The sequence below is a fragment of the Anguilla rostrata genome, chromosome 1 (genome assembly GCF_018555375.3).
Source record: "Anguilla rostrata isolate EN2019 chromosome 1, ASM1855537v3, whole genome shotgun sequence".
In the NCBI taxonomy this organism is placed as follows: domain Eukaryota; kingdom Metazoa; phylum Chordata; class Actinopteri; order Anguilliformes; family Anguillidae; genus Anguilla; species Anguilla rostrata.
The window spans coordinates 65000848-65125181 of record NC_057933.1 but is presented as its reverse complement, the minus strand read 5'-3'; the positions used below and the strand labels follow the sequence as shown (position 1 = coordinate 65125181).

General features: G+C 37.5%; 1 protein-coding gene and 1 long non-coding RNA gene across 2 annotated transcripts; both read left to right on the top strand.

Annotated features, from left to right (window-relative positions):
• The first annotated feature begins 4821 nt into the window (after nt 1-4821).
• Nucleotides 4822-41229, top strand: LOC135262567 (neurexophilin-1). Its single transcript, XM_064349581.1, has 2 exons — nt 4822-5393; nt 39036-41229. Exons 1-2 carry the CDS (start codon nt 5340-5342, stop codon nt 39795-39797), a joined length of 816 nt encoding a protein of 271 aa, XP_064205651.1. The 5' UTR covers nt 4822-5339; the 3' UTR covers nt 39798-41229.
• Nucleotides 41230-49964: 8735 nt separating this feature from the next.
• Nucleotides 49965-63078, top strand: LOC135262561 (uncharacterized). The gene is made up of 2 exons (XR_010332240.1): nt 49965-50019; nt 62530-63078. It is a non-coding gene; the product is annotated as an uncharacterized LOC135262561 (long non-coding RNA).
• The last annotated feature ends 61256 nt before the right edge of the window (nt 63079-124334 follow it).

Here is a 124334-nt window from a genome sequence, read left to right as displayed (position 1 = left end):
GGTCCTTGGACATGAAAATTTTGAGGACCCCTGCTCTAACCCATTTCCAAATATTACATTCTCGGCTATGGTATCTAGCTCTTAATTGTAAGATTATGTATTGACCACTGCTATTGGCTGTGACCCTGATGAGTGCATCAGCACTCTTCATTGCTTAAACCTGTACGGTTAAGATCATCTAATACATTCTTAAATGTAACTGAAATGTCAGCACCGGATGATTCCAGAATTAGAATTGTTTGTGGCAGTGGCCTATCAGCGTGATATCTGTCCTGAATGGATCAGGAGTCATTGCACAATTGCAAATGGTTTTAGCCAGTGTTTTGTTAAAAGAGTCACTGCTACTCCATTTAAATGGATTTGGTTGGGGGGGGGGGGGGGGAGTCCATACTGATGACAAGTCAGGTAGTGTTTCTAATGCTTACTTAGAGTTAATTAACTTGAAGCCTCAAAACAATGTGTTCAAAGCAAGTATCCCAGTACTTTTATCTAGCTAGATGATACTTCCCTATTTGTGTACACAGTAAAATGTCCAGTGTTAAATCAGCACTTAGAGAGTACATACGGTCATGCTGTGATCTAGAGTAGAACCATAAGGACTCAGTGTTAAATTGACACAGGGCATTTTTCTGTGTAACCTTGCCTGCAACCCATTCCATCGAATGGATGCACACGTGCACCAATACACGCACACACACATTGGAATACATTTTCATCTCAGTTATAAAGTATAGGTGAACTGTATCCAAAACCCATTTCTGAATTCACATTCTTGACAATGGTTGAACAGTTGTAATAACAGGGCTTATTTAACTCAGTTGTGGCAAACAGTTTGCAAAATGATAACCATAAAGCAGCTGGATGTTTTATGCAAGGAGACAGGACCATTAGTTGCTCATTGCACTATTTATTCCAACCACTGGATGTCCCTGTAGGCCAGCACTATATCAACATGTTCTCATCTGAGTCATGTGATTTCTGCGGCATAGTCTAACTGGTCCTACAGTCAAAAAAGTCTAAGGTGAACCTGTATACAGGAATACAAAGGATCCTTCAAAATCATGAGTACAATTCTAGTTAACTGCATCTCTAACTGAAATAAATCATTATCCAGAGGATCCTGAGGTCATTTTAACCATACACTTAAAAACAAACCTTTTGAATAATGTAGGTCTATATTGCATTTAACCAATTTCTGCCTTGAGAAACTAACTTTGAGGAATGAATTTAACAAAACATTTATTTATTTAGTCTTATATTTAAAAAAGAAACATCATGCTCTATAGAAGCTGAAAGGAAGAACACATTCTTTTCAGAGATCCAAAATTAGTTACTAAGTTATAAGATATATGTTCCAGATGAAGTGTATGATGATTAGATTTAAACATGGCCTTAATCAGATATAAAGGGCAGATCTAAACAACACCTGATAAGAATTGGAGAGAATGGCCTCAGTGTTTATGTTCGAATTTCTAAGATATACTCAAGATATACAAATCATGCATTTTCCCTCTGCATTATATTCTTAATGTTATACAGACTTTAGTCTGCCACCATGATATGAAGTCCAGGTCATGCCATTAACTGTGGTATTCGTCTGTCAGTCAGAGTGATAGTCTATGAACAGAAAATTTGACATATCTAAATGGCCTGTTCTTGGCTTTGAAGAAAGGAAGAAATGATTTACTGAAAAAACTTGAAAATGCTTGAGATGCTACATTTCATTACATTACATTTTATTTGGCAGACACTTTTATGAAAAACGTTATACAAAAAGTGCATACTGAAGGAAATTGTAACAACTACAGAACACAGGCACAGGTTTGGGCATAATTCATAGCCATGAACATCAAGTCTAGTTTGCACATAGTCAAAGTTATTAACCAAAACCACACTAAAGTTATTCTCTCATATTTTCCAATCAGTTTTTACAATCAGTATTGACAAACCTGCAATCTCATTTGACAAAAAAGAGGGGAACTTTTCTTGCTGCATATGTTGCTTGTGTCAGACTAGGCCACCTGTCAAGGGATTATATATTGAGAATGCTCTCTACTATGCGCCCATAGTTTTTCTCACATAAAAATGAAAACAAATATCAACAGAATCATACAAAATTTTCAATATTGATGTCAAAGGTCAGGAGGCCAGGCTATGGGTAAGATATCAGGAGAAACACTGATACGGTTAAACTCCACACGCAATCCTATGTTCATAATGCCCCCTACTGCTACTGAATAACGGAGTAAGCAGAACTAAGCTGAAGTACCTCCACAGTGTAAAATGATTTATGCCTGCTCGCTGTGGAGGATCTGCAATTATCATAATATCATGCCATATATTCTAAATTTGATTACCTTCATTTAACAAGGATGTCCTACAGACTGACCTGATATATTAAAAAGCTATTTGAAAGCCATTTTTCAAGGCTTTGTCTAGATCTCCAAGTCACCAAGATCAAGTGCAAATAATGCCGAGAAGAAATGTCAAGCATGAAATGGCCTTAATTCCAGACCATTGTGGTCAACAGGTAGAAGATTTCTCGAGGGCAAGAGACACCTGGTTATCAAAAGGTAGAGGCCAGAGGCCTGAATCTTGGGGTTAAGAGTGTGTGATTTCAACATGTTTTAACTTTAAGTTTCAGGATCAGTCTCACATGCCAAGACCTGATGCCACTGAGTTTGCTCACTAAAAATAAGACTGGACGTCATGAGCTCGCCTTTCAATCCTCTCCCCAAAATCTCTATCATCTGGAAACAGCCTGATTCAATGCATAATAATGGGGAGGATGTAGTCTTTTTTTGTGATCGACCTTACATTAGACTTCAGCAAACTTCAAATAACACAGTGCGGGCAGGATGAGGAAGTCATCAAGATAATTTGTGTTCTGGTGCCATTCCATCGCCAGCAATTTGAGGAAACATTCAGAGCCAGCTGCATCCTTTGACCGCATATGGGGTAGATGCATTTATCTCTGTCAATGCCTTCAAACCCAGTGGCAGGAACATCAGGGTGGAACGCACTGGCGTCATCTCTCTGAATGTCAGGTTCTTTCGGCGAAGGGGGCTCGCATTCCTTCTGGCCATTGCGGCTCAACCTCTCTGCATAGATGGACCACTTGAGATATCAGCTGCCTGGGAAGGAGCCAGGAGGACTGGCGTCTGCGTGTGCTTCAGGGTCCAGGCTCCCTTTCCGCAACATCTGCCCTCTCAATCACACTTTCAGCTGCACCAGCTGGGCTGGTTCAAAGACACATGATGAAAACTCAAACGATTGCGAGAAATATTCTGGCATGGTTTGTACGCCACACAGAACAATTTCATAGCTCCAAAGTCATGGGAGATTGCAATTAAGAGATTCAAGGCATGAATTATTGTTGTGTTTATCTGCTGTGCAGACACATTGGTTCAGCTTGCTTCATACAACATGGGTGGTAGTGTAGTATAATGGATAAGGAGCTAGTCTTGTAACCCAGAGTTCACAGGTTTAATTCCCATGTAGCACACTGCTGTTGTTCCCTTGAGCAAGGCACTTAACCAGCATTGCTTCAATGTTTGTAAATGGATGCAATGTAAATGCTACATGAAATGTTGCATACGCTGCTCTGGATAAGAGTGTCTAATGCCGGTGATGTAATGTTTCAACCTCCAACCTGTTACAGTAGTTTAATATGTACAGTCCAACCATCTCAGCACACTGTTTCTGATTGAGTAAATTAAATTTGGCTAAAGGCACTTAGCTTATGTGGTGAGTGAGAATCTAAACAGTAATATAAAACCATAAGACCTGTAGAGGCTTTAATGTATTGCTCAAAGTTAAGGACAACACTCATTTCAGTAAGACTGAATCTACAGCTTCGATTTTGAGCCAGTGCGTGAGTGCTTGGGCTCAGAAAATGAAATCTGGGAAAGAGAGGGAGAGCGGGAGAGAGAGAGAGAGAGAGAGAGAGAGAGAGAGAGAGAGAGAGAGAGAGAGAGAGCTGTGGCTTATAAGTCAGTGGGTAAGGGTTTGGCCAGCTATGCTCCTTCACAGCACTACTCCAATGATTCATTCTATGGAGGCAGAGTGTCACATGCTGTTTCTGTGAAGGCTACCAAAGCCATTTGGTGCAGGAACCCATCAGCCTGTTATCTGAGTTATAGTGACAATCTGCACTGTCGCATTGCTGTAGCAATGAAACCTGTACAGATTTATTAAAGATGTCTTCTCCCTTTTATTTTCTGTCTCTCTCTTGCCTTGCTGGGATAAAGGTGAAAAAACAAGGAGAACCGTAGCATCCCATGCTTAGTGCTACTGCTACAAGGATTCTGGCTTGTGAAAGGATGCATATTCAGAATCAAGTTTACTGCAGATCCAAGTTTGAAAAGGAACGGAATTCTGAGTTAAATACCCCATTCAATCAGACAAGTAAATAAATGTAAGATATAATGTGAAGCAAGCATCCATAAATTGGGGGAATAAGCAAAATTAGGGAAATAAGCAAAATTATCTGCACGTGGTTTTGCAAGGGAAGCATAAGAAATGCACTCTGTTTTCCATAAATATATGCATGCTATTAAGTACTTTATTCCATGAGATACCTGACCAAGAGCTGTCTGGCAAACAGTTTACATTAGGGTGTCTCTCTACTATGCACTGGAGTAAGTTTGACTGGAGCCGAAATCACAAGTGCAACTGTCGACTCGTTTTTATGTGTAAGCGGATGCTCCGTGCTTCTCGCCATGAAACGCTAGTCTGTTGTGCTTCAGTACGTCTTTCAAGGCTCCCTCGGTCTCTGATCTCTCGAACAAGTCTCATCCTGTTTTAATCCTCTCTCTCTCTTTCTCTCTCTCTATCTATCTCTCTCTCTCTCTCTCTCTCTCTCTCTCCCTCTCTCTCTCGTCTTCTCTTTCTTTTTCTTAGTCCCTCGCGGGGTATTTCCGTGGTCATCACAGGATGTGTTGAAACAGTACATTACAGAGCGCGCGATATAAAACATTGGGCACCAGTAAAGATCGGTCCCACTAAAACCACTGTCCCTTTCAGAAAGGACTGCGTCTTTAGCTCTGCAACGCCACGCGACAATCACAGATCAGGACTCATCACAAACTATCATTTTCCACTGAATTTGTGGCATTCCCTGAAATATGAGATTGCTTCACTCTTTGGATTAATTTATGTGTAGCCTTAGTTCGTTTCAAGTATAAGCTTCTTTTCTGGTCATGGGGTGTTTTATGTCATTTTTATTAGGCTGGTGAGGGGCTTCCCTGTTATGTAAACCGGATACCAGGTGGATCTATGTTCTTAGAAGACAAAAGAGCCAGCGAAGGGAAATCACTGGAAGTTTAAGATCAAGGAGAATGCAGGCGACGTGTTGGTGCGCGGTCTTTCTCCTAGCACATGCTATCTACCTGGTAAGTTTGGCTCTTTTTGTCATTTTCTCCTCGCATTGAATAACTTTTTAAATACATCGCTTCGACGTGAATAAATATATGTCATTAGGAAGCTTAGTCGAGAAAATACGTTCAGTAATTGGGTAAAATACGTTCAGTAGGGTTTTCAAACTAAAATGTTTGTATGGCAGATTCCAATTGGACATTATCTACGTATACTGCCGTTCCGTTGCGAACTTGCGATAGCATAGGCTATATTCGCATAACTTCCAGATCTGACATCTGACATGCTATAACATAGATAATGATCACTAATGTTTGTCACTCTATTACATGCTCAAAATTACGTAATATTTAATTGCGCAAAATAATAAGTTCTCATTTGTCAAAATGTATTTACACGTAAAGTCAAATAATCTAAAGCACTGATACAGTACCGGACATCTACTTCACAAACAATAACTTTGGCCTACAACTTACAGTCATTTGACACATCATCTTTTAAGGATCATAGCAGAGTAAGTTGCAATTCAAGTGTACTTCCTCAGGAGGGCGCTCAAAACATGGCATCAGAGAACACAATCCAGAAGCTTATTCGACAGCAAAACCCTGGTGGAAATCTTCACTTTACGAATCAACTGCGTCTATTTATATTGTAATGGGAACATTTTAGACACTGTACTTCCACAGCAGAACGTACTGTATGAAAAGACAGAACATGTAGATATTTGTATTGAATTCATGTATTTCAGAGAAAATTTTAGGTAATTGTTATTTCTGTGTAAGCTATTTATACGGAAACAACACAGCTATGAAAAGCTGTGTTTGGTACTGACAAAAAGCTTAAAAGAGGGGTGTAGGCCTAACCGTAGTTATGTTGCTAGACAATATTATTCTCCTAATTATGTAACATGGTAAATCCTACATTTTAATTGTATTTGTGTCACTTTAAATTTTGAGTTTTTACCTTAATTTGGGCACTCGATTACTCCACATGATAAAAATTAACACTATAAATGATAGATTTCCATGCTTAACTGAACACGGAACAGTCTTTGCCCTCACTTGTTTGTTAAGGTGAGCCTTGCCGTATCACAAAAACTAAGGCATCGCTTTGCAATAGTAGTGGCTTGATTATGACCATGAAGCAACTTGTAAGAAAACATTTATTTTTTATTAGACTGTCAAAGGAACTAGCGCGTATGTTTGCGGATAATATATAATTCCGAATTAAATAACAACGCATACTTCTGACATGATATTAGTAGGCTACATAAAATAATGTTGGTTGATTTTCTAAAAAAAAAAAAAAAAAACATTTGCATGCTGTTTAAACACATTTCTATTTCATTGCATTCATGAACTATATGATAAAATTAAGCTAATGAGGTGCACGTCTGGTGCCACTTTACAAAGGCTTCTCCAAGGTTCAAATCAAATATAGGACTACCACAAGCAAACGGTTCCGTTTTTAAACGCTGGTCTTTAAACACGTTCCCTTGCAATGTGATATGATAGAACTTTCTCATATTAAGCGTTTTGCTATGAACCTATTCTAAAAACAGAAATTGTGCTTTCAAAACTGTAAGTTTTTTTCCCCCCTCAACATCAGCTTGCCTACTTCTGAGGAACGTTTGTTTTGGACTATGCGGGATATTTTCTTTCGGACGCATTTATTCAAAAGTTTTATCAACCCATACATTTTTCCATTTGGAATACGTGGTATGCAAATTTCCCTTCGGAACTCTAGGAATGGCAAAACATTTTTAATTGAAAAATTGATAGGATTGATAAAATAAGCAAACAAACACAACTCTTCCCTCTGCACGTTTGTTTCAGGGAGAACATAAAATAGCATTAACATTGAAAATGCAATGTATTTTTTAATTGTTCAGTGAAGCTAGTATATAAATATCGTAAGGCACGGGTATTGAACATTTAGCAAGGTTTTTTAATTTATTTATTTATTTTTTTAATTTGATGCATTTTCTTAGATAACGTGCCTCGGCTATTTGTCCGTGTCAAACGTGAGTGCTCATGCATGGATTGATTTACTGTCGTTTTCAGTACTGATATCATAGGCCTATTATCACACACATTTGTGTAAACTTAAGAACTGAGTTACACATCCAGTAAGGGATCATGCCATTTATTTATTTTTTTTCATTAAAATATAGTAGATAAAATGTTTAAATTGCATCTGCTTCCACTAAACAACTTGAGACAAGGTATGCCAACATTTTGGAACTTTAGAGGTTTGTTTTGAGTGTTTGTATTGTTGGAATTGTGTTTTGAATTTGTTTTATGTCCCTGAATCAACGATTCTGCAATCAAACTCTACACTATTAGCATACAGTATTATGTTGACGACATTAAATAACATATACGATTGAGATTTGCCTTCTGAAAGCAAACGTTGGTAGCAATTATGCCTGAAGAAAATTTCAATAAATGAGCACCCCGGAGTTTATTTAACAGAGGAGAGCACAATTAGCGGCGGTCGTGTTTTTGCGAGGGGAAAAGGATGGCGCGGCACGACTTGAAATTACTTGGCATGCCTGAACACTTTCTAAAGTTTTAGAAATTTTAAGTTCATACGTTGACGGCTATTTAAGGGTATTCGAGTTCTTCGCGAGAGTGTGTAACTTATACAGCTTAACAACTGAAGAATGGCACTCGAGTTAAAGTTAAACAATACTACATCTTCAGCAGATTTCTCGCTTCTGTCAATGCCTCAAGCACTTATCTCTTTTTGGAAGAACGTTGGTTCTGCAAGTGTGCTGATTGAATTCGAGTATCCATTGAGTCCTATCAGTTTTCTTTTTCTTCTTTTTCTTTTGTATTTATAACAATAACATCGACTGCCACTAAAGTGAATGTGTCCACTGTAAACGTTTTCTATGTATATTAATCACATTTTATTAGGATGCAATCCTTAGATAGAGAAATTACATATTCGTCCAGCTTAAAACACATTTTGTTAACTTGGCAAGAAGAAATATTTCCTCAAAATAAATTTCCTTATTATCTTTTGAAAATAAGTAAATAGTAAAAATATTTGAGAATGGTGATCAATACAGACATAAGCATCCAAAAAACTATCTTTAGCAAATAGTTTGCATATTTAAACATTGAGTATCTTAATAATCTTAAGCTTCTCAAATTTAGAATAATAACTATTTTAGTTTATTATTATTATTATTATTATTATTATTATTATTATTATTATTATTATTATTATATACAAAAGGTTTTATGCGCCTTTGAAACGATTATGGATTTGCAAACGTACACAATTCAGGACCATGGACAGCTCTAATCGTCCGCTTGAAGTTTACATGCAGTTTAGAGATAGGCATAAAGCGCTTTTGACAAACGCAATCGTGCACGTATTTTTATGTTGTTATATTTATTAAAAACAATGCAGAAGCCAGTAACTACAATGCCGTTACCGAATAACTCACCTGCGTAAAACCGTGGTCACACACACACTGCCTAGGTCTTTTGCAGTGTTTTACATTGATTAATTTTTATGCACTAAATGAATCTATTTGTAACATTACTTTTCATTACACATAACAATTGCATGGGTGGATGCTTTTTTACATAGTGGCACAAAAACAAACTTCAAATGTACTATTATCATAATTTAATAATAATAATAATAAAAATATTGTTTCCAAATATGAAGACGTTAGGCCTACTGTGGCCATGCAATTTAATCTTCCTTTTGTATTTGGAATCAAATTAAATGTAAACCCTATATATGATCATGTTTCCTTAGATTCCAAGCTTGATAATGAAAAAAAAAAAAAAATCTAATTTAAGTTGCAATTATTTACTATTCTTTTATCCTTAATACTGCATTGCTTGTATTCTGTATCCAGTATGCTAACTGCAGGCTGCAGTTTAACACATGAGGATTAGAGCTGTTCTTTGATCGTTTCATTTCGGGTTGTAAGTCTCTTGTCTGCTTTTAAGCCCCTTGTCTAGTCTTCTCACCTTGACCCTGATAACCGAGCGGGTCCGCGCCTGAAACAGAATAGTCTGAAGCAGCAGGTATGAGCTGAGCGCGAATGTGAGAAACGCATCAATAAGGGGGCATGACGAAGTGCCTTCCTCATAAATCCACAATCAGCCTTTTCATTCCAGCCCAGAACAGCTGAAACCCAAACAATGCAATCATTATTGATGAAGAATTCCAGCTCTTTGCCGCTTGCAATCTTAATGGAATCTCTTTATTCTGTGTCAGTTTGCGGTGTCGGAGCGCATACTCAGTACATCATGCTACTCACGGCTCAGTGTGCAAAGGTTCTGCCTGTGGCTCGGAACCTCCTTCACACGCATTTGGTATTATATAGTAAATGCACCACGATAAAATACACATTCCGTATAAGGGAACCCACACAGCATTTGGTGAGGAGTTCACCTGGAAAAAGAAGTGAAAATTTTTTTTTTAAAGTGTTTCTTTAAAATTTAGATTCTCGGTTTTACTTCTGTAAGCTGCAGTGAAGAAGATATGGCAGCCGCAGCTCTTTTGGGGCCCATTTTAGTTGATTCTTCTGTTGGGTGCACTCATGTTTAAGGGGAGGGGGGTGCACATAGCTTTTATTCTGCAGCCCTTAATGTCTCCGTCCTGCATTGAGAAAGTCTGTTCCCCCGTGGATTGCTGCTGAACACTGGCAGCAGCAGTATTAATGGGCTGGTTAGTGTGTTTACTGCTGCCTCTACATGGAGTTGTACTGTAATTGAAGAGAAGTTCCTCTCAGCGCTGTGACTGCCACGCTAAAGGTAATGAATGGGCTGCTCCCCAGGGGCCTTGCGGCCACAGTGGGCCACAACAGACTCCAAATTAAAAGGTTGTTGAGCAGGTCCCAGTGGATGGCAAGCATTGCTGAGCAGGTGACCACACACACGCGTGCATGTGTACGTGCACACCTACGTGCGCACACCTATATTCACAGATGCTGGCTGAAAAATTTGGCATGTGCACACTTTTCCAGCCTACCACACATATCCTGATAGGCAATGAGTAAAGAAAGCACACACACAGGAAATAAGGGACTGGGGAAGGGGGAAAGAAGATTAATTACCAGGTAATTGTCAGATGGATTATTGAAACTTCAGCAAATTTCACTGAAATATGCGACTTTTTTTCTCTTACATGACCGTTGTGGTGAAACCTACAAATGGTTCACAGGGAAAATGAACATCTGTCAGAAGCTGATCCTACAATGGACAATCTCAGTCAAGCTCAGACAAACAGTCCAAATGTAATATTCAGTGTTCTCTGCATGTCTTTGCTTATTCAAAGTGGGGAAAAGAAGGAATTACTGTCACATTTTTTTTTAAATCTAATGAAAATTCTATTCATAGAAACCATTTAGGCAATTTCACGGTTGATTAAGTATTCTAATCATTTTACATTGCTTCAGCAGAATGAATAATTTTAAACAAATGCTATATGTTTATTAAGCTTATTGCAAGGAAATGTTAGCATTGGTACCGATATATTGGTTACGAGTTTGTCAGCAGCACTATATACCTATTTTTGAATAATCTAAAATCATGTATTATAGCTACTGGTCAGCAGTATAATGCATAAAAACTGAGTAGGTACTCATTATTGTTTTCACACTATGTGCATTCCCTTGGGTATCGATAGACTCTCTACATATGAGATGCAGAAATTATTTCATTTAGGTAACATAGGTCATTTGTATGGTTCATTGGACAGTTGTGCCTGTGGAGAGAAGCCTCAACTTCACCTCAATGAGACTGTGATTTTTACTGAAGTAATTTGGGTGGCATAATGCTCCGGTCCAGGTGGGGGCGATATACAGTCCTGCAGTGAGGAGTTTGGCTGTTCACTCTTTTTTTCTTGTTATCCAGAGAAATGTGTTACCAGCAACAACTACCACAAAAAGTACTAAACTCGTCTTAGCCGTTTATATAAATGTATCTTCATTTGGAATATATGGTAGATGGTGTATAGACACATTTGGCTATTTATGATTTTAATCCCTTGGCCTGTTGAACCCACTGTCTGGGACAGGAGTGGGAGGTAAAATTGGAAAGAGCAAACAAGTTGAACGAGGGAGAAGAGCACAAGTCTCTTGGGTTCCTATGTAATCTTCTACACCCTCACAACAAAGCTACTCTGGCCCCAGAGGAACTCTCGGGTCTTTATCAACTAAATTGGAATGTCTTTGAACCTTCTCTCATATATGACCCTGGACAGAAAAATGAGAGTTTAGTGGCTGAAATAAGACATAGGAGATATTCACATCCCTGAAAAGGGGGATCAAAAGCTTTGCAAGATACCAAAATCATGGTTGGTGTATGTTTCAATCTATACTTTAAAATGGAATGTGAAACTTTTTCTTCAAGACATAAGTTATAAAGTAGTCTTTGAAACTATCCTATAACAGATATTACACAAAAAAGTGATGCAGAATGGACATTTTAACTTTAAGAATAATAACATGACTATTTCAACAGCTAAATGTTTTATGCATTAGGAACATGTACGGCTTACTAATTTCCTTATTCCCAGACAGCATATGAATTTATATAGCCATGAATTTATTCTGTCTACTGTCTAATTATTCCTTTGTGTATTGTATGTCAAATAACCACTGTAGAAAACAGTGCCTTCTGTCAAACATACCAACTAAAATGACTTCCGTAACTGTTTGAGTCTTTTGTCAAAATGATTTTGTATGAGACCGAAATTCGGTCACATCATAATATGTTGTCCCAATTGCTCAGATAGTCCTCGACGAGATTTTGGCTGTACTCAGTAGGTAATTAAGGAGACCCACGCTTCACAGACCAGGTCCTGCGAGATGTTGTGGGCTGCTCCATTTCTGCGCTGTTTCCCTTAACGGTTACTAGTTTTCAGCATCCGTCTGCAACGCGAGGCGAGCAAACAGGAGCCTGCTGGTGTGAGGGAAATGAGAAGACTTCATGGGCCGTAGATTTGTGTGTGGGCTCGGCTTTCCGTCAGGAGAGGCATGAAGGATGGACAGGCTCCCGCACCGAGCAGCACGGAGCAGCCACTGCTCACATGAATATGTGAACAGAATGTCTAGCATTCATATTGCCACAGATAAACATCTCATGAAGGGTAATGAAATTAGAGAGCAAAAATAGGTCTGTTCAAATGGCGCGCTCGTAATATGATCTTCAGTCGTGGCGTTTTTGTTTGATTCCTATTGCTCTCTGCACATTATGTCGGATTAAACTATATTACGCATTGCTGAGCTTGATCAATGGCCTGACTGAAATGTTATTTTACCATTTGGTGGGATAATATACATGCTTAGTGCTGCGGTGTTGATGGTTTTTCATCTGTATGATCGTGCATATTGTATCTTGTTTTATCTTATTAGTTCAGTTTATCAGTCTTTCAATTCCAACCAACAATACAGCCAGCCATAGTTCATCAATAAACACCACCCTGAAACGTTCCTAAATGCCTTACTGCATACATGCACTGCATTTGTGAATAATGCTCTTTGCTTTGCATGCAGCCAAAAACAAGTTGCTGGTTAAATTCCAACTAGTTAACAAACAAGCTAAAATGAAACTAAAAACATCTCACAAAATGACATATATTTACTGTGTTCTGTTACCAAGACATTTCAAGTTAAAATGTGCAATGTGCTACCTATAATACAAAGCAAAGCCACAAATTAAGATGGATAAAATGGCCTTAATTTATGGTTAAGGAGTGTTTGACCATTGATAATTTTTTGATGCTTTTTTTGAGTATTGGAACCCAGTAGAACAGTAGTGTGCTGTATATTCACAATTTGTTTTTTTTGTAGTGTAGCTTGACTGATTAATGACCAGTGCTACAGATATGCATCATCATCAGATTGTAAAAGGGCCCATCTCATCCTTGTTCTGCACCTTGATTAATACTGATTAAACTGCTAAAATTCTGGTTAATTAGCACAAGCCAATGGCATACGCTGGTCCGTAGAACCATCATTATCTGTTCATGCCATGGTTCGCTGATTATGGGTCATACACCTGATTGCTAAATGCTCCACCACCAGGCACTGAGTAAAGAGTATCTTCATCAGCATGGACAAGTGTCTTGCAAAATACACAAATGTGGTTTTAGAGGGCATATGAGTACATAGGACATCCCCAACAGTGGACATCTCTACAGTGATGCTGCTGAGGCCGTTCTGAAGGAACGTCATTTGGAGCTCCGGTGATTAATGTCCTCTCCTTTCATTTTCTCCTCCATGCACTCCTCCAGATTTTCAATTGGATTTAGGTCAAGGCTCAGGCTGACCATGGAAGGACATTGATTTTTGAAAATAGAACCAGTGCACGATATGGGTTTGATCTTCAAAAGGATTTTTCTTCCCGATATATAGAAGGAAAGATTTTGTTTTTTTATCTTGGAAGTGAGTGTGGTTGATTCCAGTGGCTTTAATTGTTTGTAATAAATTGGAATTGTCCATAGCCAGTACCTTCATCACCATGTGCAATTCTGTATCTAAATTAACTATTTAACTGTTTTATAAAGAACAGTAACGGCCATTTTAGGTTAATTGTAGATTACCACATTTATTGAAGGTTTCCTTGTTGATTTACCTGGTTAAGTAAAGGTACATAAATTAACAACTAAATACATACATTAATAATTCACACCTAATACAGTATTTCTAATTATAATACAGCAATGTGCTGCACTTTAGGGCTGAATTGCAGATAAGTCCTGAAAATGCTTCTATGTTTTGACCATGGTTAAAATTTTTTGCCTGAATGATTTCTAAAATGGCTTTGAAATGAGTATGAAGAAGTTTATTTCGTTTTGCATGGCTGACATTTTTAATGTTACAACCAATTCCTCCAACAAATTTAGGTACAACTATCTTTCAAGCTGCAAAGTGTAAAATTACTATACAGGTATGTGTGTAGTATACTATGGTAAAATGCATGCAATAAGTTGATGTAGGGAAACAATTGTGTGGAGTCTTAGTTTTTCATTAAAAAAGGCAATCTGAGTTGAATTGACTTGCCTGTGTGGATTAATAGAGTCATAAAATGGCTGATATAAGTGGCTGGGTTACCGAATAAAATGGGATTGCATGAAATAGTGTTGATATCTGAGCACACATAGTAGGGTTACTGCACCCCTTGAAAATGTCATTTCCCTTGTATTTCCAGGTCAAAAGATGGTGTGTTATGTACAGTATGAGTATGATATTTATATGAAGGTAATTAGGTAGGGCTATCTTCAGCTGAGTCTTGGTTATATATTGAGGGATTTGCAAATGATGCAGAAGACAGATTGTTTTCCAATGGTTACATTTCAGAGGCGTTGAGTTAGGCAGAGCTGTGAATGCACTGATACATTAAATGGATAACGTGAGGATCTGTCCCATTGCACACTTGTGATGTTCTGTCAGACAGATTACATAAACTAGATTAATTTGTAGAGAAAAAGAATGTGCCACATTAAAAAAAAAATGAAATAAAAACATTTGTGTTAATGCTTTTATAAATTGCATGTAATGTTTGGTTGCGACACCATCTCTTCTCGTTTGTAAAAAATTGCATATTAGTCTATGTTAATTTTTGTTCAATAATACAAAAAAAGTTTGAGATTTTTGGTTCATCAGATATAGTGGCTGAAATATTTATGTTGTTTAGAAGTACAGTATTACCATATATAGTATGCAAGAGGATGGTCTTGATATCCAACAGGAGACATTAATTTTGTTTTGGATCCACTTTACGATTTTATTTCTTTATGAAAGGGCATGCGGACTGAAGGCTGCTTTCGTTCAATTTATTGTTTGTCGAGTCCAGGTTGCAGTAACGTTATTGCACTGCAAGACTGTCGCCATGAATTTTCACATCCCGTTTTTGATTTCATCCCTAACACAGGGGTGTGTATTTCTCTCAGATATGTAACCCTATGTTTGATTCCGCTCCGAGTCTGTGGGTGGCAGAAGGGTTGCCGTAGGCCAGGGAGACAAAGTGAGCGACGGAATTCATTCGCACTCGGCTGAATCTGAGACCGGAGTGAGGAGCTCGCCGTCGTGCTGGCAATGATTGATCCACTGATGTCTGCCGCGGCATCCGGAACTCACACCTAATGTTAATGGGAATTACAACTGACACCCGTATCTCCACATCTCTCAGTCTTAAGTTATTGTGATTACCCATGCAAGTATTTTAGCCCCGGCTCCAGGGAGAATTATGGAGGGATTTAAAATCCATGAATGATTAATGCACTTCTGAGCAGATTCAGGGCTGAGGCTTGTACATCAGCGCTGCTCAGGGGAGATCAGAGGGGACAAATTAAACTGTTCAACTTCTTTGAAGTTTTGGATTAATGTGTTGTATTCATATGTACAGTGTTAATCATGAGGTAGATAATTAATCTACCCGAACAACCATGACCAGAAAGTGCTCTTTTGACAAGGTTCCCCTTGATGTCAAGAAAGGCAATCGTTTAAAACTACGCATTGCCGTTGGCTTTCGCGTACGCATTGCACGGGTTGATCGTGAGGATTGAGCAGAATTCCTGCTCAGATAAGTAAGTTAAATGGTCATCTATAAATGGCCTTCATTTAAAGCAACTGGTAGAATGTGCTTGCCATTTTACTCAGTGCAATGAGCCACTGTACATAATGAAAGCTCAGAATGAGGAGAAGAGGAAGTAATATGGCTGGTAGATAGAGCAACATGTTTGAAGCGGGAAAATTTAAATCTCTGTATTTTAGAAAACAGCAAAAAAATAAAAAGTGGTTATTGTAGTATAAAATGCATGTTGTATGTTGACTTGGATAAGACAAAGCGCTGTTGGGTTGATACTTGGATCGGAGACCTCCTGGGAAGCTAGGTTGTTGCTGGAAGTGGTGTTGATGGCCCTGTAGGGGGCTCAAAATAAATTAAATTCTAACATGAAATATCAGCAGAAATCATTGTGTTGTAATAATCTGAAAAACATCGATACCATTCTGAGCTAAGGTCTCTCATTCTAGGCATTTCTGTCATTTCTAAAATTCAGCTGTGGCAATTAAAAGGACTTTGAAAGGAAGGGAAACCGGTTTAGTCAGTCATTATTCTGGAACAGTACATAATGCTACTGAACACAACCCCCTATGTTCGTTTTTCTTGAAGCACACTTTTTCTTGACGTTGCCTCTCATTTAGCTGTCAGTCAAAGGGAAAAAAAACAAATAAATAATTGCATCAAATACATCTTATTGTGTCTTTTTTAAAGTAATGTTTTGTCAGGGTGAAAATTCTTATGTGTGTCTGAATTGTAAAAGAGAAACAGCCCATGACTGTTAAACAGGGGAGCGCGCCAATCTGCGCCAGTTTATCGCTCGTCACGCTGCAAATTACAGCATTGTGTTACACGGCAAAGCCCCTGAGATTCCTGCGATATTGATTTTCAAAATTACATTTATTTCACCGCCGCTCCGGCACGCAGCCGGCCCAGAGACCCGCCCGCGCGTCCGCGAAACGCGCCCCGGCTCCGCCGTCAGAATCCTGCGGAGATGACACGCTGAAGAGCGCTGATACGGCACTGCAGCCCAATCGCATGCTGGGAGTCTCTGAAGGGAAACTGCGGCAGGAGCGACTGACGCTCAGAGAATGGGATTCCACTGCCGGTGCATTCACTGTATGCATATATTCAATCAATATTTGCTCGTAATTATGACAAAATATAAATAAATGCAGATTGTTTGGTTTTCAACTCATGAACACCATTTGGTGAGTTAATTAGAGTGATTACTGAACTTGCCAAACAGTGTATGTGAGGAAATTTAATCTCTGCCCAAGACCCAGGCTATGGCTATGCTTCCTTCAAGTCATTCATGATGTTGAAACTGGCATTTTGATTGCAGTTCTCTTTTCAGTGGCATTATGCTAATACTGCTAGCCCCACCAAGATCAACCAATCAGTTGTGTGGAACTCATTTTATTCCCTGTAACTATATACTCACTGCATAATTGAACATATCAGATGTCAATGACTGTAATTCCTGAACAACATTCTTTCTGAACATTCACAACCGTAACAATTTTAAGTGTAGAAAATGTGTAGCTACCATCCTGGAAATTCATGCATTCTATAAACATGTGCATACAATGCAACTAAACTGTGTTGGATGCTCTGTTGATACTAGCTTATGACTACCATAGATGGGCCTTGATTAATGGCCTGTCCTGATCTTCAAGCCTTTTTTTATTTAGTAAACATACACAGATGAATGCATATATACCGTGTGTGCACTTAAACACAGACTAATTTACACAAAATCATGACAGCATGCACACACAAACAAGTATACATGTACGCACTTGACCACACGCACACACACACGCACACACACGCACACACATACTCATAAACACTGTATCGTTTGAAGCAAAGTGCTAACCCTGAACTCGTTCGGCGAGTCTGGACCCTGAACATTCCACTAAGCTCAGCACTTTGCGTGCAAATGTCCATCAATCCAGTAGGGTTACTTTATGACTGGATCCTCTCTGCCCCGGTGCTTGTGGGTGATAAATCCTGGTGCTACTCTTGTGTTAAGAGCAGCATTACTCAGTCAGGACCAAGGTCTGCTTCTGCCAAAAGGGCTAACTCATCTGGTGTTCTATGGCTCAGTAAAAAGAAAACCAAGCCCACAGCACTCACTAAACACTGCAAGTACTGAGCATTCATCTATAACATATGCTGAAATAAACACTGGTTACAGTAAGTCTCTTACACACATCACTTAACAGAGTAGTTTGCTTTCATGTGATTGACAGGTGAATACAGGTGTTTGCAACGCATGGACAATATATTAAGCACAATCTGTGGTGTGGTGTCTTGGTTTTTTAACTTGATTAGTAAATTAGAGTGTAATATTTAGGTGTACTATTATTAGACAGGTGTTATAATCAATCAACTGCCACACATTGACTTATCAGTCAGAGAGGGGACTTTCCCACAGGAATGTTTTGAGGTATTGTGGCACAAATGGGTGGATAGAAGTCCAAGTAGCACTACTACTACTAGGAATTTGTAAATATATATTTCGAAATGTAGGATGGCTTTAGATATTCTTACTGCTTTGCTTCACCAGGTCAAGAGCCACGTGCTGTCACTACTTCTTCCAGTTCAAAATGGCCACCGTACATTACGCATGCGCAATTGAGCACATTGTTGAATGCACTTAATTAGTCAATTTTGCTTTTAATTGATTTTAATTAAATTAGTAATGACAATTTTAGTAAATTCAATTGGAGAAAATCAAATAAAACCTAAAAACATGAGAAATTGAAAACATAAGTAATGTAAACAGAAAACATATATGAACTGTAGTGCTTTTTTTTTTGAGTGATAGAGAAATAAACAGTTGTACTCTTTGTATTCTGTGCAATATAACAACTACATATTCTTAGTGGCGGTGTGTTTTTTCTCTTGGGGCTGCGGATTACTGCCGGTAGGTCAGAAAGGACAGGGCCTTATCAGTCAGCCCTTACCAGTCCGGTTTAGGCCGGGCGGGTCCGAGTGGCTCTGAGAACTGACATAAGGTTTAGCCATTGGTTTTGTCTCCTATTCATTTGAACCCATCAATCAAGCAGTTTTTCTCCTGCTCCCCCCCTAGTGCTGGAGTCAAGAGATGTTTTATCTCTTCCCTCTGTTCTCCTCTTATTGTAGCCTATGGCAGACCTGGAGGGAGACCATGGTTTAGCACACAGAAATCTGCCCTTCTTTTATATAGAATTGTCCCTTGGAGTGCAGGTAATGGGGTTGCATCGCTGGCCAAAGGGGTCGCTATAGGGCTATGGCTTAATTAATTCTTAAATATGGTTTTAATATGATGATGGAGCGCACTATATGTTTTGAAATAGCTGTCTACCAGCTAACTTCCTATAGACCATGTGTTTGCAGATATTAGTTAAATCTCACAGAAATCAAACTGACCATCACCAACTAGGTTACATTATATGTTCCACAAAAGGCCCATAGTATGTTGTGGTTGTGAATACATTCTGCAAGTATCAGCAATATAACTGGTTCTGTTCCTGTGTGGATTCATTCATTGTCAAGCATGAGGAATTTGCAGATCAATTATTAAAGGCATGCAAATGTAACTTAATGGTTAATAGGCTTAGATACTGTTTCACTTTTCACAAGTGACATTACCACAGTATTCAAATGGAGGCATACAATAACACACATTATGACAATCAATCAGTTGACAAATTTTTTTCTATCAGTGCTTATGTACTTCACTTGAAGGGGTTACGTAGTAAGACCCTTCATAGACACCATAGCCAAAATGACCATGACATGTGGTGGTTGCACTGATAAACAGCTAATGTGAAATATGCTGACTATTCCCTGCAGGGACATTACAGCTTGTACACTTGGGGAGAGCAGTCAAACAGCCGTTGCTAAACTGCCCCAGAACTAATTGAATGTGGCTGAGGCTCAGTATTTTTGTAGTCAGCACAAATGCACCGCTAATTCCACTTTTTGTTATTTAAAAATGGTCGCTATCAACCCTTGTGATAGAAAAAGAATTGAAGGTTAATGGAAAATTGAAGTGATGTGTGGAGCCGCGTTCCTTGTGCAGTATTAGTCTCTCCCGATCTCGCTGAATTGAAAATGGATGCTCCAACGGGCAGCACTCCAGTTCGTTCTGTGACAGATAACAGCTCTTTGAAGTGTAACGGCAAATTTACTGCCACCCTGAAAAGCATCTTACCCATTCTGAAAATTTGATTGGCATCTCCTTTTCTTGCCAACACCTCCACAGAGCTCTAGTGACAGCTAAAGAAATGATGCTGATGGATTCAGTTTTAAAAATCATGGTACATAATCAACATTATAAGTCTTGTATTTGCTATAAGATTATGTTGTGGGGTTATGTGATTTTACAGCCTTAGCTGACAAATAGAAATTTAAACTGTGGAGAAACAATGAATGATCTTTCAGTGACCGTAAATAAAAACTGATTTGAGTGACATACATCAGGGACGTTGGTTCATTTAATGGCTGATTCATATTGTGGCGACGGCCATTCCTGGATCTGTGGTGACTTGTAAGCAGCCCAGTGCCGCGCATTGTGTCTGCACACATGGCTTTCTGGCGGGTGGCGTGTTGTCATAGTGTCTGGTGCGGAAGGCCGGTGGAAAGATGAGCACGAGGCCTGTGTTTACTCCCACAAGCTGCTGCCGTAGTCAGATAAATTCCACGCACAATAACCAGATTTTTTTATGGCAACTGTTGTGGATTTGTACTCCAGTTTGTACATGCAGAGGAGAAGAATGGGGACACCTGCTAAGTACTGTTCAGGATGTGTTTGTCAAGGTGGAAATCCTGTAGGGAAAATGTAATTTGCTTTTGTGGGAGAACAGGCCAGGAGTCAACCTGCTCTTACAATTGCTGGAGATGATAACACAGTGTGGCAAAACCATTTAAATTTAAATCTGCCATATAAAATCCACTTTTATTCATAATGCCCGCACATTTATGTATAACCCTAAATGCAGGAATCATGTTTTCATCAAATACAAATGTAAGCTACTGAATACTTTAACTGCTGCCAGCAGAACTGAGACAAATTTGGGAGGTCTCTATTATAGGGATTCTTGTTTCTATAATGCCAAATGACAGATTTACCAGTCATTTACTAGTTTAACCATCTTCAATATTGAAGGTTTAAATGTACCGTGTATGACATGGAGATTAATGAGCAGACCCATTTTGGCTAAGTGAATAGTAAGTTATTACATTATCTGGACACTTTAAGGTCACTAAGAAAAAAATAAATGCAATTATTATAAACATTGAACTTACATGTACACCTGAGTAACATCACATCCATTTTTATAATTCTTTAATAGTTCTGCAACACATTTGTCTTGATTTCAATGATTCTGGTATGTGCATGTGAGATAGTGGCCGGGACGAGGAACTGAAACATGCATTATTTTGTTAATAAATCACAAAGCAAAATGGCCCATTAATAAAAATGTATTGAACCAGCACAATAGTTCAGTGTTTTTATAGTTGTGTCCCCAACTACGAGTCGGCAAATGTGAGTTTAATCAGGGTAAGAAATGGGCTCATTTTCACAGCAGTATTTTTTTGCCTTATTTATTACTGAACTTTTTTTTCATTTCCAGGGTATTGTCTCATGTCATACCATGAAATTGGGAGGCTGTAGTTGTAAATATCAGGTCGATGGTTACATAATTATTTTTTAGATTCTGACTTATTTGCCCTTCTACCTTTTTTAAATTATTGATGCCATTAACAGTTGATGGAGTGTTGAATATCCATACCTTTTCCCAAGTTCTTTAATTTGTATGCACTTCTGCTGTTTAATTCAATATATGAAAACCATTTCACACAAATTAAGTGTAGTAGCGTATGAATGGCACTAATATACTACAAAAAGTCATCTGGCTTGCAGTCCTATCTAGAAATCAAATCTAATAATTTCAGAATTTACACAGTAAAATGTTCAGTGTTAATTCAACTCTAACAATGTTAATTCAACTCTTAAAAGATAAAATTCCATAGTCGGACCAAATGTTATCTGTTAAGAGTTGAATTAACACTGAGAATTTTACTGTGTAGCAAAACTGGTACATTTAACCAATGTGCCAGCTGTGGTTTATAATAAATCTGGTATTTCTTAATGGCCAACTCTTAATTAGGACAATATGTGATGTATGAAGACAGTATATAGAGTAAAATCTTTGTTTTTACTATGTAGTCTTACACAGGTATACAGTACACTACTTGTACAGAAGCATTGTGTTTTACAACACAGGTGTTCAGTACACAGTGTGTATTAAACCTCCTGATGGTACTTCTGTTATTTTACAGGGTGAATTTGCTCTGTGCTTTTGATGTCTGTGGAAAATAAAAAAATATCAAAGGGGCATCTAGAAGCATTTTGAAGTAAAAAAAAAAAAAAAAAAAAGTATAATAATTAAATAACCGAGAAGCCCAACAGACAGGACTTTCTACATTTCTCTGATGCTGGTTACAAAACATTAATACCACGCGTTTGCTCATCTTGGTCTTTTCCTGAGAGCGACAGCACCCCTTGATTTTCTCCTTGGCTAATACCAGAGAGCAACCAGCTGCTTAAATCACGTCAGTCAAGGTAAAAAGGAAAGACAACATGCTCTGCTCACCTCAGCTCTCTTAGGCCTGCTTTCACTCTGGCAGATAAGCAGTAATCTTGAACTCACATATGTTCATTTAGGGAGGCTTGCCTTGATCTGGGTAATCTCTGGAGCCCAAGTGGGATGTATTACAGGTCTGGCTCTAATCTGAAAGGTGAGGTCTCTCTAAACCTGTTGTCAAGCACCCTAAATCTTACCGCTGACTTTTTTTTTTTACATTCTCTTTTTTATTGAGGAGAGCTAACTTTATTTAAATGAAAATTAATTGCATGTCTCAGTATTTAAAGAGCAGCAGAAGGAATCAAACCCAATGAGGGAGCAATTTAGCAAATTTAATTGGAACGAAGAGATCAAGCTCCCCGATTCACATTTCAATGGATGGATTAGGGTAATGCTCCTCCTTCGACACCTGTAAAATAGTTGACATCCTGTTTTGGGTTTCATTGAAATGACACCATCCTGGATTCAGTGATTTATTGGTTTTGCAATTGAAATATTTGATTATTAAGCTGTGTGAACCAGTGTGCTGTTAATTCAGAAACCACATTATCATTATTTGAATGTTTCTGTCTCCAACACGGGTAAGATTTGTAAGAGATATGGCACCTGTCCCCTGAAGAATACTTGTTTTGTGCTCGGGCCAGCACAAACACTGAAGCTGACCCCTTGCTGTATGAACAGTGAAGCTGACCCCTTGCTGTATGAACACTGAAGCTGAATCCTTGCTATATGTACAGTGAAGCTGACCGCTTGCTGTATGAACAGTGAAGCTGAATCCTTGCTGTATGAACAGTGAAGCTGACCGCTTGCTGTATGAACAGTGAAGCTGACCGCTTGCTGTATGAACAGTGAAGCTGAATCCTTGCTGTATGAACAGTGAAGCTGACCGCTTGCTGTATGAACAGTGAAGCTGAATCCTTGCTGTATGAACACTGAAGCTGAATCCTTGCTGTATGAACACTGAAGCTGAATCCTTGCTGTATGAACAGTGAAGCTGAATCCTTGCTGTATGAACACTGAAGCTGACCACTTGCTGTATGAACAGTGAAGCTGGCCCCTTGCTGTGTTTTGTTGTTATTTTAGCACAACTAAAGGAATTTTGCTTTTTCGTATCCTTCTTGATACCACTCCCCCTTACAATCAGAGTTCTTTGCTTTCCTTGTTTTCCTACCAATAGGATTCCATTTCATGAATATTTGTTTCAGCCCAACGGCACATTTTTACATAAAAAAAGGCTTCATTTTTCAGTTACAACAAATAATAAATAGTAAAACAAAGTCTTTCATAATTTGTGTATGTTTTGAAGCATCTTTAAGAAGGATGACAAGCTAGCAGAATTTGAAAGCTTTTTTAGAAAGAAAGTTGCCAGTTGTGTCATATCGACCAGCGATCTATTTGTTTCTCTTATAGCTCGCCAGTGATTCATATATCTTTCACTAGGCAACCATGTTTCTCTTTGTTAGCAGTGATTTCCACCTTGCTAATCTCATTTTTCCCCAGTCTCTTTCTTATTTTGGAATCATGAACTCTAACATAGAGAAGCCTGTAGTTCTTTGGATGTTCTTATGGGATCTTTTGTGACTTCCTGGATGAGTTGTCGCTTTGCCCTTGGAGAAATCTTGGCAAGCCGGCCACTCCTGGGAAGATTCAGTACTGTTCCAGTTGTTCTCTATTTTGAGATAATGGCTCTAACTGTTGTTCAGTGGAGTCCCAGGGTTGGCTTTGTTTTAACTCATTTAAGACTGATATATTTAGTCAACTTTTTCCCATTTTTTCTGGAATTTCCTTTAATTGTGGCATAGACACTTGTATAAACTTAGTAGTGACTACTTTACTCTCATGGAAAGGTACATTGTGAGTGAGGTTAGATTTAACAGGGCTGGACCAATCAAGCCTGGCTGTGCTCAATCAGCTGAATTTAATTGATAATTGACAATGATTTTTTCACACGGATAGTATGGGTGACATAACTGATAATTTCATTTTCACATGAGTGATATGGGTGTTTGATAACTTTTTTCATTATATAAACGAAATAATACTTTTAAAAATGTGTTTTGTGTTTACTCAGTTTCTTTTGTCTAATATTACATTTTGTATAAAGAGCTCTGACCATTCAAAGGTAATTATGCAATAATAGAGGAACTCCTGAAAGGAGCAAATACTTTTCATGGCAGTGTAAATGCTAAATATTGAAGTGGTAGTTTTGTGTCACATCCTAAGATATTTCCTGCTGCTGGCCAACCAACAATAATGACGGGACCTTTTCATTCTCTTATGTGGCTCTGTGTGACACTAAAAGCCAGGCCAGATCTAGGTCTAGATCCACCAGCAACACATGGCTTTCCCAATGGCTCAAATCTAGGAAATCCACACAGACTAAGATGGGACAACCAGTTAGACACAGAGGTAATTACTGTATGATGAGAGTAATTTCCCATGTGGCTGAATGGGATTTGGAGATTAGCCACACTTAATGAATTAAAGCAGAAAATGATGTCAAATACAGCAAAGCCTTATGAGGTATGGAATATTTTTATTTATATATTTTTCACCATTTGTGTTTCAATTAAGAAGCCTTAAAGCTATTGTTCCTGAATGGAAGGTTATTTAAAAATTACTACCTGTGTGTTGTTTGCTTGATTGTCATAAAATGATAATTCAGATGAAATGGGTGTGCTGGGCAGAGAATGTGAATGTTTGTGCTTTCTCTGAGCCATTGTTTGCTGGATTTGTAAGGTGAGCTGTGCGTGTGAAGGAACTTGTCTATGGAGCTCTATAAGGTCCTGCTCTGTGACAGTAATGGCCAGGGGTGCATTGATCACCCTCCCTGCTCCTTACATTCATTTTCACCTAAAGATGCTCCTGAGAGGCCTGTTCATGAAAATCGCCCCTCTCTATTCGATGTCACTTTATGTGTTACAACCAAAATCGATTGGGACTAACACTAGCTGAGGCCATTTATAAAATACAATTACTGACGCTCAACACGCTAGTAGGGGGCTTCTGTGGTATGTTTTTCAATAGGGTAATTTATGTTGGCTATCACAGAATCATATTGATTAAGCAAGCTGGGCACTTTAAATGAGGTCTCCCGGGTCAGTTGAGCAGAAATGCCAGTTTATTGAATTGCGGGTGTAATTTGATTAAGAGTGACCCTGAGTTTCAGTGTGCACTTTGCTGGAGTGGGCTTCTCACTCTTGCTCTGTTTGAGTCAGGCACCTTCTGTTTAGGTAAAGCATGCAGCTCAGCTTTGCAGTTTATGACCACCTATTATCCTTCTCTTCCGGAGTAGCTTGTTCTTCTCCCTAGTTTGGCTTGGCATAAGTTAGGTCAGAATAGTGTTTACTGTGTGAACTGAACTGTGTTCTTGGCTAGAAATAGCTGTACGAAATGAGTATCGTACCTTACTGAACCTGTGTTTTGTAGTTGTCCAATGACCATGATATGCACTTTTGTACGTCGCTTTGGATAAAAGCATCTGCTAAATAAATGTAATGTAATGGAGTGCTGAGCTTTTCAGATTTTAAAGAGAGCCTAGAGCTGATATCTGGAAAAACAAACAGTATGCTAAACTTCAGTTTGATACCATACAGTTTCTAATAAACTTGGACATCATGATCGAGATTTCCAGTCAAGTATTCACAAGTAGTCCTCAGGGATAGAGTTTAAATTGACATTTACTAAGCGTATCCCAAGTAACAAGACACATTTATACATGCTTGGCATGTCCACTCCAACTGATTCTTAGATTTTCATTCTTTCATTGAATTACCATTTCATCTTCTTAAGCTTTGCTTGCAAAAGGCACCTTATTCAACCAAGGTCATATTTAACATGGCTGTTTTATTTCAGAACAGAGGTAAAATGCATCAGAGGTTCTCTGTATAATAACCATTTTAGAATTAAATTAGTTGGATCATAAAGTAAGCAACAGTAAGTAGTTGTGTTATCAGTAGTGTCAGTGAGAGGTCAGTATAAAGGGACCCTTCTCAAGATCATTGCCTACTGACTAATTTGATTCATTCTACTTTACTTGATAAGAAAGATAAAGAGAAACAAAATAACTAAAATAGATTAATTTGTAAAGTTTATGAAAGTCACAGATTGTTTTGCTAGTTTATTAAATGATACTTTACCTACTTTATATACACTACATGGTCAAAAGTATGTGGACACCTGACACCCAACATCTCATCCAAAATTATTGGCATTAATATGGAGTTTGTCCATCCTTTGCTGCTATTACAACCTCCACTGTTCTGGAAAGGCTTTATATTAGATGTTTGAGCAGTGCTGCAGGGATCTGCTTCCATTCAACCAGAAGAGCATTAGTGAGGATGGGCACTGATTGGGTGACAAGGCCTGGCTTTCAGTTGGCTTTCCAATTGATCTAAAAGGGCTCTGTGCAGTTCACGTTTTTCCACACCGTTCTTGACAAAACCCTTTTTCTATGGACCTTGCTGTGTGCCCAGGGGCATCATCATACTGAAACAGAAAATGGTCTTCCTCTAACTGTTGGGGAAGCATCGAATTGTCTAGAATGTGATAGTATGCTGTAGGATTAAGATTTGCCTTCACTGCAACTAGGGGGTATATATACAAAGTGAGCTCCATAATGTTTTTTTGCAATGTGTAATACATAACTTTGTTGAATATCCTTTTGCATGCAATGAGTTCTTGACGTTTGTGACTAATAGACATTACCAGTTGTTGAGTATCTTCTTTGGTGATGCTATGCCAGGCCTGTACTGCCGTCATGTTGAGCTCCTGCTCCTGAGCTAGTTTTAAGTTTTCTCTTCGGTTTATGAAACATGTTCAATGAGATTCAGGTGGCGCGAATGACTTGACCAGTCAAGAATCTTCCAGTTTTGGGCTTTGAAAAACTCCTTTGTTGCTTTTGCAGTATGTGGCAGCCTTTACATGATCAAACCATAACACCTCTACCACCATGTTTCACTAATGAGTGAGGGTGCTTCGGATCTTGGGCAGTTTCGTTTGGCTTCCACAATTTGCTCTTTCCATCACACTGATACAAGTGTGCCGTTTGTCCACAGGACATATTTCCAGAACTATGCAGGCTCTTTTATGGAATTCTTAGTTAAGTATAACCTGTCAATTCTGATTTGTGGCTGACTAGCAGTGTGGATCTTGCAGTGTAGCATCAGTAGTTTGGTTTATGAAGTCTTCTGCAGAGAGTAGTTACTGACACATCAACCTCTGCCCCCTAAAGAGTGTTTCCAATCTGTCAGACAGGTATGTCTTCATTATAGTGAGAATTTTTTGGTCATCAACTACAGAGGTCCTCCTCGGCCTACTAATGATGTTCCGAACAGTTGATTTTGGTAAGCCTGAGGTTTGGCCTACGTGTCTGACTGTTCTGTCTTAATTCTCAGCCTCATAATGACTTCCTTGACTCAACTCCGCACAACTCTGGTTCTCATGTTGATACACACCAATAACAGACCCCAAAGACAATCAAAAACCTAGAATGTAGACTAGAAGCTGAAAGCCTTCTTTTACCTGTGCAAAGGAAGCAACTGAACACACCTGACTAAACAGAGGTCATTTGTCCCAAACATTATGGTGCCCTGAAATGGGGGGACTATATATAAAAGTGCAGTCATTTCTACATGATGAAACCAAAATATATGAATACACTTAATAAAAGCTGAGATGTGCACTTTAACCACATGTGAATTGTTTGATTACAAATTGTGGAGTACAGAGCCAAATTTCACCAATAGAGAAATACAACTGTACAAACACACCTATACAGATTGAATTTGATATCTTGAATTTGATATAGTACTTACAGTATTCTTTTACTTTCCATGCTTATGGAATTGTATTGTCGTTATCTGCTTGCATGATATAGCAATTGCAATAATCGTTATTGTAAAATTCTTCTTCTTCTTTCTGTAAGCAGATTCTTTGCTGTTGTACTTTGTGGCTCGGTGACTTTCTCTCTGACCTTCAGTTGCTGCCTTATGTCTTTTGGCTCTTGCTGAGCACCAGGCTGTCAGCGTCTGGGGTGGCCCTACAGCTGTTCCCAGCAGCTGCAGGGTAACAGAAAGAGTCGGTTTTCATCCCTCCTTCCTCAGTATTAGCAGGCAAACTTTGCTTTGAGTTCCTTTAAGTGTACTTTTTTAATCTTTATTTTTATGGAAATCCGTTAGCAATAGCATAATTAGGAATGCAGTTACTTAATTCCCTTCTCTAAGCCCAGATGTGAAACATCTCATGCCCCCGTTGATGTGCGCAAGTAAATTGCAGGCATACTGTAGCTCCACTGCATCAGACGTGCAGCCTTTCCTGCCATCAGCTGTGCTAGCATTTGGACTCAATTCCCCTTAAAGGCATGAATTTTCTAAACAGAGCTTGCAGTTCATCACTATTGAGCCAGTTTTCTCCAAGCAATAATGGAAGATGACAGGACAGAACATTGCAATTCATAACGGTTTATGACCTGCCCTGAAAAGTTTTTGACAAGAATTATTCTTTTATTAGGGGTGGAAAAGGTTATTCAATCCTGCCTGGCTTAGTCTGTGTCCAGATGTGATATCTTAAAGGAAAACAGAGTGAGTATATTGTTCATAAGCGAATAGGAGATACAAGAAGTCACCTTTCAATAAGAAACTTTAAATATGGCAAACATTTAGAATATATTTACACAATCCAACATCAGTGTGTATTTATCAGCTTATGTATAATGAAACTAAACTAAAGAACTGCACATTTGTTGCTAACCTCAGCATACAGTAAATCTCTAGCCCCAGTCTACCTATGGTCTCAGAGCCACAAGGAGAAAAGTCAGAAGAGAGAAACACTGCAGTGATAGGGAAGCCACACCCCACATATTCAGTGAAAACAGCCAAGTCAAAGGGAAAGTGCTTTTCACTATAATTTTCACAATCCCCCGCAGATTAATGGAACTCTACTTGAACAAAGTGACCTCTATATTCAGTCAAACCTGCCGAGCAATCTCACAAGGGAAAATAATTGTGTTTCAATACAGCGAAAGATTAATGCGGAAATGTATTTATTTATTTGTTGGTTTTGATTGAGTAGAACTTTCCCTTAATATGACTTGGGGGTTTGATTTAATCCACAGGGTGGTATCCCATCATTCCTCATCTTCTAAAACTCAGGGAGAACATATTTGGCTGGATTATCGATTAGTTGCCGGGGGTGGGGGTGGGTGGACAGGAGTGGGATTGTGGGAGCTTTCCCCATGGAGAGCATTAGTATGATTGGTTCAAAGTGATGGCGTTGGGACCCGGGGGATCACTTTCAAGTCTGTTACATGGTCTGTAAATGTAATTAACTGATCACTGTCACTACTGTACATATGTCATGTGGAATATTTCTCCTTTTGACAAGGTTGCAATTGCTTAAGGGATGAGCTGAAATAGACTGAAATGAATTATCACATCAGAGGAATATACTGTAACTATTGTTGTTCCATTCTTTTTTATAGATTCACCCTCTAATCTTAGCTATTTGTTCCTTTATTAGAGACAATTCCAGTGCTGCATAGAACGTATATCAGTCTATCAAATGATTCTGCTTACTTTCAATTAATTAAATGTGGATAATAAAAAATTAATGTTGTGGAATAAATGTTTCTCAGATTTCTGTAGTAGTGTCTTAGGATTTTCTCATATTGAAATATATACACATATATTTGCACAAAGACTTTTTTTGTTATGGTACATATTTCTTGAAACGCTGGAATGCCATGGTATCATGAGGGTCCAATGTGTTGTATATTTTTTCACAAATTATACTGTAAGTGAGAGGCTATAAGCAGGCCTATATATATTTGCATACTAACACATGTATTGTTTTCTAAGTATTTTATTAAAATAATAAGGGTCATGCTACTGGGCGTATAATTAATCCAAATTAATGTATGTTCACTATGTATGTGCAGTCATGGAAGAATATTCTTATTAAAGAATATTCAACAGTGATGTACAAGAGCATTTCAGATCGCAAGCCACAAACTTTAGACCTTGAAAGATGTACCACTATCAGGGAATGGTGTGTGTGACAATTCTGCAGTTTATCTATGGGTGTTTATTTTATAAAGTTGTGAGTCCTATCCTGCATATATCCCAGTGGAGGGCATAATGATAAGAAAAGCATGGAAATGTGTCAATTAAGAGTGCTTTCATTATTCAGTGTTGTTATTGTTCAGTGAGGGTCTAATGACTGAGACTTAATGAAAACACAACGTGAGGAGCCATTAGAATCCTTTGTCTTCTCTGCCCAATCCTTCATTCTGTAATTAAACTGCAGAGGAGTGCCTGCAGTCACTGATTGGATGATTCCCCAAAGTGACAGTTAAGAAGGTGCCTTTTTTCTCTTGAAATGCTTTTCTCTAGTTCCAGAAGATTTTAATTGAGGTGCTATATCACTCATCCAAAGCTTTGACGTATGTCTTTTAAACAGAATTCTCTTTTTGATTTACGATGTCTCACAGTGTGTTGGTTTGATAGATAAAAGAGACAATTTGCATAAAATAACCAATAGCTTTACTATGGCTACCTGTAATCAGCTTTTGCTAGTATTATTAATTATTTATTTGCCATATATTTATATTTAAAAATCTCACTCACCCACTGCAAATTGGAGAGAAAAATGAATTAGTTTTTTCTTAAAGGGGTATTTTTGATGGGGGATTTCAAATTCTTCGCAATGAACATCCCATAGTACCAAGACCAGACGTTTTTGAAGCTCACTACCTGGTCTTGGTGATTGACATTGCACTAGTGAGGTTGGCTCCAATATAGGTCTTTCAGCCACCCGCTTCATTATAAGTCAATGGTACCAATATGTCAAAAATGAAGTCAATAATGTAGTCGCAATAGATGTTTTCTTCTTCATCTAATGTCTCCCCATGTGCTAATTTGTTAAGTGATTGTGTCATTCTGACAAGGCTTTAATATTTTAATAATTTACGGACAGTTCGGGGACAGTTTTCATCACTGTCAATCAGGCTGTGCCCAGGCAAGAGTTCATGGAAGCCCAGACATTATTATCAAATAAGGGTCCCCCTTTTTCCTATGGGAGTCTCTGGCCTCAATTAGTACAACATGGCAGAACAAAAAACTGCACTTCTGCGTCTTCAAAATGCGTTTCACGAACCCATGGAAATTCAGTATGTGAGGACACAGTGTCCATGTTTTTTTTGTTTTCTTTTTGCAGTCTATGGAAAATAAATTGTACACATACAGTATAGCTGCTGTATCGCTGGAAGGTCTGTGGTCAAGTGAGATTTTGTTTAGAGCCCGACCGATGCCAGATTTTTGGGTCCGATGCCGATCCCGATTTTGGAGAGTCCTAGCCCAAAAATTGCAACATTTTCAAATCAATTTGAAAAACTTATATTTTATCAAAGTTTCTATATTTGAGAGCATTTTACTTATAAGCAAACAAATAAATAAAAATAAACACACAAATAACTTTTTGATAGATAAAAAAATGTAAAAGATATAAAATTAAATATATATATTAACACCATCTTCAAGTGGTGTGAATTCAAAATAACTCCACACGTTGCTTTTACTCCTTTCTTTTCCAGCCATCTATAAAAAATAAATTTAAAAAAATCAGTTTTCTAGTTTCAAATATGTATTTTTATGGATATTATTATTATTGTTGTTGTTATTAATTTATTATTATTTCTTAGTATCTATTCTCAGTAAGTTAAATTAATTCTATTTTCTTATTTTATTCCTACTACATGATCTCAAAGAGTAAGACTTTATCTAGCGGAGCTAATGAGTGAATCAAGTGTAACGTTAGATGAAACTAAATTGACTGGATGAAATACGTAACGTGAGGCTTGTCCATAAGAATTCGGTGGTGAAAAAACTACAATGCGCTTTCGTGCAGGTTACCTGCGCTAACTGTTGGTTGATTCACTTCTCCAACAGCAATCAATCAAATTTCAATCAACTGCTCTCATGTTATCGCGAACAAACTAGATAACATGGCTTAAAATGATCCACGTTAGAAGTGTTTTATCGGCGTTTTTACTGTCTGGTTAGCTTGCTACGATGACGCGTGACTAGATGACACACTTGCTTGCAATAATGCGTTGGCTATTGACACAGCATCATATAGTAGCTAATATTATTATCTCAGATAAAAAAAACATGTGTGATGCATTCAATCACCATTTTATTTTGGCTGGTTATTTATTTGAGAATACAGTGATGTCCTCTGGAAATGTAGATCCTACGCTGCTTATGTGCTCACTGCCACTTCATAAAGGCTTGCTAGCCAGCTAGCTTGCTAAAGTGAACCAAATATGTTAGCTAGCTTGCTTGCTTGATAATGAGGATTGATAAACATAGTGGTCGTATAAACGCATTTAATTAAAAACTTTCACTAAATATACATACCTTTATTGCAGCAATAGAATCTGTGCAGACAAGTCTTGCAGTGGAGAATATTGGATGAGGCACAAGTGACGAACGTCTTATTACAGAAGTAGCGCGTCAGCTGCTGCAGTTCACACTTGTATTAGAGCTCCCTCTACTGGATAATTCTAGTAAACAGCAATTACAACGTTCAAACAGACAAGTACAGATAAATAATCAATGTTTGTTTTTTGTTTATTATACTTATTTAAAAATCGGGGCACATCGGCTGCATAACTGCCGATCCCGATGTTGTCAAAAAAGTCAAATAATGGCCGATATATCGGCCAAACCGATATATCGGTCGGGCTCTAATTTTGTTATGCTTTCTTGGAACGGATCACCATAATGGTTCAGTGTGCAGAAGAACGTTGCGATGCCCAAATCTTCCATGAACATCTTGACTGATTCCTATCAGCCTTCTTGCTTCTTGAGGATTACCTAGCTACCGTGTATTTTAGACTAGTGGTGGCTCCCTCACCTGTGATGTTTCTGACCAGGCACTGTTCCCCCTGTAGCAGACATTTTCCATTAGATCTCTGTGAAACAACAGATTAAAAAACATACAATAGAATTTTTTGACATGATAAAATGATGCCTTCATGACATCAATATGTATCGCCAGAGAAGTGCACTCATATGCTTCATAAAAGGAGAGCTTTTCCCCTCAGCAGCATGTTTATGACATTGATTTAAAGAAAAGAAGTAATGTTCATGACCAAATCCAGTCTATATAACACTATTACAAGTTATTTTTATGCGCACTATTAAGTTTTCAATCATTTCTTTGAACCAACATTTCTAACAGTGTGGTCCCTTTATTTCTTTGTGAAAGACACAGCCTTTAAGTGAGGTGAATTTGAGGGCAATGCTTGTCGTAGCCTTGCTCTTAGCTCATATCCACCCTTAACCCATGCGGTGCAGCGCCTGTGGTAATTGTGTGCTGAGACTGAGTTTGCGTTAATGGTGTGTCTAACAGCTTTGTTACGAGTCCATTAGGCAGTTCTAGTACATGGACACCATGTCATATTATAATGCTGGTAACGGCCCATTTCCTGCCACTCTGATTCTTTCACCTCAGTGCCAAAGAATTGGAACTAAACCGTGTGGTAAGTCTGGTTACAACTATTTACTCATATACCACAGGTCCATCTTTCATACTGCCTTGAATTTGATTATCCGTTTACCATGTCAACACCAAGCACTGAAAGCATATTACTTTGTCTAATGCTATTTTCAAAAGCATTGTTGAATCTCAGCATTTATGAGTTCCAAAATATGCGTTTTCTTAGTACTTGGTCAATAATCCGGACTGGATTAAAACATTAAGAAAATCATGTTCTTTCTTTGACTGGCTACTTTTTTTCTCAGAAAGCAGAAGCCCTTTGTAATGTAAAACATTAAATTACATTTCAAATTCCTATTTTCCATAACTGGCACAGTACAATACAAGGCTCTTTTGCCTTAATTTGCCTACTGTTCAGCATGTCTGCATACAACAGTACCACCCAGTGTCCCTACTGTCCTTCAGTTTTATAAGACTTAATTTTACAGTACCAATTCTTCTTTGGCCTTTATTCTTCTTTTAGGATTATATTCACAATCCCCCCCCCCCATTTCTCTTCAGTGGATATGATTGTAAACCATAAAAGAAAATTACTCCCTTTTAAATTGTCTAAGACAGGATAAGCAATATTTTTAAATGAATCTTGTGTGATTTTCACTGAACGTGAAATTAAGTCAGATTTGTTTTTGTGCTTCTGGCCATGAATCAGCACTGCTGGGTGTTAAACAGCCTTTATAATATATAACCACAACATCTGAATCAATAATATGATTAAATGATAAGGTTGAGAACTGTGTATTCTAAAATTGTGATGGAGTAACTCTGTCTGAGGTTAGAATTGAATAAAAATGTGTCATTTTTAGATCAAGATTAAATGCAAGGGATCATTTCTCTTCCGCAGTTTACTGAATTCAGTGGTCACAGAATTTGACAGTCAGAGTGCAACACAAATGTTACATAAATCTGGACCTAGGATTCCTGCATGCATTGCCTTTATGGCTGTTATACAATAAGTGCATTATTGTGCAGTGTATATAATATAATCCCTTTTATCTAGCCAATTTAAAAACTGATATCAATGATGAAAAGCTAATTAAAGCTAATTGATTAATTTTTTAAATGTTTTTCCTGCTAGCCTGTTTTGCATAAGCCACTAAATGGGAAAATTCTTGTAAAAATAATTATTGATCTTCAGGGGAAATGTTTGACCCACCTCTGACCTTGTGAGGTGTTATTGCAACAATGATACCTTCAGATAGCCTTGAGAGCGGCCCAAATGTTGAGACAACAGCGGAGAAGGAAGGTCAAGAAACAGGGCAGTTGCATTCATATGCTCCATGCATTATGGTGCTACAGGATCGTGAGAGGAAGTTGGCAGGAAAGCAATTTTTATAAAAGTTCCATTGCATATACAGCAACTTAAAAAAAGTTGACTATAGGGGGATGCTGGGTGGCTCATCTGGTTTCAAGGCACCAGTCTTGGTCTAGTGTATAGATAGGTCCCACCATCTCAGATTGAATCCCATTGCCACCAATAAGCCCCACCATCTGGGAGTGAATCCCACTGCCATGTCAGTGTTGGCTGTCATCGGACGTTGCTCATTGGTGGTAGCGTCACCCAGGGATACAGACGGTGCAGTTGATATTCAGCACATGCTCTTATCCTAGGTGACATTTTAAAATAAAAATAGTATTCATTAGTACAACTAGATATATACACTTAATCAATGACAGTTTGCTACCTGGGAACCAAACTTGTAACATTTGGATTACAAGCCCAGTTTCTCAGCCAGTATGCTACACTGTATCCTGTGCTTTTTGTGGGAATACATATCAATGGCAAAGCTAGCATTAGCATTCAGAATATCGCATTGGATAAGCTATGCATAATATGATATTTATCTTTGCTTTTTACACAATGTTGCACATGCTTTTGCTCACAGAAAGTAAATGTAGTTCCTTCAAAAGTGTTTCTTACAAAATTGCTAATTAATTTATTTCAACGCGCAGCTTTGCTTACTTTACTTTTCAGCAAAATCAGTTCACTCATTCTGACTAATGAGGAATTTTTATAAACACCCACAAGAAGATTCAAGTAATGAATAAAATTATTTGTGTATCCAAAAAAATGCCAAAAATGAAATATTGAAAAGGTTTGTATTTAGCATGCTTCAATTTTGGCCCAGACCAAAAAAATCCCTCTTCTGTCTCCAAATATTATAGAATTTGGCAGAGCATGGCTTTCCTCAATGCAGTTTAATACTCAGCAGTTCATCAAAGCACACTGAAATAGAGTAAATGCCTTGTGAATAATAATACCGAAGACAGACTGGACACACCGGAACATCAGCCTCAATTACACAAACCAGTAATTGAAGCAAATTCTATTGCCAAGGATACTGCTATGTATAATTGAAGTTGTATGGTGACAGTGTCTCATCTCTATCTTAGTGGATATTACCATCCTAGTATGAAATTGATAATGTAATTTGGTATGTGTGGAGCAGTGAACATTGTCTGTGCATTTTGAGTCATTCACTTCAGCACAATAACCAAGTCTACTCCAGTAGACTTTTATTGACTGAACTCAGGTAGCTTAAAGGCCTTGTCACTTTGATTGTGTTGATCATCATCAGCACTTACTGAACATTTTAAAATGTTCATTATTTTTATCAAAATTGTGTTCTTACATACTTGCTACATTTGCAACTAAGTCCTTGCATTTAATGACTAGCACTGGTTTTATTTTTCTAAACTTGTTTGTGTGTGTGAATGGGTATGTAAATACAGGATTATTAGTATCCTAGATGAAAATTAGGGGGAAAAGCTGAATAAAATAGACAGATGACAAGCTATATTTTATTCTCAGAAATTTTGGAAAGTTATTCCTTTAAAAATAGTTCTATGAAGTAATACATTTTTTTTAAACCATGGGTATCAAAATTATTTCTACACCCAAAGATACTTTTGAAAGAATAGAATTAGTGGGTGCAGTTAAATCTACAATAATATTATACTTAGTTCAGTTACTCAAGGAGTTGTGTTGTGGCTTTCTGTCACACCTAGTAGGGTGCAGAAATTAGCTACCACACATGTAAAATCAATTATCATGGGGAAAATTAAAGACCTGTTAAATCATGTTGGTCATGTTCCTGCCCAACACAAATCAAAAAGTGGGTACAAAAAATGCATAAATGGTCAAGCATGCCACTAAGCGCACTTAGGGCAATAATGAAATTAAGTCTCAAACATCTGAACAATTGCAAACTTGCCAGGTAAAGGACACAAGGGCACGATGTCCCCACAGTGAGGAAGATGGTAAAGGAGGAAAAGTAGAATCCAAGAATTACAGTTCAGTTATGTAACAAAGCTGTGCATTCTCTGTGGAATTGTTGACTAAGAAGAGAAGGTACATATGTAAAAGTACACTCCAATTAAAGTACATTGTTTTAATATATGGGAAAATTACAATATATCTCAGTAGTGGTATTTGTTTTCTATGCATTTTCATCAGTGAGTCTGGACACGACTGTAAAAGGGGCTTTTGATACTGTTGAAATTACACACAGCACAGTGACTGCATTAGTTATTAGCATTGCGGTAACGTCATTTCCTTGAATGGAACAGAAGGGTGTATTAGTGCACCAGAGTGTGTGTACCATTGTGCAGTTATCTCATTTGCCCTAGACATATTGTAAGTGACTATGAACATACAATGTTTTTTGCTGTTTGCGTGACTTGGGCACATTCTTCCTGAGGTTGTCCCAAAGCTGACCATGACAAGGGTGGGCAGTGTCTGAAAGCAGCACTGTTATCACAGTGAACACAAACTGAGAATTATGAATATGCATGGTCTGTACATAAGGGTAATTCTTTGGGGTAATCTTTAGAGATACCAATGCATGGTTCGGTAACATATACTATACTGTTTGACATTCTGCTCTCACAACAGCAAAAGTCAACACCAAGAGTCCATAAAAAAGCCAATACACCATTTTGTGAAGTGGTCAGGCTTCTTTGACCTGCTACCCCTTGAAAGTAATTAAGAAAGCAATTTTCCCACGAGCACTTTTCCTATTCAGTACAAATCGTTCTTGCTGAAAGCTTTTTTTCAGTAACCTGCCACAGGCACTTCAAAACCAGCATGAAAAGGCAGAATGGCAGATTTTAAAAGGTCATGCATATTCTTTCAGTGGGTTGTCTGTAGATATAATGAATGGTACTTCTTATACAGAAATATACCTATCCATCAAGCACTATCATTTGAAAATATCCCCCATTGTTGCCATAAGCTATACCCTTGTTAAGCACTGCAATATTGCCATCACACTGACATGCCTGCCAAGGTATTGCTGTCCAAAGGCCCTTTTGATTGGTGGCAAAGCCTTATTTTCTAAGTATTGATCCTGGGGGCAACCTACAAAATGCAAAGCTTCACCAAGACAGATTTGCTGTCATGTTTTACAGTAGGAATCAGGCAATCAATGTCACATTTGTCCATTGAGTGCTATACGAATCTGGGTTCACTCATCTGTGTTAAACAGGAAAAACTGGGGGTCCATCAATCATCAATTCAAGGAACGCTGTGCTGTTAATAGCCTGGTTTTACTCACGATTCTAATGAAAGGCTGCTGAATTCATTTCTACACGGTGTTGGAATTGCCTTACTCCAGGCAGAAGGTGAAGCCCTGAAAGAGGAGGCAGCAAGCACAATATCAAATTCCCTGCATTCATTTTACATTCATGAAGTCATTTTTCTGTATTCCCCAAATGAGTCCTGACCTACAGTATCGATTAACGCAATCCTTCAGAATTCCTCTAGTCAACTGATTTATTAGTATATCGCAAACACCGTCAATGTGAAATATTACAATGCTGTACAGAAATTTAAAATACATGAAGCAATGATTTTTGCATTTCTGTCTCTTGTGATAATGATTTTTTTTTAACTTTATGTCTTTTTATTTGTTTATAGGTTACAAGTGCTAATGCATCCATTCCAGGGAAGACAGATCTCCTGAAATCAGGAAGCCCCAAGTCAACACTAAAACACATATGGACAGGAAGCAGTAAGGACTTGTCCATCAGTCGCCTGCTCTCACAGACTCTACAGGGCAAAGAGAATGCCACGGCTCTTGACCTGCGGTACAACACACCAGAACCATATTCTGAGCAGGACCTCTGGGATTGGCTCCGAAACTCCACAGACCTCCAGGAGTCCCGCCCCCGGGCCAAAAGGCGCCCAATTGTCAAAACGGGAAAGTTTAAGAAAATGTTTGGCTGGGGAGACTTCCACTCCAACATCAAGACAGTCAAGCTAAACCTGCTCATCACGGGCAAGATCGTGGACCACGGGAATGGGACGTTCAGCGTCTACTTTCGCCACAACTCCACCGGCCAGGGGAACGTCTCAGTCAGCCTGGTCCCGCCCACCAAGATTGTGGAGTTTGACCTGTCCCAGCAGTCAGTCATCGATGCCAAAGATTCAAAGTCGTTCAACTGCCGTATTGAGTACGAGAAGGTCGACAAGGCGACCAAGAACACGCTCTGCAACTTTGACCCGTCCAAGACCTGCTACCAGGAGCAGACGCAGAGTCATGTCTCCTGGCTCTGCTCTAAGCCCTTCAAGGTCATTTGCATTTACATTGCCTTCTACAGCACTGACTACAAACTGGTGCAGAAAGTGTGTCCAGATTACAACTACCACAGTGACACTCCTTACTTTCCATCAGGCTGATGTGTTAAATTTCCATGTGGAATGGAGGCAGAAGGGGGACAAGTACATACCCCTTTAATACATCCGCTATTTGTACTGTCCTGAATGTGTCCGCAATAGAAAGATGATGCTGTCTATATTAAAGATGAATTGATTATCTGACCCAGTGAATATTACAATTTGTCATTTTCAAGCAAAAAAAGAGGTTGAACAGAAAGAGGTAAAAAGAAAAGGTATACAATGCAGCAATGAAAATTCATTTCATTTGAAAATTCAAATGAAATTCAGACAGTAAATGTTGATATAAAACATAGTTGTCTGATTACTATGACCTTGTTCCATTCTATATTGTCAAAGGGGTTTCTCATAGAACAGTGGATTGTACCTCCAGTAATAGAAGTTGGTGTCTTGTGGAAACAAAATGTTGCCTTTATTATTCTTTATTTGTCCATCCCATTTTTACCTGAGAGAGGCCCAACTACAGTACGACTTGTAATGGCTTTGGATTCAGTGATACACCTGTATTTAGTTTTAAATACTTTAATATTTTCATTTGCATACATTTCATCCAGACTGAATATGATTGATGTTGCCATGGAGTACACACAATAGTTCACCCTAGTCATCTTCACCGAAATGTTCTTATCAACACTTTAAATTCTGTCTCGAAAGGTAGTGGCATAGCCACAGTCATCTCCCTCTCAATCATATGCCCGCCCACCCCCCAAACATGTGATCAGACATAAGATAATGAGATAGTTTGCTTCCCAAAGAGAAGGTGGCACATTCAAGGCAATGTAAGTGGCACTCCTTCCTGCAAGAGATGTCTGCACGGTGAGCAAACCTTTCATGATTGGCATGTTTTATGAAGCCATTTTACACATACAGGAATGCCTACTCTCAGGCCTTCAGTATTTTCTTTGTAAAGTTCTGGCTTGAAGTGTGAGATGAGGGCTATTTTAGGCCTCAGCAGCAGGCTTTTATTTGGGAAATGATCATTTATGAAAGGTTTACTGACTGCCACTATGAAAATGTAATGAATTATATATCCTAGAGCATAATTTATATAAATGGTTTGTATTGTACATAGTTGATCCTGTCCTAATTGAGCTGCTTCTGTTTATGCACCAGTGTCTATCTGTCTCCCCAGTCTCTCTCTCTCCCTCTCTCTTTCTCTCTCACGCAGTCTCTCTCACTCTCTCTCTCTCTCTCTCTCGTTCCATTTCTGCTTGTTATTGGTTTATTGGTTAACAAAGGAAAGAAATGACTCATTCTATCAATGTAGCTGTGAATTATATGATCTATGGAAATGATGTACAAAAGCAGTAAAACTGTCAAATATATATAAATATATAAATACCTGTCATCTCTATTGATACATTTTTTTCTGGAGGATGGGGGGAAGATCAAAATGTACATATAAATAAAATCCTGAAAAACTTTTTCAGTCAAATCTTGTCTATGTAAGTTATTGAAATAAAAAAAACTTACTGTCACTATTTCTGAATTGAACTAGTTACACATGCAGAGATTCAATCTATAAGTCATTTACAATGGCCTACATATTAATCACCTGCACAATATTAGCAGCAAAACAAAAACAGTCCTGTTGAATGCTTATAATGGTTAAATGGGATGGTGCAGAAATGTACCCAATGTATGATTAATACACTGAAAATCTGTGAACCTGTTCAGCATTGAAATATAAGGCTATATTCTGTGGTTTTCCCTTACATGGACAGCGATTGTGACAAACCCTATTTGTTACTAGTGAGGCAATGACAGGTACCTAGTTGCTAGTTGCCAGTCAGATTGCTGCGTCAGTACTGTAGTTTGTACCGGATCTATATAGCTTGTATTAGTCAGAGCTCATCCACACATCAGAAGCTAGCCAGATACATTGATAAGCAGGCAGAAACATAGATGTTCCAACTGGATGTCAACAGCAAAAAAAAAAAAAAAAAAAATTAGCATGGCTATTAGTCATGCTCATTTGAGTTCATCTAGTGTTGTCATTGGAAAATGCTGTTCACTAATGGCTAGAGAGTTGGCATCTATTCCTTAGGACAATGTAATATTGAAGAGAAACTGTTAGCCAGAAGATAGCTGGAATTCTGAGAAACATTTAAATAAATTAATGGAAGCCAATGGACACATAGAGGCTGAATTAATGTAAATAATGCAAAATCAACAGTACCTACAATCACAATTTTACAAAATGGACCTGGCCACTGACACCATACATCAGCCTGCCATGTTTCCTGAATTATCTTTCAGCCACACTTAATTGATCTGCACACAAAAACTACGTACAGTAAACACTTGTGTGTATAGTATAAACAATTGTAAGAACTTTATAACTACGAGATTGATCTATGTCAAATGTTAAGAAAAATATTTGCCATGGCACATAGAGGGGACATTCAAATTTTAAGTCAATTCGAAAACATATTCCTCAAAATGGTTTTTTGGCATATTCGGTTTCTGTTACTATAAGACAATACACCCTTATTAATAATAACAATCATAATTATATTCAGCCACAAGTACAGCAATTTGCTTACAATAAATATAAAGAAATATACCTGGATATTTATTCAATTTTAATAGCTTTAACGTTACCGATAAATTAAATTTAAAACAAAAAATATTATGTAACATCACATGTCATATGACGGCAGTAAACCCATATACACCGACATGTGTTGGGTACTGCAATAGGGGGTATGTCAACAGAAACATTCAATCGTGTGAACCTTTGGTGTTGAATAATGCATCTGGGCTTTAAAACAACCCAGTCCAGGTTTAAACTGAAACACTGCTGCACTGTGCTATTTTGGTGCTTTTATGAATGTACACATATGAATGCATGAACACATAACAGATATGAGAAATATTTTGTTTCTTTCAAATTGATTATTCGATATGAAAGCTGTACTGATTGTTTGATTGCAATTTGAGTATTTTCATGTGCAGTCCAATGCTGGCTATTTAGGCATTGCTCATGTATGGAGTCAATCAATGTTAGCTATTGTACTTGAATGAGAAACGCAAGGGAAACGGAAGACCAGCTCTACACCTGTCAGTATAAGATACGCATTTGTAGGTGCACTGGTTCTTGTTATGTTAATGTTTTAACTGTCACTATAGCCACAGGGAGTACATAATGGGATGCTGTATGTGGCAGAGCTACAGGGAGTACATTTACAGTCAGTTATTTTACAATGTCTGTTAGGGGACAGTTGCTAGCCATTAAAATTATTGCTACTTACTCTATACATTGAGCCCAGAGTGCACCGACAACTTGCTTTCATTTATGAATTTGGAATGGGTAAGTCAACGATAGAATGAACCAATAGAATGTTAAAAATGTGTTTCAGGTGTTTGGACCAGTCAGTGGGACATTGAAAAGTGAAAGTGAAAAGTGACACTTATCAGTATAGTATGATGGTTAGGGAACTGGGTGTGTAACCTAGGTTCAATTCCCAGGTAGAACACTGCCTTGCACCCTTGAGCAAGGTACTAAACCTGAATTGCTTCAGTTGTATAAACGAACGTAAAAAAATGCTAAAGCTGTATGTATATGGATTCAAAAAATGCATGAGAGAGCAGGGTACTGGTTGGCTGCTTAGTTGTTTCTCTAGAGAGTGTACATTAATCTTATCAAATGCATGTCTAAGATTAATGAAACTTTGTTGAAGTGGTGATTTATTTATTCTAAATACTGGTATTAAATGAAAACTGACTGACAGTAGAGAAACAGAAAGAAGCACTGGTATATCAATGTAAATTTTGTTTTGTTTGAGAGGAAAATAAATGATAAAATTAAAGTTATTCACTCTCACCTTTGTTTTAATATCATGAGTAATGGTTTATAGAATGGATTGTGAGGGAGCCTTTTATAACACACTTTTTGACCATGACAAAATTAGCAGTTGACTGTGGATCTAATGCACTGTTTTTAAAGGGAAAACAATAGTGTGATCTGATTGGCAATGATGAATTCAAGCTTTAATCACACCCACAGTTAATTTATTCATATCATACCAGCCTCTTGTCTAACTGTGCCATAGATGTACTAAAGCCTGGTGTCACAAAAATTCATGAAATTGAGTTGGACATGCCCTAATTTACCAGCGTCTTGTGTTATGGCTAGCATTTGACAGTTGCACCTTGGCTGATAAAATAGGGCCCATTATTTTAAAATGCAAAGTTGTATTGATTTCTGGATGTGTAGCAAATTGAAATGGCTGATCAGCTATGCATCTAAGACATTTCATAAACTGCAGTGCGTTCATTTTCAAGTAAACATGGCAAGAAATTTGCTTTGAGCTGCAGATAAAAAAAGCTGCCAAATTGTGCTAATAAATGCTAATTAGACTACAAATAAATAAAAAAAGCAAAGTAACCTGATCAAAGACAAGGATACATTTCTCCACGACTTCCCCAAGACTGCCTTCATTCCACAGCAGGTGTGATAAAAAAGAACTCTGAATCCAGTCTTTTGGCTTTGTTCTTGAACACTGAACAATGGGGCCTTTTTGGATCCATTTTACAAGACTATAACCCCTGTGTCTAGTGAGATCCCACGATTGAACCAGGTATTGTGAGAAATCCAGTGGCAACAAATGCAGTCTGCAGTTGATGTAAGAATTTATTGGTAAACCACCCAGCTTGGCTTTCGCTGACAATTGCATGCAGAAGACAGAAGAATACTCTACGTGAAAGACTGAAAACATTGAGTGGTAGGACATTCATCTGGAACATGGACATCCATTCAGAGAGTGCACCCAAACACATTCCTTTCTAGAGTAACAAAAAAAAATTAATCTGGACATATATGCTATGAAAATGAATAACCTGAAGGAAAAAAAGCTGTCAGAGTAAGGCCAGTTAAATACAATGATGAACATATCATGAAAATGGAAAGAGACATTTTAAAGCAGGCCTGTTGGTAACAGAAAGCTTCACTAATGTTTATGTAATATCTTTCTTTGTTTTGCTAATATACAATATCTCCCTGCATCTTGCTTTATCATTTTATCATTCATCTCAGGATTAGGCAGCAGTAGTTGTGTATTGGCTGTGGTTCACTCAGTACATACAGCACTGGTCTATGGTATTGTGGGACAGAAGGTAAGTATGTTAGCCTGGGGGTTAATTTGGGGGTATTAATACTCATTGCATTGGTACTACTACAGTCCCTTATAGTTTTAATTTTTTATCTGTGTTATCCTTTTTGTTCAATACTTTTATAAAATGATACATAAATGATAAATGCAAAAGTTGTGTACCCTCAACCAAACTGTTTAACTGCTATATTGCACAATTATAAGCTGCTTTCTATTTTTGCAAGTCAAAAGTGTCAGTTATACTGTAAATACTGCTACACAAACAACAAAACAAAGTAATTATACAATAAAAATTGTAATAGTCTTCACTTATCCTAAAATAGATCGTTCTAGGCATGTTCTGGGTAAATTACAGCTGTTTCTTTTTTGTAATTAGCATACAGGTGAAGTAAAAGAAATATCAATATCTGTAGCCTACTTTATGCAATATCAGGCTCCACAAAATGTTTTAACATTATGTCAAATACTGTGCCATGTATGATGAGGTTACTATTAACGCAAGTCTGATTAAGGATAGTTAATTTACTTTTTTAATACATGTAAATGAATTGGTTTTGACAAATGTATGCCAAAATATTTCCATGTCACTTTTTCTTCTGTATTTCATTCAGCAGGTTCTTGAAGATGAGAAAATACAGTGTGAGCCATGGAAAGACTGTACAGTGCAACGTTTTCATAATTTGCAGGATAATGAAAACAAAATGTATGGGCATCGCTCAGCTCAAAGTACATTACAGTATATTAGCAAACTAGTGATTGATGTTTTTGGAACTTATTAAGGAAGGCACTCAGCATATTTCAAGTGTGTGTATAAAAGCAATCTGAGATATAAGTGTACTGTTCACATTCAGTCACAGGCATTTTCACATGTAATAAACTCATCTTTTCAGTTTTAAGGACCAGGCAGCCTACCACTTGGGACACTCATCCTCTGCTTATTTATTTTACTGATCAGTGGGGTTTATTGGGTTTAAAAGAACTATTAACACTTCAAGATTTACATGTTAACACCATTCTCCTCAACTACTGATACAATTTAAATTCTTAGCTATGAGGCTGATTTGTTCCTGAGGTTATTTCAGGATAAATTATTTCAGTCACCATTAAAATTATGTTTCTTTTTTTTTTAAATCACTATTGAATTTTGACCATTCTCACATTTCTTTCTTCGGAATAATCATCATGTCTGTGTCTGTCTCACTGACATGACATGCGCACATATAGTATGCACACATACATGCATTCATGCACGCACACACACACACACACACATTTGAATAATTCTGTGAGGTAAGGCAAAAGCCCAATTTGCCCTTTTCAGAAGAGGCGCCACAATGATTGTTGAATACCATTTCATTTTTTCAATTATGCATGACATTAAATGACTCACAAGCACATCTCCAATGAAATTATTATTTCTGTGAAATTAGATAGGGCAAGGTTCCATAAGAGAGAAAAAAAATAGCATACTCCCACTTGACATGAATTGCTTTAGTAGAGTACACTACAAGTAAACCCTAATAGATAAGAACAGAAATATACATTAACACTGGTAATAGACACATTACACCTCCAATTTCACATTTTCGTAAACAGCTGCTTTTGGTCAGTGTTTAGCTATACACAAGAAAGTGCACAGACTGCACCACAGAACTTAATTATATCAAGAAGTTGTTTACTTCTTGTAATTCCAGACCTGGAGCATATTTGGAAACCTCATCACAATTGGGGCATCGTTCTCAGTGTGATGTCAGTGTCTGCTTGTGCGAACACATGGCCTCGCGCTGGTGTCAGTGCCACAGTTTGAGGCACTGACAGACCCTCCACCGCTCAGCAGGCCGCAGATTGATTGGAAGGGAGTTCAGGCCATCGCCAACATCTGCTGATCTGCCTTGCTCACTCGCAGGTGCCAAAGAGGAAAGACAAATATGGGCATAATATTCACAGACATGAAACCAAACAATGCACTTGATAAGTTCCAGCTCCAAGGAATCTTAGTAAAACAGGAGAGTTGTGATATGTTGAATCACACCACAGAACACGTGGTACAGATTCATATCATTCAGATTTGGCAACACTTGTCTGTTTGTGTATTAGACAGGCTTTCCAAATAGATGCCACTTTACATTGCATTTCAGGATTTTGAAGTCACAATTTGGGAAAAATATCAAAGCATTACGATATGAAATTACATCAATCCAGAGTGTGGTTCATGGCACAAAAAACACAGCAACATTATAGTTACACTCAAATGAACTGCTATAGCTGTTACCTGCTCCATTATACACCTATAATTCTAACCCTGAATCCAGTCACTGAACCATAACCCTACCCCAAAGCAAAGCATCACCCATAACTCTAACCCTGAACAAAAACATAACCTTTAACCTTCCTCCTGCCCTATTGGAGAATCAGACAATGAATAAATTAGAAAAACATTTCTCTCAAAAACTAATTTTTCTTCATGATTTCAGGAAAAGCAAACCATATGAATTGGTTGCATGTGTAATTATTTCCTTGTTGACTGCTTTATTTAGTCATGTTTGTAGAACATTTGTCAACTGTTCACGAGGAATTTATAGTCTTATAATCATGCAACACATCAGAAGCCTTCACAACAATGAAACGCGGGGAAATGTTTTGAAATAGCACTCACTTTACTTATCAAGTTCACTTTATGATATTTCTTATTTTCTTGAAGGGTTACTCAGAAAGGAACAAGCAATTTTATTTTGCAATTGTATTTACAATATTTAAAATACACACACAAAAAATGCACGAATGTATTAAATTAAGTAACAACTCAAGATTTCATGTGATAAATCCGAAGACATCACGCAGTTACTGTACATTTTGATGTGTGGAATATAGGTAATCACACAAGTACAGTTATGCATTACATAATATATCCTGAATACCACTATTTTATTAGAAGTGCTGCTTTGAATTTCTAGAGATGCTCAAGTCCTTGTTACCAGAATGTGTTTGACGCTGGTATGGAAGCAGGATTGAGTGTCTCTCCCTATGGGAAGCACAAGTCTGTCTGCAGAAAGACTCTCTTGAGACTCGGCATGAATGAATAGCCTGGATGAAGTGTCTGCATTACCATATTGTGTGGCAGCTTTACATTCTCTGTTAAACTGACAAGCAGTCGCTGTGCACAGCAATCAAGATTTATTAGAGGATCTTTAGGACAATTTAAAAAGGACAAAATCTGTCTACTGTAATATATAGATAAACAATAAATACAAATAAGAAGATAGTTTAGTAGATTTAAACCATGAAGCTGACTACCAAAACTTATTTTATCATGTTTGCATAGGAAGCAATAACTTCCTGGTTGTGTTCAGTGAATAGACATTTAAATGGGATATTAATGTAAATATATACTTTAAAATATGTGCAAAAAAATGCTATGAATTTCAATACCTGAATTCATCATTACATTATTTTGCTATTTATTTGTTGACAAATAAAGGCCAATTAATATTTAATTATAAGACTTGTTCAGTAGATACTTCAGTGTATTTCATACATTCCTCAAACATATAAGACATGCATTTCTTTATGGATAATGGCATTAGCAAGTCAGTATCAAAGCTTCAAGCAGCCTCTCTTCTGCTAGCCTTCACCTAAATAGCCAGGAGATGACTCACTCATATGCATTGCTACTTTGTCACAAAAATCTGAGCTAACCCGCTAAGGTTAGCATCCATTTAGTAATAGTCTACTTGAAACAGTATCGCTATGGCCATTCCCCATTAGCAGGCAAGCAACATGTTCCCACACTATGCAGCACTTTGTTTTCTGGCTGAGTATAAAACTCAAACTAAAATAAACTGGCAGATGCAGACCATCTGTTTCAGACAATGGGGATGGGTTAGAACTCTGACAAATAAGAGAGGAGAACCATTAGGCAGTAGAAACTACTAATTGAGACTCTCCTGTTTCTTTTTTAGGACACAAATGTATCTGATGTAAAATGTCTTACCAATGTTGGATGAAATCCTCGGGTGAATTATATATACCCTTTATTGGATCCAACACAATGCATATTGATTGAAACAGACTGCCTTTTACCACACCATTTCTCTTGTATTTATGACATTTAATACCACATTGATCTGGATTAATGGAATGATTGAACAAAATGATTTGAGATTCAGTTCTCATGTGGGACATCAATTTGACCCCAAGCTACAAACATCTCCAAACCAACAGCCTGCATCAATATTTAATATCTGAGCAAAACACAGATCTGCTCTACTTCACATTCATTGTTTTTACCAAATGCCCCTGTACACATTTACTGTGGTTGTAGTCATTTAAAGCCCCCCTCTTTAAGCCTTTTCCAGTCCATTTCCAGTGCAAGTTTCTTGGGCTTATAATAGTATGAAATCACATTTTGTTCAAGTCTACCAATGGGTGTTGCATTTTACACCATAACTCATTTTCATCATGAACATACATGCAATGATCATTTGCAGAACACATTCGGTTAACATTTGGCAAGCTTGATTTGTCAGTTTGACTTGGTGTGAAACTGTGACATTAGGAGTAACACCTTAAATTAAACCTTTTTTGTTACTGTAGGCCTGGTGAGATGTTCTGCACTGTGCTTCAGGCAAAACGTGCATTGGTACATGGTGCAAAGTGGGCTGCTGGGCAAAAGTGCCAGTGCATGAGTGAGCACCACAGTCTCGGATCGAAGTCGACCCATGCCAGCGCTGACTGTGCCAAGCAGCCCTGTTGGGGTAGCAAACAATTGACTTTGCGTCGCCTAAGGGATTTATGGGAGGGATTCAGTCAGCTGGGCTTTTAGTTGATCGAGCATCATGTGTGTGCTGTCCGCACACATATATGATTGGGTCTCCTCTGTTCCCTCTCTGTGCGTGTGTCACACTCTGAACTGAAGACAGTGTACGGAGTCATATTCAGTTGGTTAATGGAGAGGGCATATCCACCTCCCAGCAGTAAGGTGGCGCTACTAACTGCAGCGGTCTGCACTGTGAAAGTTAAATCAGAGATTATCTTCTGTTAACGCTATCTGGAAATGGTGTGGTAATCCGGTGCAGCGAACTCATATATGTCCATTCTCCTTCTGTTTTCAGGTAATGTAATATTCACTCCTGCAATCGGTTAGTGTGTAGCGGTAATAGAAAGTAGAAAGTGATATGTTGATATGTTTTAGTATGAGGTTTAATTGCAACATGAGCGTCAGCGAGATTTTGGCGCGAATACACTGTGTATCGGAACGGGGTCGCCGTCCATTTTGGAAAATATTCGGTGATGATGGCTAAATATTCCATTTCGGAATGTAAGCTAAAATAATCGGGTATGGATTGTGAAAGATTTAGAGCATTAAGCGCCGTTTTGCGAAAGGGACCGGGAGACGGGAAACAGAATGGCCGCGAAAGTGTACAAAGCGTGCGTAGCTGGATAGCCACAGCAGCCGACCAAGTTATTTTCCGATATGCTCAGTTACCTGCTGTGAGTAAGTTCAGACATGAATAAGTTATACCGGGTACGACGACGTTCCAAAGCCGATGCATGCTGTGTTTATTGAAGGAAGATTCGCGACTTTATTAGTACATCCTGCCTGAGTGAAAGCGAATCTGAAACAATAATTCCCAGAACTAACTCGGAAAGGGAACGTGGGAATATCAGTAGCTGAGCTAATACTCGGCAACTTAATGCATTAAAGTGCACGGATCTGGTATTAAAAGGGACATGTGAAACAGTTAGCTTAAACACAGGGAAAATGCACGGAACTGTATTACCCAGTTTCGTGGGGAAATGAGGTTCGTTCAGTATTGCTAGTGGAGTGCAAATAATTGTTTGTCCACTAGGTGGGAGTATTCAGTTAAATGTAGAGCTATAGAGATTAATAAACCTAAAAATCTTTGTTAATTAGTTTTAGTGACTGTGTGAGACTGCTGGTTTTTTTTGGAATTGTGAAATGTGATACTGATGTATGGGATTGATACTCTGTAAAGAAATATGTTTATTTTGGTGATTGAAACAGGCACAAGGTAACTGAACCGTAAAGGGTAAAGTGTTTTCTTTATTTTTGCGACACTGTGAAAGTTAAATCAGAGATTATCTTCTGTTAATGCTATCTGGAAATGGTGTGGTAATCCGGTGCAGCGAACTCATATATGTCCATTCTCCTTCTGTTTTCAGAATTAATAAAAACTTTAAATGTGATACAGTGGCGGGTTTATTTCACGTCAGACCTGTAACGCGTGCACAGTTTGTGGCTGTGATGTGAAAAAAAGGAGCTGGCAGTGAACCACCAATTGTCCTCAGTGTCCTGAACTGGCAGCAGGGATATATATATATATATATATGGGCACGCTTGAACACTTTGTAAATTGGACATTTCAAATGCAGGTGGGACTGGAGATGCCAAATGTATTTCAAATAAAAATAAATAAATAAAAAATAACTTAGGTCCGAAGAACAAGTAGACATATGGTCAGTGTCAGAGCTGTCCATTTGCATTTTCAGTATTTTATATAAAGAAAAAAAAAACTGAAAAGAGCCAACAGACTAACATTCATTTTTCAGCATTGAGAAATAATGGGATATTGGACATACAGAAAGCATATACATTATGGCACAGTGTCAGGTGGACTGATTCGCAGTTTGGTGATTGGATTATAGAAGGAACACAAGCAACAAGCTCCTGACAAAATGTACCTCTGTCAATTTCCGGTCTCTTATTATAGCCATACTAGCCATAATTAATGGAAAACAGGAATTCCCAACATATTTATGAAGACAATGTACATTTAGGGATGTTGTTTTCTTTCATAATGGATGAGCCACACCTGCATATGTGGATGATCTCTAAAGAATATCCGCGGCTTGGCATGGGTAATAGCACTGTTTACTCTTAGAGCGGTAGCAAAACTCAGTAATAGCAGGATTAGTGTAACCACAGGCAATGCCATTTTCATTGGCTTGGGATCAATCAAAAAACCAGACCATATTAAAAGGATTATAGATTAGCAATTAGATGTCTTTTGACTGGAGGAAGAAACCGGTTTACAAGATTTGCTCGAGGTTAGGCAAGAAGGTTGGTCGATTTTCCACTGTATAATCCAGTAACACAGCCCGGAGAGAGAGGTGGAATGGAATCTCTAATATGATAAGAATGACCAGCACAAACTAAATAGTCACCTGAGAAAAATGTGAGGTTTTTTGTTATTATTGCAATGTAGAAATGACATGTTTCAATTTATTTTTTTCTCTGTGGGGATTTGGTGAGCAGAATAGAAAAATATATTTAAATGGTTTTCAAACAGAGAAGTGAATATATATATATATTTATATATATATATATATATATATATATATATGCAGGGATCTCCATAATGTTTGGGACAAAGACAAATAAGTTGTGTTCTTGATTTGCTCGGTACTCCACAATTTTAGATTTGAAATCAAACAATTCATATGTGGCTAAAGTGCATATTAAGCCGCGTTTCCACCGCAGGAACTATACCCCGGAACTAGGAACCTTTTGAGGAACTCGGTGCGTTTCCACCGCAGGAACTAGGGTCTAAATTTAGTTCTGGGGGCTTTGTTTTACCCCCCAAAACGTTCCTGCTCGGGGGGTAGTACTTTCCGAAAGTACAGGAACCTTTTGGGTGGAGCTTGCAGCGCTGAACATTTCTGATTGGTCGAGTACTCGTAGCATTTGTGTTGTATTTATTTTCCGCCATTACCCGCCATGTTTGAAAATATGCAGCGGCAAACCAATTTATTTTCATAATAACTTCAAATCAAACTTGTATGTTATGCGGCGCAGTAGCCTACTTTTGGTTATAGCCTGTCAACGTCTTGGAATTATAACGTGTGCTCTTCTGTTCTTTTCTTGCTTTAGTATTCGTTTTATAAAATGCTAAGCATTCGTGCTGGGACAGCATATTACGTAGGCTACCAAAACATTCAAACGGATTAATTCGGTTGCTGAATATTTTCTTCCGGATTTTCTTTGTTAGCCCGTTGTAATTGACTCAAAACGTTTGATACAGTTATGTGAGGTATGCGGTAGTTCTGCATAATTAACATTGGTGATACAGTACAAGCAAACTGGAAATCACCTTCCGCACTTTTTATCCGGGTAAAATAACAGGTTAATTCTAGTAATCTTCCCTTTAGCTTTTTCAGACTGCCGTGATTTTACTCAATTTTACTGCCATTTTTCAATTCCACGAAAAGATCAGGAAGACTATGGACTCATTTATGGTGCATGGTTCGCACCTGGAGGGCACACGTCGCTGCTCGGCTAGCAGTAACTTCGAAGGAAAGCAAACGGTGGCTGTACCACTACTAATTTACATTTTCACGCAAGTCCGAGTTTTCGTTCTATTCTTGTCATTTTGCCATTAGCCTATATGGAATTGACGACGAGAAAGTAATCAAACAGCAAATTGTTTACAACGTGTGCATGTTTTCTGCTGTTGTTGCCAGTTATACATATAAATGTGAATGCATTCTGTCGCTTCGGATGTCAAGACATGAAAGCGAATGTTCGCATAAAAACATAATGAATGTGTTTGAGAGGATATATGAAAATCAATAAATACAAAAGTAACCATATATAGTCATTGTTGGTAACCCGTTGTATAAGTGGAATAAACCCCTCCGGGCTGTCCCGGTTATTAGAAAATAATGTAGGCTACTTCGGTGGTAGTATGGGGTTACGGAAGAAATCATATGACAGACGGACCGACGACAACGTTGCTTTTTCATACGTCAGTGGGCTAATTTGCTTAATCTTCGCGGTACTTTAGACCCCGGTGGAAACGCAGACAACCATTGGCTGAAGGAACCTTTTAGTTCCTGGTAAAGTAGTTCCTGGGACTGAAAGTTCCGGGTAATTTCGGTGGAAACGCGGCTTTATTAGCTTTTATGTAAGGACATTTCTATACACATTGGTTTCACCATATAGAAATTACAGTACCTTTTTTATATAGACCCCCCTCCCCTCGATTTCAGGGCGGAGTAACGTTTCAGACATTTTAAGGTTATGTAAATGAAAGTAGTCACGTTTAGTACTTTGTCGCATGTTCTTTGCATGCAATGGCCGCTTGAAGTCTGTGACCCATAGGCATTGCCAGGTGCTGCGTACTGTCTTCTCTGGTGATGTTCTGCCAGGCCTGTACTGCAGCCATCTTTCAGCTCCTGCTTGTTTTGGGAGCTAGTTGCCTTATGTTATCTCTTTAGCAGATGAAGCAAATGTTCAATTGGATTCAGATCACGTGACTCACTTGGCCGCTAAAGAATTTTGAAATTTTGGCTTTGAAATGACACTATATGTCACCAGATTACCTAATCGTGGTCTTCAATGAAATCCTTGGTAAGTAGAAGCAGGTGCCTTAGTGCTGGCCTAATTTTTTTTTTTTTTTTTTTTAAGTCTGCAGCCACACTGGCCTTTTCCCAAGATTGGACACCCCTACTATAAACAGATAGAATAGCAGACTTTCTCAATTATATTCAACATTATCTAAACCTCCTAGATCAAGAGAGACCATTCAAACAATTTACTTGCACTGCAAATTTTCCACTTTGGAGATACGTGTGGCTCAATGGATATTCATGAAAAAAGAAAATTTAATATTTCTTTGTATTAGACATAATAGACAGGCAACATTTTCCCTCAAATACTGCTCCTGACCTCACCTCACCTCAATGAACATGCAAATTATCTGATTGCACCTGTGGGACTGTCATGGTCATTACAATATGTTTGGACATGAAAGAGTAACCCAGTCCTTGGAGGTGAAAAAAATTAATTCCATTCATTCAGTGAAAGCCATTCAACATTTTTTTAAAGGTTATTCAATCCAAGACCATAGCTTTTCTAGCTACTGACTTGCAATGGAATTTGTACTGCCTGCCCTCCTGTGATTTGTGAATCCAAATGTCCGCTATTTCTTGGACCTCAAATTTTTCTTCCCAAATTTGGATGGATTTATTCAGTGAAAGGTATTTGTCCATCATGGTGAAATGCTAGTGTTAGGAGTGATATATTTGGCTTTTAGACCTTGAGATGATTAACATTTTTTGGTAGCTTTTTTAAGCCCTTGCATAACTACAAATGCACTTATTAAGAAGTCTTTAAGCTTTAATCAAAATGTTAACATGTGAAAATACATGTTGTCAGATATATTGTGTTTAGATTATGGCCTTACAGTGAGAAATAGTTTAATTGGATAGGGCAAACTTGATCAAGGCCTGTACAATGTCATATTATTTCTAAGACTGTTGCCTGTTCTCCCCGCGACAAACATCAAAGTAAATGTCCTTCGGGTAATTAAAAGACATGCTGATACCCTAATCAAGGCATGCACTCCCTGGGTCCCACCTCCTGCAGAGTTTGTCTCTGGAGAGACACCAGAACACAAAGCTATTTATGGGGTGTCAGGTCCCAGTGTGGACACAGATCGTCATTAGGGCAGGATTTCCTTTTTCCCATTTTAAGTTTGAATGCCAATCTGCAGCATTTGATTATAATCATCCACTGAAAGTATTCAAGTCTATGTGGAACTGGTTGTTGAGGTCTGCCAGCTGGAATTTACAACTGTCACATATGTTATTAAAAGCAGGAGTAAATTTCCATCTTGTAGAGGTATTCAGTAGCTGAGCTGAATTACCTCTTAACAAATCCATGTTTTTGTTTTTGTGTGTCATCTCATAGGATATTTTATATACTTTCAGAAGTTTCTGATGACAAACTTCCATGTTAAATAAGTCTAGTGAAGAATTGTTATGTCCGTACTGTGAGGCATTTCTAACTGCCAATTTTTTGCTGTTCCCCTACCAGTGAGAATTGCACAGGTTTTTAAGCAGCACCAGGTATTTGATCTTCACCAAACATAGACAATTGCAGTAAATGCATTGAAATATGTTTACACTCAATATAGAGAAGAGTATAAAGTGACTGATTATGAACTATTGATATGTGGATAGTTACATGACTTCAGAAAAATATTTTTTACTATTATAATTTTATTTTTTACATTTGCCGTGTGTGAGTGTGTGTGTTTAGCTGTGTTTTATACCATAAGTCTCACAAACAACTTCTCTAATTTGATAGAGCAAGGCAGGAACTGGACTGTGTCCAATGTATATTGATTTGGTAGGGGTCTGCCATGCCACCCATTCATTATTAGGTGTAAATGCATTGCTGGGGAATGTCTACAAACAAATGGAGTTTATTATTGATTGTGACAGCTCCATTGGATTTGATGGACAGGAACTAATTTTTCCATCATAAGGAAATAGAAGAAAAACAATGTGGGTGCCTAAAAGGCTTATTGCAGCCAGGTGTGCTGTGTACCCTTTAAATGCATATGTCTGTAGATAATTGCACTATATTTTGTGGAGGAGAATGAGTCTGTGAAGGTTGCTGCTTCCTGGAGTATAAACCCTCACCTAGCATCGGCATCCATTTTTGTTTTGTCTACAGATTGATTTACCGATCGAATAGTTTTTGTATCTAAAACATAAATTTAAATATACCTATGAATCTATCTAATGATCTATGTACTGTTTTTAAAAATCTGGAAAAACAAAAGGCTGAGGATATTTTTGAATACATGTGTGAATAAAAATACTGATATGAGCTTGAAGTGAACATTATTAAATAGGTACACAAACTTCAATGGTTTTAATAGCCATTTTAAAGAAGTTGCCAACATCTTTTAGGCTGTCAAATCTATCTATCTATCTATCTATCTATCTATCTATCTATCTATCTAATCTATCTAATCTATCTAATCTATCTAATCTATCTAATCTATCTATCTATCTAATCTATCTAATCTATCTAATCTATCTAATCTATCTAATCTATCTAATCTATCTATCTATCTAATCTATCTAATCTATCTAATCTATCTAATCTATCTAATCTATCTATCTATCTAATCTATCTAATCTATCTAATCTATCTAATCTATCTAATCTATCTAATCTATCTATCTAATCTATCTATCTAATCTATCTAATCTATCTAATCTATCTAATCTATCTAATCTATCTATCTAATCTATCTATCTATCATTATTATTAGTCTTTCTTCCGGGACTAACTCCGTTTTTACAGATACATTTGTCAAGTTCCCCAAAAGACGACTGGAGTTGCATACAGACTTTGCTTTGGCTGACCGGACAGTTCCAATCAAGAAGGATTTAAGTTAAGCCAATAAAAATGAAATCATTACCTGGCATGAAAAGTAAAGAAAAATTGTTAACCATAATAACATTACTTTATGAGTTGTGTTGAGGTTTGCTGGAGTTCGTTATTTTCATGCTTTCCAGAGCATGATAAATGCTCCTGATTTTTTTTGCATGAATTACTCCTTTAAGTAGATAAATGTTCAGAAGAGCATTTGCCTAGGTACTTCACATAGCCTATGTGTATTGACTCAAAGGGTCTGGTGGTCAGATCTCATAACTGAAGATTTCTTTCGTAATTTCTATTACTGTCTGCACACACATATAACAAACGTTAAATAAAACTAGCATTGGCTGCTTTTATTCAAGGTGCCCCGATATCCACATCTAAGAGAAGGTAAATTAAATAAAAGTTTATATTACAACTCAATACACAAGAAATACATTCATTCACCAACGACCCTGACCTGCACAAAGACTCTCACATTTCATTTTGTTAAGACCTGCATTTTGGTTTACTGAGCACCAGGGCTTGACATTTCCACCCACCATCTGCCAAATGCGAGTAGAATTCGGCAGTGGCATGTAACTCCATCTCTCTTACCAGCCACTTTGCTAGGTGACCTTTTAGTTGCATTTTCTATGAAAAAATCACTGTCGTTTATAAAAGGCATCTGAAATAGTTGAGTCAATTTTAGGTGATATTACATTATACTACAACTCCCATGAGCGCTGGTGCACACTACGTGTTCATCCCATTGACCCATTCCATTTTTCTCTCATGTTTTGTCTCCTCAGTTAAGTTTGGAGTATAATTTAAAAATAGGAGAAGAACCAAAATTGCACCACTGCCAAACACGGTGCCACATTCAAACTGTGTGTAGGGCTTACTTATTGTGATTTTAAACTTTTTGTTTAGTGACACTCCACACCAGTGGAGAGGGCAGATTCACATTCTGTGGTTGTGACTGGAAAAGTTGCTTTAGTTTATTTAGTGCTGCAAAAAAAGAAAAGAATGTAGGCTCGTCGCACCATTTGGTTTAACCTGGTGGCATTTCATGCATGAGCCAACTCAGGTGTAGTTACTTTACCACCACCAATGGCATTTTACAATGGCAATTTAAAGCTAAAGTAAAAATAAATAAAAGCACATCTGCAGAGCATCAAAATTGACATTATTAAATGAATATAAGCATATATAGGCAGGTGAAACTGCTGACTGACTAGTGACTTTGGAAAAACACTAGCCATAGTGGCTGGCAAGCCAACAATTAATGTCATGCCCTGCAGATTACCCTGTTAGAGAAAAGGATTATTAATGAAAAGCCAAAAATGTTAGAATTAAAAGAAAAGTGGAAGTGAATGAGGAAAAAAAAGTTAAATTGTGTTAGCTTTAATCACCTTTACAACAGCCTGGGCACTAAAATATTTGTCCTTAATTTTGACTTATATTTAGATATAGATATTATCCAAATGTGAATCATTTAAATTCCAAAGTATATGTGAATAGACTGACTATACTGTAAACGTATTCAAATGTGAATAATTTCAAATATGTGAAAGGCATCATTTTAGCAACTAATTATCATTCTTCAAGAGATTTTGTAGAAATAGACAGATTATTCTGTGAACTTGTGCATTTAGACAGGCACCAAGCAATGATTCAGCACTGACACACTGTATTGTTATCATTACAGTGACAACAAATGAAACAGTCACCAAGCTGTAAATTCAGTCACCCTACCAGTCTGAAAACCAATCCCAAAATATTAAGTTCAGGGTATACTATACAGCTGATTTCATTGCAATGTGGACAGAGGTGCAAAGAGAGGGAGATGGAGAGAAACAACATAGTTGGCATTTAAAGTGGATTTTACAGCAATATAGATAGAAAGAGAGAGTGTGTGAGATAGGGGCGAGACAGAGATACAAACATAGCCGGAGAGAAACAGAGAAAGTGCCGTTATTACGCTCAGCAGGAGCAACAATCTGAAACAGGCTCTTCATCAATCAGATTAAGCTCTCTCCATGATGAGTCCAGACACCACCGCTGTGTGAGCCAGGCCAGATATTTATCAAAAGCTGAATTAATAACCGCCCTCAGCCGTCTCCTGACAGGCTCATCTCAGCGGCCATGTTTAACATTTCAACGTCATATGTTTGTGTCAGGTATGGGCTACCCAGAGCCTCGATTAATTAACTCTGCCTTAGCGAGCTTGCAGAAAGGTAATAAAATAACATCTCCTTGCAGCTGCCAAGCAAAGAAGTCCAACCAGCCACATACCTTTTTGAAGCTGTAGGTTTGGGAGAAGGTGGATAACTCACAATTATGACTGTAAACATCAGTGGAAGCTTTCATATGGCAATGCAGTTTCATTATTTTGTGTATGTCAATTGGCACAGAATATAGTTGCCTGTGTGCGCATGTGTGTGTGTGGTGGGGGGGTGGGGCAGGTGGTTGTTGGCGTGGCCTTACTGCATATACATTTTGGGGAGTTTTGATGCAGGACCACAAATATTTGGTACTGTCCATGCTGCTTAATGCATACGAACTATCTCATGTGATTTATCAAGGCTGGCTGCAATTTCGGAAAGATTAATGTGTGCCATCTTGGAAAAATGGTCATTCAATAGAATGGAAGCTGACATCCAACCATCTCATCAAAACCTGGCCATTATATGGAGTTGTCAACTTCTTATACAACCTCACTCTTTGGGACGACTTTTATACTAGATGTTGGAGCACTGCTGCAGGAATTTGATTCCATTCAACCAGAAGACCAGTAGTGAGGTCTGGCACTGATTGGGCGATTAGACCTGGCTCGCAGTTGGCTTTCCAATTGATCCCAAAGGTGTTGGATGACGTTGAGGTCAGGGCTCTGCACAGATCAGTCAAGTTTATCCACATTGTTCTCGACAATATCATTTCAATTTTGGCTAGATTTGCATTTGTTTTGTGTAAATAGTGCCACCGCAAAGGAGGTAAACATATCTAATTCTTACCCTGATTTGGAATATCCATTTATTTTCAACCACAGCCACATTCATGTTCGAACCCCACTGCCGATTTGTGACTAGCGTAGACATCAATGGTTCTCCTCCAAATCATGTGATGTCACCAGCCAGCTTCTTTTCACACCACAGCCCACAGCCAAGCTCACATTAAACTGCACCTGAAGGAGGCCTTTGACATGCAGTGTTGGCATGTGGTCCATGAGAGTCCAATTGACCGGTTGCTAGAGAGCGATGACATGTTATTTTCAAGAAATAATTCATACTTGATAAATGATAGATTCCAGTATTGTACATGTGATGCAAGTTAAAGTGACAGACCTGTAGTTTCCTGGATGAGTATGGTCCTTTTTTTATATTGGTATTATATTACCTTGCTTCCAGTTGTCTGGTATTTCACCAGTTTACAAAGATGATGTCTGGAAATGGTTTAAACTCTATGAGTGCCCTTGGGTACATGCCATCAGGCCCTGCTGCCTTATTTGTCTTTGGTTTATGTAATTTATCTAGTACTCAACATCTGCTAAGACATTCTGAATACTGGATATGCTTTACGGCCTATTAGTACCCTCCTGTCTGGTAAAAATCTCAACAAAGTATCTATAAATGCAGTAAAAAAACAAACAAAAAAAAAAACATTGTTTTTAATTGTGAGCCTAAGTTAAGGACAAAGGTCAATCAAATCTGGGCCTGTTTTGCACTGCCATGAAAAATATATCCCTTCCGAAATAGATATGTTTGCCTAAATTATAATCATGTAAGATGATTTTATGTTTGATATAAAAAAACATAAAAATACACACCTGATTTATTTTGTTTATGGAAATGAACACTCTCAAATGCTAACTATGATGGGAATGCTCGCCAATATATGTGGCTCACATGGGAGGTTCACAGGCCATTGCAGTTAAGTACAAACTGCAAAGTGGATTGAATGGCTCCCTCAGCATAATGAACAGCAGAGTAAAACATAAAGTGCAGCCAGCCATATCCAGACAAACCTGTTTGTGGCAGATTTGTCAGAGTCATTTTCCTACCTTAGTTCTTCAGTGCAACAATGTAATCTGTGTGCCCTGTGTCCTTGCCTCATCTTTTACCCTGGCAGTTTAATGATCGTCCGCTCTTTAACTCTGTTACTAACAAGGTCCTGATCTACTTCAAGCAACTTCAAGCATTCTGCATCATCTCTTCCCAGAGACTATTGGGTCAGAAACATGCATACAGGAGCTGTAAGGTCAGGGGATGCTCAATGCAAAACAGCTGTTAAATTCATGTTCTCTGCGATTGCATCTCATAAGGAGTCCCATCATTATCTGCTTGATTCTGACCAGGGACTATTTAATGTGCACCATATTAAGACGATTATCTGCACAACATGATAGCAACATTAATGATTTGACCTTTCTTCTGTGCCGTTTTTACATAACAGCTGATTATGTGGAGAACTTTCAGGTTAGCATGTTACATTAGTAGTGACAATGCTTTGAAATAACATAGCTACATTTATTCAAAAATACCCAGAGGAAAAATCTTTTGCTCAGGATAGTCTTTTCTTTAACTTTTGAGAAAGTAGTAAGATCTCAGTTGTACATCTTTTTGAGATCACTTCAATCTGAATTGTTGCTCCTAAAACCCCCTTAGGACAAAAGATGAGATAATGAGAGGATGAATTTGAGACTTCAGTAAGACGAATGGATATTGAATTGAGATGCGGTTGTTTCTCATGAGGTCACTATGAGAAAACTGAGACATATTTGAGAAGAATCATGAGATCCTAGGAGTCATAGCTGAGTTTTCTTTGAGCTCTTTCTCTGATCTCATGGTCCCATGTTCAGGAGACCTAAATTAGACTTATTTAAGATCATTTAGAGATCTCTTGTTTTGATCAGAGTAAGACATAAATGAGATTATATGTGGTTGTTTCTCCTGAGTTGAATTTGAGAAGTAGGAGAAAAAGCCTTTGGTCTCACCTTAGTATTAAAAATAACAAATAAAAATATTTGTGTCTAGGAGAAATGAAAGAAACAACTATGAGATCTCTTCTTGGATTTTGCTTTCCTATGGGTACATTTATCTGAATCCTTTCAGTCAGTGAAAATTTGTGCCAATTCGTCTCAGTCTTAACAGCACTTGCTTTGGGCACCACCTGATATAGTTGTGTGGGCTGTTTGTTCTGAGTTTATGTACCTCAGAGTAGCATCAAGGCCTTCCTCCAGCAATGGGCTAACAGTTAATTAATTATAATTAAAAAATCATATAATTTTGGTGGAACTTATCCAAACCTTTATGTGAGGGGGCGGTGTGGTCATGGTACTGTCTGTGGGCTGAAAAAAGAAGGGGGAGTGGTTTAGCCAACCTGCAGCGACAGCTGTAGGCAATGAGATAATCGGCATTAACCTTTATCTGTGTTGCCTGCAGTGAGACCAGGGACGCGACAGGAAATGCACACAAACACAACAGCTACGGCAACAGCGTCAGCACCAGCACCAGCAACAGCAACAGCACCAGCAACAGCATGGCGACAGAAACAGTAATGGCTGCAGTTTCCGTGGTACTAATACAACCGGTGCGCATCTACATACTTGCCGCCTATGTGGATATTTGCACCACCATGTCAAACTTTAATCTGAGTCTATTTTAATCAAGAGGCCAGTTTAGAGAGCCACAAGAAACAAGACAATTTGTAACACATAATATTTATTTACAAAGTAGATTTACAAGATAGAACAATTATAAATAATCTCTTTGATAATCTGAAATCTGTTTTACTCAACCTGTCTTTTTGGTGTCCCTGCTTGCCACATAGCAGGATAGTATCTTTCAGCCACCCGCTGATGGATTCTGCTTCGCCTTCTCGGTAAAGGCCTTTTGATTTTTATTTCTCACTGAAACATTTTGACCTCAGACTTACTCTGAATCTGCTGCCACAAGTATAATAAATTGACCTTTCTTATAAGGACTTCCAAATCAGAATTCTATTTAAACTCAATCTCTGACAATTTAAATAACCATGCAGAATTTAGGAAAACCATTAAATCTCTTAAATCTACTGTTTCTGTGGCACTCCCAAAGCAATCATAATTTGTAGCTATTAATAAATAAACAAAGCATAATGCCTTTTCAATGAACATTTTGTTTCTGCAGGGTATTTATTGAACAGCATGTATCCTGGTCCTAGCCATATTGTTCAGTGCTTATACCATCTACGTATGATGGCACTTCAGACTGTGTTTTTGCTTTTTGAGTGTATGTCAACAGCTGAAGTCCTTAAGGCTCTTAAGACTGCAGACCACAAAAAAACCTTCTGGCAGAGATGTTCTTGACCCCTTATCTACTGAAGCTTTTAGCAGATCTGATGGTTGAACCTTTAGGCCACAGTTTTAATCTTTCCCTTTTTATGAATAGCATCTCCCAAGTTGTCGAAGGAAGCATACATTCTGCCACTTCTGAAAGGTGGAAACCCCACTGATCTTGGTAACTACTGCCCTATTTCAAAGCTGTCAGTTGTTACAAAAATCATTGAGTCATTGATTAATGCTCAGCTAGAAGATTTCTTTCAGGCTAATTGCATACTGGGTGTAGCACAGTCAGATTTTAGTTCAGGCCACAGCACATCTGCTGCCTTGCAGGTGTTAAATGATATTGTTCAAGCCCTTGATAACAAAAAGCAATGTGCTGCATTATTTATTGACTTATCTAAAGCGTTTGACACTGCCAATCATGCTATCTTAACCAATAAGACTCCTTAAGATTGAACTGAGTGCCAAAGCAGTCAGGAAATCTGAAAACTGTCTTTCTGACAGGTCACAGAGCATTCATGCTCATGGACAGAAATCATCCTGGGGTGTGCCACAAGGGTCTATTCTGGGTCTAGGCCTGTTCATTATTTACATTAATAACATTGGTTTAGTTATGAATAATTCACCTACATGCAAATGACAAAATTCTATACTACTGCGCTGCTTCCCTGAATAGAGCTGTCTAGAAACTCAAACCATATTTTAACTCTATTCAAACTGCTCTCAATTAGCTAAAACTGGTCTTAAACTCAAATAAAGCAAAGCTTATTTCTCAAGATCACACTCCCAGGTTGTTACTGCCAACATAGCTACAGTAGATAGGAAAGATTGAGCAAGTGCCTTCTGACAAATATCTGGGAATCTGGCTGAATGAAAAGCTCAGTTCTTAAACGCACAATGACAGTCTTGTCAATAGCTGAAGGTTAAGCTGGGGTTTTAATTTAGAAATAGTCTTTTGTTTGAAGGGGAAGGCTTGCCATCTCTCATTTATCGTAGATGGTTTCATTGGTATATTTTTATTTACAAAGCCATTATAGGGCAACTCAAGGGGACTCACTTGGTAAAAGAAAGGGAGGATAAATAAATAAATAAATAAAAGAATTCACACATCAGAGGCTTGCATTGTTGCAAAGATGGATTCAAACACAAGGTTTATCTTGACTTCACAAGCACCTAGAGTAGCGTAGCAGAGTTCAAACCTAAATCACCCAACACAAATTTATGAACTCCTCTTGCTGTGTGCTTGGGCTCTATATTACATTATAGCAATCATTTCTTATCGACTTAATGACCAATACTTGAATGAGTAAGAAGTCTATCCCACCTTCAAAGATGCTGGTCAATAGTGCCAAAACACAGAATAACTTTTTGTCTTTGATGCCAGGTGGACATTTGCATCACTGTGCATTCTATGATATTGTCACAACTTCTGACATCCTGACTATTATCAGCATTGTATGGACATTATGGATGAATCCCAGCATTGTAGCTTGTATAGACCATATTATGTACTGGTTGAGCAGATGGAAGCAATATGGACTGTCAAGAATTTTAGGTAAGAGAAGAAAAAATATTTAGCCCTTGTCTTACTACTTTAAGATGCAAGATTTGCCTTCACTTTCTTTGTTTTTCTTGGCAGAATATTTCACAATTGATGATAATGGCTTCCTCTGAAGCTGCACAATGAACTGACTACCATAGGGTAATCAGAGCCTGTCAGCCATTACACAGTGTGACAGCAGTGTGAGTTTTGACCTACTATATTGGTTGGCTGAATGGCCCAGTGTGAAGGGATTGAGTCACACAGTGTCACCTGCCATTAGGAGGGGGGTGGTTCCCTTTCCATCCTACTATTTGGAGGGATAGATGTTGGTATTTTTTTTAGTTTTCTTGTTTAGTCATATTTTTATTATTTTTATTCATCTGTTCATTATTGATAAAGGTGAGGCACCGCATAAGCCCTTCTCGGTTTCTAGCCCCATCTGGCACTGTCTATGTTATTTATTTTATTTTTTTTCCTCTTCATGTTATATCCTCTCTTTTTTAAACTATTTGTGTGCAAACAAATAAACAAACAAACAAACACAGGGGACACGGCTATTTGATATCCCATCCTGTCTGATTTGGTGGTCTTCATTTAATTTATATTCCGCCTTCCTTCGTCCAAAGATTTGGCAACAGAAGCAGTCCAGAAACGGATCCAGTCCAATGTTTAATCTGGGGCAACGCATTGTATTATAATTTATTGTATTAATGTTATATCTACACTTGAAATATTTACATGTCACACTGAACAGCATTTTGATGATGGGTGGAAGCAAAAAATTGTCCAGTGACACAACGTCCAAGGCGACTGGGGACCCTTATCTGCTGCAGCCTTTGTCCACCTTCACAGCCATTGTGATTTGTTGCCGTGTTCCACCTGCTCCACTGTTGAGGTACTGGTTGGATTGCCCTTCATCTGGAGCCTCCTCCATGAACTTACTGCAATGGGGGACCCTACCAAGGGGCAACATAGCTCAGGAGGTAAGAGCAGTTGTCTTGCAGTTGGAGGGTTGCCGGTTCGATCCCCCGCCCTGGGCGTCTCGAAGAGTCCCAGAGCAAGACACCTAACCCCTAATTGCTCCCAACAAGCTGATTGGTACCTTGCATGGCAGCCTTTCACTGTTGGTGTGTGAGTGTGTGTGTGATTGGGTGAATGAGAGGTATCAATTGTAAAGCGCTTTGGATAAAAGCACTATATAAAAATGCAGTCTATTTACCAAGAGCATAGCTCTCAGGATATCAAGAACACACTAGTTTCCCCACCATGCCGAGGTGAACCTAAACCCTGCTTCTTGCTTCTGTTTTGCTCTTATATTAACTTCCTTGACACCAGCTCTGGTAACTGACAAGAGGCATGCCCTCAGTGTGAAGTGTTGTTCATTGTCCTACTCAACTCAACTCACTTCTGGTCTGAAGAGCTGAGATCATCTGTTGAGAAATATTGTGTTAGACAATTAATTGTTTGAGGACTGAAAAATTGACTATACAAATTGGGAAATATCGTATAAACTTTTGGCACAAGATTTTCAAAAAGGACTAAAGTCTGCACTTGGTGTAGATAAAACTGAATAATAAGGTGTCTTGTAGTCTGAAGGTATGGCTGTAGTCAAAAAGAGAAGTTAAATTTACGCAAGTCCAAATCATTAATTTGAGATGAGCACATTATCTTTTACATTTAATTTTCAATTTGATTATTGCTTCTAATTCTGATGGTGAGAGATTCCGTTTGTGAGATAAAATGAGATAATTATGTAGCACTGCAGATATCACAGCTTCTTCAGAAGGTGTCAAGTTTCATTGCACTATTAGTGGCAATTTCTCAACTGCTGTATCTTGTCTTTGTCTGGTTACTTAAAGGCATATAATACAATCAAAATGCATTGTAAGTGCATTTAAATGACTTGATACATAAACAATCTGCTGGATTACCATTAGGTAAACCTTAAGTTGTATATTGCCATTATTGAACACACAGCATTCACTTTAACCTGGATTCTTGTGTGGGGTGTAGGGTTGTAACTTAAATTTGTGTCGGTTGGTTGTTCTGCGAATTAACATCAACAGTCGAACATAATAATGTGAAGCATGTACACTTACCTCTTCCTGTTTTATGTACCCTGGGTGTTGGGGCAAAAAATTTCCCTGGGGATCGGGCACCTATTTAAACTTCCAGGAGCAGTCTATTGTAACAGAGGAGGGTGTGTGTGAATGTTGTTGCTGTTTAGTGGAGTATGCAGTGCTGTGTATCATTGAATCATATATTGGATTTGTATTTATGTCAATATTTATACCTTGGTGTCATGTTTATTCTTGGTGTTCGTTTATGTAAATATCTATTTTATTATCTGTTTGTTGTAAGTCTGTATTTAAAATTCCCCTGTGGGTGGGATCGTCCAGCAAATCACCCACAGCCATCAGCTATAAAAGGGCAGTCAGATGCTCTTATTGGGTTTTGCTGTAGGTGTTCATGTCTATGCTGGTGCGCAGTGTGATAGTGATAAATGAAAGTTATAGTTGGTGAACTGCATTTTTCCTTGGTTGCATGCCTCCACATTGTAGATTTCCGGCCTTAACATCAGTCAAGCTCACAGGCAGGGTCGGCAGCATGGAGTTATAGCTGGCCTATGGTTACATTGGCAATCTTTTCAAACAATGTAATATAATATTATATAATTTTTGTTTTAAAATATATATTTTTATTATAAAAATAATGTTAGTACCAATCAATCGATATTACAATATCAGTTCTTAATGGCACTTATTTAATCCTGTATCTGTGCCCCTGTAATCTCCCTATGAAAGTAGTAATGTCTTCTGTGAAGTCTATGCCACGTCCTAGGCTAGGCGTATAGCATGTATTGTAAAACACAGCACACCAAAAATAATCAATGCACTGACTTTCTGAGGGCTGTATTGTTAAGTAACACCATTAACTTTCCAAAGGTTTGCTAAATCATTGACCTTGGCCTTACCAAACACTTGAATCAAATCAAGTGCAGGTGTGTTCTGGGCTCAATGTATGAAATGAGTATCCACAATTTTAACTAATGTGTATCTTGCACTATTTTATGGATGAAGAGCCGGTAAAAGAAAAATATTCTGGTCATGTTCCGAATTGTACACTAGTGTTCTTTCTAGAGCATAATAGACCTAATCGCACTGCTCTAGATAGAACACAGGTATGCAGTTTGGACACAGCATCTGTTTGCATGAGAGGAAAATAGCCATTTTGCTTGTGCCCAAGTACATTTCTGCTTGTGTTGCCCAAAATGTCTTATACATAGAGGCTGATGGGTCATTTTAATATTAAGCAAATGTAGTATAGTTTTTCAATGTTACTTAAATAGACTACAATGTATTAATCATGAACCCAAATTACCTGACCCGAGTGAATTACTCAGGTATTCACAAAGAACATCTTTGATTACACTTTGTATAAGAGTAATCGAACCATAATGTATATACAATATAATCTGAGTAATATACACTTTAGTTTGAGCTGAATTTTCTCAATTGTTTCCAAAACTTTTTTTTTTTTCATTCCAGGGATCACTGATCTTACAATGTTGTGTTGTGATTATTAAACAGAGGTCTATACGACTTTAACATAAGGGTTGTGGCCATCCATATTCATGTATTTTTCAGAATAATATACAATTGCATTTTAAAAGTCATACAGTAGCCAAGAATCGATTTTTCTCCTGTAATTATTGACTGATGACTTAAGATGCTATATAATGCTCAGTCATTGTTTTTACATTGGGTGTTGATTGCCTTAGTGCCACAAATGAAAAGCAGACCTAAGGAAAAAAGAATTTAAAATGTTCAATTTTATGGGCCTAATGGCATTATCAGTTCAGTTTTCAGCTGATAAAGACATAATATGTTGATACCTGTTTGTGCCCAGAGGAAACGGTGAAGCATAATGAAAATAGTTTATCTGGTTTGGGTTTTTTTAATCTGTTCACTGGAAAGGAAGTGGGAACCCTTGTGTGTTATCACATTGGTGTTCTCTTGGGGCTGCTGTCAGTATAGCAATCGCAATTACAAAGGTTCATTAACTTTCCGCAGTTTCACCTGTTACAGGGGTTTCAAATTAAGAAAATTTGCATATCCAGGAAATTAATACCATTTCCTTGAACCCAATGTCATTAAAGATTTAAATAATCACAAGTAAATTCTAAGAGTAGTATTGTCTGATATAAGCATGGGAATACTAGTATATTAGAATATTTGCTGTAAACTTCTAATTCTCAAATTCTGAAGACTATGGCATAAGGTAAGGCCATGATAACTCTCCTGTTAAACTAAGTATTTTGTCTAATTGCATAAAATAGCAAAGACATGCATGTGGTATACTGAAAAGATTCTGAAGCAAATTCTCCATGGATCACTTAGGTCACTGATTCGTGGAAAATTACATATCTGCAATTTCATATACTATACAGTACATTCATAAAGCTGGTTATTTAGTGAAACAATTCAGATAATCAAGTAAATAACCTTGCTCAAGGCTACAGTGGAAGTGATGTAGCTTGGATATGAATCTGTCATTCTCTTCTTTAAAGACCGATTACAAAAACAAAGGTAATTGCCTGTTAAGCATGTAAAATATGAAATTTAAGTGCATAAAACAATCATATATTTGTTATGTGTTCCTACTTAAGTCTTAGAAAAATTCTCTGAAAACCCTTGTTTTATGAAAGTCCTTCAAGTCACACTATAAGGCATGACAAGAGAAATAAGAAAAAGGAAATTGGCGCCTAACAACTAATGATGGTGCATTCAAGTTGCAAATGGTGTCGTACTTATCTGTTGTTCACAAATCATTTTAAAGATAATTACAGAGAAAGACTAAATATTAATCAGTGAATTGCATTAACTAAAGACAGAGAAGAAGCTGTCACTCCACAGGCAGCATGTGGTGTACCCTCCGCATCCTGCTCCCATAAGTGATTGCTGTGAGGCAAGGCCCTCCATTCATTTGCGCTGTATCTGTCAAGTCAAGCAGTTCTACAAAGCTCATGGGATGACCTTGAGAGCTTAACATCTGTCAGAAGGCTAGTAGTATCCTGAGGAGAGTGCAAGGAGCTACACTTTTCTCATTACACTTACAGAACAAATGATCTCTGCATGTATGGTCGAGCAGAACACAGTTTACATAAGGGGAGGCAGGACACTTAAATTATGCAATGTTTAGCTTTAAATGGGGTATTACAATAACATTAATTGCTGTGCGTACAATTTTTTGTTTCATGTTTCTGTAACGCATAGAGAACCTCTAGAGGGACCTTTTGAGATGCATAGTTAAAATACTACTCACTTCCATTGTTCCATGTGAATAAGGACAAAGACACATGGTGAAAATCACCGGTAAAGTAATATGTTTGTATTTTTCTCTTGATCTGGCTCTGTGTTCCACATGTGTAACTAAACAATGTATATGTGGTTAAAGTGCACATTCTCCGCTATATTAAAGGGCATTTTTTATACATAATCCCCCCATTTCAGGGCCCCATAATGTTTGATACAAATGGCTTCATAGGTATTTCCAATTAGCCAGGTGTGTTCAGTTACTTAGTGCAGTTATAAGACAGCTTTCAGTATCTAGTCTTGATTCCAGGATTTTGATTACCTTTGAAGTCGATTATTGGCATTTGTCAACATGAGGACCAATAAAAAGAGTTGTCAGTTGTGCCAATGAAAGTCAAGGAACCCATTATGAGGCTGAGAAATAATGTTGAACATTAAGAAGACAAAGAGCACAGGTGAGCTCAGAAATCACAAAGGTCTTGATAGGCTAAGGAAGACCTCTAATGACGGAATAATTCTCACCATAATGAGAAAAAACCATCTGTCCAACAGATCAGGAACATTCTTCAGGAAGGAAGTGTGGAAGTGTGTCAGTGACTGAAGACTTCACTTTAGTTAGCCACAAAAACCGGATGAGACCAAAATTCACTTGTATCAGTGTGATGGCAAGATCAAAGCGTGGAGGTCAAAAGGAACTTACCAAGATCCAAAGCACCCCCTCTCATCTGTGAAACTGCCTTCATTTATGTAACACTAATATGTCCCAAGCATTATGGTGCCCTGAAATGGGGGACTGTGAACAAAAAGTGCTAATTTCTACATGGTGGAACCAAAGTGTATGAAAATATCCTTAAATAAAAGCCGAGTATGTGCACTTTAACCATGTGTGAGCTGTACTTAATTGAGTACAGAGCCACATTAAGAAAAATGTCTTTGTCCCAAACATTGTGACACTCATATAGTTCATGTAATCACTTCTGTTTGTGTTTTCAATGTTATTTTCCTTGCCTTAACAATGGATACTTCAGTTTTTCATCTTCATAGTCAGGCTCGCCTATTTCACTTTGATGGTTGCTGTAGCTCAGTCTACTTTTTATTTTTTTATCAGAGCATGCCATGTTTATCAAGGCATATCATGTTTCATCAAAATGTTATACTTACGTTACATCTGGTCACATTAACCTTATGCCTCATAAACCGAAAAGTTAAATAATATTTCCATAGTAACAGCATTGTCCCCAGAAAAACAGTACAATGTTCTGGATGTAAACTTTTCTTTCTAGTTAACTTGCACAGTTTACAGTGTCAGTTAGCAATATCAAACTTTTTACACCCACATTTGTATTTTGAGCATCTCCCTCTATGCTCTTATTTGTGGTCCATGTTTGTTCTGTTGATGAAATCTTCCTGGCGAAATCTTCCTGGCGAAAGAGTTCCACACAAAGTTCCAAGCCTAGACATTGAGAAACCTAATTGTTTTAGCTTTCCTTCAGTACAGACACACGCATGGAATTTTAAACTGACCGGCCCAGCAGGAGCATTCCCACAGAGAGGCTAAGTTTGTGACCGCATGCTAGTGGAGCAAATGCACAGATGGTGCTGTTTGGATCCAGTGTAAGGTCTCTACTGCAAAATGAGTTGGCGTTTTCGAGAAGGAAGAATTATTATTCAAGTGAGAATTTGTGGTGCCTCAGAGAATACAAAAACACATTTTGGCTCGTGATCAAGCAAATGAGGCAAGACTTTTTCATGATTTTATTATGTTTCCCAGGTGTTGCTGTTAAATATGTCAAATTAATTACTTAATTGAAACCTGTTTTATATATATATATGTATGTGTGTGTTTGTGTGCAATGTTCAAATTGTAATTGCTAATTGATTATCAATCCATGCAAATTACTTTGAATTTATTTTAGGTGTACATTCTAAATCAACCTTTCAGAAGAAGTTTAACTTCTGTGCCTTAGCTCTTACATTAATACATTATAAATTTTACACACTCTCACAATTCAAATTCAAACATTCTAGAGAGGTTGCAATCAGTTCTACAGGGTAGTCTACCCAAAGTTAATCTTAATTATTTACCTATTGAATTATTGCAGCCATGGTAAGAATAACTTTGTGATACTACTATACTGGCACAGTATAGTGGTATACCAAATTCTCTCACCATTTATAAAATTTATCAGTGTATCACTAAATATAAATGCCACAATGCATGCAAGAACTAATTCCACACCCCTCTACCTGTAAAATGTGAGTTTTCCTTAAACCATTTGGATTTTATAAACAAATTACCATATAAATAATACAAATAAAAATGAAATAAAATAAAATACAAAATGCAGAAAATAGCAGAACAAACTTAAGAACAAACACATTTTATGTCACAAGGGTATTTCTGCCACTCTGCTTTTAAGACCAGTTACAAAAAAAGAACGGTAATTGTCTGGTAAGCATGTAAAATATCTAATTTAACTGTACCTTTTACCCACTTGTTATATATTAACTACCATTTACTTTACCAACCAGCCTGTGTGCAAAAATTGGGTTTTCAGAGTAATTGAAGGCTATTTACAGTACCTGCAGGTATTAGCACTAGTAGCAAACCATCCAAAAACAGGTACAGCTGCACAATATGCAATTATCAGTTAAAAGGAATAGTTAAAGGGAGCCGACAGTTGTGGGTGCTCTGATTGGCAAGATGGTTTCAATGTTAATGCTGGATGTCCTTAAATGCTAATAAATTGCATCATGCTTCTTCATTATGGACTTTTTTCACATTTGCATCTGTACGAAAAATATTTAACATTCAGTCCAGAAGTGCAGAAGTAAAGCAGTGAGAGATTCCAGACATGGTGTACGGCATGAGACAGAATGACCCTGCAGCTACTGCGGCCGACTGATAAACATTAGCAAGCGAACTCAATTATCACACACACACTTCGGCAATGCCAGTAAATGTTGACAGTGGAGCTTTTTCATATTTCTGAAACAAAATTTTTAATTAAATATCCTGGACTCAATAATTCTCGATAGCTGATGTCAGAGCAACGCTTGGGAGAGGATAAATGTTTGCGGGGCAGCGGTACAGAGGACTTAGACAAACACGGTGCTAAGGCGGCTTTGGCTGCGGCTCTCGACGTCAGAGAATGCATAAGCGATTAGACAGCCGACTGCAGCAGACAAAAAAAAAAAAAACGGGGGAGAAAAAATCTGAAGAAGGTTTAATCCACCCAAATGTCAGTCTAACGTTTACGAGCTGGCATTCCATCTCCAACGGCAGACAAAAGGCCACTGGTTAGTCATCTGTTTAATTCTCTGGCTGCTGTGTGTCATTTGAACGGTGAAGGAAAATCCCTTGATTCACTCTGCCATTTCTGACAGTTCCCCACTAGACCACATTAATCAGTCTTTCAGAGAGAGCTGAATGCAGAGCAGAGCTTGAGGGCGGGTGGCAGCCCAGGAGAACCAAACATGGTCACGGGATAAGTGCTGTGCAAGGTTTATACTGATAACACAATTATCAACAGACACTGATATTAATTATTTCTGAAATACGGTTTAAAACACTAGGTGACACGCTAAAGCGATTAACTGTTTGATGTATACTTCTCCTCTATAATTATCACTCAGCATCCTCTTTGTATTGAATTTGAACTGCAGGGATAAAACAAGTAGCAGAGACTTTCATGAGTAACATCTAAAAATCTGTTTTATTTAAAACACAGAAATCGTGATTTATGCTACCTTTTTATAATTATTTTTATCTGCCATTATAAAATGTTTTTTTTTTTTTTTTTTTTTTTTCAAATGAAATAGGTATGAACTCTACAATCATAAATGATTTTAGTTTCACACTGAGCCACAATGTTCTGTTGGCATTTTAAATGTAACCTTCTGCAAGAGCTTGAGAAACTCCGCAACTGATGAATTATATTTGCACTTGTCAAAGCAATTATTCTGAAGACAGGAAATGAATTACCAGAAGCAGATTATTTGTCGGAAGAGGTGAATTGCACATTGAAAGAATTTGCAGGTTTTTCTGGGTTTCAATATACCACAAATAGATGATGTTTTTCCAGGAGAAAAAATAAAACAACAGAGAAGTACAAAGTTGTGAACACTGCAGGGCATCAAGTTTTAAGTAGCCATGAATTCTTTGTTATTTTACTGCTCCAGAATCTTTGCTCTCCAAACTCAGAACACATTGACATTTTTACAGCGTGTATTGCAATGCCAGAAAGCAAAGGAGAAGTGTACATTCTCTAAATAGAACAATATTCTGTTCACACAAGTTTGCTGACTGCAGTACGGTCTACTTCATTAGTATATGTAGCCTAGTACACAGTAAAATGTCCAGTGTTAATTCAACTCTAAGAGAGTATAGTGAATCCAATAAGGACGATATGTTATTTATCACAGAATATTTTACTGTGTATATTCACCTTGCAATGGCAATAACTAAGTAATTGTTAAACACCCAGATCCACTATGTACTCAAATATTTTGTAGAACTTAGAATACACTTTGGAATTCAGATTGCTGGAATTAATGAATACAGAAGTAAAGTTTTAGAAATCACTCATCAGAGTTTGATTCTATGTCTCATTGTTAATGGCTTTTAAATGAGTACCATAGTCTAGGCCTTCTTGTTTGACCATTTATTTAATATATGGTAAATATTTGTGCACAATATTTTCTAATTAGGTTCCACATAAACTGCATGAACTTTCTTTCATAACTCAGGCGTGAATTCAAACTCCTCATTTATGATTCAACATTTTTATTTGTAAGAAGTTGATGCTGTTTCTTAATCATGTGCAAGGCATCATTGATACATTCAGTGTAAATGGGATAAAAAAAGAAAGAAATAAAGAGAGGACTTGAAAATGAATAAAAACCCAAAAACTGGATGCCATATTTATATGTGAAGAAATACCTGAGTGGTACAAATTCTGAATGATAACTTTTCAGAAATCACCCTGTATTATTATGAGAGAAAAAAATTAAATTATAATTTAAAGTACATAATTATGATCCCTCATTTTACAGGAACTTTTTTCCACATATTTCTGCCACATGGCAAACTTACACACATTCAAGTATAATTCTCATTTCAACATTAAAAAAAAGAAATTTGGATTGACCATTTATTTCTGATGGAAATTGAGGTATAAATGATTTCAGGAGCAGTATGAGCTGAGGAAAAGTCACTTAGATCAAACTCATCTGCAGATCAATCATCTTCATAATCTTGGTCTCTGGGGCTGAATAAGTGATCTCATCCATGCCCAGAACGAGATCAAATATAACCTTTACCCTGATAAGATTTAATTTACTTAAGTAAATGGGGAAAAAAAATTGGCTCACACTTATCTTAAACTGCTGTATTAAATTACCATTCACCACATCTGCTTTAATTGATGATTGATCTTGGAAATGTCTTTGATTAAGTACACACTGAGGGCCATGGTAATACACAACAGCAATATATTTATAAAAAACAATAATAATAAATTATTGACTTTGCACATTCAGCAAAACAAATAACTGTATATGGCAAATGCCCATTACATTTGAAGTATTTATAGAAACATTGATTAACTGGCACAGGGATCTTGTGAGAATGGTACCCAATAACTACATGTTATTGATACATGTGAACCACATTTAGCCAAGTCAGCTCCACCTTCCATGACTGACACATACACACAAGCCAGCACACTTGAACACACACACACAAACACACCATTAAAATCCAATTAATATTACGTTATATAACTACAGAAATAGCATAAGGGCTGAGAGGGGTCTACCGATTGTTCCTCTGGGAGTGATTCTGACCACACTGGAGATTACATGTTCGTCCCATACATGCCTGATGTTGGTTTCCTTCTTTGGCCAATAGCATGCATGCGGCAGACATCATTTAAGTCTCAAAAATTCCCAATGGTCTACTGATAAAGTCTCACTGGCTTCTGGTTCTGTGCTTGACTCGGGGGCGTACGAGTGAGTTGACTCTCCACATTTGCCCCCCACATTTGTCCCCCAGCCGCTAACCCCGCCGGCCCCCACAAAAAGTATAGGTAGTGGAAAAGTTCATTGGTTCCACCACAGCCAGCTAAAGGTATTAACGAGGCAGACACATGCTAGCCTCATCCATTCTCAATTGCAAGAGCTGGCTTTGTTGTTTCTTTATTCTTTCGTATGTATGTGAGATATCACCTAGTCAGTCATAGGCTAACAGAAGACACCCTCAAGGGGGCACAAGATTGAAAGAATTGTGTTTAATCAACTTCATTAAACCGTATTTAACCTCTGATATTGAAATTTCAGGCACATACAACTAAATACAACTAAATGCAAACATGATAAATGTGCAATAAATGTGTCTTACACCTGATGTGGGGTGCGGATGAGGCATTCCAACTGAACAAGGTTGAGGAAGAGCTACTTGACACCTCAACACCGCCTCCCCTCCACCTCCCTACCCATCCACACCCTCTACTGACACATGAGGAATCTATCAAATCAAACATATTTATTTACATTATTTAAGAAATTGTTTTTAGATATGTGCAGGTATAATACATACGCAAAAAAAAAGTCTTTGAATCTCCCTTCCCAACTTTCACCCTTGAAAATAAATAAAGAAAAATATTTGGTCACAACAAACTCAACTACATTTTTTGGCTTCCACCCCATCATCAAAATGCGGTTCAGTGTAACATTACATAAATATGTAACGTGTATGTGTGTCAAACGAAGTAATGCAATGTGATCCTGATTAAACGTTGGACCATTTATGTACTGCTTTTGCTGCCACATTTTTGGATGAAGGAATGCTGTAAATAAACAAATGAAGACAACCAAATCTGTCACTGGGCCATCTGACTTTTAACCTGGATAGCTCAGGTGCTATGTTATTAGGCTATATTTGTTGTGATTTTGCTATGACAGTATAGCTGTAGTTTTGAATCAAATGGAGTAGATGGCTAGCTTACTATCCTAGATAGAAAACATTCTGAGACCATTTTGGCCCAAGATCCAAATCTAATACTATGTTATGTGAGTGACAGCAAACCTAGCTGACATCCTACTTGACTAGAATGAGAAGGACTAGAATGAGTTGCTAGGGCATGTGTGCGGTTTGGGCTATTTGCTGGAATCGTTAAGTAATGTTTCCACTGCAACGTATGTTTATTACGGGATGGCAGTGGTTGTTTTTCAGACATTCCAGACTGACTCTCATGTGTTGCCAGGGAAATTGCACATTTAACAAAAAGAATCACATTTTAATTATTCACTCCAAGATAGGCAGTTATAAGATTTTGCGCTACTTTGGTCTTAGAACGAACAAATCTCTGCTTGCTGGTGTATGGACAGCCGACCATTTTGGCCATAAAAATGTACCTTCTTGATGTTGCACCGCTGTCCAGTTTTCTTCATGCTTACCTTTTGTTAACTAACACGTCCGAGTGGCACGCACATCATGTTTTTTTTGTTTTTTTTTGCCGTGAAACGGCATGCTGAAAACACAAAAATAAAAACAGAATTGAAATAATGGTAATGCATGTGATGTGATGTCACTGAGTCTGGCTTTAAACATTTTTATTTTATTGATAACACATTTACTCTGGTGAAATGTATAATTGTATTGCCTGGGTAGGGAGGGAGGGTTTTAGTTGGTGGAATGCACCTGCCACTCTGGGCTGTGCAAGATCTGCTTGTGCCAACATCATGCAAGCAGCAATGGTTTAGCTGGCAGATTTCAATGTGGGAAATGAATGGTTGTCAGTTTCCAAGTGTTTCGCAAGAGATGCATACTAGTCCTCACCCTTCCTCATTGAAAGGATGATGAAATGGGCCTACAGTTATGGTTGGAAACAAATAAAGAGAAATGTCATACTCAAACTTTTCAGGACATGTCTCCTGATCCTTTTGTACACATTGCTACTACAGCCAATATGTAAATGTGGAAGATTGTACAAAAGCATTTGAAAAGTACACTCGAAAAAATCTAATCTAGTGCAAAGCCCACACATTATAAAATTATTCTACAGGCAAAGGTGATATCTTCAGTAACCCTGGGCTGCTGTGATTACACTGAAGCTGAAACAATCTTCTGAGTGGCATCCACCTTCAAAAAATTATTTAGATTTTTTTCAGAGTACAAATGGACTCAGTGGTCATAATCAAGGGAGAAGAGTCTTCTGTACAGCCATGCCACTTAATAAGAGGCTGTTAAAGGTGCCTAGTGTCTCTGTGTGGAGGTGCAAGCACCCCAAATAGGAAGCCGCCATATGGTAATAAAGGAGCACCAGTTTGGGCTAATCAGGACAGAGAATGGATTCCCTAAAGACCGGCAAGTGCCTGAGAGCTAATAATCAGTTTGTTCTTCACTGATTACCGGCTAATCACAGCCCAAACACAGACGAGACCCACCATCATTTGAATAAATTTGCAAGCTTCGCTTTAATCTTTTGGCTGTTCGGAAACATTATCTGTAATGAGCTATCTATAAAAGGAGGGGGGAAATCAACAACTATTATCTATTAAGAGGCCTCCCTGGTGTTCACAAGGACAATATTTATATGGTTGTGTGTTCTGATTTGCATTCAAAAGTATGAACAAGACTATTCATAATTAATATGTGAATAAACACACAAACACAGAGCAAATGAGATAGGGATGCGTTTCTCTGTTTGACCTCAGGACTGTTTGTTAAGCATATTGTGTAAGAATGGTTCTTGACTGAGAGGCATGCCAGAACAATGGTGACGCAGACAGATTGCTCTGCTAAATTGTGAACTGGTGGAATTTGAACAGCTTCGGAAATATACAGCTGTATAAATGGGTAATGTGTAAAATCAGTTACGAAAGGGATCCATTTTCATAACATTTTATCAGTTGTAACAATAAAGGGGAGGAGTAATGGATCTGCAGAAATGAAGTTGCCAAGCAGATGCGGGGGAAGTGATGGATTCATTTTCCTAGTGTATAATCCAGTGCAGTCATACAGTTAGCAAAGATATGGATGGAAAGTTTGAGTAATATAAAGGAAACATATATTCTTTTGTAATAACCTTATTGCTTTGTGAAATGTTTTCTATCAAGGGATTTTTTCAGCAATACAGATATACAAATGCATATGGAAATATTTAAATTTAAAGTTTCACAATACAGACAATACAAAGGAACCTTTAATCCAGCTGCACATATTGCTTTCATTAACCTTTCTCTATTGATCTCAATGGCGCCAGGAGAACTAATACAAAATGTCGTCTGGAGTGTATACAGTATCTTATAATATCATGTAGGAAATCATGAAAGGTGTATTTATAAACAGGATGAAATATTAAGCCAGGTCATTAGCTCTTCTTAGTTGGTCCATGTGCATTTAAACAAATATACTACTACTACTAATAATAATAATAATAATAAACTTAGGGGATGAAATGTGATACTCCAATATTTTTCAGCTGATATTCACCTTCTTACAGTAATGAGCACACTCATAAGTTACATTCACTTACTCAATGCCAGTCAAGCAGAAAGTAACTGGAAAGGCAGATGTGCCATCTGCCAAGTTACAGGTTAGTGCGTCATTACCCCATACGTGTACAGCACAGAGAGTTTTCAAGGTTTCCCACAGAAATGACTGCAATGACCACACTCTCACTCCTTACAGTATGCTGACACAACGTCACACAGCCATATAATAATACATATAACCTGTGTTATTCTATGTTAATTATGTCTTCTTCTTCTTCTTCTTCTTGAACACACACTAGTCAAGACAGCTCTTTGTTGTTGATAGTAGCTAACTGTTCATAGATTTTTTTTTAAAATGGAAAACATTGTATAAGGATATGCATAAATTATGCTAATTTGTAAGGCAATGGACTCTATAATAAATAAATAAATAAATATGTATGTTTCTAGCAAAAAAAATATATATGTACACTCAGAACACACGATAGTAATTCCGAATTTTGAGACATACCTACATGTTCATATACTATTTTTTTATCAATAAAATTCACCACAATGTGAAGTTGGTTGTTTACTACACAAAACTTAAAAATGATAGTTATTGATACAAAATTATAGAGGGTTATATATATATGATCTAAAAAAAATCCTGTCATTCCACATCCCGTAAGAAACACTCTGATATCATATGAAAAGTCTCATACTGGTAGAAACAGGAGAAATATCTTTGTAGAAACCATTATAGTTACCCGTCTTATTCATGCAAACACCTCAGTTTGGAAAATGTCAAGCGTATGAACATCGGCTCATAAAACAATTCCGTGTTGTATGTCTTGAAACCCAGAAAAGCAAATTCATTTTCTGATTCAGCTGAAGCATAAATGGAACTGACATGCAAATGGGAAACACTTCTGACAGTGTTCATTCCTTGTACAGTTATATAATCAAAACAATCTTTTTCAATTTTTTATCCAGGTTTCCTAATAAAAAAAAAACAGTTTTTTACATTTACTGTTTCCATAGACAAAAACTGCATATATCTGAAAACGGTATGATGAAGTGTTCCAGCACATGGCTAAAACACTCTTGCAGCTCACAAACATACAGTAAAACCACTCATGAATCATACTTATTCTGGAAAAAAGTCCCCTGTCCCTGAGTAACAAAACATTATTATACTTTCTCAATTTCTCAAATATTTGTAATAAAATCATAATCAAATGGGACCTGCCGGGTGGCTCATCCTTTTAACGCATGGTCCTAGTGCAAGGCTGGGCCCCACAACCTGGTAAACTACCCCTGCTGATCAATCAGATACCCACAGTTAGTCTGCTGAGCTCCAAATAAAGGGCCAGATGTATGTATATATGAAACTTGCAGTACAAATTGTGGCCTGACGAGGGTATGTTGGTGTGTGTGAAATGAACACAACGCAAATTTCCTCTGGCCGCAGGTAATTACACAATCCACTGAAGGGACTGCCTACGATGACTGTGATGACTCATGTAGATGACTGGCAAATTGCACTTCCAGCCCTGCGTGTCTATTTCATACCTAACACGCATATATGCCATACCTGCTTCTGAAACTAGTCACTAAAAACTTTGGGCCAGATTTACTAAAAAAATATTTGAAGTGCAAAACACCTGCATGTGGAAATCTTAAGTTCAACTTCTTGCTGGGAATAACCTTCTTGCCCCGCACATTGAAGATCTCCTTTTTTGCCATATTTCTTTAAACTTTAGTTTTATTATTATTTGACTTGCACTGCAGGCTAAGGGTATTAGGCTACCTGCGGTTTCTTTAAAAAACTTGAGCTAGATAAGATTCCACTCAATTTAATTACACACCCACCCCCCCCCCCCCTCCACCTCCCACTTTGCAAAATGATTGGATATACTTGCAATAATTGAATTGTAATTAAATTTGCATCTAAGATAAATGTTTTTTAAGTAAAACTTTTTGAGTTATTGTAGGTCCAAATAAGAAATGTGTTTTTTTTTTTATTCAATAAATGTGCATATATTAGCCGAATTCATCTCTACTTAAAGTTTTTTGAAAAACACAGGTGGCCTAATACTTTCGGCCTGTATTGTATGCATGAAGTCATTGCTATGCATCAAAGGGGAAGTCGCAGAGTGACATAATCCCTGCAAAATACATCCTAATGGAAAGTTTGACCAAATGAGACCATTAAATCTGATGTAAATACTACAACCTTGTAGCGACTGCTTTTGGATTAGAAGAATCCTCTAGTAAACCTGGCCCTTATTGGTTTTGGCCCAACGTGGCTCCCTCATGTCCATTTGAGCCTGTGATCAGTGGCTAACATTGCATGCTTCGGATGACTTGCTAGTTGACAACAAAGGTTGTGCTGAGCGCTACAGCATGAGCATGACTGGGCACTCCAAATTGGGGAGAAAAGGTGAAAATGCATAATGCAAAACGAATAAAATGCTATTATTGGGGATTAGATTCAAGTTTTATTGAAGTCTATGTACTGGTGTTTGAGTGGGTGGGAACGTGTGAAAGTGGGGAAGCTTATCATCAGCAGTGCTGCCTCTTGCAATATGTCTGATGTCTAAGTTGGTCAGTAGGTCACTATGGAAACAGTTGGTCACTGTGGAAACAAGGTCAATAATAGCAGTGCAATAAAACACAACACCAATATAATGTGCACTCAACACTAGACCAGTGTAAATTTCTGAAAGTGTTGTACAGGAGATGATTTATCAATAGTGTGGCGTTTGCTCTCCTCCAGGACAGTGTAAATTTGTAACACTACCAGTGTTTCTTCTGGATCTGCACCTATCTCTATATTAGTGTTCCTCTTATCTGTATCTACATATGTGTTACATTATTTGGCACAATTACACTGTCATTGTGTCATACAGTCAAAACTTGATCTAAAACTTTTTTTCTTCATACAAACACTGGCAAAGTGATGCAATTAACTCTGAGGGTCTTGATTTCCAGATTTCAAATTTTCAGTGTGTAAGACTCAAACTACAGGTGAAAAGTCTATTTTATATTGTGTCAACAAACACAATAATGCCATGTGACAACAATGCGCTGGGTAATATGAATAAATCACAATCCAAAAAGACAAAGTAAGTAAGTAAACTTTATTTATATAGCACTTTTCAAAGACAAGAACCACAAAGTGCTTCACAAAGTGCAAATAAGAACAGCAAATGTATACACCCACATCCGTAAAACAACAACATAAAATAAACAATTTGAGCATCAATTGAACGCCTGTCTGAACAAATGAGTCTTTAGACACCGCTTAAAAGTGTCCACAGTGTTCGCATATCTAATATCAATGGGAAGGCTGTTCCATAACCTAGGCGCCACAGTGGCAAAAGCACGATCACCCTTCGTCTTCCATGTAGACTGAGGGTTAGCCAGCAGTCCTTGGTCCGAAGTGCAAAGTACAAAGAATGACAAAGCTTGCCTCAATGCATAAAACCGCAGAACGTGAAGTGTGGCTATCACAACACTCCCTCTCTTTCTCCCATACACACATAAGGGAGGGTTCTCTGTTCTCTGCATACAGGCTCTACCTGTAACTGCTGTCACTGTACTTGATCTAGCAAGCCCATTTGCAGTTAGTTAGGCTCTTGCTCACTCTGAGCTGCTTGGGGCATCGCCGAGTGAGAAGGTGGATGACAATGAAATTATGATCCCTGACCTGTGAATAATCAGGAAGTATCAATTAAAAATGTTACCCATACAGATTTGTTCAAGTACTGTTTAAATGTTGCTATAGTGATGCTAATCTAATGCTACATCTCATTTGTTTTCAAATGAATGCTTGATGAATTTGTAAATTGAGCATCGTCTTCAGACTGCGTCTTCAAATATATTTACAAATGACATCAGGACTGCCTAGTTCTTTGCACTGCTGGCACTATCCACATTTTCAAATAGTGATCATACAGTGCTCCTGAGACCTTATTCTTTTCAGATGGAAAGATCTACAAGTACAGGGCCATTTGCATATTTGGTTTGTGCAAAATATGATATGTGGTATCATAATCAAACTTTCCATGATCAAGAAATTATTCTTATTATTTCTCCTGCTCTTAAATTATTTAATTGATTTCTGGTATATATGAATTTTTACATTCTACTGAAGGCCCTGTGACTGCACTCCACTGAAACTACTGATTCATTTTATGGTATGAAACAGAAGTCTGGTGGAAAAATAATACTTTCAATATTCATCTATCTCTGTGAATAACATACAGATTCAAACATTGATTTCTATATTCAGCAACACATGTACCATTCTATCAAGGGCCGAATTAGCCGGTTTCCCACACAATGCCAAAAAAAGGCAATTACTATCAATCAGTGACTAAGCAACAGATTGGAGCATTTAAAAAGACTCATTCATACAAAGATTTGTGGCAGCAATTTGGTGCTTCTGATTAGAATCCGTGGTTTTGAAATGGTTGCTAATTATGCTGTCATAGGTTCATTAAGGGCTTCAGTGACTCAGTTCTCCCTCACCTGCATGCATATTAAATCTCATTAGCCTCCTTGTCTGAGACGCCACCTGCATTAATTGCTGCTGATGTGCCAGCGCTCTTTTGGAGGAATTTCTTGTTCTTCGTGTTGAGTATGGAACATGAAAGTGCCCAGAGGTGAACTTTTTTCAGGATAATAGGACCTGCAGACTTCCAGCCAACCACCTCAGCGCTAGCAGCTGTGTGCCTTGACAGCAGCAAACGCCTGTCAGTCTCTTAAACACCGGGCAGCATAAATGATCTACCAAACTCATCAGTTATAAATTTGAAATGGAAACACGTTTAATGTGAAAGACATGCCCTAAAGGATATTTATTGAAGCATTTCCAGGTTAAAAACCTCACTCAAGGGTACAAAAGCAGTTCCACACCTGTGAACAGAACCTGCACCTTCTTGCCAACTTTTGCAGTCACTTAACCACTGAGCCACATTACCTGGTGTTTTATGGCATAGTGCTCCTGTAATGTGATTCTGGTGTACACCGCTGTGCGAGTCAAACACCTGTTTGTTTACTCAAGTGTAGATGCTCCCCAGAAAAGGTGCCTGTGTTCTACACAGGTACGTGTCATGTACTCAACAGTGTACCACAGCATCTGCGCTCAGGTCAATTCATGAATGTAATTTTCACTTCAAAAAGATGATGGAAAGCATCACACTTAGTTAATAAACAAATTAGTGCTAAAAATATTGTATTTTTGTTATTTTGTTAATATTACATATGTTAAATCATATGATTAATGTCATAAATGTTATTAATAATACAAAATATTATATTATTTCAGCATGTATATGACACTATGAAGGAAACACACAAAAACAGTTTGTTTTCTTTTCAGGGGAGATGGTTTCAGTGGTGGCTTAAAAAAGGTTAAAATTCAAGTATGAAATTGATAATTACATTGCCAACTTAAACTGACATATGAATTAATTAATAAAAATACTGTCACATACTCAGGGGCATGTTTCATCATTTTTGGGCCCCAGCCAGAGCTCAATCTGTGGTGCTCCCTCAATGCACATTTTCACATCCAAACCACTAAATAGCTTATCTGTTTTCCTTAGTGGTTTCATAGTGTTACACTTATTTTGAAATGCAGCTGCACAGGTGGGCAACCAGTCATTTTGGTACCAAGATTTTGGCAGGCCAAATGAACAATATGGTTGCCATGTTTATATTTGGACCAGTTACGTAAGGTTTAAGTTTATACAGAGTATTTTAATAGTGACAAAGTTATTTTTTATCAAATATGTATTTAATATGTATCTGACCATAATGTACAAAAAAATGTAAATTAACTTTAAATTAATGAAAGTAAATGCAGACATCTGCTGGTCAAATGCTGAAACTGCTTTCCATAAACAGTTTGTTAACTGTCAGTCTTCTATGCAGGAGGAGTCACTTGACCATTCAGAATTTTCCACAATATGTGAATAAAGTGATAAATTACAGTGTTACGGAGATTATTGTACATTATAGCCTTGGAACAAAAACAAATAGTACTACGACATACAGTACATTAAAGAAATGTTTAGCCACGTAATAGATGTATGGAATATTGAGATTGGGTGAGGGGGCGATATGGCTCAGGAGGTAAGGGCGATTGTCTGGCAGTCGGAGGGTTGCCGGTTCAAACCCCAGCCTGGGTGTGTTGAAGTGTCCTTGAGCAACACACCTAACCCCTAACTGCTCTGGTGAATGAGAGGCATCAATTGTAAAGCGCTATATAAATACAGTCCATTTATATATTGATTACAAAATAAAATTTAAAACTATTTTGTCCGGGGGGGGGGGGTTCAGCGTCATTGATGCTGGTGCCACTTCATGTGGCTGTGGAGGCCGATGCATGAGCCCACACACACACTCTCTCTCTCTCTCTCAAACACACACACACACACACACACATATGTTCCTTTGCCTTTTGATAGCCCTAGTTGTAATAATTATCTCAGGTCTGTCAGGGCTATCTTCAAACATGGAATAACTCATTGTGAATGCAGAGCTGATAATGTTAAGTAATATTTAAAGGTCTGTAGCAAGTTTAAATGCATGTTTCATTGAGATCAGAAGATCATGTTTTTTTTTTTTGAGGAATTTCTGTCATCATAGGAGGAGATATGGATTTATGTATTCATCCAACAATTCTGGTATAATGTAGGTTTTGTTAAATTTAATCTTGATTTTAATCAGCAGGGCCCCAGGCAATTTCCTGCGTTGTCTAATAGCTATGCTCAACATAGAATGTGTGGAATTAAGTTCCAGCGTTAGTCAACTATGTGACTTGATTGGCATAATAAAACATTGTCCAAGTGTTACTAAAATTATGTCTGTACTGCATATTGCATGCAGTAATGCATTCAAATGGGATTTAGCCCATGTGCATCTAACTTTATTAGACCAAATATTTCAATTCTGATTGTCCCTGCATGTGACTCAACTAGTACTCTTTGTCCCAGATTAATTTCCCCGCTCTAATTCATTTAGAGGGGACAGCTGTGGAATGCGAGCTGCCCACTGATACGCTGTGCTAAATGGCATCCATCCGTCATAGCAGCCCATCGGGTCAGGAAGGGTGTCATCCACATGGCTGGCTCTTTGCGGACCTGGAGCATTGCTACCATGTGTACTAGCACTGTTAATTTAATATCTACACATCTAATAGCCACGACTGCTGTCAGTCGCACAATGACAATGTATGTGTGCCGTGAAAGAGCGCAGGAGAGACGCCATTCACTCGGCCAGTGACGGGGAGGATTAATCAAACTGGAGCCTAACGACGGCTCTGATACTACTCTGTGATTAACTGTGGTTAGGAGTGAAGTGACATCCAGTAATGAAGTAATAATAAGTACAATATCTTAGAGCTTTTAAAATAATTTTTTTTTTTTCGTACACCCACGCTGCTGATGTGCATTCACACCTCCTAATACACTCATCCACAAGAAGGTACACACTACATTCAGACCATGCAATATTGCAGGAGAGTAGCTCTTCCTGGCAGTAGTATATAAACAGAATATTCGTACTTTTGATATATTAAAATGTATTTGAGGAGCCTTGGTCACAGTGCGCTCCCCATTATTTTTATTTGAGATTCTTGTGAACTAACTGAATTCACTAACTGTGAACTTGTGAATGAACTGAAAATCCCTAAATGCTGCTGACCTATCTACATTAAAATAGGGGCTGAAAGCTGACAGAAGGCCAGCGCGAACCACAGAGGGCTGGTGTTCACAAAATGATTCCCATGCTATTGTGGACTTTTAACAATTAGCAGAAAAAAGAAAAAAAAAATCTGAAATTCACAAAGCACCACAGTATATGGAAAGGATGTGAAAAAAACTGCACTACCAGGGAATTAGTGACAGTGGGTCATGCATATTTACATTGTGTAATATTTATTATTTTTAACACAATAGCTAATTTTGCATACAAATAGACGCAGTGCTGGGTACACCTGATCTACAAATTGTGAATTACCACTCACAAAAAGAAAGGTCCAATTATGAACTAAGAAAACTATGAAATATTGAAGAGGTCCATTTGTTGGTCATTCAGTTGATCTCATCTGTGGCCCAGCAGTTCCTACAGTCATGATTGTTCTTGCATCATGATCTGTACACTGAATTAAAATCCCTTGCAAAATGAAAGACAAGTTTGCAATTAATATCACTGAATCAGCACTAGCTCAACTTCAAAATAAGTGTGAGAAAAGCAATCCTTTTTTATTTGTTTATTCAGAAACACCAAGACCCATTTTTTAATATAAAAATAATAACACTACTGCTCTGAAAACAGGCATGGCGCAGTCTCAGATGTAAACTAATGTAGCAGAGAAGATTAAACTTGGTGTGACCCTTACTCAAAAAAATGTCTCATGAAGGTTGCTATAGAGGCAAAATTATTCACAGTAAAAAAATTGACATATTACTGTACTTATGAACTGCATTCGTTATTTGTGCATAGTTGCACGGTTACTTAATTTGCATCAATACTTCAGTGAATCAGACATTAATATAGTGCAGATAGCATTTGCATCTGTTGTGCAATAAGCAGCATTAACTGTGCTTGGTATTTCTTTTTAGTGTATTTACCCCAGAGTGACTAATTTCTTACCGATCTTATGTGTAGCTGTAGTTGTTATATTATTGCTTTTATCTTGACAGTGCACCATTACAATGAAATGGTTCCCAACTATATTATGTTACAGTAATTGTGTTTTCTACATGCCCACACGTAATAATTTAATAGATGTTTTTAAATGCTTTTCAGTATTAAAGAAAAAAGCAATGAATAAACTCACCTTTCATAAGGCAGCAATGAGTAGGGGAAATGGCGTTTAATGATATTCTTTCAATAATACAGTGCCTTACATATCCAGGGAGTGGAAACAATGAAATGTCAAAGTTGATTAACAAGACAGATATTTTAGAACCGTGAAAGTGCATGAATATAAATTGAACAGAGTCAACCACACCATGGAAAATCTACAGGGGGATGTCACATCAAATAAAACAAATGAAGCGAGTTATGAGGTGAGGAAACCTCAATATTTCCTTAGTTTTCAAAATTGTGCAGAATCAAGGAAGTGGCATAGTCTATGCACACATTTGCTAGCTTCTTATTAATTTTGCAAATGGGTTATACAGAGACTTAGGTTCCTTTTCACGGTGTGATTATTCACACAGAAAGTCACTCTTTGATCATAAACTGTAGTTTACAGTTAATATATTTCATTTAAATGTCACAAAGACTCCCCTTTGTATGTATGGTAGGGGGTAGAATGCCATCTAAGGAAAATTAAGGAAACAATAATTCATGTTGCCCCTGTGCAGCAATACCATTTGTACATACTCTGAGGTGCTCCTAAAGGCATTTATTCAAGAATACCACTAAAAGTACATACAGATATATAAATTATTCACATAACTGAACCCATGCATAATCACCATTTCATTTTGCATAGTATTGCAAAAAGCCAGATGTGCATAAGCAAACATGACTGCAATACACATAGACTGCTAAGACATCCACCACTTTGATATACACACAGCTGAAATGCAATGTGTATACACTTCCTGGATGGTTAGCTTAAACATGGCTGAATTACATTACATGAATAAGAAATTGTTTTACAAAGACAATGCACAAATAGTTGCACCAATGTGCCCCTGAATATATAAGTTATGCATCTAACTATATGCCCAAATAGCCTACATACAACATATGTAAATGAGGTTACTGACACTTGCACATACAGTACAAATGAGATTATGAACCCATAAATTCAATGGAGGTCAACAGAAATCAGGCATTAAAGGAGTACCATGGTGGTTGAACGTGACACTTCCCAGTTGTCTTCAGGCAACAACAAAACAAATGTGCATAATTTTTTTATTCTTCAGTCATTTCAATGTACTTTAAAACGTATTTTTTTAAGCCTAAATTTCCCACTATAAAAATTCACCCGGACCGTCTGGGCGTGGTAATGAGAACCGTCAGTTAGCTATGATTGACAGACCGTGCCCCGTTACCATAGCTACCCCCATGATACGTTCTCTCTTCGGGAGACTGAATTTTCACAAGCTAGCTAGCTTAGTAGTATATCAAGTATCGATAGATAGCTAAGGTAAGGACGTTGACTTATATCCAATTATAATTTTTGCTATCTAGCTAGCCAAGTTAAGATAAAAGCACAACTATAACGTCCTCATAAAAGCAAACTAGCAAGCTAACGCTATCGATAACATTTCCTTATGAAAGCAAAACTCCTAGCTAGCTAACGTTAGCTAGCTAGCTAAATGAATATAACCAGAAATAATCTAAAGGCACTCTAATATAAGTGAACCTAACGTTAGTCAAATATTTGCATTGTCTGAACAGCAGGACGGTGTGTCCTGTCAGATTTCTTTACGGGGCGTGGAAATGGGAGTGGTTACTGTATTCGTGACGTAGCAAAATGACAACTTTCTCAACCGGTTGAAAATAGGACGATGAATTTAAAACGCATATTTCTCAAAAAATACAGAACGGACATATTTAATACTTTGCTCATTGTGTTTCTTCAATGCCTCTTGTGCAAATAGCACATAAAACCGAGAAAGTGTGAAAATCACCATGGTACTCCTTTAAACCTTCTAAGCCTATTAACATTGAAAAATACAATGTACAGTACATGCAGTTACCATCCATGCTACAGTATTTACAAAAACGTGTTATGCTTGTACTAGTGGCATTCAGCAAGGAATACATGTGGGTCAGTTTAAAGGACAAAAATAAACGGACAATAAAAGCAAATAATGGCTGCTTCGTTTTAAAATCCAACCCTTTGGTGATCTAATGAATTATGCAGGCAGAATTTTGCCACCAGGCACAGGACCCCGACATTGACAATGGCAACTTTTGAGTCATCAAGCATTTTATCTAATGAAGGAAATTTCACCCCATGTAGACGATGCACATCAATGTCTTGACAATGATGGGTTCCACATCATTAATTTGTGCTAGCTTCCATAGTGGAAAAACAAAACAAGATTAATTGGGAGAGTGCTGGAAACCAACATGAAACCAAATTAATAACATTCCTGCTAATGGACAGAAAACAAATGAAAGCAATGATTGTTTTTTAGGCTGACTTATGACTCAATTGCAGCGCACAGTCCAAATATCATTTATGTGCAAAGGCAGAACTTAGAAAATTAGGTTTAGATAAGAAAATGAATTTAAAATTGAAGACTAATAAAGGCAGGAATTCAAAACACTGAAATCACTGAAACGGGAAAGAATTTGTGGGTAGAAGTTATTTGCTTGATATTGAACCAGTGTAATTTTATTATATACAATATGCTTTCTATGAGATCTAGCTTTACTTGCAAAGCTGCTTCACGTATAAGATATATCTACTGGTATCACCATAAGATTTGTTTTAGAGATAATGATACTCTGCGGAGTTACTCTGGTACCAGATACTCTGGTAACTCACTGTTGTTACGATAATTAGGATAACTATAACCAAATTTATAGTTAATACAAATTGTCACCTGGCGACTTGATAATACAATTCCAAATCTAGCCATCTAATCATCCGCACAGAACTTCCTCTTTAAGGATAAGTCAAAATACATTTCAGAGGCTTTCAGTGTGCAAAATGAAGTTCTGTAAAATAGCGACACTGATTATATATAAATGCGATTGATGTTTGTGTATTTGAACATATTGCTGCTGCTGGCCTATACTGTCTCATAGCCACAGGTTATTAATGACTTATGAATACTTGTTGGCAAACTCAAGTTTTTGTGACTATTATTCCTTTCATGATTCGTCATTGCCATTATTCGACATTGGTAAAGGTCATAGAATTAAACGTGTGATGGAAAACCAAACTGAGAAAACCAGAATAGCATACAGTATTTTGTTGAGTTTAGACAAAAGCTTCCATTAATCTGAGAGGCACACTACTTGTTTGAAATCTATTAAATTTAATCATATTTTAAATTTATTTTTGCTATTTTTGCTTTTCCAGTGGGAGCTCTACATTGAAGTTTGAAGCATCCACAATTTTAAAATGAAAATTCCATTTGAATTTGGAGGCCTAGTCTTAAAAAATAAAGTAATAACTGAATAACTTAATAGGGATAAAGTCGCCTTAAAAATAGGTATGTGTTTTTTATCTTAAAAATGAAAAATCATATGTTCTATTTTATGTTTGGTGTTATAATAGGATATTTTGTGCAGCAGTTCAGTTCAACTTATTTTGACCATATAATATAAACTACTCCTTTTTGAAATAAATGACTCGAATAGGCAAATTAATTGACTCCAACTGCTGTAAGCATCCACAGAACAATCTGCAATAAAATGCTAAAAACAAAGCATTTATTGATTGATTAATTGCCACACCTGATAACCGAAATTTGGTCTGTTTGAGATATCTGACTATTTTTTGAATGGGGATGGATGTTCTCTCATATGATATATAGTCTGTATTTGAAGAATTAAAACCCACCCAAATGAGTGACCAGGGTCATGTTTGTAAACACACCCACTAAAGCAGCGGTGTTAACTCAAGCCCTGGAGGGCCACAGTGTCAGCAGGTTTCGTAGCTTCCTTTCAATGGGCAGCCAAATAGTTCTCGAAATCAAGGTGTGCAGACTTAAATGAATCACTTCAGTGATGATCCACAAGAGAAGCCAGCAGCTGCGGCCCTCGAGGACTGGTTTCTGACACCCTTGCACCAAAAATCATGCAAATGTATTTAGTAAGCATTATCGTTGTGAGAGGCACCATTAGAACAGCCCATAATGTGAAAATATGTTGGAAAGACGTGAAGCCATAAAGACAATAAAAAGCAGACACATTACAAATTAGAAGTTAAGCTCAGGAACTTTTTAAGTGGAGCCACCTGAGCCACAGGGATGATGAATGAAAAAAGTACACAAAGTAAAGACAATGGCTGGTGATTTACTAGTCAGTCTTGGTACAGTGGGTGGGAGGACAGCCATCGAAGAGGGTTTGATAAGATCTCCCTCCCAAAAGCACAAGGGGTTTTACTTCTGTAAACAGGCCTGAAGCAATGAGTAACAGCTGGGCTGATAACCAATGAACCTCAGCTGTGCATGCCTGTAGGTAAGACTCCCGCAGTCTCGCAGAAGTCCTGCATCGTCTCGCTCCCTTCAAACCCCTCCCCCTCCCGTCCCTCCCCACTCCTTCTGGCATAATGTAATTCCATGCCACTTAGTAGAGGTAATAATTCATATAATGGAGGGCAAAAACTGTATACATTCCTTTGTATGGTTCTGACAAGGACAAAACCCGCAACCTGAAGATGCCAAGAGCATGACAACTCATCTGTGTAACCCTGCCATGTAAAAAACAAACTTGAATTATTTCTGATATAGCAAAAAATAAATAAATAACATGCTCAACAAATTCAGTGGTGGGAGTCTGAATGTTCCAATTAATAACAATAGCACTGCTCATGTACATTACGGACATTCTGTTGAGGAGCAAATTAGGGTTGCAACAGAATAAGAGTCCTCTGTTGCATGCCTTGTTGTCAGGACACCACACTTTGAGCAGTTCTAATCAGGAGTTCATCAGATCTCCTATTAGACAGTCGCATGGGCTCCACAGAGGCCAGATGATGGCTCATTATCCACCAGATGTAGATTGCAATAGTCCGAGACTGAATTTCAATTATGCCTGTCTTAAAACACTCACTGGATTAAAGAAATGGCAAACGTCCAATGTGTAGCAATCAGGCAGAGTGATTGGGGTTACAAATTGAAGAAGTGAAGGTTTTATGTGGGAAAAAAATAAATGACAGAGACCAGGTTTTAGTCACCAGGACAGCAGTAAAGAGAGTTGTCATGAAGCAGCCTAAACACCTTACCCTTAACATGCGACTTAACATTGTGTTTTGCCCTTGACTTTGAAGCAGAGTTTAAACAATGGTTACTTTTTATGCGACACATAACAACATGGCAGTTTAGTCTTTGATATTCACTGAAATTGATGAAGAAAGATGAAGATTATGAAACAGCAAACCAGGGAACCCCTAATTTAACTACATTTTTCACAGTTGACAAACTGCAGTTAGTTTGACTGGCTGACTTCCTGGTGATGTACTTACGTGCTAATGGTTTTCAAATGCAAATAATGAGAATAAGAAATCAACAAAATACATGGCATTTTTAGCATTATTTTCTAAAAGGAAAGGCATTCATAGTTCCTTCTGACCAGTGTCTAAATAAATGATACTGATACTAAAATACCACATGATACAATTCATACTACCACATGCATGTGTATGCAATACATACTGTACTTCCACAATCACAGAAAAATAACCCACTAATTACATAGCATAAATGTCTTATTGGTAATATTTATGATAATAATTATGAAAATTATCTGAGATCAACAAAACATTAACATATTATGATCAATATTAAAGTTATTTTTTTGCCCATATTTTCTATTTCCCTCTTCAGTTTAAAAAGCAAACATATTTGATAGCCTGAATCACTACTGCACTTTCCCCCATGCATCTGAGAGATTTTAAAAATTTTCCTCCAGTGTGCCGGCTGCCAGCAATTCTTTTCACTCTGCATTTCACCAGCTGAGCCATGCAGTCCTGCTCCAGAAGAGTACCCTTCCATGTGCAGCTGGAACAGGGAGACTACAGGTGCCTGATCAACTGGAGGAGTCAGTCTTACATGAGAAAATGGGTATAATCCAGACAACTGGGTATAGAGTAGGGAACTTCAAGTAAGAGGGTCACAGCCTTCTTTATTCACACTGTGTACTTGCCACTTGGCAAGTCAGTGGGGCTTGGTTGCTAAGGTTTCCAGTATTCTTTGTGGATGCTCTCAAGAGTGGCAGTATCTAGGATTGACTGGTTTAGGTCAAAGGTCTCAGTCCAGGTCTTGTGAAAACCCAGTAAGTATAGATCTTGGTCTTGAGGGGGCAGGTCTTGGTCTGGGTCTGGTTCTTGAGAGGTCTGGTCTTCACTCCAGCTCTGCCATTCATACAGCTGGATATTTCACTGAAGCATTCAGTTAAATACCTTATTCAAGGGTACAACAGTAGCACCCCAGCTCAGAATTAAACCCACCCTTGAGTTGCAAGCACAGTCCCCTTACTGTTATAGTATACTGCCAAGTTACTGATAAATAACCTTTTAGGGAAGAAAAAGAACCATAGCTATTAATGATTAACAAGTATTAGTCAAACACCATGAATGTCAGTAGTGAAATTAAAATGGGTTTGCAGTTATTGTTAATTGGTGACTGGATCGCTAATTGTGACTGGATGAATTTCCATAAACATGTTTTGACAATAATTTTCAATCTGAGAGGGAAAATATTTCCATATATCAATAGCGTGAGGAAAATACCCAACCTTGTATATTGTAAAGATTCCTGGCAATGTCAAAAAAAAGCTTTTTAGAAGTGAAAAGGTGAGAAAGGGAGGGAAACTTCTACAAGGAAGGGGGGTTGTGAAGCAAAAAGGAAAATGCAACAATGATGAGGAGGTGGTACAGGAGCGCTCTGGTTACAGCAGAAGATATTAAATATGCTAATGTAGTATTACCACAGAGATATTACGCTGACAAATGGGGGAAGAAAGAGCAGGCTTCTCCATTTATCATCTTCTAAAAGACAGTTGCCACTTCTACCTGAAAAATGACAGCACTGAAAGATGCAGATGGCTCTGCCTTGCCTCTTATCATTCATTTGTCACGCTAATTAGAGTTAAATACCCTTGCTGGGATTAGAGGATGTTACCACTTTCAATGTTTGAATGCATCTGCAAATACAATACATGCAGAGCTTCCTGTAGAAAATGAAAAATTGCTGCAGGGGTCTGTCAAGTGCTACTGTAGCACTTTTACAAAGTATTGGTACTTTCTGATTGAGATCCAGTCACATAATAATGTACAATTGCTACAACAAATGCTACTGCTACTAAAATATCAGCATCATCATAATTTTGATGAATTAAAGGTCTGTTCAGTTGAATTACAATTAGTACTAGATTAGTACTAATACAGTATGAAATATATATATTTTTTGCAAGGCTACATGTACAAAAAAATGTAGATAGGGAATTTCAACCTACTCTTAATCTGGAGTGAGTAATATAGTCAAATGTCACATTTGTTTTTTTTAGTTTATTTGATAGTCTCTGATTTTGAGTTTGAATGTTTTCAGTGATTTCTGAAGAAATTCCTGCATAGAAAAGTTAATATTATTAAGCATGTTTAACATTGCCGTTGTGCTGTGTGTGAATCCAGTTTCATCATCTCTGCAGAGTGCAGAAGGCTGCCTTTTCCTTACGATAGACCTTCGGCCGGCCAGAAAACTCTAACAGCTAAAGATACCCCAGACACTTATCTTTCCGACAGGCAGAGATTCACCATAAATAAGAACACAAGAACAATTGAGAGGAAGTGCAAACAGGCTCACCCATCAATGCTGGGCACTCTTATCTCAGTGATTGCACCTTCTGTCAAAGTAGTCAACAATCTCTGCGTGCCAGGTTTGTTGATTGGGTGAGATGCCCTTCTGTGGCCTCCTCCTTTGTCTTGTTATGACACAGTGACCACATCTACACATGGAATTCACATCGGCACATAATGCTCCACATGTCTATCACTATAAGCCCAGATTTTGTCTTTAGTTAAACAATTAAATGGCCATTACTTATTCTTTTAGGTTTTAGAAGAAATTGTTCCCCTTACTAAATGAAATTAAGTGGTTTGCAATATACAGGAGATATTCAGAGTAATAGATAAACAAGAATAAAGGGGTACCTCATTAATTTGCCATACATTATTTATTAATAGACTGTATACTGTACAAGGGGGGAATGTGTAAATACAAAAAAACAGTGCCGACACATTAAAATGCTCAATAGGTCTTTCGTTCAAAGAACATCATAAAGGAATCACGGTGAGCTCCCGAGTTACTCAGTTGGTACAGATACATCCTGTGGGCTTAGCCTGGGCCCTAGAGCCCTGGCATTGCAGGTTCACGCTTGTTTTGCCAGCTACGACTGAGAGTCTCTGGCAGTGGAACACAAGCATGCCAAGCGTGGGATGGGGGAAAGTTGGCAAAGGTTCCTGGGGGTAATGCTGAATTGGTTCCTCCCATCAACACCCAGGCACCCACTAGCTACCAGTTGTATTCAGTCAGAGATAAGCTTCACCTTCCAACAGCACTACCTCCGATCGTATGCTATGTGGTCTGATGGGGAGGAAAAAAGGGTAAAAATACTGGAAACATGAAATGCATAATGGGTGAATATTTTTAAACATTTAAAATATTCACTCATTCACAGAGATGTTTGTTTTTTAAACGATTTTCCTTTCCAAAAGGTAGCTTCCATGATGTATACAGCTAAGTGTTTACTGAGGCAGTTTAGATTAATTCTCTTGATCAAGGGTGCAAGAGCAGTGTCTCACCCAAGATTGACCTAACATACTTCTGTTTGCCAGCACAGTTCCCAGACCACTCTGCTTCAGTACCTCTAATCGTCATTCTTAATTTAATACTCTCAGGAAACATGAGTCAGCATTGATTGTGATTAAATTTTTATTTTTATTCACACTTTGTTGCGAAAAGGAAATGTGCAGCAGTTTTGGCAGTAATACTAAAGAACAGTATTTATTCAATTTTATAACATTTTTTTAACTATTTGGTTCAGTCCATACATTTTTGAAGCTAAGTAGAAGAAAAAAAATATGTTTGCATATGAGTAACTCATCAGTGAAGTCAAAATGCAATTGGAATATTGTGCAACACTATGTGATTGAAATGAAGAATATATATGATTTAATTTTATCATTTTTACTAGAATGTTTTATTCAGCAGCTGGTAATAGCCTGTTAATAAAAGGACTCTACCATGCCCATATGAACAGGCAGGGTTTCCCCACCATTTATTTAGACTTATGGAAATAATAGGACTAATCTTGATTTTATCTTCTTGTTTTCAAGGGTTATTCTGTTGTATGACATATACACAGTAAAATGTTCAGTGTTTTAAATACCTCCTGGAATCATTTGTAAGCTGTTAGAGTTCAGTTAATGATGGACATTCCAGTGTGTACTGTATACTAATATATTTCTGTTCCAATACACACTTTCATTGCCACAATATAAATAATATAGGAATGCACACTGTTGGTGATAAAGGAAATTATGATTGTGTCCAATTATGTATATATACATATTTCCAGGGATTCGGTATGTGTGACACTACAATTCAAATGACTATAATAATGTACAATTTATTCAGAAATTCCTCTACCAATTCTCATTTCTGAGAGGCACCTGTCTATAATGAGTTATAATGCAAAAGTAATGCAAACGTTAAACAAACAATAGCAAAGACTTAAATGCTCATACCTGCCCATATATTTTTGTAATGTAAATAACATACCATGATAGCTATGATAGGCCACAAAGTGTTTGCCTTTACCATTTTTATGCATATGCTTTGCATATGGAACAACTCAACAAAATATATTAATATAACAGTGAATGAAACTTTACATTTTGATTTCATACTGATGATTTTTGAATTGTTAAGAATGGCTTGGTGCTTCCAGAATCATTAAAATCAGTTAAGACAAAGCATTCTATGGCCTGCTGTTTGCTCTCCTCCAGTTCCATTTTCTGCTGTCCTCTCCCAGGACTTGTAGGGAGATTTAGTCCAGCTTATCTCCAAAGGACCAGGAAGGGCCTGGGCAACTGAGCGAAACAATCCTTCAAAGCGGTTAATTATTTACCCTACGGTGAGGAATTTCACTGCAGGAGTGCCGTAGCCAGCAACTCACAACCGTGCCGTTCCTTTTTCCTTTTGTAATACCAGGTGTTTTATTTATTGACATTTTTGTAGCCTACAAGTGTGTGTTGTCTGTAAGAATGAACTATCATAAACTGAAGCATCCTCTGAATTATGGTCTTTAATAGAGAATATGTGTTTTATGCTGAATTATTATTATTGTTATTATTATTTTACCATCAAAACAGAGCATGAACAAGAGGTGAGAAAGAGCAGCCTTATAAACTGGGGAAAAAAGGTATTAATTCAGATGAGCACGCACACATTCACACACACACTTGCACGCAAACACACACACACAAACACATCAGACACAAACACACACACACACAAACACACCCACATACACACATGCACACACACGCATACACACGCATGCACACACACACACAGATTGATTCCCTTACTTCCCTGATAGAACAAGAGTGTGTGTGCATACATAATTGTGTTCTGTTTGAGGTCGTCTGAGCTCTCTGATACAAAATACAAAGTTTAAACTGAAATGAGAAAAACATTTTTTATTGAAATACAAATTATATTCTATACCTATTGAGGTACCCATCTGTATTCCCTAAAAAAGCACACATGGAAAGTGGAACCCAGCAGCAGGAACTGACATCGTACCAGGAGGCATGAGGAGGAAGTTTTTGAGACAGGCTGCCATACAGACAGGACTCTTCCCCAGGGTCAGTTTCACTCAGAGCATGCAGACTTTTAAATTAGCCGTCTGTTCTCTGTTGAGGAGATTATTTCACACAGAAGATAACACTGAGATATTTGTCTTTCCCATACAAAGATTTTTTTTTGTTTTTCATGCAAGGGCATACTAGGATGAGGATTTCAAGAAAAGCATCTGATTCATATCTTGATAGCCAATGAAGTGGTTAAATCAATATTGTACATTTCAAGAATGTGTGGTGGAGGAGCCCAAATATGGTGGCACATTATAAAACTATTAAGTATTGTTACCATAATTTATTTATGCATCCACTGAATGTGTGATGTCCAGTCATAGATAATAGTGCTGTAATGCATTGCAATGTATTTTTGCTATGCTACTGTCGGCAGGTAAATAGTTTGGATAAAATGTTCTTTTGCCTTTTGATTCTGCATGTTTTGATTACTTATTACTTGTGTTGTGATGGATGCATTGCAATTTTCTAAGGTAAGTGAAAAAAGTATAATTTGTTTTTAAGAGGTATAATTCATTTTCAAAACACTGATAATAAAAGGTAGAATTAAATAAATATGCAGTCTTACACTTCAAAACAGGCCTGTATAATAACATTCAGAATCGTGATATGATCAAAGCTGCTTTAAGCTTTCATGTCCAGGGCACAAGTCCGCACGAATTAAATTCTGAATCTCATGTTATTATCACTGCCATTTCCAAGTTTATCTGCCTCCATCTGCCACTGCCCCATCATAAGTATTCATACTTCTAGATCACACTCAATAACACAGGGGCATTGGTATAGTGCTGAAGCATCTGCTTTGAAAATGTCATTATGTTAAGCCTGCCTGAACATACAATTCAGAAGGATTATGTTCTTGGGTTTATTACATCTTTCCTCTTCTTTTAATTGTGGTGATCCCAACTAAGATTTTGCATTGCTTGTTTGTACCAATACATATTACTGTAGGCTATGTAAAAGAAGAGTCAAATGAACAAAATTCATTATGTTTTTGAAGAAAAAATGGATTTAAAATTTTGGTATAATGTACCGTCTGCATGTCCCCATGTCTCATGAAACAGTGACTTGCGATGCCTCACCATAGATAATATGTTCCCCAAGAGGGGACAGAGTTATGGAAAGTGACATGCAGAGTTAATGAAGAAGTAATCTGGTAATCTCCACTGCAATTAAACAGATGGAATGAGGTTTCTTCCTGGTTCAAATAAACCTTGAGTTCCCTAGAGTTGTTCTTGGAGATAATTTCTGTAAAATACTAATGGGAAATGGAGTCCTTTCCAGTGGGACCTGCTAATGTGACTGCTGAAATATTGAGCTTCTGCTTACATATTTACATAATACGCATAAAATAGTCATATTACCACTGGGCTCATAATTTCTGGTAAATGAGCAATTAAAAATAACAGCATTATATTTATATTTTTAAAATACACATATTCAATGTATTTAAATAATATGGGGGAAAAAGCAGAAAATAAATAGTCATAGAAATATATCTGGAAAACATTATAGTTATTTAGCACAGTAACAATGCAAAAGTAGTGATTCTACTGATGAAATTATTAGTGTCCATATGATAAAAAAATGAACAATCCCAACTTTACTAGTGTTCTAGCAGCCAGAAAATAATATATTTGGTTATTACCACAGCTATAACTAATCTTACAATTATTATTTTTGATATATGAACCTGGTCTGCCTCTGTTCGTTTCTATTGTTGAGAAGCAGATTTTTGTTCAGTAAACACCATCTGCACATAAAAATGAGACAGCCTACAATTAATTCATTGCAATGTATTTATTGGAACTCCATTTTTGCTGTTCTGTTTAAGTTTGAGGAGCCCAAAGCATACAAGCTGTACTTTGAATTGAAACCTTGGAAGAACAAGTTTGAAAGAAGCGCACATGTTAAGAATAAGTGTCCATTGTGCTGCCAGTGAATGTTCAATGACCTGCTTTGTTGATTTTATTTTATTTTTTCTTATTCGTATGTCAATAAAATATGGAGGTTGGTTCTGAATTAATGTCTAGTAAATCATTTTTTTTTTAAATATTAGGGTATGGTTCAGAACGTTGTTGGTTTATAGTGGCAATATATTTTTTATTTTAGTAAACCTAAAAGAGAAAAAAAACACTTATCCAAAATAACATCTAAACTGGCAAAGGGGTTTATGCGAACAAGGAAATTGTTGCTCTGAATTGATTGGCTTTCAAAGGCCATTTTTGTTTAATACAGAAGAGATATGTTTGGCTGCCAGCCTGGGAACAAATCTGATCACGCCAGTACCATCTGTGGCCAGCAATCCTTCAGAGTGGTACATAGCATTGTCTTGATAGTGAGGCATCACTCAAGGGCGACTCTTCTGGTCATTTTGGAGAAATGCAGCCTGGCTGCATCACCTGCTATCAAAGTGAAACCATGCAGTGCAATGACGCCGCAGATCAGCTAGCCTGGAAGACTGGAGCGTAGAGGCAGCAGCTGGCCTGATTTGCTTCAGAAGAGAGCATGCTTATTATCAGTGTCCTTTATTGGCTGGCAACATCGCAGCAAAAGCAGAAAATCAGGGGAACAGAATTTCTTTTTAAATAGTCTTAAAAGGTAAATATTTTTTAAGTTTAAATGAGGAACATGCTATGAACAAATGAGTTAAAGTTACATTTTGGTATGAGCAATGGTATGGTATGAGTTTTACAACATGTAATGTACGCTACTGTATCTACGTATGACAGAGGTGGGCAATTCCTTTCCTAGACGAGTAATGCGTTTGCAGGATTTCATTTTCCACCAATTACTCTGCCTCAATGTAATAAATAGATAGTTTGCACAACAAAGCTGGTTCACTTGTGTATTAGACCATCATCTAAAGTTTCATATGTAGCCACAAAAAAAGAGGCTGTAATTCAAGCTCATCAATACATTTATCTCAAATGACAGTTTGTGTATAAGATTGGGCTAGCTACATAATTGAGAGCAGAAGTCGGCATGAAATCATCAAGCAGATATGACCCTTCTTGTGCACCCCTGATGTACCCCCACTGCATTCCAAGCTGAGATAAATTAATTCAATGAAGGTATAAATGAAGTAAATTAAGTATTCAGCGAAGATGTGTAACTTAACTAAATGCTTTTAAGGAGGTTGAGCTGGATATTTCAGAGTGAATGGCTATGTATGGGTTTAGTAAAACTGGCCAATGCTACAGCCTGGGACATGATGACATTTATTCAGAGTATTAGCATTTGATAACACACTCTGAAACCGACTAGCCACTGTTAGCAGCATATATTTTATGACACTAGATGTCTTAATTATGTAAGTGACTGTCACTCGTATTGACATGATTGCACCTCAGCAGCATTCCAATCATGAAGTCATCATCAAGAGCATTTTATTGACTTGGTGAGCAGGGGTTGGTCCTGGAGAACCTCAGCATTAGTTTACATTTCAATCAATTTCTTGTTCAATGAAATCTGCTGAAGCAAATATCAAAATAATGCAGGTTTAACTTAATGACCATTTGCTTTGAATTCTATTTTCCACAAATGGTTTAATTTCAGTGATCATGTGTCTGCGACTTATCATCAAAAGCAATTGTTTGTCATCACAGATACCCGAAATAAAAGCACTAGTGTCTGAGAACTGATGTGTGCCTGATTAAATGTCCTTGAATGAATATACAATATTAGCTCTTTCTGACGTGAATATCGGCTTTGTACATAATGTGACTTAGATGGTTTACCCCATTCTCCATTAGACATTAAAAGTCTTTAATTAAAAACAATTAACGGCTCTTTATAAATCAGGAATTGCAATTAAGGTGTGAATGAAAGCTAGCAGACACAGGGCTTCTCCAGGACTAGAGTTGGGAAACCATGATTGATTTTATAGACTTACTGTCGATGCTTTAAATACATTTAGCTACAGAACTACATGTATATATTTCTAGAATTTAGATTCTATAGGAACCTCTTTCAGAATATAATCAAAAGTCAAGTGTTCTGCATGGCATAATATTTTTTTTCCAATTTCTCTGTTTTCTCACTACAATTTGTTGTTCCTGTTCCATACTTTTCAAACTGTTTGTTCAATATTTTGAATGGTCTGTTGTTGTACTGATATCCATCTCATGGACCTTAATTAGCCATCCATCAAAGTGACAGCATTCTAAGAATAAAGGTTTCAGGCACAAATTAATTAATCTGCCTGGTGCTGTCTGTGCTGCTCAATCATGAAATAAAGGCAGTCAAGAATGTAATTGTTTGTGTTTTTGTGCAGAATACAACTCCAGCGCATCTTGTGTGGCACTGTGAAAGTCATTTGCCCTTTAAATGCATTAACTGAAGTTCCATCATGAATGTAATGAGAAATTGATATATGCACTCCTCAAACTGAATTATATTAGTAGAATTGCACCCAAGAAGATCTACGTCAAGTCAGACAAAATGATTAAATGCTCAATCATTTTTTAGCCTTTTTACATTGAAGACACACTGATATGGTTCAAGAAGCTTTCCAAAAATGTATCACATAAATAACTGTTGTATTGGTCGAGCTAGCTGAGCAACCTGATGCTTTCTTAATATCTGCAGGTGCAGCTAAAAAGAAATGGGTGCTGGAGAAAATGCAGTGATGTTGAAACCTGCTCAGATGCACTTGCCCACAGATACCCCACTGTTTCAGTTCTCTCTTTTGGCACATCCACTTCCCATTCTGATTTCCATTCAGCTGTACAATAACAATGTGGATGCATCACAGTTATAATTGAGAAACGCACAGAATTTGACAATGGGACAGATTGTGCTGAAGTGGGTATTTGCATTCCAGTTTGTTTAGTGCTTGTGCTGTATGAATGAAATTGGGGCTGGGTGGGGTGTTCTGGGGTGTGGATTAATGCACAGTAAAACATGTTGCAGTCATGTTCAGATGAATCATGAAACAAAATACTGCATAATAAAACTATGCTTGCCAATTATGCCAGGTCAGCACATAATTAATTCGATCCATCTTTGACCTCTTTACAGTCGTTCTACAGCCACAATGGATTAGAGTCAGACCTGTAAAAGCATAAATCATTCTTTTTATCATTTTTATTTTACATGAAAATTCACTTAAATCCACTTTTTTGTTTCAAATACCACTTATCTTTCTTATTGAACAGTGAAAACATACCGAAAATTGTACTTCACTGCATGGCTGTTTGTTTTTAAACATTGTTTTAAAAAGTAATTGAAGCCAATGCTGTTTATTTTGTATGTGGATGCATTATTACAAAATGCATGGCAATTCTCAGTTTTCAACAATAGAATGTGCATATATCTGTTTATAGATTACATGTCTTATATTTTGGATGGTGGTACAGTGGGAATCCACGTCTGGGCCTTTATGTGTAAAGTTTGCATGTTCTCCCTCTGTCTGCGTGAGTTTCCTCAGGGTGCTCCGGTTTCTTCCCACAGTCCAAAGACATGCAGGTAGGCTAATTGGGGACTCCAAATTGTTTATAGTTATGAGTGTGCACGAGAATAGTGAGTGAATGGTGTGTGGTCTATCCATGGTGTGTTCTTCCCTCTTGCCTAGTGCACGCTGGGATGGGCTCCAGCACCCCCCATGACCATGACCAGGATAAGTAGGTATAGATTATGGATGGATGGATGGATGTTCTCCTTAATTCTTTTTCACACATTATTTTTTAACTCACTCTCACTCTATATTCAGATGTGCCTTTCTATGTACATACTATCTCTACCTGGCTCATTCTCTCAAATTCATGCACATCCATTTCATTGGCACATTTTTTTTTTTTTTTAATTAATGTAAGTGCACAATTAAACAATGAAAACAGCACGTGGAAAACACTTACTCAGTGGGGTTAGATATGGGGGAATTGTAATCTAATTACACGTTAATATCTCGGGATGACCTGTTGATATGTCAAATTACATGATTCTTATCATATAATATAATTATGTTTAGATTTCATAGTTATTTTGCATATTAAATGGCATCAGAAAGAATTTGTCATTAATAAATTCACATACATAAACTACTAACTAAATAAATAAATATATAAATTAATCCTTGGTCTACCAATGCGACAGATTTCTAGTTCAGAAATGTTCATTATTCTTCTTGTATGTACCAAATTCATCTTGCCACTGGAAAAAATACAATAATCTTCCATTTGCAGTAAGATTACGTGGTGGCTGTTCTCACTTTAATGACAATAAGACACAAATGATTATATTATGCTTGTCATCTGTCATTTACTGCTCCATTTAAAGTCAATATGATCATACCATTTCCTAGTTTTCTACATTGTGTAGCAGATCATTAAAGAAAGTATATGATTGAAAACACCCTAAGCTATTATATTTTTTACAGCCTGCATTGCATATATTTTCAGATATGCAGCATGGCATTTTCTGAAGTGATTCAGGTTCAGCATCCCGCAACTGTACCTGAGCCAGGAACTGAACCTGCAACCTTCTGGATCAAAGCCCAGCTCCCTGAACTCCAAGGTTAAACATCTCTTAAATTTCTTATTATTGATTTAGTTGGTGCATAACAGATGCCCTTATTCAAGGAGACCTGCCCATCTTAAATTTGATACATTTTTCACTGCAGTCACCCTTACTCAAGACACAAATATATACTGGAGATTGAGCTTTTGCTGAAGACTTTCATCAGGAAATGTATGGCCTCAATATAATAGACAGGTCCAGACAACGTGATTGAATTTGCTCTTTAACTTTTGTCATCCTGCATCCAAAATGAGAGACTTGGCTTCTCTTGTCTCACATTTAAGTTCCTTATATGGCTGCAAACTCTCTCAAGGTCAGAAGAGCTGTTCAGAAAGCACATAGATCTCTTATAGTGGATAATAAATTTGATCCTGCGGCAGAGAGCATACATATTTCTGATGTTTTTGCTGATAAAATCAGTTGTTTCTGTGCTTCGAGACTAGCGATTAAACCACCATGTCTATGTTTGTATCAACCTCCTGATCCTTGCAATAGATGTTTGCTATATCTGGCATGAAGTTTGAAAATACATAGTACAGTACAGGGACTGAATAGATATGGCTCTCACTCTCAGCGTACACAAAATATAACATTACGGGTAAGCTCAATGCTTTGTGAGATAGTTGTAAAATAATGTTTCCAGTGACAAACCATGATCATAGTAACAATCATTCAGTACAAATTTTACTATCAGTATCATTGCACAAGAGCAACTCATGGGATCATTTGAGTCTACAGTCAAGGACAATAATTGGTTAATGAAAAAGTTGATTGTGAATAGCACATTTCTGCAGTGTCCATTCATATAAATAAACATAGAACAAAAAAGCAGTAAGGTTGAAACTATGTCAGATGAAAGCGGCTCTGGTTGTTTGAAAATGGATTAATGAGAATTTCCCAGTTCTGCTGGGGAAAATATCATGTTACTGATTGACATGGAAATATGCTTCTGTTTTCATTGTCTGTGGATAGGGAGGTTTTCATTTTTTAGATACTTTATGTAACAACATACAGTGGATATGTAGACTCTCAAAAAGAAATAATATAATCCACATTGCTGAAGTGAGTGCCAGAAAATATCTTGGTGAAGGTTTCTGAAAGAATATGACATCAAATTCAGTAAGAGTATGTGCAAAGCTATCTGGGAGTCAGAACATCACTCCAGAGATTTTACTACCTTGAAGTTCAAAGACAATTTTCCTGTGTGATGTATGTTTCCAGAGGATTGGATCCTGTTGTTCCTTACATCACTGAAAAACCAAGATGTTAATGAAACCATTTCAGTATGGATATAGGGTAGAATTTTGAAATAATCAAACCATTTTTGAGTCTCTCAAGGTGCACTACAATAGATCATCTCTTAAAGTCTGAAACCACATGTTATTTCACATGTAATAAATATTAATAATAATTTAAATAGAAAACATTAATACCACTGCCTCACATTCCAGATAATTTCATCAGTTTTTGTTTTTCTTTTGTCATTCAGACTTCACAACTTTGGATAGATCTGTTTGTCTGAGTGATTGTTGTGTTGCAAAGCTACAGTACAGTTATCACTGTAGATAGTGGGCTGAAATCTGGTATGACATTTGAATGAACTGCTGCCATCTAATAATCCCAAAATGGAGTTTACATGTCGAAGCATTAGTTGCTTGAATTCAGTGGCGTAGGTTTCATTTGAACGTTGGGGGAGACACATTAAGGGGGGGTCTGGGGGTCGTCCCCCAGGAAATTTTGAGCGTCATTTCCTGCGTTCTGGTGAATTTTTATGCACAAATGTGTGCCTTTTCTGCATCAATTTATGGTGGAAATGTAAAGGAAAACACAAAATTCAGGGGGACAAATGCATATGTTCTAAATATTGAGGGGGAGCTAACGTTAAAAAGAGATATCGATAGCTAAAACAAACTTGTAATTTTACAAGACATGTCCATAACGTTACACAAAACATTGGCTAAAATACTAACACTGCAACATGGGGGAGTCACGTTAATTCCCTGCTTAGCAACCGAGTGCAACTATCGCCAGGTAGTTTTCCAAGTTAAGTGAAAATCACATTCAGACAGTGTACCGACAGCTATTAAATAGCTAGCTACTTATCATACTATCAGATATCACAGTTCATTCCTTGACAACTAGCTAGCTAACAATGACGTTAGCTGGCATATTGATAGACGTTACAAATATAAGATTAATGTTACCGTTCTTTCAAACTGCTGTGAATCACTAACTTTAGCTGACGTTGTCATAAAAGTTTTCCCAACCGTGAAAACTGCCTGGCTTGTTTACATTTTGGACAGATGCTAGTGGGTAAATCTATCGCTGTTTCCGTCGCAGAACTTTCGACACAAGCAAATTCGGAAGCGCTATCCTAAAATTTCTTCTTACCATTTTTATTTCTATAAGTGTTATGGGAAGTGAAGTCCATAGTATGATCAACTTGAGCAATCACCTCTAATTATTGACTACATATCCCATTTGTGCTTTCGTATGCTCAAACCTTTCGTGGCCATGGGGGTAAACCACTGCTACTGTGTGAAGAGGGGAGTCAATAATTCACGTTGTGTTTACAGGCGTTACAATCTTTTCCGCATAATTTTGAAGTCATCTTTTATTGCTGTTGCAGCCTTTATTGAAAGCTTCACATGGGAGAGGGATCAGTTATGGTTGGGGGGGACAATTAGATTCTTTACAAACATTGGGGAGGACACGTCCCACCCGGTTCCTACGCCAATGTTTGAATTAACTAAAAATTGTAATCGCTGTCAAGCAATTAATTTTTAAAATCAAATGAATCACAGGCAGACACGGTGGCACAGTGGTTAGCACTGTCGCCTCACAGCAAGAAGGTTGGGGTTCGAATCTCGGCTTTCTGGGGCCTTTCTGTGCGGAGTTTGCATGTTCTCGCCGTGTTCGCGTGGGTTTACTCCGGGTACTCCGGTTTCCTCCCACACTCAAAGACATGCATGTTAGGTGCACTCCTGCAGTTGCCCTTGGCCAAGGCACTGGCCTCAGAACTGGAGTTGGTCCCCGGGCGCTGCACTGTAGCTGCCCACTGCTCCTAAGTAACTAGGATGGGTAAAAATGCAGAGGACCCCACGGGGTTCAATAAAGTATATCTATCTAGTCTGTGATTAATCATGGTTAAATTAAGAGTTGGATTCATAAACATGATTGAACTGTTAACCCAAGACTCCAAAAGAGCACAAAAGAACAGATGGAATTGAACTGTTAAACCCATAACAGTGCGATGGAAATCTAACCAACAGAAATCATATCATATTTGAACTGAAAGGCCTCTGTTTGACAGAAATAGAAGGAACCCAATTAAATTAAATTTGTTTCTCTGCAATTATTTCAATGAGACTTTTAGCAACTGAAATCCAAACCTTTGAAACTACTAATTCCCTCCCTGCTATATCATTCCACTGATGTAAGTTTCACAAGTGCTTGAAGTGGGCCGGTACTCTTATGTATTGAGTAGGGGAGAGCGTGGAAATAATTTTTTTTGTATTTGGCTTCTGACTATATTACTAGATTACCATATCGATGCATGAATCATTTCCCTTGGCTATGATTACAAACCACAATGAAATTTCTGGGACATGCCATTCACTGCCAATCTGTCTGAGTAAAATGTTACATTTAACCCTTAGGTTGGTTTAAAAACACTGAGCAGGGTGCACCTAACAGTCTTAAAACCTTTAAAAGTTAACACAAAGTAAGGCAATTTAATACAAATCCATGTTATATGATACAAATAGAATTTAATTTATTCCAGAACAGTCATAGCAGTAACATAACAATAAAGGACATAGCTGTATCAATTTCAACATTTTTATTTCTAAATTATAACGGTTTTGTTATAGAGGCTAAGGGGAAATGTTTAGAAGCATATTACAGGCACACTGAGAAAAGAGCCAAATGTGCAAAGGCAAAACACAAAATGGAAAAAAGTAGTTAAAGAAATTTAAATATTTTTTTAAAAGTAATTTCTTCAGTCATAACTAATTCAACTCGCTTCTCCCTTCCACTACTATCGCTAATTGGAGGAAACTTTTACGTATGTACTTTCTCTCTCCTGTTAGTCATGAATTCCACAGGGAATGAACAGTGTTGGTTGTTTGTGTGAGCAGGGACCACACACAAATAAATTGTATTTCACACAGTTGTCTTTTGCCAAAGTCGCAATTTCAGTGAAAAACCAAAAGTATGCCAGAGGCGGTGTCACGTATAAGCCTCATCATCTCTATAACTACAATGGCCAAATGGAATTTTGGGAGATTGGGTCAAAGGATAAATGCGCTAATTTACGTTACATTTTTTAACTCATTAATCCGTTTTTATTAGTCGTTTGTGTTAACGCGTTAACCCTGACAGCCCTAATTGTTATTGAATATCCCTAGTAGCCCCCTAAAGTGATTGGAGTGACTTGCTCCCCAGGTCATAAACAAACCTAAGTTATTGTTAAGGTAGTATCCATGTAATCAGCTTGCATCTAGAAGGCAATTAATGCAGGTTCCGTGGAACTGCCTTATTAAGTACCAATAAAATATGATTACATCATAATTGTTTATTTGTTCTGGGGATAGGGTGGAATAGTTATTTGTGTTTGACGTGAGCAGGGCTCTGCTGTGAGCGCAGCACTCGTGTGGAGAGAGTTGAGTAAAAGTGACAGGCCCAGATCTCAGATTCTCTGTAACGCACCAGACTGTGACCATGCCAGTGCCCCACGGCCTCTACACCCCTGGCTAATTGATGAGTGAAATGAGAGGAAATGTAAAATGTTGACAGAATAAAACAGGAAATCATTGAAACAGGATAAGACACAGTTGCTCTTTGTGGTACTATAGGTATCAGAGCACAGAATAAAAGCGTCAATTAATGACTAGATTTGCTTCATTTCGTTTTTTGACTTGCATTACAGGCTGTAAATATAACCAGCCTATTATGCACAATTCTGAAATAACTGAATTAGTATTGCATTGTCTTCCTATGACAAGTTAATGGGCATGTATCTGTGAGCAAGTGTCTCTGGTATAATGTGTGCTTTGATGATGCTGTTTCCAATCTTTCCATATTCACACGTGTGCAGCAAGTGATGAATAATGGCATGAACCTTTGCAGACAAATTCAAAGCAGTTATGATTACAGTTTGATTGCTTTGTCGTAATGTGCATCATATTAAGACGAAACCTGAATTTAGGAAGATTTAAATATAAGGATAAAATTATGCTTTACTCTTCAATAGCAATTAACAGTACATGTCATTGCTGCAGTGCTCACATGAGGCTATTATTTAACTTTTTTATTTATTTTATATTAGATTTTCTGCACCTCTAAAAGTATACAAATTCACAGTTTCATCAGTTACTGAAGGGTACTTCAGCCATCGTCATGAAGATCTGTGAAATAGACAAAACTGCTAGTGTGAAAATGAATGTGCGCATGTAAATAATTTGATGATGACTGGTCTTGTCAGATATTTGTGAAACAATGAGCATTTAATTAAATTATATTATTATTATATAATAATTTCAGATGTGTTTAGTACAGGATTTAAACCTAAAAGAAAACCTGTAAATGAGTGCTTTTTGACAATCCATAAAGATATTTGCTTGCATTGTACAAGGTGTCAAGGCTTGTAACTGAATTTTTCAGGCAAAATAAAAATAAAAATATATATATATAAGGCGTAAAGGCTTCAACTATGTAAGCGAGCTGTCGGACAGAGCGACACAGAGCCTGGCAACTGTCATGTAGAATTTTCTCTGCACACTTTGGCTTGTGTTCCCTAAGTTGAGAGATTCTGCTCTGCTGGAATGAAACATAATCTCAGATATCACTTTCAATACAGAGGTGCCCAGCTGAAATGTAAGGGAACCTTATCTAGCGATCGCATTGGATTTGTGTAAGTCTTACCTCCTCAAGAGCCAGGCTGCAGAAGCTAGTCTCAAAGGAGACTCTTCTGTCTTTTTTCCCTCTATAACTGTTACTGTTTTTCTGCTGGAGATTGATAAAGGTTACTGCTTTTGACAATAACAAAATGAGAAACATTTCTCTAATGGTCAGATTTTGAATGGAACTTTCTCATCCACAGGGCATGAGGGGTCACTGAATGTTTTGATGAGTATGAAAATGATGTGAATCATATGCTATGGCCTACGCAATCACCAGATCTCAACCCATTAAACACCTATGGGAGATTTCGGAGCAATGTGTTAAACAGTGCTCTCCACCACCATCATCAAAACCAGAGATCCAGAGACTTGTAAAATATTCCATGTACTGTTTTGGCAGCTTGTGGTAGCCCAACACCTTACTAAGACATTTTATGTTGGTTTTCTTTTAATTTGTCACCCTTCTGTATATATAGCTGATATTATTTATTAGTGCTGAAAAAATATATTTAATTTCTGCAATGTTGCCTCTGAATCATCTAAATATATATATTTTCTTTGGTTTGTTTTATTATAATTTATAATAAAAACATATTTAATTGGTTAATTCATTTATTCTGATAATGATTCCTACAAGGATGGCAGACTAATTTGAATGTTCACAGAATAATTTGTTTATTTTCAAACTTGATCTTTCATTTATGTTCTCAGAGTCTCAACAAAGCCTCAAGAAGTGAAGCTTTGAAATAGCAGATGTAGCACAATGGGAGATATCATTTCATGAGTCCTCGCAGAGATGCTGGCATATGCCCAGAACAGGAGACGCAGATGTGGCTGAAGGTGCTGATAGGTGAATAATCCCTCAGGTCTGGGAAGGGAGTAGATTCAAACTACCCAGACTGTCCAGAACACTTCACAGTAAATGTTCAGTGTTAATTCAGCTCTAACAGAGTACATACTGTATGAGTCTAGTAAGGATCATTATGTACTGAACACTTTACTGTGCAGATACTGGGGAAATGAGACTGTATGTGTGCTATTTATTTATTTATTTATCTATTGAGTTTAAGAATGTTTTGTCTTAAAAGTACATCTTACATGTATTCACCTTTGTGAACTCATGAGTCATCTTAAAATGTGAATAGTTATCCAGAAGCATAATGCTATTCTGCTCTGCCTTTCCTCTACATATATGTCTATATCCGTAGCTGACCTTTTTAAAGGAGAGTGGACAGTTCGTCCCTTCATGTATTTTTCTTCTTCATTCAGACAGGGTTACAGGTAGAGATGGGATCACAGAGCAGAGTGCTCTGGTGGAGAACCTAACTCATGACTGAACTGGGTCATTTGTATATGGATTGAAAGTCGGCTGCCCTACAGACTGCACCACATAGGCTCACCCATAACTGACATTTGTAACAAACATTTTTTTTTCTATATATATATATATATATATATATATATATATATTTTTTTTTTAGAAAGAGGCTTCAAGATACACATCAAGGTCACACATACGCGCACACACACAAGCAGAAAGCTTAGCGGTAACTCATTTGCTGAGTATTGAGAGCGGACAAAATAAAAGAGAAATCCGTGAATGCAGGTAATTTAAACACCACAGCTGTGCATACGGTAACCTGGAGCAAACACCAAACTGATCTAGCGGAACTGGACTCTGAGGCGGTCAGGCTGAACACATTTTAAACGTGTCTCTCACTGACAGCTTGATGTAATGACTGCTAACACTTGCTGTGATTACAGGGACCAGTTTTTCTCTTGACACTCATGTTGGAGAGTCACATAGATAAAGTCTGATTGATCTTAATCTCCTGGAAGGTACAATATACAGAAAATGTATGTATGTTTTAAATATATTTGGACTGGATCGGAATCAACATATGAATCATGAGTCACCAATCCAATTCTTTTGCATATTTTGAAGACAGCTTTTACCAGAAAGAAGCAGCTATGTAATTAGTGATTGGCAGGTTTGGACCCAAATCTGGCACTAAAACATGGCCATAGAGACAACAGATGTTCAATGGATCCTATGTTCAATCCTTCCGGAGATGTAAAAGATAGAGGGGTACTGATGCTAATCATGGTAAGCAATAGGAAGAAGCATAGAGACAACAGGGCAGAGCAGATGTTAGCTCATCAGCTCATGACCAAAATGTTCAGACAAAACAGTAGTTTAAAGACTACCATTATGTCATTGAGCACAGACCCATTCAAGGTAAGAAAAAACATAATTCACTGAATTTGTTCAACAGATGTCTTAGTACAGGGAAAATTTATGCTCCCTAATTCTCAATGTTCATTTATACAGGGCAGCACACAGCTTTCATTGTAAATTTGAGAAAAGAAAAACACAGAGAAGCATGTGCTTCCTCCAAAGCATGTGATGTCGTTTCTCCTTGCACTGCAGTTTGCAAGTTCGGCTGGTAGTATGGCACAGAGACAAGGTGAAGACCCTTCATGTGCTACGCAACAAATGAAGTGCCCTTCTTGACCAGTGGTTGTCACTGGTGCACAACGAGACACTGTCATCTTGGCAGAATGAAACCCTCCCTTCCCTGGGTTTTTATATCACCAATCTCCAGTCTGAATTTTATACCAGTCTGTGGGCCCCTTTCCAGAATTAGAACAGTGCCTTAACAGGATTAGCCACTCAGTAGACAAGGCAAACTTACCTTCTTACAATGATAGAAATTATTTTGGAATTAAACAATGATCATATAATAGAAATCAATATCACTGGTTAAGCACAAAGTAAAAAGCATTTTATTGAATCCACTTGTAGTTGCAGTATTCCCTGATGGACAGCAATTGATATTCTACCCTTTTTGTAAGTAAAATCAATGTGGACTTCTTGGAGTTCTTAAATCAGTCTGAAAGTGCTTATCTTGGTCTAACCTGGGACACATCCTCAAACTTCACCCCATGTGCTTATCTAGCTCCTCTTCACTTGTGGACACAACTCTAAATTTGCTTAAACTGCAGAGGTGCACAATTTTGGATTTGACTTGGATTTGGAAATGACAAGCCTATTCCAAGTCTGAATAGGTCCGAAAGTGTCTTCCTCCAACTCACGTCTGTGCAAACCGGAATTGCAAACTGTGATATGATAAGAAGCAGTGGCAGACATCACATGTTTTGCAGGCCATGGTCTGCATGGTCCCATTTTTTACAATGCAATTAACCAGGACTTTAATAGGTTTCTGAGATATTACATTAAACCCATTATTTTTGTTGCTTTTCCTTACCTGTCAGTTTATGAGTGATAGGAGTTCCATCTCGCAGTAGTTCCATTTATGTTTGTGTCTAAAGTGAAGTGTTTTGAGATGCACATACAGCCCATTGAAAAAACTGCTCAGCCTCCAAAACAACCTCAGCATGGCCTTTTTCAACATTTCCAGCCTTTCAAAATAACTTTCCTGTGCTGATGAAGCTCACCGTGAGAGAACTCACTGCTGACATCACAATGAAGATTTAATTTCCATCTTCAAATAAATTCTAAAAATGTAACATGCAAGCAAGTAAAATTCTAAAACAATAGAGGAATTTTATCAATAAAGTAAATGGTGATTTAACAAATTATGTTTTCCCTGTTACTGCTCCTGTGTAACTTAATTAATGTTTTGTGCACTTGAGATGTTTTATTTTTTTATCATTGTGGTTTCATGCTAATTCTTTTGCTTTGTAGTTGAATAAACACACAAAACGTTGCACAACTCAACATGAGATACACCGCATGGAAATCCAACTGGAATTGTAATAAAAAAAGTCTTTATTCATTTCCACAGAGCAAAAATAATCCAGGCTTGCCTCTCATAGTGGTATTGAATGCCCTGCGACAGTGTTAAATATACTTTACAGCTGGCCATATTAACCTCACAAACGACCATAACAGATTTAATTTATTTGTCATTTGTCTCCCATTACTGCCCTAGGTTATGTTTAGAATACATATCTGAGCCTCTCCAGCAGTCCCACATCTTGCATGCTCACATCAGTAAATACGTTGGGATGGTATTATTGGTATACTCCTAACATTCCACTGTGAAGACAATACACAAATGCTTCAGGAGCAATTAACACTGCAGTAAAAAAAAAAAAAAACTCTGTTTGACCAACCATAACCAAAGAATATGCAGCAGTTGATGCACAATCAATTTTGTACAAAGAAGCAAGACAAAAAATACTCATGTATTACCCTTCATGATGAAGGCACAGAAAATAAAAACTACAGAAAGAAAAACATAAAGCAAAAATTACTATACCATACATGCTGTCTGAACTGAGTTTGCAAACAGACAGGCTCCAGGGAACTGGATTGAATACTCCAGCATTGAGCACTGTCACCAGGCTGCACTGAGCCAACTCTCTGTCCTACCCACTCAGGCATTGAGGCCAGATGGAGGAGCTAATCACAGGAGCAGGAGGCATTAAGTGCTTTTCAGCAATGTGTGCGTGTGTGCGTGTGTGTGTGTGTGAGAGAGAGAGAGAGAGAGTATGTGTATCTGTATGCACGTGTGTGTGTGTGTGTGTGTGTGTGTGTGTATGCGCAAGACAGTGTATGCCTACATTTGTGTATGAACATGCCCTGGTGTTTGTATGTGTACATCTGTGTGTGTGTGTGTGTGAGTGTGTGAGCCACCCATCTGTTCATATATGGATGCATGTGTACATTCAAGTGTATGTGCATGTTTAGTGCACAGAACATTTCATGTGAATATCATCCAGTGCATAATCCATGCTGTCTATTCACTTCACCAATAAGATGCCTTCATATTGAATATAGCTGCATATTTAACCCCTGCATGTTATAACAAAACATCATAGTCACGAATGGTGACTCTCACAGCTCCCCCTGCTGATGGATGGGGGCACTGGGATAACCTCAGACTAACAGGCTTGCACTTGCAAAGACTGACACAAAGTGCTTGAGGGAACATACACTTATATGGCTTATGCACAGACCCAGTGAACTCCAGGGCAGGAAAGGTTGCCCCTGTTTTCCTCGCTGCCAGTCACATCCTATTATAAATTACCCTCTGCCTGTGTCTGGAGATCTGGGTTCCAGGATATAACTCTGGAATGGAAGTGGGCTTTAATGCTGAATTTGCATGATACTCAGAAGTATCTGCAATGATTGACACAAGGCTATATGAACTCAAGGGGTAAGATACAGATTTAAGAATGTTTATAATTTTTCCTTCATTTAGAATGACGTACTCAGAAGGCTGACTTATAACTTGTCCCCAAATATTAAATAGGTTAAAAAAATAGCTGGCTGGGGACCAGCACCAATGGCCAATATTTAAACCACACTTGTTCTTTGCCTTTGAGTGAAATACATGTTTTAGTTTTTCAATTTTCTTAACAAATCCTAGTGTTAAAAACTGCAAATGTTAATTGAATCCTTGCCTTTGTGTTTTCTTGTGTTAATCTCAACAGTGTACCTTTCATATGGTATATTTTCACTAATAACAGTCACATAGTCACATAGAGTCACTATCATGCCGAGTTTTTTTTTTTTCTGCTGCTGCTGAAACATCATCCAAATTCCAATGAATGATATGCACTTTGGTTTGAATCGGTTGCATACAATGTGCTCTGTGACAACTTTGCACTATACAGTTTGACTGATGGATGGCATGTTCACCTAAACTGAATGGACCTGGGAACACATGCACAGGTTTCCTTAAAGCCCTGTGCCGCTGAATCCGACAGACAGACGTCAACACTGCAATCCCTGCTCTTTGAAGAAAAGGCTCCATGAATAGTTGTTAATTACCTGAGGATGGGTAGGATTTTCCAGCCCTCACATTCACCCGTCAATCACCTGTGTAGTTAAGGTTATAAATCATTAGAAGCTCTCAACCCTGCAGCCCGCTGGCATTCCTCTGTCAATGAGAGAATACTGCCCCTCTTCCGAACCTGTCAGGACCCATTGTGCTAACAAGGATACCCTGTCCTCACAGAGAAATGGACAAGACAGGAAAGCTTTGGCCAGGTATTTATCAGCCTCTTATAATTCAGTAGAAATGTTTGACTAATCCCAACTAGCTGTACCTGATTTAAGTATACTTCTCTTTTTGGTTTATTTCATGTTTATAAAGTATGTCCTGGTCATATGTTGTGGCTGTTATTTTTTTGTACACAATTAAATGATTGAGCATGCCATTTTTTTAAGTTAGTTAGTCAGATTGAACAAAGACCCCCTTATTGAATGAAAGTGCAATCAGCTTCTGTTACGACTTCTGGGGTTTTTAGTACAGTGCCCTCTAGAAATATTGCAGCCCATAATTAATATTAACAAAGCATGCTTTATAAAATTCACTACATTGTTTAGCAAATATTTTATGTTATGATCTCTGCTTCATGAGAAAAGTATATAATCTTATTTGTGGTATCAGTTGTCAGATAGAAAAAAACAACTACTGTAAATAATTTTTCTTCTTTACTTTGTGCACCTTCTCCTTTCCATGATATCAGCGCTTTGTCTCCCAGGATAATGTTTGATGAAGTGGGAGAACACAAAGCAAGGGACATCTGACCAATCCTCCATGCAGAATCTCTCCAGATCCGTCAGAACCCTTGGTCTTCGCTTGCGTACTCCTCTTCAGCTCACTCCAAAGGTTTTCAGTTGGGTTTAAGTCCGACAACTGCAATGGCAATTGCAAAGCCTTGCATCTGTGGTCAGTTAACCCTTTTTTGTGGATTGGAGGAATTCTTTGGATCACTGTCCTGCTGGAAGATTTAACCATGACCCAGTTTTAGTCTCCCAACAGAGGCATTCAGAGCTTTATCTAAAATATCCTGGTACTTGACAGAGTCCATCCTGTCACGTATCCTAACTAAGTTGTCAGGACTATTCGCAGCAAAACAGATAATAATATCAAGAATCCACCACCACAGTTGAGGATTAGGTTATTTTCTACATGATCAAAACGCTCTATTTTTGTCTCATCTGAACCTGGTTCCAATTACAGCTCCATTTAGAAACCTCTAGGACCGTACACTTTTGGTTTTATGGCAATAGAGGCTTTATTATAGCAAGCTATCCAAATAGCTTGTTGTCATGGAGGTGGTGTCTGATTGTAGTTTTGGAGACTTGGTGACCCCCAATGATCTTCTGCAATTCTCCAGATGTGATCCTTGAAGAATTTCGGCATCTTGAACTATTGTCCACAAAAATACTTTGTATCATCTTCCAGGCAGGTTAATCACTACCCCCTCTTTCCCCCAGTTTAAATAAAAAAAGGTTTTAGTTTTACCTGATTTATATTGCTCATAAATAACAAAACAATAACTTTGTGGCAACATACACCAGGGACATGGATGATGGAAATATTTGAAGGGCACCATCAAGACTGAAGTGAGGAATAATACATAGTGCACACATAATGCGCGTATAAATGTAAAAAGAAGGGAAAGACTACTTCTCACATTGAAAATTAACTTTTGTCCGATTCTTCAATAACTTGGCCACAGTGAACTTTTATATATGAAAGAGCACTGCATCTTTAACAACAAAAAAAAACAAAACAGATTAAACAGCTTCAGTGGTGAGCCAGCCAGAAGTAATTGCTGAGCTGGGTGATTAGATACATACCACTTAAATAAATAAATAAATTCCAATGAGGGCTTGTTTTAAAGTAAAAACTCCTCTAATTCGCCCTCCTGCTCGATTGACTTATAAGGAAAGCCGCGGCTGCTCATATAACTAAAACCAGCTGATCACCAAGGTCTGATATGAGTTTCTCAGTGGAGATATATCAGACTGAGTTCAAAATGGAGTCGGACCGTGGAATTAGCTACAGCTTGCAAACAAACAAAGCTATTTTGGATTACAAAAACATTTATATGGTCAAAAGAGCCATAAAGATCCAAGTACTGGATATACCGGAAGTGACATCAATGTAAGTACATTACACATTGACATTTAACACTTATTTCTAAATAATTTATTCTGCAATTTCAGGCGCTGTCTTGAAAGCTGCATTGGTATGCGCTTTTCTCATGAAAAGTTATATACGACAAGAAAACTGGGGAAGGCTGCTTTTGTTTTATTTCCCTGAGCTAAACATAGAATAGATACAGGAACTAATGGGTGGTTAGCTTCAGAAGAATCTCCATATGGCACAGAATGCTATTTTTCAGAATGTTTGTCTGATTTATTTGAATAAACATTGGCTATGTGATGAATCCAAATTCTGTGGGCGCCCGCACCCATACCACTTGGGGGCAGCAGGGAGCAGTTACTTTTTAACTATTGACCTAATAGTGGAGATGGGTGTCTTGGATGTTTAGCAATTTTTATTTAGCCCGTTGGCCTGATTTATGAAGTTCAACAACATGTTATCTATTCCATTTGTGTTTTCTCTGACATTCCTCACGTTGATGGATGGCTAAGGGAGTTTGGCATGTATGTCTCCTCTATTTATACCCCAGTGCCATAGGGAGTTATGGATGACAATTGAAAGTTCCTAAACTCTGATGAACTTTTAAAAGTTAAAATACAAATGTGATGCTTCTATTACATTTTGTTAGATTTCTCATGTTTTAAGTGAAAGATACTATATGTTACCTTTCCTGGAGACCTGGCAAAGTACAACATTAGGGGATACGACGTGTGTGTGTGTGTGTGTGTGTGTGTGTGTGTGTGTGTGTGTGCGTGCGTGCATGAGCAGACAATGTCTTTTGCTCGTTGGGTAATATTAATGTCTTGTTTTTAATAATAATAATAACAATAATAATAATAACAATAATAATGCATAGAAATTGCTCAGTAAGAGTATACTGTGTGTATCCTTAGTGCCAGTGAGGAAAAAAAACAGTAGAGAAAATATGTGATGCAGGCCTGAATGCATTGAAGTGGACTTGTAATTTCTGTATCACCTACATTCAAAGCCGCAGTTTTGAATGCCACTGCAAGAGTGCAACATACACCATCTTAACCTCTGCCAAGGCACTGCATCTGCCTCATTCTCTGCCATTTGTGTCTGCTGGTGCTGCTCTGCATTCAGCTGCCTCTAAGCCCCAGTGGTGCTGTGTTTGGCCTCCAGCAGAGGCTTTGGGCCCGATTATGAACCGTTCTGTTGTGCAGCATGAGCGTTTCATCTTTCGAGTGAATTCCTCTTGACGTCGAGATGTTGTGGACTTGAAGCTTTCATTCAGAGTAAACTATGTGCTACACAAGAAAACCAGCCCGCTTAAACAGATTCACATTCAAATACAACTACATGTTGTGTCAAATTGTGCAATGAAATTGTTTGGTTTACAGTATTGTTATTAATCACTGGTAAGTCAGGGCTCATAAGAGTTTCAATAGTTTTCCTCTGTTGTGCTGTCTTTGACAAGATTATTTCCCTTCATCATCTCATACAGCTGGGATATCCACAAAAACAAAGTATAATTAATCTCATTGTTTTTTCATGGGAACATTTTTAAGAACAAATGTAAGAATAATTTAAGAAAAGTTTTGTGAATGAGGCCCAATAGGTAAACTGTGCCTATGTGCACCGGTGTGCCTCATTGTGAAGAGTGCATATGATGTCCAAAGCTAGCTTGAATGCCAATACCAACAAATGTATGCATATATATTGCTCTTGAAAAGAGGCTTTGGTCATAATGTAGAGAAATAATGCAACCAGCAACACTTGGAATTGTGTATATACCTCTGTACAGACCAAGGGGTTATGAAGGAGATTTCTTTCTGAAAGTGAATATTGTAGAATGATTTATTCACACAGTCACTCACACAGTATCATTTCAGAGGCAGGTTACTGCAGTCTTTCTGTTTATTAAAGTCAATAGGAAACCCAAATTCATTGTGACGCAAAGCTTCTCATTGCAGCCAGTGAACATGAAAATTGGTTTCAGGTAGATAAACCGATCTGTGGATTTCATTATTATATTGTTGACTTGTGAGGTGGGGGGGTTGGGGCGGGAGGGATGGGGGGGGGGGGGGTGTGGACGAGGGGTGCTTCTTGTGTTATTCATCATCTTATCCTTATGCTGAATAATGGGGTTGGAGTTGAACTCCATTATGTATTTCCTCCTGAGTAAATTTTTACATATTAGAATATGCCAATATCCTGTAATACCATTTACAGCATTATGTGGAGAAGTAGAGATTGATTAAAAAAATACTGATGATAAGGGGCATGAATTTTTTTTTTAACACTGTGTCCTTAAGCATATTTTAATTTCCCAGCTACAAAGTATCAAAATGTACCACATAAGTAATAAGTAATCATCATTTTCTCATTTCAAGATGGTTCGAGTAAAAGAATGTGAATATTTTTTCTTTAGATTTTATTTTTATGAGAGATTTTTTTTTTTTTTTTTACAGAGCTCTCTCTCACTGTCTCTCTCACCAGTATTGGTTGGGGTGAAGGGAGGTTAATTGAATGAGCCCCAAAATCACTACATCCCTAAACATTGTGATCAAGGATTTCTTTCCCTTTGTGACATTTGACCTATAATTCACCCCTCAACAAGACTTATATTTGTCCATTTTGACTCGAAGCTGATGGCTAGATTTCTATGTTACTTGACATCATTTAGGAAACATTGGGTAGCAGCATTGCTTCAGAATACAGCATGTTAAATTTGTGTGGGCTAAAATAGCTAATATTGTTTCTTGTAACTTGGCCTAATTTTGTTATCAGTACTAGATCAGTATCAGTACCTAGATTTTGAAAATGTTAATGACTTAGACAGAGTTTTGTAGGTGTGAGTAACTTTTTGTACATTGAAAACACGTTTTTCTTTAGATATTTTATATGACACTATTTGAAAAAAGGACAAGGATTGACGCTTTAAGTTACTTTCCATGCAAACAGTACTGTTATACATCCTAGCATGTTATTTATGTTTTGTTTTGTTTTTTTAATTAATATAACCTTCCTTAATAATCTTACATTTTCTGAATGAAACTCAATTTTCTCCTGTTCCATGCTGAAAAATATTTCCAGCATCTCTCATGCTGTTGTCATAAAAGCTTTGCTTTTCTTAATTCTAGCAAGAAATTAATCTTTGCTGTGTCTGAGGGACAACTATAGAGTACAAATAAGTGTAGAATACAGCTGCTGGGGTTACATATTTTAAATGGATTTTGTATCTGCTATTGAACATTTTCCCTGCTGTTATGAATTAAGTGAATTAAGAACCACTACCACAAGATTGCATATGTTATGTAGTCATTATTTTATTAAAAACTTTACTTTATTTAAATTCATTTAATTAGCTTACTTCATAACATAATTTTCTTGATGATTGGCAGTTCATATTTTACAGAATTTAAAACAGCTATAATAATGGAGAAACACATTTTTAAATGTCTTAAAGAAATTGAGTGTTGTTGTTCTTATTATGTTCCATAATTCAGCATTCCACTTGTCCCTGTGTAACATAATGAGCTCTTTCACTGGCCCATAATACAATAAACTTTAAAATATAAAAATCCATAATGTCATTTCAATGGCAAACTCAATGGACTGTGTTTATCTTGCTCTTGCACACAGGGATTTATGGGAAAATTCACCTTGCTCTCAATCTTGTGAGCACTGGTGCATAAAAGAGGGAAGGAAAAATATGAAAAGGGAATATTTCAAATGCATTTTTAATCAAAAGCAGAATGCAGACAGATATGACTTCTGTTAAAGAATGTTCTCATAGGCCTAGCATGCATGCTGGGAGCACAGAGAGAGCCCATGGAGATCCTCAATGGAGTGGCTACTTAAAACTCAACTGTACAGCTATGCTAAAGCTGCAGGACAACAAAACGGCATACAAAACGCATCCAGGTGGAGCTGCACTGATGTAGCTTTCATTACTTACATATTCAATGATATTTTTCCATGTGCAAAAATGTATATATATTTTTAGTTCAATAACTTACCTCAATATACTGGTTTATAAATTCAATAAATATGATGCACTGTGTACATTCAACAAATAGAAATTATGATAGACCATACATACTGATTTGTTATATCTCTGAGTATTTACTTATATGAATACCATAAGCATCTATTCTTATTTGAATTTGTACTCTCACCATTCATTTCCAGTATGACTTTCAACCACACAAATTTGTAATATTGCTTATGAAGTAAGATGTGTGGCAATAAAAGCATTGAACTGCTAGTCTATATAAAATGTTTAAAAGTTCACAACAGCCATTCATTCATTCCTTTATTCCTTCATTCATTGGCCTGACAGCTACACAACAACATTAATTTGATGCATAATGAACCATCAGCTCTGCTCAAATGTCTCAGCTAGGATGTTTTGTAATTAGATGAGTTGAAAAAAGATTATTTGAAACAAGACCAGGTCAAAACCTAGTATATGGCTGGACAGGCCAACCAATGGTGTAACTTCATAACTCGGCCAACCAATGGTGTAACTTCATCACAGACATTCATGTTGGTAGGGCTGGCCCCGCTGTTGTGTTCCAGGCAAAAAAAGTTCAGTGCAAATACTTTTCCAATATAATAAATAGTCTACATAAATAAATAGATCAGCCGGCCAATCTATACACTCGAGTAA

What these genes read in the sequence shown, in the direction of transcription:
- LOC135262567 (XM_064349581.1), top strand. Translation starts at nt 5,340, where the DNA reads ATGCAGGCGACGTGTTGGTGCGCGGTCTTTCTCCTAGCACATGCTATC. An exon ending in TAGCACATGCTATCTACCTG is followed by an intron (nt 5,394 to 39,035) that starts GTAAGTTTGGCT and finishes ATTTGTTTATAG; the next exon opens with GTTACAAGTGCTAATGCATC.